The sequence below is a fragment of the Polypterus senegalus genome, chromosome 16 (assembly GCF_016835505.1).
Source record: "Polypterus senegalus isolate Bchr_013 chromosome 16, ASM1683550v1, whole genome shotgun sequence".
Taxonomy (NCBI): Eukaryota; Metazoa; Chordata; class Cladistia; order Polypteriformes; family Polypteridae; genus Polypterus; species Polypterus senegalus.
This window is the reverse complement of record NC_053169.1, coordinates 7,582,403-7,717,524: the sequence shown is the minus strand read 5'-3', so window position 1 is coordinate 7,717,524 and position 135,122 is coordinate 7,582,403. Positions and strand designations below refer to the sequence as shown.

The 135,122-nt window shown below is 45.1% G+C and overlaps 3 protein-coding genes across 12 annotated transcripts in view; 1 reads left to right on the top strand and 2 right to left on the bottom strand.

The window, feature by feature from the left end:
• The window catches only part of LOC120516957 (protein FAM83B-like), a 66,472-nt gene extending 47,827 nt beyond the window's left edge, over window positions 1-18,645 (top strand). Inside the window, exon 3 of the mRNA XM_039738995.1 lies at window positions 18,522-18,645. Coding sequence (XP_039594929.1) covers window positions 18,522-18,645 — 124 coding nt within the window. The remainder of the gene's footprint in view (window positions 1-18,521) is intronic.
• Window positions 18,646-19,058: 413 nt separating this feature from the next.
• Window positions 19,059-62,220, bottom strand: LOC120516872 (tubulointerstitial nephritis antigen-like). 5 transcript variants are annotated; one of them, XM_039738857.1, is made up of 12 exons: window positions 61,811-62,220; window positions 58,593-58,823; window positions 53,027-53,093; window positions 50,750-50,839; window positions 49,096-49,210; window positions 47,324-47,447; window positions 41,327-41,477; window positions 39,013-39,193; window positions 35,392-35,437; window positions 31,818-31,932; window positions 21,996-22,041; window positions 19,059-19,380 (listed from the first exon to the last, which is right to left on the bottom strand). In XM_039738857.1, the coding sequence occupies exons 1-12, from the start codon at window positions 62,169-62,171 to the stop codon at window positions 19,225-19,227; spliced, it is 1,683 nt and encodes a 560-aa protein (XP_039594791.1). In that variant the 5' UTR covers window positions 62,172-62,220; the 3' UTR covers window positions 19,059-19,224. The 5 variants fall into 5 exon arrangements, with proteins under 5 accessions (XP_039594791.1, XP_039594792.1, XP_039594794.1 ...); XM_039738858.1 differs by having other exon boundaries at window positions 53,027-53,090; XM_039738859.1 differs by lacking the exons at window positions 19,059-19,380; window positions 21,996-22,041 and adding an exon at window positions 31,285-31,462.
• Window positions 62,221-72,607: 10,387 nt separating this feature from the next.
• On the bottom strand, window positions 72,608-131,817 carry LOC120517015 (muscular LMNA-interacting protein). Of its 6 annotated transcripts, none has more exons than XM_039739075.1 (13): window positions 131,581-131,785; window positions 119,012-119,119; window positions 115,301-115,474; window positions 108,263-109,525; window positions 105,410-105,481; window positions 103,827-103,910; window positions 103,668-103,751; window positions 103,476-103,583; window positions 100,287-100,331; window positions 99,266-99,310; window positions 96,000-96,122; window positions 76,363-76,522; window positions 72,608-73,892 (listed from the first exon to the last, which is right to left on the bottom strand). In XM_039739075.1, the coding sequence occupies exons 1-13, from the start codon at window positions 131,635-131,637 to the stop codon at window positions 73,888-73,890; spliced, it is 2,328 nt and encodes a 775-aa protein (XP_039595009.1). In that variant the 5' UTR covers window positions 131,638-131,785; the 3' UTR covers window positions 72,608-73,887. The 6 variants fall into 6 exon arrangements, with proteins under 6 accessions (XP_039595009.1, XP_039595010.1, XP_039595011.1 ...); XM_039739076.1 differs by having other exon boundaries at window positions 103,827-103,907; window positions 131,581-131,784; XM_039739077.1 differs by having other exon boundaries at window positions 103,524-103,583; window positions 131,581-131,783.
• Window positions 131,818-135,122: the final 3,305 nt, after the last annotated feature.

Genomic DNA, 135,122 nt, shown 5'->3' with positions numbered 1-135,122 from the left:
TTTGCACTGAGGAAAACTAGCTGCCTAATAATTCTGCACACCTTGATATAGGGTGTTGATCTCCTTAGGCCACACCCTCCCTCATTACACAAATACACATCACCTGACGTGCTTAAATCCAATAAGCATTCAAGTTAATACAGCTTGGAGTTGGAATATACGCATTAAAAATGATGATATGGTCAAAATACTCACTTGCCTAATAATTGTGCACACAGTGTATATATAAGTATACATTGTATATATTCTGTATATTTTTTATTAAATATTGTCTATATGTTTTCCATAAAAACATGAATAGTGTATTACAGTATTTTATATCATGTATGTTAGTCTGTTGTGTGTATATATATATATTATGAACACCACAGACTGGGACAGATACCAAGAGGAATGACTGGGGCACCAGCCACACAGAATTAGGCGATAGATAGATAGATAGATAGATAGATAGATAGATAGATAGATAGATAGATAGATAGATAGATAGATAGATATTTTAGTATAGTCGGCAGGATAGATAGATAGATAGATATAGTGAAAAGCACTATATTAAATTATAGACAGCTAGATGCAGCTAAAAGTCATTTCAACCATTTTCAGTGTTGTCAGAGTGTATATTCGTCCAACCAATTTAAGAATTCATACAAAATAATAGGTATGAAACACATTGTATGGGGGATAGGAAAGAAAATATACAAAAATAAGACACAAAAGGCACTATAAAAAAAGACAGTTGTAAAAGGCACTTTATAAAGAAATGCTTGTAATAGAAACCTGGGAAAGAACTTATATAACAGATATGAAATGGAGTATATAAAAGACTGATGCATATGAAAGGCACTGAGAAAGACTGAAAAGATAGATAAGTAGACATGAAAAGGTGTTATATAATAAATAGAAAAATTATTATACAGTATAAGATAGGGGGATAGATATAAAAGTATGACAGGCAGATATGAATTAAAGGCACTACACAAAAATAGACAGATAGAAATGTAAGGCACTGTATAAAAGATAGGTAGACAGAAATTAAGGACACTATACAAAAGAAAGATAGATAGGTACAAAGACATGGAAGAAACTATATTTTATATTATTTTAGATAGAAATGTAGTTTATAAAAGATAGATTGGTAGACATAAATGAAAGGAAGTACTTAAAAAATATTTAGATATAAATGAAAGGAATTATAGAATATCTAATATATAAGTGCCCAATACCCTAAGACTTTCACCACATATTAAAATGTATAATTTGTATGTGACAAATAAAATATGATTTGAACTTGATATGATTTTAATAAAGAGAAATGAAAGGCTCTACATGATAGATAGATAGATAAAATCCTTATCGACATGTCTGTTTTAATATAGTGCCTTTCACTATTTATCTAATTCCTTGTTCCCGATCCTATACAGTATGCCGTATATTCCGTTTACTTATTTCTATTCCCTGCCCCACACCTCACATGTATTCATCACTTCACTATCTAACCCAACTCTGAGTCATGGGGTGGTGGTGCCTACCCAGGCAGCTCTGAGCATAAGGCAGACCCCGACACTGGGTCAAATTCCAGACGGGAGTTAACCTGGCATTCACGTTTATGGGATGAGCACCGCAGTGCCTGAGTAAACACTGCGCGAAGCTTCGGCTCAGAGAGGCGGGCGAGAGTGCGATGGCCGGCCCGGGGGGTCAAGAAGCCTCTGCACACCCTTGGCCACCTCGCCTACATGACAGATCCTAATATTGATTCCATTCGCCTGTTGCGATAATCCAGCGACATTGAAAACTGTCCCCAAGCGCACACTTTAAGGGGTCTGTGTCCCCGGCGCGCGCACGCAGCACTCGGCGCAGCCCCCCGTCCCGCTCCCTCACGTGTGCAGACTTGCATCAAATGTTTGCCGGCCTTCGCTTTCCCACTTGCTGTTTCGTGTTCGTGTTCTGTCAGTTTCCCGTTCGATTGAATCTCGGGGGTCTTCTCCCTTTCTGTCTTACAGTCCCTCGTGTTTGTTAAAAGTGCTGTCATGATGTCTCCTTTCCTCCTTTACTTGTTTCTAAAAGCTGCGCTCGCCCTCATCCGATTTAGCTCTCGGTAGCCCGTGCCCTGTACCTTAAAGGTGGTGATACCGGGCTGCTGTCGCTCCTACTGTTTGTGTCACCCACAGGGCGGAAGTTTTAGTCCACTAATGTTAAAAACACACACACACACCAGCGAGCAGACGGCGGGGTTGTTTTTCGTAAAGACAAAAACTTTGCAAGCCGCACTTTCGCCTTTTATTAAAGCCAAGCCACCGTATTCGTTTAATTGCATTCTACAAGAAGCTCCGGCCGCCGGCACGGGACAAGTAAACAGGAAACTTACTTTGTCATTCTTCAAGGTGGGAAATCCTATATTCGTGGACTCCAAGGTGTGGGGGGGGGCTCCTATTGGACGCCGGTGAGGTTGACACGCAGGACGTTTCACCTTAGACCTAAAAATACTCTGGGGAGGGGGGTGTCCAGGGGATTTGAGTGACAGGCGAAAAATACAAAATAAAAAAATAAAATAATAATAAAGGAACTTCTGAAAAGTTCGATTTATCCGCCGTGTGCCAACAAAAGACAAAGTGCTGATATGATGTCAGGGTGCACACCGAGGTGGGTGGTGACGTATGCAAATGAGTGAAAGGTGACACCTTCAGGGAGCTCCGAGTGAGCAGAACCTGTTTGAAATCAAAGCCCCGCCCACGCCGAAAATGAACGAGCTGGCGACTCCAACGGCCTCGGCGATTCGCCAAATTCGACGCGAACGCCGCTTTCACCGATCCAATACAATGAGTGCCTACTTTCGATTCGTTTGACTCTATTCATGTAATATTCCTCCATTTTCAGCCAGGTATGTGATATTACCTTACATACTCACACCTGTAATGGGTGCCTCCGGGCGTAAACAGAACCCCAAGAACAGAACCCCAAGAAGAGGCGTGAAGGAGGAGGAGGAGGAGGTCAAAGAAAGCGCCTTGAGTTAATATCACTTTTGTGCACATTTTGTTCTGTCAGGGCCGTTCTTTGCAGTTTGGGGGCCCTACGCGGTTCAGAAATGTGCAGGCCCTGGATGCGTGGGGTGGGTCCGGGTAGTGGAGCCCCCTCTGGAGCTCAGGAAAGTGTTCTAATAATACGTCTGGAAAAGAACGATAAAATTTAGGATGCGGAGGGTATCGTGACACATGACGTGAGGGACTGGCACAGATAGATGCAGTGCCAGGGGCCACAGGCCCACAGCCCAACAAAAAAAAAATTGTAAGTCGGGGCCCCCCTCACGGTCGGGCCCTATGCAGATGCATAGTTCGCGCATGCCTAAGAACGTCCCTGGTTCTGTGTTACAGTCACTCGGATTCATTTTTTCCTTCTCCAAGCGACTCTCGCTATCCCAGAATGAAAGTGCAAAAACAGGATTTTAGACATTTTGTGCAAATTTAGTCAAATCAGATACTGACACACCCACCCATCCATCCATTTTTAAGCCCCCTTATCCCGAGTTAGGTTATGTGGAAGCTGGAGCCAATCCTAGTAAGCATCGGGTGCAAGCAGGACAAGGCAGCAGTCCATCATATGGTGAGCACACACACACACACACACACACCAAGGCCAATTTAGCATCACCCGTTCCCCCGAGTATTCTGATCCTCTACCAATAGAAGCCCCTTTGGCAGCCATTCCAGCAGGGAGTTTTCCTGGGACAAGCTTCACACACCTGGATTTGGAGATTTTCTTCCATTCGTCTATGAAGGTCCCTTCAAACTCTGTCAGGTGGATGCAGTGCCAGTTCGAAGCCTATCTGGTGCCCCTCGGTGTTCATAACAGGTAGTTGGAATTATTACACCCACACCCCTTGTCCGGAGCGCGTGCCACCCCCCTGTGCACATACTTTCATCAGTGGCACCTCTAACAAATTGACCAGCTCTGGCTGTAATCACCATTCAGAAGTTTTTGGTGTGGGTGCCCTTAGCAAGGTGTCACCCTGGGTGGCTGCCCATGTTGCACATGCCTAACTGTGCCAACATGTGGACGGCTACTTTCAGGTCTCTCCAGAGATGTTTGATGGGATTCAGGTCCGGGTTCGACTCATGGTCATTCACTGAGTTGTCCCTCAGCCGCTCCTGTGTTGTCCTGCTGGAAGGTGAGCCTTCGTCCCAGTCTGTGGTCCTTAGCGTGGTGAGATGATTTTCATTAAATATTATCTCTGCTCCATTCTGCTTTCTGCCTATCTTGTCTAATCTCCTAGTCCATGACGCTGGAATAAAAAAAAAGACCCCACAGTGTGATGAAGCATCTCGACTGACATGGTATGCCCAGGTGAAGAGCACTGCACGGCTTCCTCCAGACATGACATTCACGACTGAAGCTAATGTTGGGTTCATGAGAGCAGAGAATCCGATTTTCCAAGAGTCCTTCTGTTGCCTTTTTACAAACTCCTAGTGGGATTTCACGTGTCATCTGGCCAGTCTGCCATAACGCCCACATTAGTGGAGTGTTGCAGTGATGATTGAACTTCTCAATGTTTCTGTCATCTCCACTCAGGTGGTCTGGAGCTCCGCCAAAGTGAACATTGGGTTCTTAGGTCAGACCTCTCTTACCACGGCCCTTCTCCCACGGATTGCTCAGTTTGGCCAGGCGGGGATCTCCTAAACGAATTATGGAGGCCAATGTGCTCCTCAGAACTTCAAAGCTGCAGCCTTCTCCAGATCTTTGCCAAGACACAATCCTGTCTCTAAGCTCAGCATGGAACTCCTTGGACCTCGGTTCGGTCATGGTCAACCGTGGACCTTCTGTAGACGTTGTGTGACATGTGACACACATTTTGGTTTATTTGGCTGCCCCTATTTGTGAGTGTGGGTGTGCTGATCTGACGTTCCCTCCAGGTTTGGTTCCTGCTTTGCTCCCTTTGTTGCTGGGTGAGGCTCAGAATCCCCCAAACCACCATCCCCAACCCACCCTGAATCGGATTAAGCGATGTAAGAACTGGCACCAGTGGTCTGCTGAAGCAAAGAGACAAATCAAATCCAGCAGTAGGTAAGAATGTTCTGTTGGCATCATCTTGGATTCTTCAATCCAGCTCGACCGGTTTGAGGGATGATTTGAAATTTGTAACATTGACTTCTGTTTAATTTTCTGTAGGCAAATCATTAAGATGAGCTGGACTGACAAATCCCAAAGGAGCCTGCAGCATAACCAAGCCAATAACACATTTATTTCTGGTCTTCTGATTTGAGCTGCCTTTTAGGAGGTTACCAGATGAATAAGCAGCTGGTGAGGTTCAATTGGGATAGCTATTGGTTTACCATTGGTGTGTGTCCCCTTAGTACAGCTAAGGCTGCATTGAACCCAAGGAGCCACTGGTGGGCACTGTGCTGTGTAGCTTCCTGAGTTTACTTAGCAGCCAATGACCCGGAAAGTCAACAGTGCCCTGAAGGTGAACGCAAGGACAGGTGGTGAGTGGGATCTTACAGTACAGGGGATATTAATAGGCTGGACGGCCCCTCTTAGGAAGATTCGAGGATGATCAAAGCTCCTCCATTCCAGGACTTTGTCTCTCTGCAAACCCAGAAACGTAAACGTAAACTAATTTATTGTTACAATACTACTATTAAGCTTATATATGCACTAGCTGTGCTGCCCATCTAAGACTGGCTGAAATGTACTGTAAAGAAATCAACAAAGACCTCAGCATTAACATTTGCAATGCACCATCTGCGAGAATGTATTTTGTAATAGATGCAGTAATGTAAAACATTGCATTTGTCATTCCAACAGATGGTACATGATAAATATTTGTAGTAATAAAATGAATTAAATTTGTCATTCCAACAGGTGGCACATCACAAACATTTGTAGTAATAAAATGCATTGCATTTGTCATTCAAACAGATGGTGCATATTAAACATTTATAGTAATAAAATGCATTGCATTTGTCATTTAAACAGAAGGTGTGTCAAAAACATTTGTAGTAATAAAATACATTGCATTTTTCATTCCAACAGATGGTGTGTCAGAAACATTTGTAGTGATAAAATACATTGCATTTCACATTTAAACAGAAGGTGTGTCAGAAACATTTGTAGTGATAAAATACATTGCATTTCACATTCCAACAGATGGCACATCATAAATATTTGTAGTAATAAAATTCAGTGCATGTTATTCCAACAGATGGTGTATCATAAACATTTTAACAATTAAATGCATTATTTTGTCCTTCCAATAAATGGTGCATCACAAACATTTGTATTAATAAATTGCACTGCATTTGTCATTCCAACAGATGGTGCATCATAAACATTTTTAGCAGTTAAATGCATTACATTTGTCATTCCAGCAGATGGACCATTATGCATATTTATGTAATGTATTGCATTTATCATTCTAACAGATGGTGCATAAAAGCATTTGTAGTAATAAAATATGTTACATTTGTCAATCTAGCATATGGCACGTGAAGAGAACATTAGCACTGCTTTTACAAATCCCATACAAAATGGCATAGAACAGACAGACAAACAGATACACAGACACTTGTCATTTTCTTAGGCCTACCCTAACTAGTGTGCCGATCCCTGATGCTGCCGCCACCATGCTTCACTATGGAATGGTATCGGGCAGGTGATGAGTGGTTAGGGTTTCCTTCAGATGTGACTCTCAGACTTCAAAACTGGTTTCATCAGGCCAGAGATTCTTGTTTCTCAAAGTTCAAGAGTTTTTTAGGAGTCCTTTTGCAAACTCCAAGAGGGCTTTCATGAGTCTCCAGGCCACTCTGCCATAGGATCAACATCAGTGGGTTGCTGAGGTAATGGTTGTCCTTCTTGACATCTCCACACGGGTTCTCTGGGGCTCATCTGCGGTTACCATTGAGTTCTCGGTCACCTCTCTTACCAAGGTCCTTTTCCCCCCATTTCCTCAGGCAGCCAGACAGCTCTGGGAAGAGTTGTGGTGGCTCCAAATGTGAAAAGAGGACGTTAGGGATTTTTGTAAATGTCACATTTCTTACCAATGCCCTTCTGCCATGATTGCTCAGTTTGCCCAGATAACCAGACATTTGCAAACCATGCCCATTAAACAAATCTGTGTGTCTATGGGATAGGCGAGAAAGAACTGGGTGTACTACAAGTCGGAGGACAAATCCACATGCAGAGAGACCATGGAAGTAACACAAAGATGGTGACCTGGCATGAAATCATACCTGGGGCTCTGAAGCCGTTAGGTAGCTGTACTAAGCACTGCGCTGCATGGTCATGTCCTTTTCCAAACCACTTAATCCAGACTAGGGTCACAGGGGGAGCCGGAGCCCATCCCTGCTAGCAATGGGCACAAGGCAGGAAGAAACCTTGCACAGCCGCGTGGCACTCCATCACATGGCAAACACACATTTGGGACAATTTAGCGTCGCCAATTCACCTTTGGATGGTGGGGGCGCAGTCAGAGGAAACGAAGGCAGACATGGGGAGTTCATGCATACACCACGCAGAGAGATGCAGCCACCCCTCCATTACACGGTTATGAAGCACACCCACCCATCTTCTCCAAACCCACTTGTCCACAGCTCAACTGGAAGTGCAAAGCTGTGTTGTTTATTCCCTCAGAGTATCTTCGCCTTCCATTACGGTTCGTATGACAGTCACCCGGCATCGACCCTGCCCAGGGTTACCCAGCGGCTGACCTTTTAATCGGCCATAAAGCAAACCCAAGGTGGCCACAGGGAGACATGGCCATCCATGGTGTGATAGGAAGACCAGCGTTGGGGTCTTCTGCAGCCGTTTGACTTTAAACCTGAGAGACCACCGCAGATCTTCAGCCGAGCGACAAGGGGAGCACAAAAGCCACGTCTGAGCAGCCGATATCAAAAGGAGCAGAGAGCGGTGAAGTGGTCTGCGGGCGGGCCGAGGGGGAGATGAAAGGACAGGCTGAAAGCGTCTGGGAGAAACAACGCAGCAGTGAGCCGTGGGAGCCATGCTGCTGTTTTCATTTTGATTTTATGTTATTTCGCTTTCTCCTTTGTTTTTTAATGAAGACTTTATTTCTGTCCTTACTTTTTACTTTCAGCTTTATTTTATTTATTTTTCATATTGCTTTGCTTTGGTCACATGACGGCGAGGGGGGGTGCCAATATTTTGTCATTCCGTTGCCGTACTGGAGTCTGATTTGACTTGTGCCCTCCACATCTTCTCTCTTTAAAATGAGATAGCGGTCGGTGGCGGTCCTCGTGTTTTTATTAAGAAGTGTGCACTCAGGCTCAGGGAAAGACATAGGGGTGTGTGATAGCGTGGCCGAGCAGGGTGGTGTTGATGGGGAAACTGGCTGATCGCACATCCACATGGAGAGTGGTCAGCCCAGCCCAGGGATCGTAATTAAGACGAGAATAAGAGGGGTTCGAGTATGAAGAGCGAAAGAGAAGAGGGAGAGAACGAAATAAACAGCAAGAAAAAGAGACGTCAAGAGAAAGAAGAGAAGAGGCAGGGTGGTGGCAGAACGGGGGCGAGTGGTCCGGGAGGAAGTGAGTGAGTGGATGGCACTCACGGGCATAGGAGTGACCAATAACTCCAGCCGACTCCCGCTGGACTCCAGGGGATGGCAGCGAGAGACGAGGGCGGCCCTTGTGGGGTCCCCGGGCTGAATGCTCTGGGAAGGTGGGGGGAAATAAAGCCAGAAGGGATTAGGACTGTGCTTGATGGTGGACGTCTCGTCTTCTAGGGTGACCATTAGGAACACACAGCCTGACGGTGGTTTGAAACTTCGATATTTGACCGACTTATGGTAGTTTAACTTCAATCGAATACGGTTTTTATGGATTAATTTTTGGAAAATCCTACACTGCATTTTTGCCTTGGCACTTTGATTTGTTTGGATTGTTTATATAACAATTAAAAAAGCACAAGTCACTCTGCACTGTCGCTTGCTCGGTGTGTGTGTGTGTGTGTGTCCCTATTGCCCAGTCCATCCTCAGTTTACGTCTTTCATTGTCCCCAGTTTAAGGGAGTATGCCAGCTTTGGGCAACCTGGGCATCACATATCCTTGTAAGGTGGTTGGTCACATCCGAGGTGTCATGCTTAGGCCACAGCTCCTCCCTTATCTTTACTGTTCATTTGTGATTCTGGGATTACCGTCCTTTATGTTAGTATTGTCATTTAATTTTTTAATGATGTATTTAATAACGTTTTCTATGTCAGTTTTATTTAATTGATTTATTATTTCATTTCTAGAAGTGAAATCTTGCTCTGTGTTTGAGTACCTATTGTTAGGTCTGTGTCCTGCGTTTCTAGGGGTGTGGCCTCACAGGTCATGACCTGTTTGTAATCAGCACAGCAGGGTAAAAGGTCAACGGGGCATTAACTACTTTCTCCGAATTGACAAATCTATCTATTTATTATATAGTGCCTTTCACTCCATCTATCTATCTATCTATCTATCTATCTATTATATAGTGCCTTTCACTCCATCCATCTATCTATCTATCTATCTATTATATAGTGCCTTTCACTCCATCTATCTATCTATTATCTATAGTGCCTTTCACTCATCTATCTATCTCCATCTATCTAACTATTATATAGTGCCTTTCACTCTATCTATCTATCTATCTATCTATCTATCTATTATATAGTGCCTTTCACTCCATCTATCTATCTATCTATCTATCCTTTCACTCCATCTATCTAACTATTATATAGTGCCTTTCACTCTATCTATCTATTATATAGTGCCTATCACTCCATCTATCTATCTATCTATCTATTATATAGTGCCTTTCACTCCATCTATCTATCATACAGTGCCATTCATCTGTCTATCTCTCTATTGTAGGTGGCATGCAGGATGGATGGGAATCCCGCCCAGGAGATGGGATGGTACCTTAGACGGACAGGAGACTCCTGGAGGACAGACAGACATTCCAGCCAAGGGTGTGAAAGGCACCAGATCTGAAAAGGACTTCTCAGGGAGAGGGACAGACATCATGACCAGGAATTCTGTACCCAGCCAGGATGCCTCAGGCAATTAGAAAGGCATCCCAACCAGACATGTGCCGGGATAAAAGAAGATGACAAGGAAGGACTGTCTTTGAGGGGTGTTAATTCCCCCCTGGTGTTAGATGGCAGCAGCCCTCCATATCAGTGCCCATTTGGGAACCACTGGGGAATGCTGGGAGTTGTAGTCTGGCAGCAGGGAGATATACTCCCCAATTTATGAACTTCTGTATGACCGGGAAGTACTTCCATCGGACAGTATCCATGGCACCAGAAGTAAAATTGACTGCATGCTGTTATCCAGGCAAGTCGGTGCTGGGAGGATGGAAGCAACACTCGAGTGGAGGAGGATTGTGAAGTGGTGAGAAGAGAGATTAAAACCATCCCTCATTTGAACCCGGGACTGTATTCATGTGATCATGTTTGGGGCTCACTGACAGCCCAGTTCCATCACTCTATCTATCTATCTATCTATCTATCTATACAGTAAGTGCCTGCTTCAGCTCTGGGACTGGGGCATTTGCTCAACTGGATGACACTTCAAATTGACCAACACTTTGATCTGGTACTCAGGTGGCACAGACGTGTGGGCACGGTGCAAGTCTGCTGCCAGAGCCGTGGCATATCCCCTACTAAATATTCACCTATGGCTCCACTCCTAGCACCGCACCTTCATTCTTTCAATTAAATGGACACTTTTGTTCCATAATTACACAAGTGCCGGTCTCCCAAGCTCTGGTAGAACTGGCCGGCGTTGTCACCGCCTCGCCCTCGCATCCGCACTCACGCACCATCAAGCACGACGCCCACCCCCGTGTTCCCTTTTTTTCCCCTTCTTCCCACTCCTCATGTCTCCCCCACAGGGTGAGCCACATAAATCTTCCATTTCCTGCCAGGGCTGCTCTCGTTCTTTGGGAAGGCGAATGCGCGTCACCTCCACGACACACGGGGCGCGCAGATCAGCGGCAAAACGCTGGGGGGCAAAAGGCGTGCGGCTCGACTGGAAACTTCAGCAGATAATTTGCTTCTGTACTCACCCCATGTGAAAACAGGGAGGGGCGATTGGCGTGTCCCAAAGCTGAACGTGAGCCAGGAGATATTTAGAGAAGAATTCCAGAAAGGAAAGAAAAAAAAAGAACATTTGAATCAATTAAGGCGCCCCAAGGGTTCTTCTAAAATTATTCATTTTACACTTCATGCTTTAAAAAAAAACTCAAAAAGATGAATTTTGAAACCCAAGAGATGTGCAGGCAGACATGCTGGACTCAAAGCCATTGGGCTGCTGGTTCAAGCCCTGAATCCGACTCCCTGTGTGACCCTGCAGGACTTGTCCGACCCGCCTGCGCTCCGATCTGCACAAACATAAATATTTATCTTTATTACAGGTTTACGTGTTTGTCGGCAGTACAACCCCATACTCACCTGGGGCCATGAGCTCTGCAACGAGACCAAAAGTAAGACGAGCTCTGGAGGACTTAGCAGCCAGCACAGGGGTAGGATCAGGGTCAATGAGGAGCAACATGGAGGGTCCTTGGAGAAGAAGCTGCTACTCTCCGGATCAAGCAGAGTCAGGTGAAGCGGTCTGGGCAGGTAGTTGAAATGTCTAGCAAGAGGTTCGACTTCACCCTTCCTTCAATTGCCATGGACTCTATTGAACTGGGATCCTTGGTGAGGTTCCTCAATAAAGATGAGACTCTGAGAATACTGAGGACCACCTTTATCTGATCTTCTATATACAGTACAACAAAAGACTGCGCCCCCTGGTGGCTTTCATGAATTTAGGCAACTTGTTTAAGGTACCCACTGTTCACCTCACGCACTGTATTGAAAGAGACGCCATGGGACACCCCATAGTTTTGCTAAAATAAAGAGCATCACCCTTACCTGCCACACCGGAGTGTGCCCCCTAGTGACGTTGCTTACAAAGACTTGAGGCACCATCTGTCATTCACTTTCCATGTACAGTACTCCACTGAATTGGACAAATAAAGTTCTATCTATCTATCTATCTATCATATAGTGCCTTTTATATCTATCTATCTATCTGTCTATCTATCTATTATATAGTGCCTTTCACTCTATCTATCATATAGTGCCTTCCATATCTATCTATCACATAGTGCCTTTCATATGTATCTATCTATTTATTTTATAGTGCCTTTCATATCTATCTATCCTGCCGACTACACTAAAATATCTATCTATCTATCTATCATATAGTGCCTTTCATATCTATCTATCTATCTATCTATCATATAATGCCTTTCATATCTATCTATCTATCTATCTATCCTGCTGACTACACTAAAATATCTATCTGTCATACAGTGCCTTTCATATCCATCTATTGTGGCAAGTGGCTGGGGGTGGCACCCAGCCAGGATGCCCAGAAGGACCGGAAGAGGGCTTACTCCTCCTCCAGACCATGAGTGGGTGACTGCCCTGGTGGCTTTGGGGACCACGGGAACAGAGCTTAGACACTCAACCCTATAGGGGCTCATGGGCTCATGGGGTGCCCGGATGCCTGAGGAACCCTGGCCCTCAGCACTTCCTCCACACCAGGAAGTGCTGGGGGGAAGAAGACCAGGGACACCCGGAATGATTCCGGGTACACAGCCGGCACTTCCGCCGCACCTGGGAGGGCTAGCGGAAGGTTATCAGGAGGCACTTGGAGCTCGTCCAGGTGATTATAAAAGGGGCCGCCTCCCTCCATTCGATTGATGGAGTTGGGAGTGGAGAAAGACAGAGCTCGGAGGAGAGGAGTGGAGGCGGACCTGAATAAGGACATTGTGAAAGAAGGCCTGGACTTTGGGGGAGTTTTGGGTTGTGTGTGCTTCACTTGTGTAAATCGTATGGATAATAAACATGTGTCAGGTGAACTATCGGTGTCTGCCTCTCTGTGTCCAAGCTGTTTGTCACACTATCTATCTATCCTTGGTAAGGTTCCTGAGTTATTGACAATAGTGAGGACCACCTTTATCTGATCTTCCATATACAATACCAGTCTGTGCCCCTTGGTGACTTTCCTGAATTTCGGTAACTTGTTTAGGTTCACCTCACACAGACTATATATTAAAGTGGACTCCCAGGTGACGCCCCATAGTTCTTCTGAGCATCACCCTCAGCTGGCCTTCCTGGAGCCCTACAGCAGTGTGCCCCCTAGTGTCTTTGCTTATGCAAACTTCAGACTTCATCCACTGCCTGTGGACTCCATTGACCTGAGCTCCTTTGTATAATTCCATAACTATCCTGGTACAGGGGATTCCAAGTATCCTATTAAAATTCAGAGAAATTCCCAGGATCCCCCTTAACCTGGCCTTCCACACAACACACTGCAGTACGCCCTCTAGTGACAGACACCAATCCCCAGGCTGTCGCTTCCCCCCCACTTAGACTGGCCCCCAGAGGACCTCCTCATTCCTTAACCTGCCATCTCCACCCTGCTCTTCTCCTTCTTTCTCCTCAACGTGACCCATGTGAGGCGCCTCACACCCATGCCATGGTGTGACGACAATCTGAGCCCAGTCACCGAGGGGATGTACGTGTCCCAGGCTTACCAATGTTTCCGTCAAGCCCCTTCTGGTAATCTCCCTTCAACGCTCATTCTATATGGCGCCTTTCAACAGGAGTACAAGTTCAAGGTGCCACACCAAATGACTGTGATGCTAGAATAAGCGGCCAATGGTGACACAGTGTTGACATTTATGGCTCCTTACTTCAGTAGCCTGAGGGTGAGCTCCGTCTTATTTTATTCCACTCACACCCCACCATCACACGCTTTGCTGTTTAATGCGTTGCTGCTGTCAGATATTCAAGTCTGCTGCTGTCTTCTCCCATCGTCAGCTAAAGCCAGACGTATCTGATTGTTCTCTGGGGTCTTATTCAGTTTAATCTTCTCTATTTTATGTCAGATTACACAGACGGCTCCGGCAGTTATGCGTTTATAATTTAAATGGTGAACGAGAGACACCGGTGTCAATTGAATTTTACATGAAAGCGTTGGATAAATCGAGCCAAGCGGAGCCCACCGCCCATGGCAGTCATGATGTGGAGCCCTCGCTGCTTTTGCCCGTTCACGCCTTGGCACAGGCGGCCTTCTTTAAGCTTTCATCTGCTGGCTCCTGTGTGGTGGCTCCTTTAATCCCATTATATTTAAAAAAAATGCCAGGAGACGTTCGTCCATTCGGACATTTGGTCATTTGTCTTTGCCAACTCAGCTTAGGGTCGACCTCCCCCCACCACCATCAAACCAGCAGGATTTGATACCCGGAATGAGGCCTGGCATCAATGAAAAGACTCTTCTAAATTGGTCCTGGGCTCCTCACTGGTGTGACCATATGCAGAGTCCATATAGCGCCTTAAGAAAGCCTTCAGACACCTTCGCTCTTCGAAAATCACGTCATTCATATTTTTCTTTTTTTGCTTGATTCTCCCAGAATGACAAAAGGGAAACTGAAGTGCAGGAGTATCAGCACACTTATTAAAAATAAAAAATAAAAACCTGCATTCTCACCAGGACACACTGGAGCTCTGGAATCATCAGGTAGGAGGGTCCTTTCATCTGATTGGTCGGCCTAGCTGTGGATTGGCCAGTCAGGGGTGGAGGCGGCTTGTTGGCCGAGAACTCTGAACCAATCGGAATCCTCTGATGTGATGTCATCTAGCCCAGCATTTTGCTCTGCACTTGTCCTGTTACCATTGTGTTGTATTTCTGGGGTGGCCGTGACAGACTGGCCATCGAGCTCTGTGAAGGGGATTACGTGTGTTCTGTTCTGTGTATTGTGTTGTATTGACCCCCTTTTTAATGACACCCACAGCACGCCCAACCTGCCTGGAAAGGGGTCTTTCCTTGAATTGCCTTTCTCAAGGTTTCTTCAGTATTTTTTCTCTTGTCTTCTTAGAGAGTCAAGGCTGGGGGGCTGTGAAAGGACAGGGCCTGTTAAAGCCCATTGTGGCACTCCTTGTGTGATTCTGGGCTCTACAGAAATAAATTGGATTGGATAGTGAGTGCTGAGACCTTTCCATCAGTCACTTATCTGAAGTCCCTTTTTGCGTCCATTCCAGCCTGGAGTCGTCTTGGGTTTCATGTGACCAGCTTCACGCTTCTGGAATTTGAGGATTTTCTTCATCCTCGACCCCCCTGATGCTAAGAGTTGAGGCCGAACAGTGAAATCCTGGATATGTCAGAGTAGAGAATCTCATTTTTCACAGTCTGAGAGACCCTTCAGGGGACTTTTTTTTGCCAACTCCAAGCAGATGTCCAGGTGCCTGTTATGGTGAAGAGGCTTCTGTTCTCCCTCAGTACTTCATTGAAGCTCCTTGGGAAGCTCAGAGTCTTCTTGGGTCTGACACGACAGGCTGCACGCTTCTGGAACTTGAGAATTTCTTGCTTCCCTGACCCTCTGATGCTTAAAATTGAAGCCAGGCAGTCCAGAGAATCTCGTTCCTCACAGTATGAGAGACCCTCCAGGGGTCTTTTGCAAACTCCAAGTAGTCGTCCATGCATCTATTATCAAGAAGAGTACTCAGTACTTATTAGAAGACCCTTTGGCATCCATTCCTGCCCAGAGGCTTCACACTTCTGGACTTTGAGAATTTTTTGCTTCCCTGACCCTCTGATGGTTACAATTGAGGCCAAGCTGTCCAGTCTTGGATACGTCGGACCAGAGAAGCTCATTCCTCACAATATGAGAGACCCTTCAGGGGTCCTTTTTTGTAAACTCCAAGCAGATGTCCAGGTGCCTGTTATTGAGAAGTGGCTTCTGTCTGGCCAGTGTTCTATAGAGTCCATACTGGTGGAAACATGCAGTACTGGTTGTTCTTCTGGAAGCTTCTTATTACACAGTTCTGGTTCTGTCTTGGATACGTCAGACCAGAGAATCTCATTTCTCGTAGTTTGAGAAGGGGGTCTTTCTTTGCAAGCTTCAAGCAGATGTCCATGCATCTGTTTTCAAGAAAAGTACTCAGAACTTTTCAGAAGTCCCTTTGGCATCCATTCCATCAAGGAGTCGTCTTGGGTCTCTCTTGACCAGCTTCATGCATCTGGAATTTGAGGATTTTCTTCATCCTCGACCCCTTGATGTTAAGAGTTGAGGCCAAACGGTCCAGTCATGGTTTCATCAGACCAGAGAACCTCATTTCTCACAGTTTGAGAGACCTTCACGGGTCTTTTTTTTTTTTTGCAAACTCCAAGTAGTCGTCCATGCATCTGTTATCAAGGAGAGTACTCAGTACTTATCAGAAGACCCTTTGGCATCTATTCCTGCCTGGAGTCTTCTTGGGTCTGACACGACAGGCTTCACGCTCCTAGAATTCGAGGCCTTCTAGCTTCCCCGACCCCCTAATGGTTAAAGTTGAGGTCAAGCATTCCCATGTTGGATACGTCAGAGCAGAGTAACTCATTTCTCAGAGTATGAGAGTCCTTCAAGTGGCTTTGTTCCAAACTCCAAGTAGTTGTCCATGCACCTTTAACAGAGAAGTGGCTTCTGTCTGGCCAGTATGCCAAAAAAGTCCAAACTGGTGGAGCATTGCAGTACTGGTTGTTCTTCTGGAAGCTTCTTCACACACAGTTCTGGTTCTGATGCTTAAAATAGCAGCCAAGAAGTCCAGTCTTGGATACATCAGACCAAAGAATCTCATTTCTCACAGTTTGGGAGTCCTTTAGGGGTCTTATTTTGGCAAACTCCAAGCAGACGTCCAGGTGCCTGTTATTGAGAAGAGTAGTCAGAAGTTATCTGAAGTAACTTTGCCATCCATTTCAGCCCAGAGTTCTCTTAGGTCTGATGCAACAGGTTTCACGCATCTGGAATTTGAGGGATTTCTTCATCCTCAACCCCTTGATGCTTAGGGTTGAAGCCAAACAGTCCAGTCTTGGTTTCATTAGACCAGAGAATCTCCCTTTTCACAGTTTAAGAGACCTTCAGGGGTCTTTTTTACAAACTCCAACTAGGTGTCCATTCACCTTTAATTGAGAAGTGGCTTATGTATGGCCAAGGTTCTATAAAGTCCATACTGGTGGTGGCACAGTACTGGTTGTTCTCCGAGCAGATGTTCATGCATCTGTTATTGAGAAGAGTACTCAGTACTTATCTGAAGTAACTTTGGCATTCATTCAAGCCCAGAGTCGTCTTGGGTCTCACTTGACCAGCTTCATGCATCTGGAATTTGAGGATTTTCTTTATCCTCGACCTTGATGGTTAAAATTGAGACCAAGCAGACCAGTCTTGGATACGTTAGACCAGAGAATCTCATTTCTAACAATTTGAGAGTCCTTCAGGGGTCTTTTTTTTGATAAACTCCAAGCAGATGTCCATGTGTCTGTTATTGAGAAGAGGCTTCTGTCTTCTCTTACTTATCTGAAGTCCATTTGGCATCCATTCCAGCCCAGACTCTTGTTGGGTTTCACCTGTCGATCTTCTGCAATCCTTCTCTGCAGATCTTCTCAAACTCCATCTGGTTGGATGTAGATGGGTCAGCAGACTGCTCTTTTCAGGTCTCTCCAGAGACGTTCAGTTCGTTTGAAGTCCTGGCTCTGATTTGGGCCACTCAAAGACATTCCCAAGGTTATCCCCTAAGCCACTTGCTTTGTCCCATTGGAAGGTGAAGCTGCAGCCCAGGCTGAGGTCCACTGGTCTTCATTATAGATAGCTCTGCATTTTGCTCCTTTCAGTTTTTCCAAAACCCTGTCTAGCAAGGCCAGATTAAGACCCCCGCAGGCCCCTTAGCCCTTTCTGACTCTTAATTTTAGGGTGACACTCGATTGCCTCTTGGTCAATTCAGAGCGCTGATTCTCCAGGCCCCTTGTCGTCATGAGACCCTGGCCATGCCCCCTAAATACCCTGATGGTAGACCCGCCCCTCTGTCTAGTCTCCCAGTCACCACTGGAATGGCGTTGATGAGGGGGCCGTGATTTCCTCCAGTCCAGGATGGAGTGGCCTGGAATTTAACCCTTTAAACACGTGTGGAGAGACCTGAAGATGGCGGATTACAAACGCTGCTCATTCCAACCTAATGGAGCTACAGAGGAAGAAAAGGACAAACTGCCCAAATCCAAGGATGCAAAGCTTGTAGAGACTTTACTCAAGAAGACTCAAAGCTGGAATTGCCACATAAAGGGGCTTCTACAAAAGGACGGAGTGAAGGGTCTGAACACTTCTAAGAATGGCAGATTTCAGGGTTTCATTTTGAATAAATCTGTAATCCTTTCTGATGCGTCTTGTCCCTTTGTTGTGATGGGTCACTGAGTGCAGACCGATGGGCAAAAAGGTCAAATGAATCCGTTTAAAAATGACATCTACAACACAGTAAAGTGTACAGGAAGTGAAGGGGTCTCACCACTTTCTCGATCCACCGGATTTTATTATTTTTCACCCAGCAGGCACGTAAGCCCACCGGTTGTTCATTTGCTGTCTGTGTGTTCAGCGGGTTTCCATCTTAAGAAGACTTGAAACTGAACACATTTAAATGATTGAGGTCTCTTAATTCTGCTAATTACATGAGTCTTTTTTTTGTTGTTTTTCAGAAAATATGCACGGGAAGGAATTGAAGAGGAAGAGTCAGAGGAAGAGGAGAAAGAGGAAGAGGAGGAGGAAGAAGAGGAAAAGGAGGCGGTGGCGGCAGTGGCAGGCAGTGCGGTGCAGTGGTGAAGGCTTTGGGCTTCAAACCCTGAGGTTGTGGGTTCAGATCCCACTTCTGACACCACTGTGTGACCCTGAGCAAGTCATGTGACCTGCCTGAGCTCCAATTGGAAAACCAAAAAAAGAAACGGAACCAAGTGTGTCGTAAATGTTGTAAGTCGCCTTGGATAAAGGTGCCAGCTAAATAAGTAAATGGAGGAGGAAGAAGAAGGAGAAGGAGGAGGAGGAGGAGGCGGCAGGCAGTGTGGTGGAGTGGTGAAGGCTTTGGGCTTCAAACCCTGAGGTTGTGGGTTCAGATCCCACTACTGACACCACTGTGTGACCCTGAGCAAGTCATGTGACCTGCCTGAGCTCCAATTGGAACAATAAAAAAGAAATGGAACCAAGTGTGTCATAAATGTTGGAAGTTGCCTTGGATAAAGGTGTCAGCTAAATAAGTAAATGTGAGATGAAGAAGAAGAAGAAGAAGTAGAAGAAGAAGAAGAATGGCTCCATGAAAATCTGCCTACACAGCAGAACTGACTTGGAGTGAAAGCCTGCAGCATTGGCAGCCCTCCCAGGTCAGTGCTTGGTGGTCTCGCCCGAGGATCAGGCATCATAGTCTTCATGCGGTGGATAATCCAACATGTCCACATAACCCCAGGCTCCAATAATTAACATCTCAATGTCACACTCATTAACTCCTCGAAGAATGCGGAAATAACCATCCTCTCCCCACCATGTCCCCCAGGAATTAGCAGCAATCTGTTGAATGAAGCAGACAAATGACAAAGGATTACAGGGTAGCAGACGAGGGCCTACACAGTCCTAAAGTGGGCTTGACAAACCGAGTGGGGTATTTATGGAGCAAGAAACAGAAGAATGGCCAACTGATCTGAGGGGAGCAAACTGTGCCGAGAACCTGTGGAGTGGGCACTTTGAGTGGGCGCCTCGGTGGTGGTGGTAGTGAGGACCTTGAGGGTCCCCTTCATGTAGATATTTGTAGGTGACATTTCAGTCAAAGGAATTGAGACATGAAGTTTTAATGTTTATTGTAAATGTAGATACTTTGAGGACTGACAGGTGCAGCGCTCTCAGCGCCAAAATGTATAGCCATGAAAACGGATATGGCGCCTTTCACACTGGAAACTGCACTGCAGGGTCTTACCAGAGTGGCGGTGGAGCTCTGAGTCTGTAATGAGGCCACAAACAGACAGATTCAGTATCTCAGCAAAATGAGTCCACCCTGACATGTTTGTAAATATCTGAGGATATCTTTTCATGGGACAACACTGACGATATGACACTTTGACACAACAAGAACAACATTTATTTCTATAGCACATTTTCATACAAACAGCAGCTCAAAGTGCTTTACATAAGAAAGGATAGAAAAATAAAAGACAAAATAAGAAATTAAAATAAGACAACATTAGTTAACATAGAAAAGGAGTAAGGTCCGATGGCCAGGGTGGACAGTAGTCCGTGTACAGCTTGTATCACAGTGTAAATCTGCTGTCCCCTCAAAATAACTTATATAATAATATAATAAAATATTTACAAAAGTGTCAGGGGTGTACTGACTTTGTGAGATACTGTAGATACAGTTGTGCTTGAAAGTTTGTGAACCCTTTAGAATTTTCTATATTTCTGCATAAATATGACCTAAAACATCATCAGATTTTCACTCAAGTCCTAAAAGTAGATAAAGAGAAACCAGTTAAACAAATGAGACAATAATATTATACTTGGTCATTTATTTATTAAGGAAAATGATCGAATATTACATACTTGTGAGTGGCAAAAATATGTGAACCTTTGCTTTCAGTGTCTGTCTGGTGTGACCCTCCTTACTAAACGTTTCCGGTAACTTCTGATCATTCCTGCACACCAGTCGTCAGGAATCTGAGCCCATTCCTCTGTACAGAAGAGCTTCAACTCTGGGATGTTGGTGGGTTTCCTCACATGAACTGCTCACTTCAGGTCCTTCCACAACATTTCCATTGGATTAAGGTCAGGACTTTGACTTGGCCATTCCAGAACATTCACTTTATTCTTCTTTAACCATTCTTTGGTAGAACGACTTGTGTGCTTAGGGTCGTTGTCTTGCTGCATGACCCACCTTCTCTTGAGATTCAGTTCATGGACAGATGTTCTGACATTTTCCTTTAGAATTCTCTGATATCATTCAGAATTCATTGTTCCATCAATGAAGGCAAGCCGTCCTCACCCAGATGCAGTAACACAGGCCCAAACCCTGATACTCCCACCACCATGTGTCACAGATGGGATAAGGTTCTTATGCTGGAATGCAGTGTTTTCCTTTCTCCAAACATAACGCTTTTCATTTCTATTTTGGTCTCATCCGTCCACAAAACATTCTTCCAGTAGCCTTCTGGTTTGTCCACGTGATCTTCAGCAAACTGCAGACGAGCAGCAATGTTTCTTCTGGAGAGCAGTGGCTTTCTCCTTGCAATCCTGCCATGCACACCATTGTTGTTCAGTGTTCTCCTGATGGTGGACTCATGAACATGAACATTAGCCGATGTGAGAGACGCCTTCAGTTGGGGTCCTTTGTGACCTCGCCGACTATTACACATGTGCCTTGCTCTTGGACTGATCTTTGGTGGTCGACCACTCCTGCGGAGGGTCACAATGGTCTTGAATTTCCTCCATTGGTACACAATCTGTCTGACTGTGGATTGGTGGAGTCCAAACTCTTTAGAGACGGTTTGGTAACCTTTTCCAGCCTGATGAGCGTCAACAACTCTTTTTGTGAGGTCCTCAGAAATCTCCTTTGTCCGTGCCATGATACACTTCTACAGACAGGTGTTGTGAAGAGCAGACTTTGATAGATCCTGTTCTTTAAATGACACAGGGTGCCCACTCACACCTGATTGGCATCCCATTGATTGAAAACACCGGACCTTCAAACTAACTGATCATCTGTGAGGTTCACATACTTTTGCCACTCACAAGTATGTAATATTTGATCATTTTCCTCAATAAATAAATGACCCAAGTATAATATTTGTGTCTCATTTGTTTAACTGGTTTCTCTTTACCTACTTTTAGGACTTGAGTGAAGATCTGATGATGTTTTAGGTTGTATTTATGCAGAAATCTAGAAAATTCTAAAGGGTTCACAAACTTTCAAGCACAACTGTAGATAGATAGATAGATAGATAGATAGATAGATAGATAGATAGATAGATAGATAGATAGATAGATAGATAGATAGATAGATAGACAGTGAAAGGCACTATATACAGACAGACAGACAGATACATCTCCCCTCCATGTCTTTATTTTGCTGATTGTCACCGTCACTTTCAAGCCATAATGTCCATAAATCTCAGCTCAGTTTTCTTTTTACTCACCCAAAACTTCTTTTTGCCTCCTCCATTTTGTTTCTCGTGCCCCCACCTGTGGTATGAAACAGAAAACCAAACCTCAGGTGAGCTCTTGGCAGGCAGCTTTGTGTTTGTTACTACAATAAGCTGAATGGAGTCCAGCAGCTGTGAATAACACGACCTGCCCTGATTGTCCTACATTTCGATGTCTTAAACAGCTCAAATGTTTATGCAGGACTTTTCTTCTTAGACTTCAAAAAGATGTCCAGGACTAATTTGTAAAGTTCACAAGGAGACATGCCTCTTTGCTAAAAACAGACGATTGTTAAACGGCTGTTAATGGATGGACAGACTGACTGATGTGCTTACATGAAGATGGCAGACAGTCCTGCTGGGAGACTCAGGTTCATCTTAACCACAACTGACTCAGAACATCGACTGTGCCAGCCCACTGATGTCAGACGCTGGGTGTGGCAGAAGAATAAGGAGACATCTAATGAGATTTCCACAGGACGTATTAGGACATGTCGAGAAGAAAAGTTCACCTGCATTCTCAACACCGTTAAAGCAAAAGGCTGCAAGATTGTAATGGTGAAGTAAATTGTGATTAAATGTGAGTCACTCCGCCTGCCCTCTCCGTGATGGTCTGTTGTTAGTCACTGACTCGTCTGTCAGGGTACCTTAAGAGTCATCTATCTATCTATCTATCTATCTATCAAATAGTGCTTTTCACATTATCTCTCTATCTGTTATATAGTGCCTTTCATATCTATCTATCTATCTACCTATCTATCTATCTATTATATAGTGCCTTACACTATCTATCTATCTATCATATAGTGCCTTTCACATCTATCCCTCTATCTAATTCAGAGAGGCAGGCCATTTATTATATTTATTATATTGCATTTTTCATAGAGTCCTATCATTTTTGTATTTTTTCTCTCTATTTTGCACTCTTTAATATTTCCAACAGTTGGCAGTTTTAAGGCATTGACCAATCAGCGGTGCCCGTCTCTCATTTGGCCCTGTGTCTGTGACTGTGCCCTGAGATGGAGTGACGCCTCCTGCTGGGCTGTGGCATTGTTTCAGTGAAATAAAGCAGTTTCTTTAAATGAAAGCTCTGAAGTTTCTGCTGCATTTTCTTTTCTTTCTTTTAATTTATTTTACTATTTTATTGTATTTCTCCATTGTGTGATTTTTGGCAGGCCAGTTAGGGTGGAGGGGTGGGGGGCGCAGAGACTGACCCACTTTGAAGCGCTTGTCCCAGTTATGAGGACTCCAGGCTGACTCGGAGAGCACATTTTAGCAAAGCAAACACATAAATCAGTCAGCGAGTGCCAAGATGAGACCTGACTGACTGAGCTCACATCTCCCAGCAGTGGCACCCAGGTGGCCTTCAAGATGTCGTGTAACTGGCTGCTGCCACAGGGCAGTGCCTGCTGGAGCACAGTTGTGGAGTATTTAAAGGAGCTGTGTGTGTGTGTGTGTGTGTGTGTGCGCGCGTGTGTTGTGTGTGTGTGTATGTGTGTGCGTGTGTGCGTGAGAGCAAAGCAAATACTGAGTGACGTAAGAACTTACAGAGCTGTGAGGGACTTGAGACTGGAGGACAAGAAAAGAGCAACTTCAGCAAATGCCAAATATTTTATGAGCCTCCAGTGTAATTCTCAACATTTGTATTGTTAAGTAATTTGTCAAGTTCCTCGGTACGGCAGGTGCTAAGCAGAATAATGAATTATTGGCTCAAAAAAAAAAAAATCTGTTTACTGGAGTCTTGGCAGGCCAAGATTCCCTTTTGGGACCCTGCTGTATGAGGTACCACCTGTTGCGCTGTTGCTAAAAGTATCAACTCTTTTTTGCTCACAGTGCTGAGAAGACGCTCAGTGTGGGCAACTGAGCCACGCCCATAACGTCCCAAGAAGCCCCACCCCTTCCGATCAGATCCTTTAAATAGTGATGACCCCCAGAAGAAGTTGGGATCTGAGTACTTGGTATGTCCTGGGCTCACTCGATGGAGCCTCTTTATTTAAACACTAATAATTAATAATACTTTCATTTATATAGCGCCTTTCCTGTGCTCAATTTAAGAAGCCCCATTGGCTTACCAGGCAATTCCCACGCTCTCTTTCAGTTGTTCTGTTTTTTGGATTCTGTCATTAAGCTGGGTGGCATGGCTGGCACCCCAAACAACTCTTATGATGCCCTTCTGTTCCCTTGCCTCAAATACATTGTGGACCATTACCCGGCCAGGACACCTCAACGGTGGGAGGACCAGGGGAGAGTGCTTATCCAGGGCATTACCCCTCTCAAGAACACTAGAGGGCAGCCACCCCTGGCTTGCAGCAGTGCCATGTGTTTTGAAGCTTGGAAGCTCAACCCTATTGGGGTGCACGTGGCCACCACCAGGGGGAGCTCCTGGAGAATTGCTGAGCCTTTGGTGTTGCAGCACTTCCACCACACCCGGAAGAAGGGCATCAAGCACCTGGAGCACTTCCTGGTGCCCTATAAAAAGAGCCAGCTGTCAGCTGGTGAGCAACTACAAGAAACGTCTCACCGCTGTGCTCGCCCACCAAGTATTAAGTCCTGTTTTGCTTGGGTATCAAATCCTTATTTCTCTCAGTGACATGAAATCACTTTCTAAGTCTGATGGCATGTGTTTATTCTGGATTTTCGGTTGATATTCTGTTTCTCTCCGATAAAATGAACCTACCCTAAAAATCAGAGACTATTCATTACGTTGTAAAGGAGCAAACTTACACATTCAGCAGGGGATCAAATCCTCATTTCACCCACAGTATATATGTACGTGTTAATATAAACGCAGATATCGGCGCTGATAAGTCGTAGCGCGCGGCTCCACACTCGTCTGGCAGAGGCTAAGCAGTACGGACATCTCTGTGTGCAGGTAAAGGACCCTGACCTTCGCTAATCCACTCCTGAGCCCCTATGTAGCTCAGACTAGCGACGTATCGTAATGCATTTCATTTTAACTTTACTGCCTTGAGTATTGATGAGCCCTAATACATCGAAATGTCATTGGAGTCCATCTTCTCATAACAGAAAGACGTATTCGTCACCTGGAGGTGCGCATCACCTGACTGCCCCTCCCTTCGTTTTCACGTCCCTGTTAAAACTCGACGGCCTTTTGGTTAATCAGTTCTTACAATTAAGTCAGGATGTGAAAACCGGACCGGTTTAATTAATAATTCAATTACTAATTCATTGCTGCACTCGCATCCCTTATGGCTGGAATAACAGGCGGCTGTGCCAGTCAGCGGCAGCGGGCAGCATCACTGATGAGGGCCAAGCAGCGGATAGCCTCGGCTCAGTGCTTCATGGCCGCTTGAAAGAAGACAAAAAAGACGAACCTTTAACTGATTCTTTACGCTAACTAATTCTGCTGTAACGTTAGTAATTATCATATAAATACATCCATCCATTATCCAACCCGCTATATCCCAACTACGGGGTCACGGGGGTCTGCTGGAGCCAACATAGGGCGCAAAGCAGGAAACAAACCCAGCGCCAGCCCACCGCAGGGCGCACACACACCAGGGACAATTTTAGGATCGCCAATGCACCTAACCTGCATGTCTTTGGAGTGTGGGAGGAAACCCACACAGACACGGGGAGAACATGCAAACTCCACAAAGGGAGGACCCGGGAAGCGAACTCGGGTCTCCAAACTGCGAGGCAGCAGCGCTACCCACTGCGTCACCGTGCTGCCTGGCAAATACACTTAATTGCTAATCTAAAATACAGTATGTTACAAATACGAGGGATATCCAGAAAAAAAGGTTACAAGTGCCCTGAGGGTGCAGGGAATTTTTTTTTTCGAAGGTTGGCATACCTGCTTGTAGGGGGGGTCCTAACGGTTTCTATGTTAATTAATGTTGACTTATGCTTATTTTTTATTGTGTCTTCTATTTTTCTATTCATTTTGTAAAGCACTTTGAGCTACATTTTTTTGTATGAATATGTGCTATATAAATAAATGTTGATTGATTGATTGATTGAAAATAAGCCCGGGACCGCGTCAGTCAGTTGTGAAATGTCATCACAGCAAGCGAATTCGTCAGCCTCTGAGGCCGTTTGCTACACATACCGCCGATGCGAGATTCATTCAGTCATCAAGTTCCTCACTTTGCGTCGCGAATCCGCGGCCGAGATCCATCGTCAGCTTGTGGAAACTTATGGAAAGAATTCTTGGGTGGGAAACGTTTTTCCAACGATGAGGAGGTGAAGGAGACAGTGGGGAGAAGAAGCTTTCGGAGGTGGAGCGCAGCGTATTCGACGAGGGTATAAAAAAACTGGTGCCCAGGTTGAAGAAGTGCATCGAAGTTGACGGCGATTATGCTGAGAAATAAACACATTTGGAACATACCCTGTAAATTTGGTTGAAATATATTCATTTTTCGATTTTTAACAGCTGTTGTAACCTTTTTTTTTTCTGGATATCCCTCGTACAAAGGATTTGATACCCTGCTGAATTTGTAAGTTTGCTCACTTACTGTACACATAAAATGAAAAGTCCAAGCCCACCAAGTATTGAGTACTGTTTTGCTTGGGTATCAAATCCTTATTTCTCTCAATGACATGCAAATCAATTTCTAACTCTGATATCAGGTGTCTTTTCTGGATTTTCGATTTATATTCTGTCTCTCTCCATTAAAATGAACCTACCATAAAAATCAGAGACTGTTCATTTCTTTCTAAGTGAGCAATCTTACAAATTCAGCAGGGGATCAATCCTTAACCACCCCCCACCCACACACCCACTGTATATATATGTGCGTGTTAATATAAAAGCCTGCGAATGCAGAGAGCGACGCTGTTAAGTCGTAGCGCGCGGCTCCACACTCGTCTGGCAGAGGCTAAGCTGTACCGACAACTCTGTGCAGGTAAAGGACCCTGACCTTCAATATCCACTCCTAAGCCCTTACGTAGCTCAGACTAATGCATTTCATATTAACTTTACTGCCCGAAGTACTGATGAGCCCTAATAAATCGAAATGCCACTGGAGTCCATCTTCTCATCACAGCCACTTTGGCTCGAAGGACGTACAGTATTTGCCACCTGGAGGTGAACATCACCTGACTGCCCCTCCCTTCGTTTTCACATCCCTGTTAAAAATCGATGGCCTTTTGGTTGGTAAATTCTTACAATTAAGTTGGGATCAGGATGTGCAAACTGGACCGCTCAATTAATAATTCAATTACTAATTCATTGTTGCACTCGTATCCCTTATGGCTGGAATAACAGGCGGCTGTGCCAGTCAGCGGCAGCGGGCAGCTTCACTGACGAGGGCCAAGCAGCGGACAGCCTCGGCTCGGTGCTTCATGGCCGCTTGAAAAAAGGAAAAAATACGAACCTTTAATAATTGATTCTTTACAGTATATATAACTAGTATGTTCTACTGTAACGTTAGTTATTATCATTGGGATATAAAGATCTGGCAAATACACTTAAATGCTAATCAAAACTACATATTTTACTAATCTTTTGATCCCGTGCTGAATTAGTAAGTTTGCTCCTTCACAAAGAAACGGACCGTCTCTAATAACTTTGATGTCATGCGTCTTTTCTGGATTTTCGGTTGATCTTCCGTCTCTCTCCGTTAAAATGAAACTACCATAAAAATCAGAGACTGTTCATTTTCAAAGGAGCAAACCTACACATTCAGCAGGGGATGAAATGCTTATTAACCCCCCCCCCCCCACCATAATGTAAATGCACAGCATCGAGTTACGGTTCTGCGAATAAGTGAAATCAAACGAGAACTTCAAAGAGCTTTTCCTGCGCCGTCTTCTTTTGACATTCGCACCCAGGGAGCGACTCTCACGCGGTCTGCGGCGGCCGTGCGCGTCTCTCGCGTTTCTTTCTTTTTCGATTTTCTTTTGCCCGGTTTTTCTTCTTTTGACAGCTCGTACCCAGGTGGTCAGAAATGAAAGATGTTTTTATATTCAGGCTACTGAGCTTCAAGTGACTTCATGAAAGCATCAAAAGCACGGAGTATAAAAGGGTAGAAAAATCTGTTTTTTGTTTGTTTGCATGAACTGTCGAATCACAACAATAATTCAACTCGGTTTAATTATTACCCATCAGCCAGTGCTTCGTTAATTCTGTTGTCCTGGGTTCAAATCCCACTGCTGTGCCAGTACTTGTCAAGCACCTCAGAGGAGGACAACGGACCAGACTGGCCCTGGAATCTACGAGTGACTCAAATCTAACTCTTAGGCGGAGGAGTACGCAGCTTTGTAATTTTGGAAACGGGATCTCCCATCAACACCGGGAAACTGAAACTCTCTAGGAGCCGCCAGAAGGTGGCGTTCAGGCAAAGAATGGCAGGCAAATGAACTCGAATAGAAAGTAGCATCCACTTGCAGAGCCACGACACCATACGTCACCGCAGTCACCGACCCGGAAGTGACGTCACCTCGCAAAATTACTTTTGGAAGGTTTCGGCAAAGCTCAGAAATGAAACAAAAATGAGAAGGAAAAACAGTACATTAAACCAAATAATAAGCATCATTGTCAAGTTCAGAGGGTTTCTGCCATCACGTCGTGCCACACATTAAACTAAACAATACTGTAGCGACCCGTGGAGGAGTCTTTGAAGATTTCGAGCCGAACTCTGCCGTACACCTCTCCGAAGCTGTCGGCTAGCGGATTGCCAGCGTTATGCACGCAACTGCACCCAGCTCTTTAAGAAAGAGAACACTCGTGCCCCATACACCGCACGACTCCGAGTGTCTCGGTAGTTTGCTTAGATTAAATCTTAGCAATAAAACAGCTCTGTCCTGTTGTATCTTTTTATTACAGAAGATAGTCAGAAACAAAAGCTCAACATTATTGCACGGCCATTGCCAAGGTCACGCACGAAGACACATTTCAATAAATTGGTACTTTTTACAAAATAAATAACCCCCGGACGGCGATGACCCAAACCCACCCAACCAATTAAATCCAAACACACCATTATTTACAACACAAATGACAATACGTAAATTTCGACATACAATAAGCTTTTTATAAATTACCCATAAATTTCCCACAAACTATTTACATAAATTACCCATGAGGCGTCACTCCGCCAGCGCTTGCTGCCGGGTTGTTACAATACTGATCGTTTCTGTGAAATACACCATTAACATTTACGTTGTGTTCGGGTCTGTGGGAACCATTTAACATGTGGTCAAATTTAAAATCATCAAGCTCTGTGTTAATTGAAAACAGTGCTTCATTTACAGTCATGAAACGAACTATACAATACTAGACATTAAGCCCGTTACAATAACGGGCGCTAGAACAGTAGTGCATAAACATTAGTGGGGACAATCGATATTAAATGGCAAGGGACCTTGTACGTGGCTGTAATATGCGTCACTGTATTGTGTGCCTTTAATTTTCTCTCTCAGTAATATTGGTTTGTATTTCCGTAAAATGCCTGTAATTTTGTATGACAGTAATACAGTGGAACCGAAGTAATTTCCCCCATAGGATTGTATGTAAATACAATTAATCCGTTCCAGACCGTATGAACTGTATGTAAATATATATTTTTTTAAGATTTTAAGCACAAATATAGTTAATTATACCATTGAATGCACAGCGTAATAGTAAACTAAATGTAAAAACATTGAATAACTAAAACATTGAACAACAGAGAAAACTAACACTGCAAGAGTTCCCGCTACAGCCTTACGACCCGCTCGCTACAAACACCTTTTTTTAATGAGTTTTAAGCACAGGGAAATAAATGAACATTTGAAAATTCTGTAATCTAATAAACAACCAAGAAAAGTAACATTGCAACAATGCACACGTGCGCCTGTGTGTGTATCTGACTCTGTCCCGTGCGTGCGCATCTGTCTGTGTCTGTGGCGTGCCTGCGTGCGTGTGTGCGTGCGTGCGTGCATGGATGTCTGTCCCCCATGCGGGCGGGCGGGCGGGCCTGCCTGTGTGTGTGTGAGTGTGTCTCTCGTGCGGGCCTGCCGACCTGCCTGCGTGAGTGAGTGCGTGCGTGACTGTCTCTCGCGTCTGTCTGCCTGCCTGCCTGCCTGCCTGCCTGCGTGCGTGCGTGCGTGCGTGTGCGTGCGTGACTGTCTGTCTCTCGCGTGGGCCTGCCTGTCTGTCTGTCTGTCTGTCTGTCTGTCTGCCTGCCTGCCTGCCTGCCTGCCTGCGTGTGCGTGACTGTCTGTCTCGCGTGGGCCTGCCTGTCTGTCTGTCTGTCTGCCTGCCTGCGCGTGCGTCGTGCGTGCGTGCGTGTGCGCGGTCTCTCGCGTGGGCCTGCCTGCCTGCCTGCCTGCCTGCCTGCCTGCCTGTCTGTCTGTCTGCCTGTCTGTCTGTCTGCGTGCGTGCGTGCGTGCCTGTCTCTGTCTGTCTGCGTGTGTGCGTGCGTGACTGTCTCTCACGTGGGCCTGCCTGCCTGCGTTGTGTGCGTGCGTGTCTGTCTCTCGTACGCACGCACCTGTGTGTGTGTGTCTCTCTCTCTTTCTCTCTCTCTCTCTCTCTCTCTGCACACACAGGGAATGCACAGGTACAGACTGAACACGTGCCGTGTGGCCCCGCGCATGCGCACTTCACCAGAAGACAAACGGACACCTGGACGCACACAGGGGTTTTATTAAAGAGGATAATTACGATGTTTGCACCACGTTTAGTAAAACGTTAATAATAAAAGTGATTACGTTTTTTAAATACTATGCATGTGTGCAATATTGTTCTGAACCAATTTAGAATAAACATTTAAGCCAATCTGATATTTTTAAACATGTATGTGAAGAAAACGGCAATACATATTCTACACTGAATATTAATTGCCTTATATAGAACTGCTCTAGTTTTTGTCACTTATTATTTATAAACTTTGAGCCGTTAAAAGCAAAAGAAAATACTAATAAGAACACAAATTATTCATATAGCACCCTTCCTATGCCCAAAATTCAGAAAGAACAACAGGACCGATTATAACATTGGCTACAAATAATATCTTCACTAAATAAAGATAAATATAGGATATACAAAACATTCAAATACAATAAAAGAAAATAATGCAGACTAATGACAAATAAAGATTGTATCTGGACGGTCCAACTTATGGTAAGTCAGTATGGTGGCCTGATGTGCCACAATGAAGGGAAAAGAACAGAAGATAAAGCAAGTCGGTGAAAAGCACAAGTCGGGCCAGGAGACCAAAACATCTGCATGTCACTGAATTTTAGTTAAATTGATCTTGAAGAAGAAATGGAAGGATTATGGCTCAGCGGGGAAATCTGCTAGAAAAACTGAACAAGACGAGTGTGGGAGGCCACCGGGAGACCTCTGAGAAGTCTGAAGGAGTCACAAGCTACAGTGGGTGAGACGGGAGAGACTGTGTGGGCAACGACGGTGCCCGGGTGCTTCACCAGTTGCAGGTTTATGAGAGACACCGGATATCTGAGCAGAAGGCACATGGGAGACTCTGAAGTTAGCTAAAAGAAGTTTTTGAGGTCTGATGAGAAGAAAGTGGAGCTTTTAGATACCATGACACACTGCACACTATCACAAACACATCACCCTTACCGAGTGTATCCAGCAGGGGGCGTATGCTCCCTGGGAAGAGGTTCGCTCGAGATTGCAGCCTTTACTAAACCCATATATATATTTATTGGCTATATATATGGACTGCAGGAGCAAACTGGTATCACTCAGACAACAACCCACCCCATGAACACAAGGAGATCATGCAAGTTCTGCACAGGCCCTTTGGCCCTCCGTCCAGCAAGGCAGCAGACCTACCACCGTGCCAACCGGACCCAGGAGTGCGCTGCCAAGTTGTTTTTTTTTTTTTTGCTGATTTCACTTACCCTACTAACTTCACTGCATGCGTCCCCTGGCGTTGATTCTCCTTTGCTGCCACATTGGTGTGACGGTAGACTCCCCCTTTGTACAGAAAAAAGTCTTCATGGACTCGCATTATGGCTGCAGAGAGACAAATAAGAACTGTGAGGCTTGTGGCTTCATGAGAGTGTCCCGGTGTCACAAAATATCCAGAAGGGCTGCTATATAATTGTGTACGGGCTTCTGCAATAACGGCGAATTTAGAAGAACAACAGAGTAGTGCCAACCCTGCCATCCACCCCGCCCGCACACACAGATATATGAGGTCTGTCGGAAAAAGCATCCAGGCATGTAATATGGAAAAATAGATACATTTATAGAAGAAGATACAAGAAACATTGTACATGGGACAATGACGCCTCAGTCCCCTTCAAAGTGGGCACCTTGGGACCCCACACAGTTCTCCCATCATCTCTTCCACTGTTCAGAACACTCATTTGTTGGCAGTCGGCATCAGCTGCCCCGTCGTATTTTCCTGAATCTCATCAACTGTCTGAAATTGATTTTATTTTTGGGAAAAGCCAGAAGTTACCAGGCTGAGTCATCCGGATTGAGGCGTTTTGATGTTTCGGCAAAATACTCTGCACGAGACGTGATGCGTCGGCGGGCACATTGTCGTGATGAAGCTGCCAATCACCAGTTGTCCGTAGCCTCGGCCGTTTTCATCGTACTGCATCTCTCAACCGTCGAAGAACATTGATGTAGCAGTCGTGATTAATTGTTTGGCTTGGAGGAGCGCACTTGTGATGGACAAGACCTTCCCAATCAAGAAAACTCAGTCAACACGTGGTCTTGATCTGACCCGTACACGTTCAGCATTCGCGGGTGTTCTGCTTGTTGCACGTTCAACAGATTCTCAGCCAGCTTTGAAGGGTTTGTGCCTCACTTTTACTGGTCGCCTATTCCAAGTGTCTATCGTTGTTTGTAAAGAAAAACTTCCTAATGTTTGTGTGAAAATTTCCCCTTCACAAGTTACCAGCTGTGTCCTCGTGTTCTTCATGAACTCATTTTAAAGTCACCGTCTCGAACCACTGCACTGATACTCTTCATCATTTTGCACACTTCACTCAGGTCTCCTCTTCATCTCCTTAAGGCTCAGCTCTTTTAATCTTTCCTGATAACTCACCCCCTGTAGCCCTGAATCAGCCGAGTCGCTCTTCTCTGGACCTTCTCTGGTGCTGCTGTGTCCTTATGAAGACCCAACCTGTACCCAGTACTCCAGATGAGGCCTCACCAGTGTGTTATAAAGCTTGAGCAGAACCTCCTGTGACTTGAACTCCACACATCAAGGCGCTATATAACCTGATAGTCTGTTAGCCTTCTTCATGGCTTCTGAACACTGTCTGGAAGTTGATAGTGTCGAGTCCACTGTGACTGCTAAATCCTTCTCATAAGGTGGACTCTTGATGTTTAGGCCCCCCATTGTGTATTCAAACCTCACATTTTTAGTTCCTACGTGTAATTCTTTAAAGTTAATGACATTAAATGGTTAAAGGTCTCAAGTCCTTTCATCTTTCTTCCTAACTCATCCCCTGTAGCCCTGAATCAGCCGAGTCGCTCTTCTCTGGACCTTCTCTGGTGCTGCTGTGTCCTTATGAAGACCCAAACTGCACTCAGTACTCCAGATGAGGCCTCACCAGTGTGTTATAAAGCCTTGAACAGAACCTCCTGTGACTTGTACTGCACACATCAAGGCGCTATATAAACTCACATTCTGAACCAAGCCTTCTTAATGGCTTCTGAACACTGTCTGGAAGTCAATAGTTTAGAGGAGTTCACTACAACTCCTAAATTCATCTCATAAGGTGGACTCTCGATTTTCTGATCCCCACCATTTTGTATTCAAACCTCACATTTTTACTTCCTGTGTGTAATTCTTTACATTTACTGACATTAAATTTCATCTGCCACAAATCTGCCCAAGCCTGTCTGCTGTCCAAGTCCCTCTGTGATGATATAATGGATTCCATATAATCTGCTAATCTACCTGTCTTGGTATCATCTGTAAACCTAACCAGCCTGTTACTTATATTCCTATGTAAATCATATACATGTATATATATATATATATATATTGTCAACGGCACCCGGGCACAGAGAGGCAGACATCTTGTTTTGCACAACCACCACACGTTTATTTACAATATATACAATTGTTCAGGTCACAAAGACCCCAGTCCTTTGGTCACACAGACCCACTCAAGTGCACAAACCCCTATCCCAAAGTCCTGGCCTCACTATGCCTTTCTTTGGGCCGCCTTCATCCTTTCCTTCTGCCTTGTCCTGCTTCCACCCGACTCCAGCCTCGAATCTATGAAGGACGGCCCCTTTTAAAGAGTGCCCGGATGAGCAGCAGGTGTTCCCGGCATTCCTCTGTTGGCCACGCCCCAGCGTGGTGGAAGTGCCGGCTGTCCTCCTGACAGCCCTCCGGGTAACACCCAAGGTCTTCCCCCCAGCACTTCCTGGTGTGGCGGAAGTGCTGGGGCAACAAGTCTCCAAGACATCGGGGCGCCTCCTGGCGGTGACCACGGGCCCCTACAGGGAAGGGCTTCCATGCCCTTGACCCGTGGCCCCCAAAGCAACCCGGAAGTTACGTAAAATACGTGTTCAATTAAAATGTCACTTTTTCTTGGTGAATTGTGACATTTCCTTAAAAAGAGCAGCAAAAAAGTATGTGGCATCCAGGGGTCCATTAACCCCCAAGTGTGTGTCAGTTTAAGGGTTAAGGGCTGCACTTTGCGCTCCATCATTTGTATTCAAATGTGCTATATAAATAAATGCTGTTGTTATTTAAATGGTTTGTGCCGCCTTGTGAAAGTTAGTCATTATTTGTGTGTTGTTTTGCTGCCCCACTTTGGTGCCCGGTGGTTAAGCGGTTGCCAGAGTCACAGCCCAGCAGAGTGCCACCCCGATGTCAATTCCACAATGGAGACACTTGCAATGTCTATCTTTGTAGGTGTGTTTAGAAACCTTGTTGTGTTTATTTTCTGGTTTTTTGACCCCTGCTTGGTTTTCTTTCTCGAATTACGAGGGAGTTTGCATTCCCCTTCAGTTTAGTCACCCAGATCTCGTCTTCCTGGTTTCGAATCTTGCCTGACTACTGTTAGCCGTTAACCTGTCTGCTCATTTAAAAGGATTTGACTTTTTTTGTTCTGACTTCGGAAAATAAAACAGGAAAAACATTATTACTGGGTAAATCTCCATCCATTCATCCATTATCCAACCTGCTACATCCTAACTAGAGGGTCACGGGGGTCTGCTGCTTCCCTGTCCAGGGTTTGTTTCCTGCATTGCGCCCTGTGCTGGCTGGGATTGGCTCCAGCAGACCCCCGTGACCCCGTAGTTAGGATATAGCGGGTTGGATAATGGATGGATGAATTTAGATTGCCATTTTATGAAACTTCTTCAGGAATTCATAGATTTGCAGCAAATAAAGGGTAATTAAAAAAATAGAAAATAGTAAAGAGCTTTTCAGGCAAAGAAAACTTCCTGTCGATGTTTTTTAAACAAAAGGCGTTCATTCGAGACTCTTTTCCGTACCTTGCACAGGCCCATTCTCCATGATTTCCTTCATTATTTCTGTTTCCTAAGTGAATAAAGAGATGCATTAATTAGTAAATTATTAATCTGTAATAGTTATAGTGATAAATAAGGTAGGGATCAGTGGTGGGGAAATCACTTTCAATAGTAACTTACTTTCATGTCTCTTTACTTATAAACAATCGAAAAAGAAATTAAACATGTTATGTAGTTAATGATTTAAATGCTCGCCACTCTACCTGATGACGACAGGTGACTGAAGGAGTTCAAATGTTTGCTATCACTTGTCCTCTGTGCTCCTTCGGCACATTTCTTCGGTATCCGTGTGTGCCTGACGCTCTCTTGACCGGCGCTCATTCTGTCCAGCGCGTTCATGTAAAGCCTTCATCTATGACTCTGGTATTATTTTCAAGGTGCCCTTCTTGCCTTCTGTCCACTTTTATACTTCCTGTCTTTGAAGGCGACTCTCAGCGTGCCTCCAATGCCTTTACTAAGCTCTCTTGACAGGGACTCCATCTCTCAAGCACGTCCCCATTAAGACTGCCTCTCAGACTCTATTATTGTTATTTTTTGGGTGCCTTTATTGCTTCCTGTCCACTTTTATACTTCCTGTATTTGAAGGCGACTCTCAGCGTGCCTCCAATGCCTTTACTAAGCTCTCTTGACTAGGACTCTGTCTCTTGTGTGTGTTCCTGTTCCTGCTTCTCAGGCTCTATCATTAATTTTAAGGTCCACTTTTATACTTCCTGTCTTTGAAGGCGACTCTCAGCGTGCCTCCTACACCTTTACTAACCTCTACTGACCGGCACATATTCTGTCCAGCGCGTTTTTATAAAGCCTCTGTCTAAGACTCTGGTATTATTTTCAAGGTGCCTTTCTTGCCTCCTGTCCACTTTTATACTTCCTAAACAATATAATAATGCTATTTATGTCAGGAAGCTACTAATTTAACCCTTAAATTGCCAGAAGCGGCTACAGTCAGTTCCCAGTGCAATTCGCCAGCACGCCGGAGCTGATCAGTCCGCGCCGTCCATTCATTGAGTGGCCAGCTCATTACCACTGGCGCCCCCTGTCCCTGGAATTCAGCCGCTGCACTCGACTAGTCTGCCAGCATTGGCATTGGCCTCTGTGTGCAGCCAGTTCAGGCGCAGTTGGCGCAGTTGGTGATTTACTGAATTTCATCAATGGCGTCAGTTGCACTTTGTACATAGAACAATAGATTGTTGCAGTAGTAGTTTTTATAGTTTTTACAGATCATTGTCAGTGTGTAAAATGACGAGTGTTGCAGTAATTGTGATGCTCTTTGCATAAAAAAAATACGTGCTCAATTAAAATGTCACTTTTTCTTGGTGAATTGTGACATTTCCTTAAAAAGAGCAGCAAAAAAGTATGTGGCATCCAGGGGTCCATTAACCCCCAAGTGTGTGTCAGTTTAAGGGTTAAGGGCTGCACTTTGCGCTCCATCATTTGTATTCAAATGTGCTATATAAATAAATGCTGTTGTTATTTAAATGGTTTGTGCCGCCTTGTGAAAGTTAGTCATTATTTGTGTGTTGTTTTGCTGCCCCACTTTGGTGCCCGGTGGTTAAGCGGTTGCCAGAGTCACAGCCCAGCAGAGTGCCACCCCGATGTCAATTCCACAATGGAGACACTTGCGATGTCTATCTTTGTAGGTGTGTTTAGAAACCTTGTCGTGTTTATTTTCTGGTTTTTTGACCCCTGCTTGGTTTTCTTTCTCGAATTACGAGGGAGTTTGCATTTCCCTTCAGGTTTTCAGTCTTCCTGTCTTTGAAGGCGACCCTCAGCATGCCCCCTACACCTTTACTAAGCTCTCTTGACTGTGACATATTCTTTCTAGCACGTTCCATAAAGCCTCTGTCTAAAACTCTGGTATTATTTTCAAGGTGCCCTTCTTGCCTCCTGTCCACTTTTATACTTCTTGTCTTTGAAGGCGACTCTCAGCGTGCCTCCAATGCCTTTACTAAGCTCTCTTGACAGGGACTCCATCTCTCGAACGTGTTCCCATTAAGACTGCCTCTCAGACTCTATTATTATCTCCTTTTATACTTCCTGTATTTGAAGGCGACTCTTAGCATGCCCCCTACACCTTTACTAACCTCTCCTGACCGGCACATATTCTGTCCAGCACGTTTTTATTAAAGCCTCTGTCTAAGACTCTGGTATTAATTTCAAGGTGCCCTTCTTGCCTCCTGTCCACTTTTAGACGTCCCATCTTTGACTCCCAGTGTGCCTCCTACGCCTTTGTGAACTGATAATCTCACATCAAATTATGGTAAAGCACCACATTCTAAGCGTTTTTTTTTTTTTTTTGTCGCTTTGCATTTTGTCAGAAAACGACCGATTTTCGAGATAATCGCAATATCCTGCTTGACGTTCAAATGGTGATACATGCATATTTGAGAACTTTTTCCTTTACGTAAACTAAATTTTGTCTACAAGTGTTACATTACACACTTTACTAAAGTCTCTTGCAACTTTTGACCTACTTCCGCTTTCTGAAAGTGCTAATTCATCGGAATTGTTCCGCAAAATAAAACTATCATGGCAAATTTTTTATTTATGTAGCTACAGAGTCCAATTAATTCAACCTTACTTTGTTCTTATATTTTCTTATCTTATAGACCACTCCCCATTTTTCAACTACCGTATATACTCGTGGATAAGTTCTCCCGCGTATAAGTCGGGACTTGATTTTATCGTATGATTTCCGGTATTTTATAATGTCAGTCGTATAAGTTGATTGCAGAAAACTCGCGCTGTTGGTCCAAGAGATTATGATATGCTGACGCCCACCTGAGAGAGGAACCACGGAGCACACGGCCTTTTTATTTCTATGTATTGTGTCAACGTGACCACACGGTGATACCCGAACTGTTCTGAAGCGTCTTTTGCACTGATTTGTGTTTTTTGTGTCTCACCCCCTCATACTCCTTTATCATGAGAGTATCCCTTATCTACGATGGAGCGTTCGATCAGAAGGAAATAGGAAGCTGGTTTTAAATTAAAAGTCGTTGAAGTGGCGAAAGAAATTGGTAACTGCGCTGCTGCAACAAAATTCGATGCATCTGAGAAACTCGTGCGAGATTGGAGGAGGCAAAACGATGTAAAAAGAAATTAAGCGTCGCATTTTTGAACGGGCGTATGAGTCGGAGTCTGATTATATGATCGATTTTTCAGATTTCAAGACCCGACTTATACGCGAGTATATTCGGTATATATATCCACCATGTTTCCTAACCTGTGCAGTTCTCTCCATCTCCTCAAACTCTCAATTATACGGGTGGCTGCCCCAAACCTTTTTGTTGTGACAAGTCTTGATTGTTGACCACAACGCTTAGGGTCTCCATTGAGGTCCATTGTATCGAACATTTTATTAACTCCATTCTGAGATGAAAAGATTTTTTCGTTGCCTATGACTACAAACAGTATGAAGTACATAATGTAAAATATCCTTTTTTGAGTTGGTTACACCCGAAATGAAGCATTAAGATGGTAAATGCTGCAATGCTCTGGTAGAAACAAATACCCGCATCTACCACGTCCCCCAGGACCAAACCAGAGGACCACTAGATCAGACGATTCAGTCAGGCTCCCACTTACATTTGAGGAGATCCTGTACGCCGGCGTGCACAGGTGGATCTCGTTGGAGTGGAGCGCGCTGCTGGGACAGGGGGTCACCGCGTGCCTCTTTCCACGTTCGTTGGACTTCTCACTGCTCATCATGCAGCTGCTCTCAAATGAGCGGCCATTGGTGAAAGGATAACATTCAGTGGACACGAGTCTGAAACAAAGCAAAGAAATCGGTGAGGTGGTTGGCCAGTTCAATTAACAAGAAGGTAAGAAGTCGGACGATACACGGGGACGTCATCGAGCGTAGCTAACAGCAAAGCTGTCTCAACATTTCCCCTCGGATTCTTTTTCAAACGTTAATGACGGCTTCTCCTTGACTCGGATTGCTCCGGATTCCCACAATGCTTTGCTGCCTCGTGGTGAGTGAACCCCGCCAAAGTCGCTTCACCTCGAACCTGACGTAGGCCCCGCCCACCAACCACAAGGAGTCCCTTAGCGATAGAAAGACAACAGTTAAGAAAATGTATAAAATCGAGCGAAGCACAGAAACTTCATTCGAACACAGAAAAGAAACAGATTGTAGCGGAGCTACGGGGAATTGAAACTTCATCTCCCAGCAGTCCCTGCAGCGGCTCTTATTGGTCATCTGCTTAGGGCGCAGGGGCATTTGGGTACAAGGAGGCCAGTGATCCCAAAAGAGAGAAGTCTTTTGTGTTTCGTGTCTGAAGTTCCTGTCTCTCTACCTTCTGTTGTGATACCTGTGGATTCATGTTTTGTCCGGGATCGTCTATTGTTTTGGGCTATGGTCTGTCTGGGGTCTTCCCAGCGCTCCTGATCCCATTCACCCGTCTTCAGTTCCTCAGGAAATACCAGTAGGACTATCTTTACATTCCCATTCAACGTGCAGATCTCTGGACTCTCTGCCTCCATCACCGCATTTCATCCGCTGCCGTTATCCATGGACTTTATAGCGAGTGTTTATTGTTATGGGTTGTTGGTGTTTATTGTCAGGCACCTTGAAGGGAATGGGTTGGGATTATTTAGCGTGTAATTATAGTTCGTGATTAATAATTTTTCAATTGTTTTATCACCTGTTGTCTCTGCTCGTGAGTGTGGGCAGGTCAGGCCTAAAGGCTGGGTGCATCCCTGGAATCTCCACTTGAAAAAATAAATAAATCACCGTCTCTTCGATGGTGTGAATCGTAGCACCACCGGACCACTACAAGATTCTCTGACCTCAAAAACCCAGGAAAAGAGGGTCTGAGGAGAAATAAATAAGAGTAAAAAAAAATGATCCATGACAGTTTAGGTTCTTTGAATCTAAAATTCATTTTCTAGTTGCAGACTCTTTTCTATCCCTTTGACAATGATCTTCGGTTTACGTGTTGGCCCTGTCATGTGTCCAAGGAATGTAATACTCCACTGGGGCGATAGGGGGAGCCACTGCTAACAGTCAGTCAGTCATTTTCCAACCCGCTATATCCTAACACAGGGCCAACGGGGGTCTGCTGGAGCCAATCCCAGCCAGTAGAGGGCACAAGGCAGGAACAAACCCTGGGCAGGGTGCCAGCCCACCACAGGGCACACACACCCACACACACACCAAGCACACACTAGGGACAGTTTAGAATCGCCAATGCACCTAACCTGCATGTCTTTGAACTGTGGGAGGAAACCCACGCAGACACGGGGAGAACATGTAAACTCCACGCAGGGAGGTCACAGGAAGTGAACCCAGGTCTCCTAACTGCAAGACAGCAGCGCTACCCACTGCGCCAGCATGCCACCCAGCGCTAACAGTGTTGTCTGTTTTTTTCCCCTTTTCCGAGAGTCCCTTTGAGAGCAGCTAACCCCGCACCTTCCTCACAGACGACTATAGGACGCTGAAGGACGCCGTCTCATTTGGACTCAGACGAATCTTCAGAGATGGAGCGCCGAGATCCCTGCCCGCTCACAAGAGAGCCGGAGAGGTCATTTATGTTCTGTTTTTGCACCCACAAGCACCCGCTCTGTTATTCATTGACGTGAATTAAATGGGGTGACCGGGCTGGCGCTTCAGCACTTTCTAAGGGTTCCTGTACTCCTTCCACCCATTCACGGCACAGTTTACATGATAATTCCCAGTTCAGACTCTTGTTTCAGTTCTGGTCTACAATTATCGTCTCATGTTGTGGGCTCCATTTACTCGATTCCCGGTCTCTCGGTTAGTTTAGTTTAGTTTACCACGGCCATCTCGTCTTTCGTCTGCTGCCACCCAGTGCAGTTAATGCAGTTGTCCACAATCTTGGACATGTAGCACCTTCATGATATTTCTCTCGACTTGCTGGACTCAACACTTACTTACCCGTTTTTCCTCAGATACCACCATGCGTTTGCGACATTCCCTCCGTGGCAGCCATTCTGGTCTTTAGTGTTGCACGATATGAGATTCTGTGGGGAAAGGTTGGCCGTCCTCCGTCCCTGGGAGTGAATCGCAATTCGGTCAGCTGCCACACCTTAACGTTAAAAAACAAAAAGAAAAAGTTACACACCCCACGCCATTCACATTTGTGCTGTATGTGCTTTGCCCACTAGGGGGACGTTCTACAGATCTAGCGACAAAACTCCACCGGCGTCTTCATCTCCTGCATTTCTAAGGTTGAGATGGTTGGATCTCATATGCATACGACCAGCAGGGTATGATCATTTTTTATACTAATTCCTGCATTTATTTTAACTGTCCGTGGATCTATTTGTGGACTTTTGTGGACTTCACGTTACTTTTTTTATTTAGAATCTTCTGGACAAAATTAAAAATATGTAGCGTTTTGCTGCAACGGTATCTTTGTTTTCTCAAGAGTGCCGATATTTTCCAATAGAGTCCAGCTGCAGACGAGACAGTCCAAAGCCTCAGACAGATTCAGCGACCTGAGACATTCTGAGGCCCGTAAGATGACGCCCTTGTCAGCGGCAACTCCTTTACTCCGCCCACTTTTTAGGAGCCACTCCCCTGTTTCACTGGCGTACTGACGCCTACATTACACGCCCCTCATGTCGATTTCAATTCCTTTCGGTTCTCTTTTGTAAGTGTGTGAGACTCCGCTACTCGCCTTACTAGAATTTGGCGTTGGTTCTTCTTGGCTTGCGGGCGACCTCGTAATCCATCAATAAGCTTTATTAACACTTCCTGACATCAACTCCAGCTTACATTGTTCTCAAACCTGTAGACTCGATAGTTTTGAGACCTGTGTATTCAGCATTTACTAAATTTCTAACCAATCAAGGTCTCTCTGTTCTGCAAAGCCACAGAATGAATGTGTCTTTTGTTACTGAATCAGTTTTCTAGGTAAAGAAACACAATCAACTGAATCCAGTTAGTAAATTCTTTAATTGTACAGTTACACAACTCGGGTCCACCATGCGTGGAGTTTGCATGTTCTCCCCATGCCTGCGTGGGTTTCCTCCCACAGTCCAAAGACATGCAGGTTAGGTGCATTGGAGATTCTAAATTGGCCCTGGTGTGTGTGCCCTGCGGTGGGCTGGCACCCTGCCTGGGGTTTGCTTCCTGCCTTGAGCCCTGTGTTGGCTCCAGCAGACCCCTGTAGTTTGGATAGAGCGGGTTGGATAATGGATGGATAATATAATATAATACAATATAATATAATATTAGGGGTGGCACGGTGGCACAGTGGGTAGCGCTGTTGCCTCGCAGTTAGGAGACCCGGGTTGGCTTTCAGTTTTCTAGGTAAAGAAACACAATCAACTGAATCCAGTTAGTAAATTCTTTAATTGTACAGTTACACAACTCGGGTCCACCATGCGTGGAGTTTGCATGTTCTCCCCGTGTCTGCATGGGTTTCCTCCCACAGTCCAAAGACATGCAGGTTAGGTGCATTGGTGATCCTAAATTGTCCCTGGCTTGTGTGCCCTGCGGTGGGCTGGCATCCTGACTGGGGTTTGTTCCTGCCTTGCGCCCTGTATCCAGCAGAACTCCATGACCCTGTAGTTTGGATATAGTGGGTTGGATAATGGATGGATAATATGATATAATATAATATAGGGGAGGTACAGTGGCGCAGTGCATAGCGCTGCTGCCTCGCAGTAAGGACACCCGGGTTTGCTTCTCGGGTCCTCCCTGCGTGGAGTTTGCATGTTCTCCCCGTGTCTGCGTGGGTTTCCTCCCACAGTCCAAAGACATGCAGGTTAGGTGCATTGGTGATCCTAAATTGTCCCTAGTGTGTGCCCTGCGGTGGGCTGGCACCCTGACTGGGGTTTGTTCCTGCCTTGTGCCCTGTGCTGGCTGGGATTGGCTCCAGCAAACCCCTGTGACCCTGTGTTAGGATATAACGAGTTGGACAATGACTGACTGACTGACACCTGTCCATCCATCCAGTTTCTGAACCCTCTTTTTACTTTCTCGCATACGAAGTACAGGGAAAGTATTGAAATCCTCCAAAAATTCCATTTCAATATTTTTATGGATCTCGACATTTTAGACCTCCCTGAATCCAAATATACCATTTTTGGAATTATGTGTGTGTGAGTGTGTTTGTATGTAATCCCAATAACTTGAGTATATTTTCACTGAGCATTGCACCACTCAAGCTGTCGTATCAACTGCCTGCCGTAACCTGCTTTCTTTTTTCTTCGGTTAAATTCTTGAATAAAAGTGCACTTGTTTTGTTATACTTGTACCTTTTGTGAATTTGTATTTCAGGCTTCACACCTTATACATTTCATGTCTATATTTTGTCACTTATTACTAAAACATGAAAAACGTTTCAGTGTTAACTACGTTTTACAGAGACTGTTGATGACACTGAACACACATGAAGTGTTTGTCTTCCACATGACGACGTACTATTTTACCCTGTAAAGCTCCAGCACTTCACTCAAAGATAAACACTAAACACTGAGAAAACTTCTTTGTGAATTGAACTGCGGTGGTGGGCGACGGGATGGGATAGCAGGCTGCTTGCTGTTATTGACACATTTACAGGACAAAGGACGCTGACGGAGAGGTGCGAACGGATTTAAGGTGGGCCGGATTTACGAGTTTTCTTGTAGGCTCTGGTAATTCTAGTGTTAAACTGGGAAACAATGGCGGGATCAATGAGAGGTAGAACCAAGGCTGCAGGAAATTAGAGTCAGATAGGAGTGTCGAATGAAAGTGATGGAGGTGAAACTTTTGATAAGAATTGTAATAAACACAAGATCGCCATATTTGCTAATTGCTCAAATCATCTGAATTGAGTCGTACAATAAAGCCTGATTCTGCTGCCTGTCCTGAGACTCCTGGTGGCTTCTTTGGGGCTGAGGGTGCCTGGGCGGCCTAATCCGCTTCATCAAAAGCAGCATCAGAACACACCACAAGCAAAGAGCAGGAGTGCACTCCAACAACAAGAAGGATCCTCAGCAACATCGATATCGTAACGCTATTTATCTTTAGAACTCCATAGTAAACAGCCAGCCTCTTTGGTGTTATACGTCTGTCTGTCCGGTGTCCTGTCTTCGATATCGATATACGTATACCTATCATATTTCTATAATCCTTGTGTTTATCAATAAATTCTGTTTGTTAAAAAACGAGTGGGCTTTAGTTACCTTGATGTAAGTCTAAAGGTCGGAGATCCCCTCCTACCAGAGAAGAAGATAATGGAAAACAAAGTAGGAGCCTTACCGAATTCTTTAATTCATTACCAGCATTGACAAAGGCAGAGCAGATAATCAATTAGCCAAGCTCTAGTCTCAGTTCTCCACTCTGAATACTCAAAGCAGCTCTCAGGTAGAGAGAGGACCACTTCTACAATCGACAACAATTAATTACCCTTTGGTTACACCATACTTTTCACTTCTGTCTAGGAGGCATACCCGGTGGTCCTCCATGGGTCATCTATGTTGGATGCTCTTAGTAGTGCTTGAAACAGGCCGAAACTCGTCAGTACTCCATACAAGAACTTCTAGGTTCTCCCTGAATCACCTACACAGGCGTTTGTTGGTCCCTCTTAGCAGTGCCTGAAACAGGCCGATGCTCATCGGTATTCCATACCAGAACTTCAAAGTCCACTATGGGTCACCTACATTGACTTTGTTGGATGCTTTTAGTAGTGCTTGAAACAGACCAGCACTCATTGGTAGTCCATACAAGAACAGAGCAGCGTTGGATAAAGTCCTGAGAAGAGCGACTAGGCTGATTCAAGACTACAGGGGATGAGTTGTGAGGAACGATTAAAAGAGCTGAGCCTTAAGGAGATGAAGAGGAGACCTGAGTGAAGTGTGCAAAATGATTAAGGGAATTAGTGCAGTGGACTCGACACCGGCAACTGCCAGACAAAGTGTAGAGAAGCCATTAAGAAGGCTAACAGAATGTCAGGTCATATAGCGCCTTGACGTGTGGAGTATAAATCACAGGAGGGTCTGCTCAGTCTTTATAACTCACTGGTGAGGCCTCATCTGGAGTGGAGTTTTGGTCTCCATAAAGCCATAGCAGCACTAGAAGTCCAGAGAAGAGCAACTAGGCCAAGTCCAGGGCTGCAGGGGATGAGTTATGAGGAAAAATGAAAAGATCTGAGCCTTAAGGAGATGACGAGGACAACTGAGTGAAGTGTGCAAAATGATGAAGGGAATTAGTCCTGTGGGTTGAGATGGTGACTTTAAGATGAGGTCATCGAGAATACGGGGGCACAGTTGGAAACTTTATTAAGGGGAAATTTCACACAAACATTAGGAAATATTTCTACACACAGTGAACCACAGACACTTGGAATAAGTGACCAAGGAGTGTGGTGGACAGCAGGACTTTAGGGACCTTCTAAGTCATCTGTGGGTCACCTACATTGACTTTTATTGATTCCTCTTAGCCATCCTTGAAATAGGCCAGTACTCATCGGTATCCCATAGCATGCGAAAGGCACTATATAAATAAAATGTATTATTATTACTAATATTATTATGATTATTAAGTCCTCTGTGGATCACCTACATTGCCTTTTGTTGAACCCGTACTCATCAGTAATCCTTTGAAGAACTTCTGCATTTCACTGTATGGGATGCTAAGAGTTTTCTATGCATGCCCACCGTGTCTGAGGTCAGCGGGTACCCGCTTGTATGCAGTACTGGCAGTTCTCACAACCTCTCACTACTAATACATTTTTAATCGGATGCAAGGGGACCACCAATTGGTGCTGGTTCAGGGAAAGGGGGGCTACTTACTTACAGAATGACATTTTGTTTTGGAGAAAACCCAGTTTTGTGAACAACAGCGCGTTTTTGTGTAGAACATCTGCAGCATGGCACATTTTTTTAAAAAGGCACTGCACTTCTCCTCAAGCGAATGAGAACAAGAGGCATAAATGGAATTGATTTTACCAGTATGAAAGGAAGAAAAGAACAGATGTGAGAGCCTTGTGAGTGTCTCATGGGGACAGCTTTAGTGATGTACCTGTGGGGGGCCGGAATCGGAGTTACACCGTGTATAACTCTCCCTCCCATGGATGGCTGACATCACTTCCCCTCTCTTCTAACTCCTCCTCTTCTACCCCATGCTGCTTAAGCCACGCCTCCATGACTTTTCTTGTACAAGCATCCACAACACTGTCTTGTCTGTTATGGTCACCCAAATTCACCAAAGATCTTGTGGGTCTCACTTTCGCCTTAATAGATTTTTGAGTACCGATTTAAGAGAACTAGCCTGTGTTGGCTGGTATTGGCTCCAGCAGACCCCCCCGTGACCCTGCGGGTTGGATAATGGATGGATAGATTCAAGAGAGCTGGACATGGTGAAGCGCAGGTTCTCTACCATCACTCCATTCACGTCAAAGGCAAGAACGTTGGTTTATCTTGTTAAAAATCATATGTATAATGAACATAATATTTATGGTTTTGATCGTCTATCAAAAATTTTGATTTCCGGTTTGTGAACAGATCTCGACGTTTTAGGGTCCCGGATACAGAAAACATCAATATTTCGATGATGGGTGAGTCTCTGTCTCTGTCTATGTGTGTGTCTGTGTGTCACAGTTTCCTGAGGACTCTCTAGAGATAAAACGTCTCGACGTAAAAACACCAAAACTTGAAATTTATGCCTGCTACGAGATGACGATGTGCGATTAGTTTTGGAGCCAAATCGTTCAAGAGAAAGTGGCACTCAAGAGGAGCCCTCAGATGATTTATGAATTCTTCTCGTCCATTGCTATCGTAATGACAGATCAGAAGCAGAGCGGTAAATAATTACAGAAATGTAATCGAATAGTTTGGGTCACTTGGTCCCGAGGACGCAAAAGCCTACTGACGCTCACATCAGAATTTTTATATAAAAGAAATCAAAAATCAATTTAGAAAGGGAGGAATTAAAAAACATTACTTGCTGTGGAAAAAGCCCAAGAAGCCGCACAGTTTCCTTGATCTAACGGCCCGTGGATCCAGTTTGACCATTTATAAGAAGCCGTGAAGAACTCAGGAAGACCGTTGCTTAAATCGGCCTTTACCTAGTGAGGGAAATAAACGGGTCTGATTATCATAGCATCCTGAAACACCCTGGGGGGCTGCAGCCGATCCTGGCCATTTCAGCCGTGGACAGGGGGCTCTCTCATAAGGTCAGTTCAGAATGGACAATCAAACTTAAACTGCAGGTCTTTAAAGAAAACAGGGGAGACAATCGAACCCTGCATAGTGAAATGATGAGGGATCAGTGGCTACAACTGCTCCACCATGTCACCCAGTTAGTTTGCAGAGTTTAATTAAAAACCAAAAATATATATATATATATATATGGCTGAAGAGTTTCAAATCGGTCAGACATTATCAGAGGTGGCATCTCCATGTGTTCAGTGTAAGGTTTAGTTGTGAAAAAGTGACACTACCATAGCAAAATAAAGGGTGACATGCCACCAAATGAAATCCACAAACCAGACCAAGACCTTACTGGCCAGTTTAGAAAGAGAGAGAGAGAGAGAGAGAGAGGCCTCACCCCAGGCAGCCTGACTCCAAACTCTACAGTCAGGCTTCAGCCCACAGAGGCCCAAAATGGGAAGCTGGCTTATCATGTTCACAACCTGCTTTAAATGTTCAAAAAGTGCCCTTCAAGGGAGAGGAAGTCATCAAACCTCTGGCCTGAGATATGAGGCCTAGAAAGAGTTTTAAATTAAACAAATGAAGAAGAGAAAACAGCAAAAATATGAAAAATATATAAATAATGTGAGCAAAAGCTCAAAACACCAACAAACGAATATTACCAAGGGACAGATTTCTTTTTCTGTAGCTCCCATAGGGAATGAGTGACCCGGAAGATCATTCATATCCGTCGTGTAGCAGCATCCAGGTCACAACCTTCAAGGGCACGCCCATAGTAACCATTACATGTCCTAACAACGGACACCCAACAGCACAGCAGACAGGTGCGACTGTCTGTAAAAGAATAATTCCTAACCCCCAGGTAGGCTAATATACAGAATAAAAAAATGTACTAAATAATATTTAAAAAAATAAAATTAAGAAAAATGATATCAAGAGGAGACTGGAAGGTTCCGGTTAATGAGGGCGCGTCCGGCTGCCACTGCACATTTGGAGATTTGTGGATCAGTCTTTACACCCTGAGGTCTTGCATCACCACTGAAGTACTCACCGGATGAGCTTTATCAACTTTGGCCACACTTCACGAGATCTCCTCTTTCATGAAGACCACCTCTGGGGTCTAAAACACATCCATGGCAGACCTCGCCGTGACTTTTGTTCTAAATGTGACAGCATTAAGACCATCGGCTCTTTCTGATTGGTCGATTGTCAACATCCTTTGAACTCTGACTGGCCGGAGTGATGATCTCCTCTGGCTCAGTCAGCTCAATGTACGCACACGACAGTGACATTCTCTTTGTGTCCAGCTAGATGCTGTCCATCAGAATCACCAGACATTTTTCAAGAAATTTAACCTTTGAACGTATTTGTCTTCCAGTTTAATAATTGAAAGCCAAAATCAAAAAAATAATGCATGTTTATAAGCCAATGGGAACAAACCCTGACTGTTATGTTAGAAGCTGAATGGCTGCCACTGATACTTCAGTTCATGACACAGAATGAGAGCAACAAAAAGGCAAAGGTGACATCCAAGGGGCGGGGGGGATTTGGTGACACACTTACTTTCATTTCAGTCATTTCTAAGATGGACGGAGAAGGTTCAGCAGTTCCCAAACGGTGCTTAATGCCTTCTTCGAGGGTCATCCCCCAGAACTGACTGTAGTTTCCCGCCGTCCAACTACAAAAAAGAAAGAGATGAGACGAGAAGAAGGGGGCCTCTCGTGTCACACCGTGGGATGGAGTGTGTCGAGAGGACCTAAAGGGTGCCTACATCAGAGCTCTGCAACTTTAAACAGAACCAGCACTTGTTCTCAAGTTCAGGCAGTTTTGATTGGTTTGTGCTGTTCAGCCTCAACCAATCAATGAGGTTCACTCTGTAAACAATTTTTTCTTGCTAGAGTGCAAGGACACTTAGCAGATGTATGTTCATCTGTTGTCTGTGTCACGCATGTGCACTTGGGGGCCACCTTTCTGGTTCTGGTGAGGTAAGCTGATGACATTTAACAGAGGCATATGTATTACTTGTGTCATTCCAACAAATGGCACATCACAAACATCTATTGTAGTAAAATGCATTGCGTGTGTCATTCCAACAGATGGCGTACAAACATTAGAACTGCCTTTAGAAATCCCGTACCAACTAATATATAACAGACACATGCATTGCAGTTGTCATTCCAACACATGGCACACCACAAACATTAGCACTGCCTTTACAAATCCCATACCACTTAGTATATAACACGTACATATGCATTCCATTTATCATTTCAACAGATGGCGCAGCACAAAGGTTAGCAGTGTTTTTACAAATCCTCTACCAAATGGCATTTGTTCTAATAAAATGCATAGCATTTGTCATTCATACAGATCACGCACCACTCACATTAGCACTCCCTTTACAAATCCCATGCCAACTAGTGTATAACAAAGATATATGCATTGCATTTGTTATACCAACAGATGGTGCACCACAAAGGCAAGCACTGTTTTTACAGCACAAATCCCCTACCAAATGGCATATAACAGAGGTATATGCATTCCATTTGTCATTTCAACAAACATTTGTTGTAGTAAAATGCATTACATTTGTCATTCCAACACATGGAGCACCACAAACATTAGCACTGCTCTTACAAATCCCATACCAAGTGGCACACAACAGACACAGATGCAATGCATTTGTCATTCCAATAGATGGCGCATCACAAACATTTAACACTGCTGTTACAAATTCCATACCAAACAACATATAACAGAAATGTATTGCATTTGTCATTTCAACAGATGGTGCATTTTATTACTATGAACATTTGTGATTCGCCATCTGTTGGAATGATAAATACAATACATTTCATTGCTACATGCATTACCAAGTACATTGAAAATGTCAATGCTGAGGTCTACATTGGTTTTTTAGATTTTGACCAGTCTTAGATGGGTGGCAGAGCTAGTAGAATACTCGTAAATAACATAATATGAACAATATATTTTAATAATAGCATAAAGACAAACTAAACGAAAAATAAACTTAAGTTTGGGCAACAACCCTGGCTAAAACATAACAGCATTATATAACTGTCCCAAATGGCATCCTAAAATGGCACAGAGATCATAAAAAAATAAAAATAAAATGTAATAACTGTAGAACAAGGAACAGAGACGTAACTAAAAGGTGATAAAGGTGGTGCCGGTGACAAGACACCATGACACTTACCCAACTTGATGTCCATTTATTGAGTCTATCAGCTCCTGCCGGATGAGGCACACAAACTCGCTGCACTCCCACAGGCTCTGTCTGCATGTGCTTAAGGGAAAGAAAATTAAAAATGAACCAAAGTAACAAACCTGCACCGGTGGCTTAGTTTCAATCTTAGCAAACTTCAAAATACGCAATCCTAGGGGGCGCCTCAGTCACTCAGAAGACGTAAGAGTGACTGGGGAAGGGGACGAGTGTGACACAGTCAATAGGCTGCTTTCCCTTTAGATTGGAGAGGGAAAAACCCAGCAAACCCTGGCATCACTTCCATCACTTTACCCAAATCCCTCCCTTTTCGCTCCTTCAGCCATTCCCAGAGCATCAGAGCAAAAGTGGTCATTCATTTCAGACCCTGCTTTACAAGAGGACGGACCCTCCAGAGAAGGAATGGAAATTCTTTACCAGATAGAATCAACAGGGAAGAAAGTAGAAGTTCTGCTGGATTTTTTTTCCTGTTCCTGAATAATTAAACGGTGTGCCCGACTCCTCCAAGGAAAGACAGCATATAATGGCCACGACTCCATCACAATGACAGCCTCATTAATGACAAGACTTCACTCTTTGACTATTCCATTTTTTCAGTGTGCAGTTTCTCCACAATATAAGGGGACCCCCCAGTGCCCCAGATCTTCATCTGTGTGTCTTTTACAATATACTGTAATATGGTCACACTGAGGCAGCTACTACTTTTTTCCCTCTACAGTGCCCAGTGAGTGTCACTGAGCCATGCCCACCACATTCTCTGGGGATCCTCACCCATTCAAGTCAAGCTTTACAAATACCGATGTCTCCAAAAGGAGTGGCGTCAGCTGACAAGCAGACCCCCAGCATGATGGACGTCTCCAAAGCGGATCAGCCCCATGGAGTCTTGAAGTCCGTAAAGTCGAGGAGGCTGTCCAGGTTATTTTTGTGCCAGTTTTCTATTATTGCGCCAGCCGAGTGCCTGGTTGAGTTTGATTTTATTGGACGTTTTCTTACAGGTTCCGCCACTCATTTGCCCCCTGAGTCCTGAATAAGCAGGTTTCAAAGATGGATGGAGGTGATGTGAGAGACACACTTCTCAGCTCTTATGGTCCTCATCACAGAGACGCACACAGACAGAGGTGGGCTTTACAGCTGAGACATCAGGGGTCTTGTATTCTTGTTTTCAGACCAGAGCTCTGTAGCATTTCTATTAGCACAGATGACTCAAATTGCTGATGGGTTTTTATTTTAAGCAACATATTTTTTTAACTATTGCAATCTGTCAATACCTGAGGCTGCTAGACCTTTGACAAGAGAATTACAGTAATCCACCTGAAAGGCAATTACGTCGAATGTCCTCCATCTCTTTAGGCTTTTACTACTCCACTTTTGCTCTCTTTTGACTAAATCTCTTCTTCTTAATGGCTCCATCAACTCTTCCAGGGTTTGACTTACACTGGCCACTTTAACTGGGGTGAAGGAACTATATAATAGATAGATAGATAGATAGATAGATAGATAGATAGATAGATAGATAGATAGATAGATATAGATAGATAGATAGATAGATAGATTAATTGAAAGGCACTATATGATAGATAGATAGATAGATAGATAGATAGATAGATAGATAGATAGATAGATAGATAGAGACTATATAACAGATAGATAGATAGATAGATAGATAATTGAAAGGCACTATATGATAGATAGATAGATAGATAGATAGATAGATAGATAGATAGATAGATAGATAGATAGAGTGATAAGGCATATATATAGATAGATAGATAGATAGATAGATAGATAGATAGATAGATAGATAGATAGATAGATTGAAAGGCACTATATGACAGATAGATAGATAGATAGATAGATAGATAGATAGATAGATAGATAGATAGATAGATAGATAGATAGATAGATTGAAAGGCACTATATGATAGATAGATAGATAGATAGATAGATAGATAGATAGATAGATAGAGTGAAAGGCACTATATAACAGATAGATAGATAGATAGATAGATGAAAGATAGATAGATAGATAGATAGATAGATAGATAGATAGATAGATAGATAGATAGATAGATAGATAGATAGATAGATAGATAGAGTGAAAGGCACTATATTATCATAGATAGATCTATCTTAAGGTATAAAACCAGAGAGGAGGTTAACATGCATAGAGGAAAAGCACAGAGGGGAAATTCGGAAAGAGAGAAGGTCACATTTGCCTTGTAAATAAAGAAAACATTCCTGTTGCCTTACCAGAAGTTGCAGTTGTCTTTAATGATTTTTCCGTCTTCATACTCGTTCCCATTTTTAGAACAACCTGCTGCAGATGTGAAGGACATGAGAGTGAAACTTAATGAGGTCTTAATTCACACAAGAGTGGCTGTACATTGCAATAGTTCTCCGAGCCTTCTACAATTTTAACTTTTCTAAATTCTCAGTGGGCGCTTCTGCCTCTTGTGATATTCTGGAATGTTCTGAGCGTACGACTGGACCTGCCATTTGGGTTACGTGACTCAAGTCATTTGTGGTTGACTGTAACATATAAGATGACAAATAGTTTGTATGTCTTTATTCATAACGTTAAAGAGTCAGGAAGCTGGATAAGCTAAACGTTTTCTCAGATGGCGTTTCAGGAGGCACGTTTTACGTCACTAGTAAGAACAGCTGAGTTTTGATGGTTGCCTAATCAAGCCCCCCCAACAGTACCACCCCATACCCACAAGTCTTTAGGGGGATTCTGTTGAGTGCTGACTCAGGATGTGAAGTTTATGACTTGGGAGGATGCATCAAGGGGCTTCGTGATAAGTTTGCTTGGACATCACATGAGCCTGTGAACTACCCTACTGGCAGTGCCAGGCCACATCTGAACAAAGCGACGGGAGCTCTTTCATTGGTGAATGACCCAGGAAGGGACAAGTAGACAAATCCTACTGGTCATTAGAGTCAGACTGTGGCTGAAATTGGATTGGATAAACCAAAGGAATAGCCTGGCACCCATTGGTCCAGGACTGGTGATTGGAAGAGTTGGTCACTTCTCTCTCTCTCTCTCTCTCTCGCCATCTGGCCATGAAGAGATGGCCACCTCTCGTCTATGTAATAAGAGTATAAGTTTAATATGTCACTGTGCTCTGTGCAAATATGTATTTTTAAATCTGCATTTTTCTACTCACCTGCGTAATTGACACAGAACCAGATTTAGCACAGGGGCTCATTTTGTAGAACTGCTGGGCAAGCATTACAATGTAAGACAAGACAGACAGACAACTGGGAAACGGGCAGTCAGACTGAGGACTGTTGTATCCTATTTTTCGTCTGTCAAAGTCAGGATGAAATTGGATCCTCTTTTTTCTTGTTTGGAAATGCATGATTCACCTAAGTGGGGGTCTGCACATGAAGAAAGAGTATACAGCCTTGGCACATTGCCCGGCCCACCTTTGAAGCCGACAGACGGATGAGAGACAACATCATCTGATCCTGAAATTTCTTCCAGCGCAGCGATGAAAATGGCAGACTCTACACATCGGGCCCCCCACTTCCAAACTGGGTTCTTTCCATTGGCTTCCTTCGTCTGTTATGCAGCGTAAGCCATCATTAAAGAAAACTAAGATTATTTCTCCTATGTGATTTCTTACCGCTGTGTCACTAAGGGAGGGGGTTCACCTTTTTATATTATATGTAACACACCGCAATTACAAAAGAACTCATTCCAACAAGGAAACTAACGCCCCCTGCTGGATACACTCTTGCTGCTTCTCCATGAAGACGACAACTCCATCTTGGCAGCCATTTGATATTCACAGATTTCTGCGGCACCCCACGGAACCCAACAAGACCACCCTGCCGGACTACAAATCCCAGCATGCCCTGCGAGTGTTGGTATGGGTGCTGCATTACTCGGGGGTGCAATCATCTCAGATCTCGAGGGTGCAAACAGTTCCTATATTTTATCTCCACCTGACCTTCTGGCGTATGGCATCACAATATTTGAAACTGTTGATAAGCCTCCTCTATTCTGTTTCTCTGGTGCCACAGCAATAATGCCAGGCTGCTCTCCTGTGTATAGGAAAAGTCATCTCAGATAAAGGAACGTTGGAGTCATCAGATGGTAACATTTTCTCATCAGATCAGACAGCCAGCATGGACCCCACAATAGGTGGGTATGGGCAGCAAGGTGCCCGAGATCTCCAAGAGATTCCCCACTCAGTCTCAGCTTTTAAACACTCACAACCTTTGTCTGGCATACCCTGACTAGAGCTGCTGACTAGCTGTGCATACTGCATGTCTGTTTGTTAGCCATTTGTACAGAAATATAAGCATCACAATATTTATAAACTGTCATTAAACCTTCTCTGTTTGTTTCTCTTCTCAGAAGAAGGCAGAGCGACTCCTTTTATCAAGAACCAGAGAGTATTTCCAGTGTCAGCGCATGGTCTATTGAAAGCACTTCCAGGTCATGAGGAAGTTCCACAAAGAAAGATTCACAGATCTCTGCAGCACCCCCTGACAGCACCTACGGAACCCAAAAAGGCCACACTGCCGGACTACCAATCCCAGCATGCCCTGCGAGTATTGGTAAGGGTGCTGCATTAATCGGGGATGCTACCATCTCAGATCTCGAGGGAGCAAATAGTTCATATATTTTATCTCCACCTGTCCTTCTGGCATATGGCTGACCCTCCTGTATTCTGTTTCTCTGGTGCCACAGCTTTACTGCTAGGCTACTCTCCTGTGTATAGAAAAAGTCATCTTGGATAAAGGAGCATTGGAATCATCAGATGGTAACATTCTCTCATCAGATCGGACGGCCAGCACGGACTCCACAATCAAATGCTCAGGTGGGTATGGGCAGCCAGTTGGTCGAGGTCTCCAAGTCTCAGCTTTTAAACACTCACAACCTTTCTCTGGAGTACCCTGACTAGAGCTGCTGACTAGCGCATGGTCCATTGGAAGCACTTCCAGGTCATGAGGAAGTTCCACAAAGAAAGATTCACAGATCTCTCCAGCACCCACAGAACCCAACAAGGCCACCTTGCCGGACTACAAATTCCAGCATGCCCTGCAGGTGTCGGTATGGGTGTTGCATTAATCAGGGATGTTACCATCTCAGATCTCGAGGGAGCAAGCAGTTCATATATTTTATCTCCACCTGTCCTTCTAGCCTATGGGTCCTCAACAGAGCCCTTCCAGGATGTCAGCATCTCTACTTCATTATTGGCACAGTCTGCCCATCTCTTGGCTGAGGCAGGGAATTTCCCGTCCCACTATGGGTTTGTAAGGACCCTTGAGACATTGCCGGCCCGTGCTTTCCACCTTTTACAGCTATTTGGTTAAAGAGGCATTGTGTCTTGCTTATGTTCCTTGTGTTTTGTGGGTGGAGCCTCAAGAGGCGGGGCCACCGTGACCTCACCGCTGCTGGGTCTTCCCTCGGCCTTCATAAGGGGGGCCAATTGAGTGACACAACAGGTGATTTAAAAATGTATGTAAGTTTCATAAAGGAAAGGACATGAGACGGTGGGCTTGCTATCTCAAAAGACCCTTAAAAATCAGAACTTTTGCTTGGAGGCTCAGTGAAATCCAGCATTAGGAAAATCTGGTGAGAAATGTGAGATAAAGATGGTAAAGGGAGGCATCTTTATAAGACCCACAATACTGGTGGGTTAATATGAGTGGAGGAGGCAAACTGGAGAGAAGAAGTCCCCCTCACAAGACTGAGATTGGGGGCACACAACACTTAAACGTTCATTCCACTTGATAGGCAAACGTAACTCAGGATTGTGTCGAAATGGAAATAAAATGGAGACGGCTGAACGTGTCGTACTGCACTGTAAAGCTTACAGGGAACCGAGGAGACAACTTCAAGATTTAGGAGTAATATGCTTCACACTGGGTAACTTATTAATTATGGAAATACGGATTCTCAAATTCCCAAGAGTTTATTACAGTATTTACATTCAACTGGGCTCTTTAAATTTTTGGATTTTTCTTTCCCTGACATACTTTGCATCACAATCCAGTCCAGTTGGTAATGGACCTTAAGTTGGTCTGCCAACCGCCTCAATAATAATGTAATTTATTAGGATTTCCAAAGCACATAAAATCCAAAAAGTTGCAAAAGCACTTCTTATAATGCCCACTAGAGGGGGATATACAGCCAAACCCCGGCCTGATGACCAAACACAGAAACTTCAGACAAATAAAAAAGGTTATATTTTTCACTAAAAATGCATTGTAATACTGTGAAGCACCAAAGACCACAAAGGCAGAATAGGGGTGCCTAAAAACACGGGGTGTCCCAGTCCAAAAGCAGAATCCAAAGGCAAAGTCAAAAAGCAGGGCAGAAACTCAAAATATCCAATAAATGACAAAGAGCACAAGGCACAGCAAAAACGCACCAACACTTCCTAGCACATCCCAACTGAACCACCAGGAACTGTGGGAGACCCTCCAAATTTATAGGTCGGAGGGCGGTTCCTAGCGGTGATTGATAGGTGACCCCGCCTCTGGGAAGACCACCCACAAAGCACATAGAATGTAACACAGGCAGCATAAACACATAGAATAATGCAAATAATCAACAAAAGTAATATTTATAGGGTGGGTCTGTGGCTGGTATCTGGAAGGCTGATGGTTCAAATCCTGTTACTACCAGAAGGGGTACTACTCCGTTGGGTCCTTGAGCAAGAACCTTAACCTGAAAATTGCTCTGGGGGCAATGAATAATGCCTGACCCCGCACTCTGACCCCCAAATGTCACGCAAACAGACAATTTCCCCTCAGGGATTAAAAAAGTACATCAAATAAAACAATAAAAAATGAACGAAACAGACCTAAAACATGAATTTGAACTCCAGCCATGGGGAAAAAAAGCCCTGGCTGAAACAACAAGAGTCGTATGCATTGCAGTTGCCATTCCAACAGATGGCCCATCACACTTTGTAGTAATGTATTTTATTAGGACAAATGTTTGTGATGCGCCCTCTGTTGGAATGACAAATGCAATGCATTTTCTTACAGCTTGCATTACAAAATATGTTCCAATAAATGTATCGCTGAAGTACAATAAATAATAAAAAAAGAAACAAGTAGAAGACTCGGCAGGTGGATTATTTTGTGGTTTTGAACTTTCTTGGGAGAATTGCTATTTTCATTGATTTTCCTGATGTTTGCTGTCAATTTAAGGATTTAAGATTACAGCATAGACAGGACCCCTTTTGTCTTGTTTCTGCATTGGTGAGCTTTTACTGCATTTTACGGTTGTAATAAATCATTTTATTTAAAAAGATTCTGTTATGCATTTTGTCTGCAAGCCAGGGGTTTACAGTCACCCCCTTCTCTTGTAGGGTAATTTGCCAAATTTGGGGTCTTTTGTTCTATTTTGAACTTCACCGCAGTTTATTTCGTGTTGCGGCCTGGTTAGGCCCAGCCTGCTGCTGGCAGTTGAAGTTAGCTGGACTGGGATGAGTCGTTTCTGGGTAGGCCTGTGAAGGTTTAAAGGCCAGCCCTTTAGAGGGTCTTGGAGGTCTCCTGTCATTTTCACCACATCATAATAATAACAAATTTCGTTTCCAAATCAAATCATTTTGCTCATCACTAGTGGCACTAGTTGGTTATGAATAGAGAAAGCAGCTCAAACGAAAATCTGCCACCGCTGCTGTCCCCTACAATAATAATAATGATAATAATACATCATACAGTATTTATATAGCACCATTCCTGAGTTTACACCCCTACCACAAAAGCTAGGTTGATGATTTTGATTTTAAAACATTTCAATATAAAGCACGGGAAAAAAAAAAGAGCCAATCGAGTTCCTGCTTACCGGTGACTTTCCTGGTCGTTGCTGGTGCCGGCAGCCATTTTGTTGTTGGTGGTCTGGTGGGGACGGCACCGGAACGGCAGAAGCTCCAGTAATCCGGACAGCAGTCACTGCCCTCCCACGAGTGAGCGTCACAGAAGGAGTCGCAGTAACAGGTGGCGTTCCTCTCGGGTAGGGGGGCCGTGCACTTGTCGTCTCTTCCGGCGCAGCAGCCAAATCTTTCACAGTACGTTCCTGCAGACAAAGTCAGTCCATTGGATTTATGGAGCCCCTTTAGTGTGGGTGGGCAGAGCTCAGTGAGGGCTTGGCACGGTGGGGCATTTTATAGACTTTTTTGCTTCGGGTTATTTTATTTCATTAGCTTTGGCACCAGCCTATCATAAACATTACAAGAGCAAACATTTATGGGCAACAATATAAAAGATAATACAACAATAATTGTAATAATTCTCAAACGGACACAGGAGTCACAGACAAGGCAAATGACCTAAATGACCAACATGGCAACAGAACTGTTTGTAATCAGTCGGGATTCAGGAAGGGCCGCTCCACCGAGACAGCTCCACTTACTGCTGTCGATACTTTTACAGCAGGCTGGAACTACCAACATGGTGTCTGTGCCCACCCAACCAGGCTCTCTCCGCTTCTCTGCCCCTGCCATGTTCTACAACCAGATCCACTGCCACCCTCTCTGACCTGAAGCTAAGCAAGTTTGGGCCCGGCCAGCTCTTATAGGGCAGAGGGCGGGTCCTGGTGGTGATTGACAGGTGGCTTCGTCTCCTGGGGAACCTCCCACAACACACATAGAGAACATAAGGCAGGCAGTGAACACACAAACACAGAACAATGCAACTAATCCACAGCAGTGACGTTAACGCATATAAAAGGACCTGAAACATGGAGTTGAACCCCAAGCCAGGACGGGATTCCTGGCTGCTGAAACACAATACATCATAAAGAAGCAGGCGGGTTATTAAAAGTCCCGGCCTGTGATGGCCTCTTGGGGAACCACCAACAAGATGCAAGTCACATGACAAAGGCTTAGAGACAAGATGAAAATCGAGGAATAATTAACAAACGTAACAAGAGCATAAATAACAAGGGGGGCATGAAACAAGAATCTGAACCCCAGCCTTAGCTGAAATACAACTAGTAGGATCAGCGACACCTACCCTGGTGGGGTGGCGGTGGGCAGGGTCTTCTTACTGCAGTTCTCCGGGGGCCACATGCTAATCTATGTATGCTGTGACTTGCTGAGTGGTTGTGTAGGTAGGGGGGTCCAGTGCAGTCCTCAGTATAGGGGGGTCTATAATGCTGTTAAGACTGCCCTGATGGTTGGGGGGGTTGGTGGGGAGAGGTGGTCGGGGCACAAAAGACAAACACATAATGAGACACACACTGAGACACCTAACATTACAATGCAATACAATACACTTTATTTGTGTAGAGCCCAAAATCACACAGGAAGTGCAGCAATGGGCTTTAGCAGGCCCTGCTTCTTGACAGCCCCCCAGCCTTGACTCTCTGAGAAGACGAGGAACAACTCCCAAAAAAAAACCTTGTAGGGAAAAATGGAAGAAACCTTGGGAAAGGCAGTTCAAAGAGAGACCCCTTTCCAGGTAGGCTGGGCGTGCAGTGGGTGTCAAAAAGAAGAAGATCAATACAACACAATACACAGAGCAGAACAAATCCTTAATACAGCATAATAATACAAATTTTAGAAGTACGGAGCAGAATTTAAACATTGGCTATTTAACATTTAGCATTGGCTATGACAGCTCCGTGATGTCACACTGGCTTGGCAGAGCATCATGGGGCACCGGGAAAAAATAAAAAATGTCTTGTCCAGGCCATTCGTGCAACAAATTTCCAGGAAAACATTTGGCCAATGAGGTCACCAATCAGAAAAAACACTCTTGGTGGTGATTGACAGGTGGCTCCGCCTCCTGGTGAACCACCCGACAACACACATAGAGAACATAAGCCAGGCAGCGATCACGCAAACACAGAACAATGCACCTAATCCACAGCAGTGACGTTAACGCATATAAAAGGACCTGAAACATGGAGTTGAACCCCAAGCCAGGGTGGGATTCCTGGCTGCTGAAACACAATACATCATAAAGAAGCAGGCGGGTTATTAAAAGTCCTGGCCTGTGATGGCCTCTTGGAAAACCAGCAACAAGATGCAAGTCACATGACAAAGGCTTAGAGACAAGATGAAAATCGAGGAATAATTAACAAATGTAACAAGAGCATAAATAACAATGAGGACATGAAACACGAAGCCTTCGCTGAAATACAACAACTAGTAGGATCAGCGTCACCTACCCTGGTGGGGTGGCGGTGGGCAGGGTCTTCTTACTGCAGTTCCCCGGGGGCCCCATGCTAATCTGTGTATGTTGTGACTTGCTGAGGGGTTGTGTAGGTAGGGGGCTCCAGTGCAATCCCCAGTATAGGGGGCCTATAATGCTATTAAGACAGCCCTGGCGGTCGGGGCACACATAATGAGACACACAGTGAGACACCTGACATTGGCTATGAGAGCTCTGTGATGTCACACTGGCCTGGCAAAGCATCATGGGGCACAGGGGGGAAAAAAAAAAAAAAAAAGTCTTGTCCAGGCCATCCATGCAATGATTTTCCAGGAAAATATTTGGCCAACAAGGTCACCAATCAGATCGGCTGAAAAAAATGCTCTTGTTGTTGATTGGCAGGTGGCCCCACCCACACCAGCACTCTCATAAATATCCTGTGTCAATCTGTTTTTAATGTTATATATACCATACACCTGCTGTTTCATAATGAGACTCAGATTGAACAAGGGAAAGGCGCTATATAAATAAAATGTATTATTAATCAATAGCACAGAACCATAAACTAAAATGAATCTGTACAAAATAAAATGCTGGTGACCTCGTTTGTCGAATATTTTCCTGGAAGTTCGCCGTACGAGTGACATAGACAAGCCTTTTTTTTTCCCGGCTCCCCCACCTCAGAATCAGGAGGAGGAACTCTGGCAGAGATTCAACTCCCAGTTTCGCCAGCACCACCCTGATCAAAGACGGGCGATGGCTTCCCTCTAATCTCTCTTTATTACTCTGCTCTCGACACTATGTTCCAGTATATTAAACCTTAATATGCCCGAGTATTCCATCATCGTGGACTAGACATTTAAAGCTCCACTTTTAGATTTTCTGTGAGAAGGCTGCTGCCCGTACCTTTCATCTCTTTGTCCCGCTGGCCAGCGGGCATCCTTATCTCCGTTGCTGCTTCTCCCGGACGACATGCCGTCAAGAAGTCGGGGCAGCAGTCGTGAAGGCAGTGGGTGTCACAGTAGCACACGCCGCTGTTTCCTTTTGGAAAGTCAACAAAGCATTTATCGTCTCTTCCCAGACAGCAGCCCCGTGCCAGGCAGTAACGTCCTACAGGGGATGAACGCCGAAGCCTCCTTTGCACGTTGGCAGCATCACTCTCGGAGGCGTGGGTGGTCAGAGTCTCGTTCCCAGAGAAGACAGCTTGAGTCTTGACAGTGAGAGAGATTGTCAGAGCCAATAGGAGCAATAAATGTGTAGGAGACATTATATGACTCAATCAAACAATGGCTGGACGCTGCCGGAAAGATTCAGCATTTAGCGGCACTCACACGATCAGCGGTGCCAGGAGTGCACCTTTGGACCCTGCAATTTACTTTGATGACCTTTACCCACTCATGAAAAAAAAACAACAGACACCTGCTTCTCGGGGGTTACTGGATGTCATAAAGAGGGCAAACTTCAGAGTGGCAGGCAAGGCCATCGAGCAGTTTAAATGGGTCAGAAGCAAACAGTGCCAGTTGTCAGTAATGGAAGGGAAAATGAAATTCAAACCTGTCGTCCCATTCATTTTTAAAGACCAGAAATGTACTAAGATGGGCTGGCATCCCTTCTGGGATGGGTACTTGTGCACTATCTGGCTGGAAGGACTAGGATGAGGAAAGGATAGACGAGAAGATGCCAACAACACAAGCAGCACATTGGCATCCCATCTTAAATGGAGCGAGGACCTTTACTCAGCCAGGAAGCCAACACAACGGGACAGGGGGGATGACAAGTGGATGAGTCTAAAAGTCTTCCCCGAAATTCTAGATGGAAGCATCCCTGGGTTTCGGTAGCCATATGGACACCCACAGGGCATGCTGGGAACTTCAGTAACCATTTAGAAGTCCTGTTGGGTTCCATGGGTGCCACCAGGGGGTGCTGTAGGCATTTGTGAGCCCTACTTAATGGGGGCTCCTGCCTGACCCAGAGGTGCTTCCTAAAGACACTGCACTGGCAGGTCTCCCATAAAAGGAGTTCTTCTGTCACATCCAGGTGACTTGGAGTCAAGAGTGGAAGGCAGACACGCCTGGGAGGTGAGGGAAGCAAACAACATGTGAGAAAAAGTACACTGCGCTCGTGTAAACATGTGAGAAACCTGGTGCAGGTGAGTTTTGGCCAATAAATTATTATCTGAATCCGGAACTTGTACCTATGGGATTGTGACTGGGGTGCTACAATAGCCCCCCTAGTGATCCCAGTATCTATTGTCATGGATGACACGTCTGGGCTGGCATCCCTTACCAGGGTGGGTCCCAGTCCATTACAGAGAAAGAAAAGGCAGAAGACTTCTTGTATTCATCATGGAGCAATCAGGCAGGACTCCATACTGTAGATGGCAGCATCCCTGGCCTTCTGTACCCAAATGGACACCCACAGGGCATGCTGGGAATTGTAGTACTGTGGAGGTTCCACTTGATCTAGACATGCTTTCAATGGGGTATGCCAGAGAACCGGAAGTACTCCAAGATCTTAAGTAGGGGAAAACAAAGAACGAAGAAGAGGAAAAGTGTTATGTTGTGTTTGCCACTGTCTTTGTCAATGTAATTTATTATAATAAACCATTGATTAGCTATATAGTCACAAGACACAGATGCTATCCAGTGACCTGAGATGTAGACTGGACTCCGTCTGTACCGTGTCTCTTTGAAGAAACCCTGGTTTTGACTTTGTCTTGACTGATCAGAATCCCAAATTAGGCACATTGTGAGGAAGCATCAGTTAGGGCACTACTGCCATGTGGCGCGATTCCCCAAGGGTGATCCAACTCACAGGATTGTTGTGGCCAAGGGGACGCCCATGTAACAGCAGACAGATGGTAATTTCCAGAGGGTGGGACTACATGGTCTATCTTCTTGGGGGATCTCAAGCAGTTTCGTCTTGTGTTGGTCGAGACCACACGCTGTAGCAGTGCATCCTCCCCAACCAAAGACTTGAACCTGGGACTTGTGTCTGTGCCGAGTGTATTGGGTTTTTGGGTAGTGCAATGCCCTCTAGTGGTCATACTACAATATATATAAAAGAATTTACCTAATAACTGTGTTTTGTCAGAGTCCTTTGGCAACCTTATTTCCATTTTATACCAGCCCATAGCCATCTCACTCTCTGGAGGGGAAGTACATGCATTGTAAGTGCATCTCTGACAACAGATAGATAGATAGATAGATAGATAGATAGATAGATAGATAGATATGGAAGGCACTATATAATAGATAGATAGATAGATAGATAGATAGATAGATAGATAGATAGAAAAGGCACTATATAATAGATAGATAGATAGATAGATAGATAGATAGATAGATAGATAGATAGATAGATAGATATGGAAGGCACTATATAATAGATAGATAGATAGATAGATAGATAGATAGATAGATAGATAGATAGATAGATAGATAGATTAATTGAAAGGCACTATATGAGAGATAGATAGATAGATAGATAGATAGATAGATAGATAGATAGATAGATAGATAGATAGATAGATAGATAGATAGATAGATAGATAAAGCACTATATAGGATAGATAGATAGATAGATAGATAGATAGATAGATAGATAGATAGATAGATAGATAGATAGATAGATAGATATTAAAGGCAGTATATACTATAATGTTTTACAATCTATTACAAGTATATACTGTGGTGTATGGCTGGCCGTTTATCCCAGCCAATACCCCCAAGCCGCCAGGTGGAGCCCTCCTGCAGTATGGAGGTCCCCAAGACCAGCAGGGCATCATGGACATTGCAGTTTTATATACGCAGCCCTGCTGGATGCCATGGGGGCCAGTAGGGGACGCTGCAGGGGCACAACGGTTATTTACCCTACGCCCCGGAAGTACGTCCAAGTCACATGGACAAGGGGAATGACGTGCTTCCGGGATGAAGAAAAGGACTTTTTACCTGACCCGGAAGTGATACAAGATCACATGGACTGGGGATTGGGAACACTTCAAGGGTCAGGGAATATAAAAGGACTATGAGAGCTCCCAGACAGCGAGCTGAGCTGGGTGGTAGGAGGGCAACGTGTCTGGGAGCTGGAGGATTGTATTATTGTAGTATTTGTGAGTGTTTATGAATATAGTGGAGGAGAGGGTGCTTTGTGCACTGTGGCAATTTAATAAAGTCAACATTTGGACTTTTACTTGGAGTCTGGAGTCGTGGACAGGGGTTCAAGGGAGCGATATCGCCCCCTATCTGTCACAATACTTAGAATATTAGAACAAGCTGGACGAGAACAGGCCATTCAGCCCAACAAAGCCCACCAGTCCTGTCCACTTATGTCTTCCAAACAAACATCAAGTTGAGTTCTGAAGCCCTAAAGTCTTACTGTCCACCACACTACTTGGTCTCTTGTTATTCCAAGTGTCTGTCGTTGTTTGTGTAAAGAAAATCTTCCTAATGTTTGTGTGACATTTCCCCGTGTTCTTGATGAGCTCATTTTAAAGTCACCGTCTCGCTCCACTGCACTGATGCCCTTCATCATTTTGCACCCTTCAGTCAGGTCTCCTCTTCATCTCCTTAAGGCTCAGCTCTTGTAATCTTTTCAGATTTGGAGTCAGCAAGTGAAACCTGTTAAAGTAAAGGTGAAAGACTCCCAGTAGCACAAGGCTTGTTGACCAGTGTTATGAATCAGCGCTCTCACTTCGGTCAACCAAATTTTGCATACAAAACGTAGATTTCTATCATTTTTTTTGGCTATTTTCCGCTAACCGGAAGTGGTACTTTACCTTGTATTCATTCAGCTGCAGAGTCTGATGTATTCAACTTTAATTGTTCACTATATTATTAATTTGATTTGTCGCTGATGGCTCTTTAATGTACATAATATCAAAATAGAATCCTTGTCTTGCAGTTTCCTCCTCAAATATCCATCTCCATATCTGAGTATACGTCTCTGCTCTTCTCCTAATTCTCAGGCTCAGAGTTCAGTAACTAAGCACTGCACTCCAGACACTCTTGTGCCGCTCATAACTGTATGTGACAAATCAAGTCTGATTTGAAAATGGGAGTCCAACTCTTTCTTTTGTTTTTCCTCAAGCCAGTTAAAAGGCGCTATAATATCGATTCCTTGTACTTAAAACCCTGTGCCTCATCTGCTGAGCACTGCAGGCTCCTGGGCCCAGCCGCTCTCCATTTTTTTTCCCTTTAATTATTAGCCACCCCTGCTGACAAGTGACAGCACCTTGACACCTCACTGCAATTTATTGCTGGAAATGATGAAATCCTGCAGTCCCACGCTATCAGCGATGAGACCGAGATACGGCTTTACACCGTGGGAATATATAAAAAAAAAAAAAAATGAACACAAAACGTGCCAGGGCTGGAGTCTTTGTTGGGGCCTGGCATGGCCAATTTGGATTTGGAGTGCTAATGGTGACGAGGACCTCAGACTCTGACCTCTTTTGTTTTATCCAGCAGGGGGACAATCAGATTAAACAAGCTGGGTCATCTTTCGATAAAGCAGTGCTGAACTGATCATTCGCTTTGAAAGTCCCGAGGTGACCACTTTGATTTTCTTCTAGTTAAGTTTAGTTAGTTGCAATGGTGACGGGCAGGTGGACAGATGAGATTAGACAGGAGTCCCCGTGGCCTGTGATGACATTGTGATCTGTAATGAGAGTAGGGAGCAGGTTGAGGAGACCCTGGATGGGTGGAGATATGAGAGGAGAGGAGAGAAGAGGAATGACAGTCAGTAGGACCACCAAGACAGAATACATGTATGTAAATGAGGGAGGGAGGTCAGAGGAATGGTGAGGATGATGAGGGAGTAGAGTTGGTGAAGGTGGAGGAGTTTAAATACTTGGGGTCAACAGTACAGAGTAATGGGGATTGTGGAAGAGAAGTGAAGAAGAGAGTGCAGGCAGGGTGGAGTGGGTGGAGAAGAGTGACAGGCGGGTATCAGCAAGAGTGACAGGGAAGGTCTACAGGACGGTAGTGAGACCAGCTGTATTATATGGGCTGGAGACGGTGGCACACGAGACAGAGCTGGAGGTGGCAGAGTTAAAGATGTTAAAATTCGCACTGGGTGTGACGAGGATGGACACGATTAGGAATGAGGACATTAGAGGGTCAGCTCAAGTTGGACGGTTGGGAGACAAAGTCAGAGAGGCGAGATTGCGTTGGTTTGGACATGTGTGGAGGAGAGATGATGAGTATACTGGGAGAAGGATGTTAAGGATAGAGCTGATAGACAAGGGGAACAGAGGAAGATCTAAGAGGAGGTTTATGGATGTGGTGAGTGAGGACATGAAGGTGGTGGGTGTGACAGAGCAAGATGACGAGGACACAAAGACGATCCACTGTGGCAACCCCTAATGGAAACAGCCGACTGCAGAAGAATTGATTGACAAGTGAACAACAAATAGAAGAATAGTACCTGCCGAAAGCCCTAAACCTAACCCTTGGATTAACCAAAGCTGGTTAGGTGTCCACCTCACCAAGGATCTCTCTCGTGGACCCTTCACATAGACGCTGTGGTTAGGAAAGCTCGCCAGCGGCTCTACTTCCTGAGGAGGCTGAGGAAGTTTGGCATGAATGCCAACATCATCTCAAACTTTTACAGGAGTCTGGTCGAGAGTCTGCTGACGGGTTGCATTACCGTCTGGTATGGGAGCTGCTCTGCCAGCAGCGGGAAATCACTACAGAGAGTGGTGAAGGCAGCAGAGCACATCATGGGCCAGAGTCTCCCTGCCACTGGAGACATTTACCTCCATCGGTGCTTGTGTAAGACAAGCAGCATCATAAAGGACCACAGCCCTTAAGCACTTTGAGCTACATTTTTTTGTATGAATATGTGCTATATAAATAAATGTTGATTGATTGATTGACAGCCACCCAGCATGCCAGCTGTTCTCCTTGTTACCGTCTGGCAGATGATACAGGAGTCTGGCCACTCGACTACAAGACTAAAGAACAGTTTTTACCACCAGGCCATTCGACTCCTCAACAGCAACACCTGAACACCCACATACACTTACATCACACCTACTTTGTACATCACACTACTCACACACAAACTGTACCTGCACACACTCGGAATACTCTGCACTTTATGGAATATGCATCTGCACTTATAAACCATTATCTGTGAAATAACTGTCATTTGTACTTGCTGCTCATTCAACTCATATTGCTCTAGAACTTCTATTTTTAACTTGTAATTTTTTTTTTTGAAATTATTTTGAATTCTTTTTTAGCTTTATTGGCTCTAGGCTGAGTGACTTGTTTTTCTCGTCATACACATTTCATTGTACAGTATGTTGACCCTGTGTTAACCTACTGTATATATGACAAATAAACCTAAACCAACTAAACCAAACCAATGGTGCTGAAGACAGATTAGGCAGCACGGGCACCCTCAGTCCCCCCAAAAAAAGGCACTCGGAGTCTCAGGACAGGCAGCGGAATCAGGCTTTATTACTTGATGCACACACAGCCCAGGTTCAGATGAACTGAGCGCCCATACTTTTATTACAATCCTTATCATTAAACCCATTCCCCGTCCTCGTCCGACTCCAATGAGGTCCGTCAGTATTTCCAGGCCCAATGAGAACAGTGCTTTGTCCTGCTCGTCACGCCCACTTGGCAGCTCTTCTCCATTACCTAATGCCCATCATCTGACTGAAACTCTCCAACATCCCTCTTTACCCTGTGCAGATGTCTGAGACCTGTTTATTGATCGATTCCCACCTATAAGTTGGAATCAGGTGGACCCCCACATAAGATACTTGACCACTCAAATGAAGAGCTTCTTGTTGCACACACCACACCAGGCTGGAGGTCAAGGCAGCTGCACCTCTAAGACCAGGGTGCTGTTTCTTATAAAAGACACTTTCCTTGGCTTTGTCATCCCCTCATGTTAGTGTCCAGGCAGGCAGACAGGAAGGCAGAGGCCCAGCCGCGCCACGTGAAGGCAAGCAGCCTTTCTGCCTTTCTCTCGTAGTTAAAGTCTCAATGGCTGGGTTTCTTAAAACAATGGCCTGCTTAGCCCTCTCCAAGCACTCTGTGTCCTTGACTGGCATTTTGAAGCTTAGCAGCAAGATATCGGGGACTTGAAGGTGCAAAGAGAAAAATAATAAAATAGGCAGGTTATACTCTACTGTACTATACATCAACTTTAAGAATACCCCCTGCTGGCTTCACTTGACATCCCCCAGGCGGGCACTACCCGCTACGCAATGTTTGGGGATGTGGATGTACAATTTAAACAGATTGCTATTTTCATGGGAATTGTTACTTATACATAATAGAACTATAACTATTTTACATTACAGCGAGTAGTTAGCCATATTGAAAAATAGTAAGACGTAATAATTTGAAAGTTAAGTTACGTTTCATGCTGCGTTAGAGGTATTCGTTGCGTTATACGATTTCGTTCTGTTTGGCTTTGAAATTAATACTTTTTAAACTTACACTTTTACCGTAAAACAATTTTTTGAATAAAATTTTCGGCAATATCACATTGAATTTTGATTCCGCTTTTGGACTTTCATGGTGACAACGCGACGTATAACTGCCCGTGTGTGAATTTTGTTTCTTTCTCTCTATTAAATAAAACGACTTTTTTCGAATATTTGTCCCTGTGATTTGTTAATTGTCATAGTAAAAGCTATTCTGACGGGAAACGGTTAACGTTTTAAGACGAATGGCATATCAAGATCTCCTTTGGTTTTCTAATGTTATCCCCTGAAGATGAACTACATTACCTTTCTTGGATTTCTTTCTTTCAACAGTAATTCGGCTGGTGGAAGACCGGGTGGTGTTGACGGTTGTCGATATTCTTCGTGATATTGTAAGTTGATGTTTTCATCTTCCGCGCATCACCACCAACTGCTTCAGCAGAGTCTATTGATACGCATTTAATCAATTCGGCGTGTAACCTATCGACATTTTTCACGTTAATTCGTTTGACTTCCTCGTTTCTCGGTGCTGAGATTGCCCGTGTACTCATGTCTTCTGTTGATAACCCTTCAGGATGAAATTCTTCTCTAAGATTTGGACAGAAAACATCTTCTTTAATTAAGAACTTAAAGTGAGGAGAACGTAAAAATGTATAAGAGCCGAGAGCGCAGGAAGTGTGTCTGACAAAAGCATTCACACAAATGAGAGGTGAGATTACCTGTAGGTGGGCGGCACAGTGGCGCAGTGGTAGCGCTGCTGCCTCGCAATAAGGAGACCTGGGTTCGCTTTCCAGGTTCTCCCTCCGTGGGTTTCCTCCGGGTGCTCTGGTTTCCTCCTACGGCATTGCATTGCACTGGAAATCCTAAATTGTCCCTAGTGTGTGCGTGGTGTGTGTGCCCTGTGGTGGGCTGGCGCCCTGACTGCTGTTTGTTTCCTGCCTTGCGCCCTGTGTTGGCTGGGATTGGCTCCAGCAGAATCCCGTGACCCTGTAGTTAGGATATAGCGGGTTGGATAATGGATAGATGGATGGGTGACTGACTGAGTGAAAAGTGTCTGGGCGGCACGGTGGCGCAGTGGGTAGCGCTGCTGCCTCACAGGGTTTGCTTCCCGGGTCCTCCCTGCGTGGAGTCTGTATGTTCTCCCCGCGTCTGCGTGGGTTTCCTCCCACAGTCCAAAGACATGCAGGTTAGGTGCATTGGCGATTCTAAACTGTCCCTAGTTTGTGCTTGGTGTGTGTGTGTGTGTGTAGGAGTGTGTGTGCCCTGCTTGGGGGTTTGTTTCCTACCTTGTGCCCTGTGTTGCCTGGGATTGGCTCCAGCAGACCCTCCGTGACCTTGTGTTAGGATATAGCGGGTTGGACACTGACTGACTGACTGATTACCATGGGTGTGGCTGAATATGGTTGAGAGGAGGGCGGGACTTGACAAAATCTCATGGCCAAAGTCTCATCTCACAGGACTTGAAAAAATCTTCACAAGTGTCCCGTCTCGTCGCAGGATTTTTTTATATAATAGAGAGATACTGCTATCTAATGGTCAGGGGCTTCTTGGCTTTCCACTTGATTGAGACCTCGCCTGCTGTGGCCATGTCTGCCTTCTGAGGAGGATGACTGTCTGATCCAATGCGGGATGCAATTTGCATGAGCCGGGGAACGGAGAGCCCGCTAAGTAGCGTGTGATCCCGCGGAGCCAGCCATGATTCTCAACCCGAGGGAACTCGTTAAAAAGGTTTGTAATGAACTGCAGAGGAGTCTGCTGCTGCCAAGGCGCCGCCCACAAGGTTTCTTCCTAAAACACCCGCTGCCCCCTAATCCTCCAGTCCATGCACTTTAAACCGCCAGAGTTTCAGCGAAAGAGCAAAACGAAAATGAAGTAAGAGAAAGAAAACCTAAAGCGAAACTTGCTGTGGTCACCTGAGGAGCTCATTAGCACAAGGACAACAGAAGCTTAATGATTCATTTGCATTTTGAATTAGGGGACAGTTAAATGAGTGTATGTTCCCGCTGATCCAGGGGTTGGCGTTGTCCTCTAGCTCTCTCTTTTCTTTACCCACAGAACAACAGATGAACCTTCAACATAAAACAACTTCTGGTCCTCAGAAGTCAACCTGACATCACTTTATGTTCCGGCCCTCAAGGACCGCCTCCCTCTGATGTCATTTCCAGATCCCGAATGCCACACCCAATCGCGTCACTTTCGTCGTGTCACTTCCTGTTTCTGATTGTATATGACGGCCATTTTTCTCTGTTTATTCAGATCTGTTTTGGACCCCTACTTTTTGTTCCGGTTAACGGGTGCGTCCCCATCTCTTCCTACGCATTTTCTTAACAATCGTAACAAGCGCGGCGACAGAACAAACACACGTAGACGACAGCAGTACTTGGCGCCACACGTTTGAGAAGTGCTTCTGTCTGCTTCAATCCCCTTCTGTAATTCTAAATTCATAACAGCAGCAAATGGAGTTTAGATCAGCATTGTGCTCTCGCTAAATACAACGTGTTAAACCGCTGCCACCATGTTCTAGCACGGTGTCACGGTCCTCCACTGGCTGCTGTTCAAATACAGGCTTTAGGTCTCGTTTGTTCATTTCTGATTCTTTGATTCTTTATTTTTTGTTGGTGGTCCCCCAAGAGGCGGGGGTCACCTGCCAATCACTGCCAAGAACTGCCCTCCGCCTTCTAAATCCTGGCACATTTCCTGACGGTTCATTGTGAATGCGCTCTGGAGTTGCCGAGTTATCTGTGTTTTGCTGGTGCTAGTGACTTTTTAGAATTTTTGGACCTTCTTTGCTATTTTTTCGATCCGATTCTTTGTTTGACTGGGATTGCCCTTTTTTAGAGGCTTTTCCCCCTTTGCCTCTGTGCTCCACGGAGCTTCATTGGAATTGGAATCCTTTTGGTGTCGAATAAATTTTTCATTTCATAAAGATTCGGCACTTGCCCTTATTTGTAGCCGGGGTTTGACGGTGCTATTCCCCCTCTAGTGGTCCACTGCATGAACTTCTAATAGAGGGGCTGGCGCTTCAACTGCGGCTTTGTTAGCGAATCCCGAGGCCATGGCGAGTGGGGTCAATCACTGATCCAGGGGTCCCCATCTGTCCCACTGTCTGTAACTTACTGGTAATTCACTCAGGAGGTCATCAGTGGTCCTCCAGCACATCACTAACTTTAGCCCTAAATGCTCATTTAATGCTGCTGGTTGAACATTGGGGGCAGGGTGAGGGGGGGTACCCCTTAGAGTTTACCTCGGTCAAAGAAAGGGGGGGTGGGAGGTGGTTGGGTCCTCCTGTCTATCTTCACACCAGTCCACCAGAGAGCATAACAACGGGCTGCCATCTCAAGGATGCTGGAGATCATGAGACGTGGTGGTGGTGCTGATCTTCTAGTAGGTCAGGGGGCTGGATGCCTAAGAAGCACCTGAAGGTCCCCCCCTCAAGCACCACGATGCCACCCTGTTCCTCCCTAATGGCTGATCATTCCAAGATGCAGCGTCAGGCAGAATCAGACACTCACCGAAATATGGCTGAGATGAGCGGGCCATCGGAGGCACAGCAGTTACACAGGGGGGCCGCCTTGGGCTGCTAACTCACTTTACACCTCCTGTGGTGTCACCTTTAGCTCTGAGCAAAATGAAGTCTCGTTCATCTTTAATGAGAAACAGAAAAAGCGATGGTGAGCCTAATTAGGCTCAAAACCAAAAGGCCTGATTAGCAAACTACACCAGAAAGACATGGGCAGCCATGCAGTGGACCGCGGACGTCGTCAGACCCTTCACTTTCTGCACACTTTATTGTATTGTGCATTTCCTTTTTATGAAAGGATGAATTTGCCATTCATGACGGGTCATTAATGGGCACAAATGGCAAATTCCTCCATTTAAAGGTAAAAGTGCATAGAAAGTGAGGGGGTCTGAAGACTTTCGGAACTCCTAATCGAGGGGCTCGAGCTCCAGCTGTGACTTTGATAGCAAATCCCGAGGCCAGGGTGAGTTGGGGGTCTTTCACTGATATGGAGGTCCCCATCTCGATCGCTTTACAGAGTTTTTACTGTCTATGGCTTACTGCACCTTTTAATTCTAGTGCTATGGGGGCTTCTCTTAAATGAAGGAATTCTCTCTTTAGCAGGCAGCACAACGTTTATTGCCATTTGCGTTGATATTTGCTGAGTGCTTTGTTATGGACACGTTCTGTAAAATATTCACAATGCAACTGTGCGTGCGTATCAAACACAGACATTACTCACCACTAGAGGGGAGCAGGCAGTGAGTCACAGTATTAATTATTATAATTATTATTATTACTGTTCTAGTGATCTGTTACTCCATTGGTTTAAGGCACAATACAAAAAGAAGGCCATTAGTGCTCCACGACCTTAGTTAGTCAGGCATAAGCATGGTGGTCAGGGCTTATAGAGACCCCAGGGTGTCGTTAGTGTCCTCTGTACTTGAGCAGACAAGTGAGGTGTGCGGTTTGATAAGGAGACACAGTGGAATATTCTGGAGACCACAAGCAGGTCCTCTTCACTCCTCCAACTTGTTACGCTGCAAACAGGAGAGAGAAGAAAAAACGAAAAGGGATTCAAATGAACGTGGATTTGTTCAGATATCCTGAAGTGGCGTTTCTGCTTGAAAAATGTCGAATTAAATAGAAAAAAATAAAAACAGAGAGATAACATACAGTACCTCCATAATGTCTAAGACAGAGACACCTTTTTACCTCGATTTCACCTTCAGCTGCAGAGTTTAAAATTACAAATCAAACAATTCAGACAATTCATCAATAAAGAGCACAATGCAGACTTTCAACTGAGGGTCTTTGAATACATTTTGGTCCCACCAAGTAGAAATGACAACACGTGTAGCCTTAAAGTCTGCAATGTGCACTTCAGCCACAGGTTCAAGACATTATGGAGGGCAATATACAATGTGTACACACACACACATATATATATATATATATATATAATATTAAGTTTACATATATAAATATATACTGTATATTCTCATATATACACAACATATATATATATATATATAGACAATATATATGCAATATATTTATAAATATTTACCCATTACATACACAAATATATATATATATATAAATATATATATTATGTATAATATTATGTGTTTATATATATATATATAAATACATATATTGTCATATATACACAACACATATATATAATATATATACACAAATTGATATAATATAGATATATATATTGTGGTGTATGGCTGGGCGTTTATCCCAGCCAATACCCCCAAGCCACCAGGTGGAGCCCTCCCTGCAGTATGGAGGTTCATCTATTATATCCTTCATGCCAGTCCCATTGGAGAATATAAATTATTTAAAGTTTTACCTGTATAATATAATAAACAAATTTTGCTGCATTTCATCACACAGGAACAGTACCATTGCTTTGACGCTGGGTGCCGCCAGTCTGCAAAACCGAGCGGAGAACTTGCGTATGACAGGGTATGAGGTACCGTGGAAACGTGCGTGGCTTTACGCCAAGTGTAGGTTTTATACATCGCGTTTTGAACGTGGAAAAGTTTTTACGCAACATTTCTGTGCGTACGCACCGTTTATACATGAGGCTCCTGGTCTTTCATTTATATATGTCTAATACATATATATTTATAATTACATATATATATATATATATATATATATATATATATATATATATTGTCACAGGCGGCTGTGGGAACCGGAGGAGGGCTGGTGCCTCCACCCGACCACGAGGGGGCCACTGCCAGGCACCGCCCTGGAGGAAGAAGAACAGGGACACCCTGAGGGCTTCCGGGTGCGCAGCCGGCACTTCCGCCACACGGGGGCGTGTCCAAGGAGGAGTGCCGGGAAGCAGCTGAAGCCAATCCGGGGTGGTATAAAAGGGGCCGCCTCCCTGCATTCGTGAGCGGAAGTTGGGTGGAAGAGGACGGAGCTGGAGAGGGGACTGGAGGCGGCCAGAAGACGGGCAAGAAAGACTGTGAGAGGCCCGGACTTTGGGGGAATTGGTGCTGGAGGCACTGGGACGTGCACTGAACCTGTAAATATTATATATAGTAGTTGTGGTGAATAAATGGGTGTGTTGGGTGAAGAAACGTTGTCCGCCTGTCTGTGTCCTGGGCCTGTTCCACAATATATATTTATACACAACATATACAGTATATAATTATAGATATATATGTATATACATATATATATACACACACACACACATATATATATATATAAATGAAAGAGCTGTGTTTGTGTGTGTGTGTGTGTGTAGCAGTCCGCCCGCTCTGCTCACGCTCAAACACAGCCACTAGATGGCGCCTGCATACACTTTTACATTTTTTCGGACCTTCCATGCACCTCACTTCTCACTACTAAAGACGTGTGTGCAGCAAATGCCACGGCGCAAGAACAACCTTCTGCTAATGACACAGATGAAGAGTGACACGGCGTCGAAATCAAAGCAACGTGCAAGTGAAACACCTGAGCAGCAGAAGGCAAGGATTGAAGTTCTGACTGAAGACGTTGTCTATCTGGAGTATTTTATTGTTTCAATTACCGTTTGAGTTAGCGTATCTGAAGCTGATTTCCCCAATTTGCACACAAACTTGATGTTAGCACGGCATTCAAACTGGGCCAATTCGCCGAGTGATTACGCACACGTCTAACTCAAACGGTAATTAAAATAATACTACACGGCAAAACCAATCCAGACCGGTCGTGACTGGTGTACAGACGTGCTGCGTTCCCCTCCACAGCGATGTGTGTGTAATCTGATCTCCCACTCTCCTGCTATATCACATTTTTGACTGCCCCTCTGATATTCAGTATAAACAGTGTATATAAATATATATATATATAATGGCACACACATGCCTTCAGGGTGTGTCGACTTGTAATTCCACCCCACACCACAGGTTGGCGCTGTCATATACCACGTCTCCCTCCTTGCCCCTGCCGCCTAGCGCTGCCTGATGAGGACAGACTGACCAGCAGCTCCTTTACCTGACGTGATTTTCTTGGCTGTCTGCTCTTCTCCCTCCGTTATGTGGAGCTGCGCGTGTAAGCGTTTGCTGTCTCCCTCTCGGCGGAGCCGCTGGAGCTTCGAGTCCCTCGTGTTGTCCATTCCAAGCCGAGTGCTGAGCCCCCTGACTCTGCTAACAAGCTGGGAGGACAAGAAACAGTCAAACAAACAAACATCCCAGTGAGTCCTCGGTGGTGGATGGCTAGTAAAGACACAAGGTCACCAGAGCTGATAACACGCACAGAGATGCCCGCTATGGCATGTGGGGCGTCACGTGTTACAAGGTCAACGTTATGAAAGAGGGGGCAACCCATGAAAGCAGGACTCAGTGGCTTCACGATGAAGGTGTTGCAAATGCTGGGAAGTCTTTGGTAATTTCAGTTCGTTCTCATTTGGGTGTTCAGGGTTGTTTTAGGATGCACAGCATGGAAAAAGCATCAAGCAATCAAGCATCGGAGTTCACAAAAGTCGCGTGATAAATGCCGCTGAGAGCCAAAATCGTCCATCAAATCAGCCGCCTCCAGAATTTCATTTGCTCAAAATTTAGGAAATGTGCTGCAACCCCAAAGGCCATTTGCAAAGTGGCACATCGCTTCCCTCTTCCTCTCTCCGGCTTAATTTGATTTGAAGATCAAACTCAGGCGCTCTCCCTCCTCTCTGAAACGAGGGGGTATTTGAAAGACAGAAGACCCTCGGAGAAAGATGAAAGATGCCAAGAGAGAAATGCCATTTGCATAAATACACTCCTCAAACATCGTCCGACGGAAAACGGTTCTGACGACGGCTTTGCAAAAGACGGAGAACGAGACTCCAGGAAAATGTGTGTAATGAGTAGAAGGACCACCGTCACCGATCACACGCGGCACGGCGGCTCAGTTCACCGCTTGATGGGATCTCATTGTTTAATAGCAAAAGGATTTTCTCTCCAGTTATACTGAGTGCATTTAAAATATTTCATTAATTTTGGTCTTTTAATACGCACAAGATATATGATGCATCTACAATGGATCCAAAATATTAATAATATATAAGCAAAGTTTATAAACCACGTCACGCACACATGCCAGGGGATCACCTTTTGAGCTTAAGTGAGGTAAGTGAAGTAAGCAATACCACCCTGAACTGAGAGGGGGCGCCATCACCAACTGTCCTCTCTTGTCCATCCGCACTACCAAGAAGAGCCCCAGCCACAGCAAATGACTCCACCCCCAGATCTTGGAGAAGACCCGGCCCCGCCCCTTCTGGTCGAGATCCAATTAAAGTGGGCGTGTCCAGAGGGTCAAGTCTCAGTCCGACCAAAGACACAGAAGTGGAAAGAACTCCTGAGTTTTGTTATTTTTTTAGAGCCTCAATCGGCCGACTTTTGTGTCGTTTGCCAGCAGTAATACGTTTGTGCTACTAACATTAAATGGGGATTTCCTGCTGGCTCCCTAATGTTTATTGTGGGCTCCTCCACTATTCCTGGTTGTGACGCCCTGTTTTATAAAATGAAGGTCACAGATCAGCCCATCTGCAGCAGCAGCGTGTCTGTGATTTGTGCTCAGCTACTTTGAGTCCGTCTACCCAGACGTTAATCCCATTGAGAACTTGTGGTCAATCCTCGAGAGGTGGGTGGACAAACAAAAACCCACAAATTCTGACAAACTCCTAGCATTGATTATGCCAGAATGGGCAGCTGCCATCAGTCAGGATTGGGCCCAGAAGTTGATTGCCAGCCTGCCAGGGTGAATTTCAGAGGTCTTGAAAAAGAAAGAAGAGCCAACACTGCAGATATGGACTCAATCAAAGCCTTTGAAACTTCTGAACTGCTTGTAATTCTCCTTCAGTACACCAGAGAAACATCTGACACAAAGATCTAAAAACACTGAAGCAGCGGACTTGGAGAGTGAGAGAGAGAGTGCAAAAGAGAGAGAAAAAGAGAGAGAGAGAGTGAGAGAGAGAAAGAGAGAGAGAGAGAGTGAGAGAGAGAGTGAGAGTGAGATTGAGTTTTGATTTTTGTTGGTTTTGTTTCAATAAAAGCACTTTGGCACTTTTTGCACCATTCTACTTGTTTCACTTGTTGTGCCTCACTGCCCAGCTCATCGGTGACATTACTGACGGTGTCGGGTCCAGAGCTCCCAGAAGGAAGATGGGAGCATGGAGTGGAACCCGCATCATCACAGATGCACCAGACCATCATTTGGGGGGCCACACCAAAGGGTCAGAATATTTCCAAAAAAAAACCCAAAAAATCTTCATTTTGTCACGATGGGTAACCGAGTGTAGATTAATAGCAGGAAGTAAAGTTTTAGCCGCGTCCATTTCAGATGAAGTCTCCAACACAGTAAAGCGTGCAGACAGTGAAGGGGGTCTCCATATGTTCTGAGTCCGCCATAAGAGGGAGGCTGTTGAAGTATTCTGCGTCCCCCCCACCCCCCTTGCTGTGCCCCACTGGCCCTAACAGTATAGCCAAGTGGAGGAGGGTCAGCTTAAGCCCCACCCATGGTAGATGGCATCCCAGAATAAGGAGAGATACCATGACAGCTCTGTTATTTGTTCCATTTGCATTCATCTTGGGGGCTCTTGTTTGTCTCCTTGTGCCTAATGAGCAATATACATGCAGAGCCTCCACCGCAATACACAATGGACCCCATAAACCTGCCTCCATGAAATTATGCAGCTTTCCAAACACATTTATTTATTCAATATTCAAATAAAAGGCTCTAATAAAGGCACTGACTAATAAAGCCGCTGCATCTTCAAAGGGGACAAAAGCCTGCCGTCATCTGTGATTTGACAGAATTCTTTCATTTCTCCTCACAGGCCATTATTTACTTCTGAGAACAATGGACTGCAGTCACACCATCCTTCATAAAATCGAGCCGAGGGTCCCTACATTGTGGTTAGTCACCTGAGCTGGAGGGACACCATCAAGAAAATTTGAAAAACGCACTTTTTAAAGGGTCCTTCACTTCTGCACGTCCTATCACTCTGTTTGTCAGACTCCATTACTTATAGCGCCTTTCAGTGCAAGCTCGAATCATCCAAATCACGCTTTATATATCCAGCCATTATTACTGCTGCTACGTTGTGATGAGCGTAATGGTGGTGCCAACCTAAGGGGGTCTCATTTATAAGCGTGAAATTGTGTATACGGCAAAAAACAGGAATGTCTGATTTACGCAGCCAGGCGTATGCCCATTCCTATGCAAATTCACTTTTATAAATCACAATCACCTTGTGAACGCCCCTCAAACCCCGCCTCTTTGCAACCCAGAAACAACCATATATGGACTATGCTAATCAGCCTCATACATATGCAAACATGATGCTGCAGCCCTTCATTGGCTGGTAGAGCAGCCTCCCCCCTGACCCATCCAGACAACGCCCCCCCCCAGCATCTTTCCTGTATGTGAGGAGTCCTCTGGTGTACCCCACATGGCATTGAAGTGGGGGGACTCATGGGAGGGCATAAGGTGCCAGCATCTGAGTGGGTAGCTACAATCACCTGGCAAATGTGATGACGTGATTGCTGTTAAAATGACTTGTATAGGCCATTTTTATGAAGAATCATTTTTAATATTTTGATAGTTTTTTCTAAATTGTCATTTAAGAGTTAATAGGGAATTCAAAATTTTTTCATGTAAGCCAAAGCGAGTTCCTTCATCCACTGTATTTTATGAAAGCCAATTTAAGGGCTTCTTTGGAAGTGAAATTTATGGCAGGGGTTGGGAGCAGACATTGAACCGCTTTGGTAAGGGGTTTCATTATAAATGTGCTTGGGCATCACATGAGCCTTTAAGAAGCCCCACCGGGAGGTCCATAAACTGCTGGCAGGGACAGACCACCTCTGAACAAAGCAATTGGGGGATGGGTAGTACCTGAGCACTTCATTGGCGAGTGACCCAGGAAGGGACAAGCAGATGAATCCTATTGGTCGCTGGAACTGCATTGTGAATTAAATAGGATTGGATGAGCCAATGATGCTGCCACAGTCACCGGTCCAGGATTTGAGATTAGAATGTTAAATGGTGGGCGCCATCTGGTCATGAAGACAGGACCTCCTCTCTCTGCCATGTCTCCATGATGAAGACACCTCCATCTTGGCAATCATATTGAGGCATAAATATGGCCTCTCTCTCTCACTCTAAATGATATAGTGCCTTTCACTATGTATATCTTATATAGCAACTTTCAACATCTACCTGTCCATCTCTAAGTTATATAGAGCCTTTCCTATCTATCTATCAGTTATATAATGCCTTTCACATCTATCTATCTATCTTAAAATGCCTTTCTCTATCTATCTATGCCCATGTTCTACTGTATAGTGCCTTTCACTGACTTGTCATCTGCTGTGAAAAGGGAGTATAACATAAGAGTGCTGGGTCTAAAGCTTGTAGACCCCATTTACCTGAACATAGCAAGTGCACAAAGCCAAGAAATGTTATTAAGTAAACTGGAGGGTGTTGATGCCCTCTGGTGTCAGAGATCAGCAGTAAGGGTACAGGAAGTGTCTGCTCCTGTCACATCAACTGGTCAACTGACCCTGTTGGTGGAATCACTTGAGTTTTTGACACGGCTTCCAGAAAAAGTGTAGTCAGAGATGGAGGTGGAAATGACATCAGACTTCCTCCTCCTTTTGTTCCTCCAGTCTACAGCAGAAAACTGAAAATGAAAAATACATAAATACATGTGTTGTCACTCCACCAATACACACATACTGTATGCCCTTAAATTAGTCTCTGTAAGAGATTCACCAAGTCTGTATGTGTAAAAGTATCATATAGTGCCTTTCACTCTATCTATCTATAGTGCCTTTTACTCTATCTATCTATCATATAGTGCCTTTTACTCTATCTATCATATAGTGCCTTTCACTCTATCTATCTATAGTGCTTTTTACTCTATCTATCTATCGTGCCTTTTACTCTATCTATCTATCTATCTATCTATCTATCTATCTATCTATCTATCTATTGTGCCTTTTACTCTATCTATTCTATAGTGCCTTTTACTCTATCTATTTATAGTGTCTTTCACTCTATCTATCTATCATCTATCTATCTATCTATCTATCTTCTATCTGTCTGTCTATCTATCTATCTATCATATAGTGCCTTTCCTATTTATTTATTTATCCAAATTGAGCCCAGTTAACCACCCTGGCTGTGTGCTAACAGCTAGAAAGCGATGGATGGACAGATGGATTATCCTCAGGTGAGCCTTTCATTTTGGAGGCAGCAGCAGAAGGAGCGCAGACATGGACAGAGGACCAGAGCCCAGTGGGACGTTTCCTAGTTAATGCCAAACGCCATCATTGAAGTGTTTGTGCTCCGCGTGTCACCAACAGATGCTAATTTGTGTCTTATTTTTCAGCAGGTAGAATTGTTTTATTTGCAGCCTCTCTTACTCCACTCGGCCCTGACTGGGATAAGTGGGCTCAGAAATTGAAAGGCATTTCTCTCATTTCAATGAACACAATAGATGAAAATCTGTAGAATGCGAGGGGCTCTTTTAAAATGTGGGCATTAGAGAAACGCTACAGTCATGAGTATGGAATTGGGAACTGCTTTTGTTATTTATTTATTTTTTTAAATTTCTGGTTTTTGATGTATTTTTTTTTTTTTTGTTTTTTATCGAGACCCTCTGAAGATCAGCTTTCACATTTTCTGGCTTCATATTTTAATTTTACTGAGTTGTATTTTACAGTAGAGCCCTGATTGTCCAAGGTGATGTGGTCCGATGCCACCCTGGATAGCTAAAAACTCAAATAAAACGGTTGGCTGTTGCCTTTTTGAATTAAAAATTGCGGATGTGAAAGATTTTTCCGGTGTATTGGTACAGCGTCAAGCCTCTTTTCACACCTTAGTGGATTTCATGTTCCTCGCTTCTTTGCCACAACGTTCTGCAGTCACCTCAGCCTCAAAATGTTGGCTGGTGAAGCGTCTTCTTGCTGTTTTGATGGCGTTTGGGTGGTTTGTATGAGAAATCTCATGAAAAAGAGAGTGCAGGCAGGGTGGAGAAGAGTGTCAGGAGTGATTTGTGACAGACGGGTATCAGCAAGAGTGAAAGGGAAGGTCTACAGGACGGTAGTGAGAGCAGCTGTATTATATGGGCAGGAGACGGTGGCACAGGAGACAGAGCTGGAGGTGGCAGAGTTAAAGATGTTACGATAGGCATTGTGTTTGACGAGGATGGACAGGATTAGAAACAAGGACATCAGAGGGTCAGCTCAGTTGGGAGACAAAGTCAGAGAGGCGAGATTGCATTGGTTTGGACATGTGCAGAGGAGAGATGAGGGGTGCATTGGGAGAAGGGTGGTAAGGATAGAGCTGATGGGTAACGGGAACAGAGGAAGGCCTAAGAGAAGGTTTATGGATGTGATGAGAGAGGACATGCAGGCGATGATGGGGATGACAGAACAAGATGACAAGGACAGGAAGAGATGGAAAAAGATGATCCGCTATGGCGACCCCTAATGGGAGAAGCCAAAAGAAGAAGTACAAGAAATCTCGTCTGGATTTTCTATGCAGTCCTCACATCACATAAACACAGAAATCCTAAGTGAATGAAGCAGTAGAGCGTGTGTTACACGGACAGAGCCGACGACACACTGATAACCACTGAGGGGTGGGTGAGGCCCAGTGAGTCCCGCCCACATTCCCGAAGTCTCCGCCCCACTCGCTTGCTCGCTCAGTGCTGTACTCAGAGCAAGGCGTCCATGAATTTTTAGAAACACAGCATGGTAACAGGTTCCTTAACTTACCATGGATAGATAGATAGGTAGATCATATCACGCATGCGCCTCTGAGAATCACCAGCCGAGCTCCTCCCCTGCATGCAATTCCACCCTCCGGGCAAAGAGGGCGCACTGCTGCTAACTGTCTTGTCATTTCCTTCCTCCACAGTCTTAAGAATCCATCCAATGAGGGCAACTGACCCCACCCCTTCCTGTCCCGGAGCTTCAATAGGATGACCGTCCGGGAGGACGTTTTTTATTGGCACCGCCAAGCGTTGTCTTTTTGTCGGACTTTATCAGTAATGGGGAGGGTTGTGTTGGCCCCCCAAAATCTTCCTCCTTTGTCGACCTTCATTCACTCAGGTGATTACAATGGCATCAGATTTGTGAAACACCAAATTTTCAAAGGCCTCTTAGTGCGTACAATAAGACGGGTCAAGTTCACTGTGCCTTCTTTATTATGTCCACATATTAGGAGCCTGCCTTGCACTCTATTCTAGCTGGGATAGGCTCCGGCACCCCGCAAATCAACCCCAAGTGACCCCATTCAGGCCTAATCAGGTAAGAAAATGGCTATCGTATATATAGTCATATGAAAAAGTTAATTCTTTGGATATTTGTTTCTCATTGGCTGAGCTTTCAAAGTAGCAACTTCCTTTTAATATCTGACATGCCTTATGGAGACAGTAGGGTTTCAGCAGTGACATTAAGTTTATTAGATCAACATTTTATTGGGATTTTTGCATTCACAACTCAACCTCTTGACAACTAAAGAAACTGAACAACTAATTTATAAATCCAGACATCATTACTATGAACACGGAGAGAAAGCTAACAAGCTTTTAGCTCAACAAATCCACAAGCAAGAAGTCCGCAACACAATCCCAGTAATCACCAACACGAACGGAGACAAAATCATCGAGCATGAAAATATAATGCACACATACAGAGACTACTATAAATCCTTATATTCTACTGAGTACACACAATCTAATACATTTCTGAATACATTACAGATACCACAAATAGATACTCCTAGTACGGAGGAACTGGATAAACCTCTGGCACTATCAGAATTACCAGATGCTAAAAAGTCACTTCAAGGCGGGAAAGCAGCAGGCCCTGATGGCTACCCTGCAGAATTTTATAAGAAATTCTCCGCTCAGCTAGCTCCTCTCCTATTAGCAACATTTACAGAAAGTAGAGACAATCAAACTCTTCCTCAAACGTTTCACCAAGCATTAATCACCATTTTTCCTAAACAAAATAAGGACTTATTACAATGTGCATCATACAGACCAATTTCACTTTTGAATAATGACGTTAAGATACTCTCAAAAATCATAGCTAGAAGGATGGAGAAAGTGCTGCCTTTGGTAATATCACAAGATCAAAATCAAAATCAGACGACACTTAGCTTCTATACTAATAAAAGGCAAAGCCCTCACTCACTCATCACTAATTCTCCAACTTCCCGTCTAGGTAGAAGGCTGAAATTTGGCAGGCTCATTCCTTACAGCTTCCTTACAAAAGTTGGGCTGGTTTCATTTCGAAATTCTACGAGTAATGGTCATAACTGGAAGGTATTTTTCTCCATTAACTGTAATTAAGTTGAGCTCGAAAGCCATGGAGGGCGGAGTTTCGTGTGACATCATCACACCTCCCACGTAATCACGTGAACTGACTGTCAACGCAGTGCGTAGAAAACCAGGAAGAGCTCCAAAAAGCGCTGAAGAAAACATGCATTATATAATTGAGAAGGCAGCGAAAAACAATAAGAAGCGAGCGAGTGACATATACTACCATATTAATGAGTGCTGCTACTTCGGAAACAAAGCACGGTGTAAACCTAAAGTTTAAATTAAGTTAATAGACAGGGTGCTGCTGGTGTTTCACATGCCCACGGGTAATGCGGGATACAAGTTTAATGAGAGGACGCAGGATATAAACGAGAGTTTTGATCACTTTGTAACTAAGTTAAAATTGTAGGTGAAGGGCTGTGCTTATGCAAATCCCGAGGGACTGTGTTTGTGGGGGATTGACAGTTAAGGCGGGGGGGGAGTCACGTCATCATCTCCCCTCCCATTCATCTCATTTGGCTCTGAGCTGAGCTCCGCAGCTAACGCCGTCTTCCGAAGCAACTTCGTCAGACTGCCACCAAATACTCACAGAAAAATCCACAAGTTAATACACACTCTGTCTCTAGAGTTTCTCCACACTGAATCCTCCAGGCACTACTTACAAAAGGTCACATTGACAATCGTGTTACGTTATTTTTAAATTCTTTCCTTTTCTTAGCACAAGCACAGCTGAGAAGCTTTGATGCATGTGCTCCATAACGTTAAAAAATAATGCATTTAATCACACTTTGCATTACAAGCAAAGGGGAGTTTTTGTCAATGCATGATTTCCTGGTACACGATTACATTGATCAGCATCCCGATTCATTTTACCCTCGCACCACCTTAGTTTGAGAAGAAGTATGAAAAAATATGAGGTTAACACAGAAAAACAGATCACCAATTCAAGCTTTATGAATAATCGAATCATCATCAATAATTGTTTTGGTAAAGCCATCCTCAGTGTAATCCTCCTTCCATTTTATAATTTTCTGCCACTAGCTATGATTAAATGAACGGTAAAAAAGTAAGAGCGAAGCGAGGGTGACTTATTCAGGCAGGCAGGCGACGGCTCAATAGCTCAAATTTGGATATAAATGGGTTCTATTTAGTCGCCAGAAATATCTTTGTTAGGAATGGAAGTTGAATTTAGTCTTTAAATTTCTATGGTAAAGAAAAAGTTATGCAATGATGACTAAATTTAACTATATAAAGTCAAAAGTTTTATATATAAAGTCATTCCCGAATATATAATGTCAAAACTTGATTATATAAAGTCACTGTCGGAATAAATAAAGTCATAACTTGAATATATAAAGTCATTCCCAAATATATAAAGTCAAAACCTGAGTATATAAAGACGGTGTTGGAATATTTCGGAATATATAATGTAAGCTGGAATATATAAAGTCAAAACTTCAATATATAAAGTCAGCGCTGGAATATCCATCCATTTCCCAACCCATTGAATCTAACCACAGGGTCACAGGGGTCTGCTGGAGCCAATCCCAGCCAACACTGGGCGCAAAGCAGGAACCAATCCGGTGCAGGGCACATGCATCATTTTCAAAACATTAACTGAACAGTGTTTTTTTAATTTATTTTTCTGAATACGTTTTTGTTCACTTAGTTCAGTTCAGAGTCGTTTCAATCAATAGATTTTGACTTTGACTTTATATAATCAGGAATGACTTTATAAATTCCGACGCTGACTTTATATATTCAGTTTTGACTTTATATATTCCAGCGATGACTTTATATATTTAACTTTTGACTTTATATATTCAGAAACAAGTTTGACTTTATATATTACGACGCTGACTTTATATATTCAAGTTTTGACTTTATATATTCTGAAGCCAACTTCATATATTCAGAAAATCAATGTAATTGCCTGGTTGGCACCCCATGGTATATGTGTGTGTGTATATATGTACACATGTATGTATATATATATATATATATATTGTCACGCACGCGCGAGTAGGAGGCCGCGGATTGATTCGATAGCACCTGGGAAACCACTCGCCGCCAGGGAATGGTGGGGTATTAACTTTCTCCCTCTGCTTCCTCATAGAAAGAAAGACCTTCCTGCACCATAGGCCTGGATTGACCGCAGTGCGATACTTCCGCCCTTCCTCCGCCATCTTGCCCTGACGTCATCCTTCCCATCCTCCCTTGCGGTCCTTCCCGGCATCCCTCCACTTCCGCTCCTCCCCAATAAAATGGCGCGACGCCAGGAGTCGGCGCGCGCATATGAACTTTTTGTTTATAATTTTGACCAGTTTTTGTTTGTGGTTTACAATATACGGGGCCGGAAAACCCCAACCCTTGCTACTGTCTCCTCGGTCCTTTACAAGTGGCGTAGCCGGCAGGATAGAGAGATCCCGGAATGACGGAGGGACAGGACCTCAACACGTGCTGCAGGAATGAATGACCAGCTCCAGGCGCTGCAGCTGCGCAAGCCGCCACCACCGGGAGCTGGAGGCCACGAGGCCAGGTTAGTGGAAGCCCAACGGGCGAGACCAGACCCGCCCAGGCAGCCGCCTCCCTATGGTTCCGGCGGGCCCTTCGAGGACGTCGATGCCTACCTGGGCATGTTTGAGAGGACGGCCACCCGGAGCAGTGGCAGCGGTCAGTGGGCGTCCATCTTGGCGCCATACCTGAAGGGACCCGCGCTGCGGGCCTATTATGACCTCCCTGAGGAGGAGGCCGCTAATTACGACCTCCTCAAGCCCGAAATATTGGCCCGCTACGGCATTAGCCCGGGCCAGCAGGCGGCGAATGGCGGAACTGGGTCTTTGACCCGCCCTTCCGCGCCCAGGCGTTGAGTTCTGGGGCAAGATGGGCCGCTGGCTACGGCCAGAGAGCCCGGACGGGCGGAAAGTGGTCGAGCGGGTGGCCTGTGAAGGCCTGGTCAATGCGATGCCCAGTTCCCTCGCCCAGCAGGTCCGGGACACGCCTATCAGAACATGTCGGGCCTCCTCGGCGTCCTGGAGCGTCAGTTGGCGGTCCTCCGACTTGGGGGTCAGAAAAGCCTGCTCGCGGGAACCGCAGGGACGGGCGGCCACCCCGAGCCCCTCGGCGCTGCAGAAGCGCCAGCCAGAGCCAGAGAGAGGCCGGGTCCGCGCGCTGTTTCAAGTGTGGCGAGACCGGTCACCTGCTGCCAAACTGCCCCCATCACATCGCCCGGAGCCTATGGACTGCAGCTGGACATCATCGGAGAGGTATTGTACCCGCCGCATCCCTTGGCGAGTCGAATCGGGAGTGGTGTTGCTAAATGGGCACGCCGTGGTGGCTTTGTTTGATTCCGGCAGCAACATTACCATTGTTGCTCGCCGTTTTGTCTTACCGCAACAGTGGTTAAAACAGCATTTGTTGGTCACCTGTGTGCATGGGGGGACTAGGTCATATCGTTCCGCTCACTGCTATGTCACCTGGAAGGGGGAACCAATCAAATGACGGTCGCTGTGTTACCTGACCCCCTTCCCAGTGATTCTGGGACAAGACTGGTCTAAAAGAATCAGCGGTAAGCCATTCGCGCTCCCGGGCCTCGTTGGATCTTGTTATGAGGGGAAAAGGCACCCTCCGCGGCCTCCACGCCGTGCACAAGGGCAGGCCCTATGGGCTGGTGTCTCGGGGACCTTTCGTGGCTACGGACCTTGACCCGAAGATTCCGCGGAGAAGGGACTAGCCAGGGAACTCTTCCCGGGCCCAGGCCCCAAGACCCTCGGCGGCCTGGACCATCAATTTCGGTCCACGCCGCCTCCTTTAAGAGGGAGCAGTGGAATGATGACTCCCTGCGCTTTGCCGGAATGCGTCGTTCTGCCTAACAGCTCACAGCGGACGGATCCACACCGCGGGAACCCTTCTTTGTCCTTGAGAATGATCTGTTGTACCGGTGGCTACCCATGAGGCGAGGTGCGGAAGTTGTTGCTAATTCCGCGTACCTTCCGGCGGGAGATATGCGAGTTGGCACATGCTCACCTCCTAGGCGCCCACCTCGGGGCCGAAAAAACACTGGAGAGGATTAAGCTCCGCTTTTACTGGCCTGGGATCAATGAGGAGGTCCGGCGGTTCTGTCAATCCTGTCCGAGTGCCAGACCCGCCAGATTCCTAGGAGGGACCGTGCTCCTCTAGTCCCTATTCCCCTCGTTGACATCCCCTTTTGAAAGGATAGGGGTCGATTTGGTGGGTCCCTGGAGCCCTCAACCCGTGGCCACAAGTATATCCTAGTCATGGTGGACTATGCCACCCGGTACCCAGAGGCGGTTCCCCTGCGCTCCGCTAATACTAAAAGCATCGCACGGGAACTGGTTAATTTGTTTTCACGCGTGGGCATACCCAAGGAGGTCCTCACGGACCAGGGTACGCCCTTCACTTCGGATACGTTCAAGGAGGTAGCCAAATTACTGCAGATAAAGCACCTGAAAGCGTCAGTCTATCACCCGCAAACTGGCGGGTTGGTGAGCGATTTAATCAGGCGCTTAAGCAGATGCTCCGCAAGGTAGTCAGCGGACGGCAGGAACTGGGACCAGCTCCTCCCGCTCGTGCTTTTGCCTACGGGAGGTACCCCAGGCCTCTACAGGCTTCTCCCCTTTGAATTACTATACGGGCGACAACCCGGGGAATCCTCGACATCCTAAAAGAAGGCTGGGAGGCGAGGCTCTTCCCTCCTCTAACATTTTGGAGTGCGTAGCGCAACTGCGCGACCGACTCACAAAGATCAGGCCCCTCCTAAAAGAGCACGTGACTCGTGCGCAAGCAGCGCAGGCCGGTGTTACAACCGCAACTCCGTCCTCAGGGAGTTCCGCCCGGGGACCGAGTTATGGTGCTCGTCCGACCTCCCACTTTCGAAGCTGCTCGCTCACTGGCAAGGGCCTTACGAGGTTAAGGAGAGAAAAGGACTCGTCGACTATTTGGTGAAACAGCCCAATCGTCGACCGGTGAGAGGATCTATCATGTCAACCTGTTAAAGCCCTGGAGATAGAGAGGAGCTCCCAGCTCCCGTAGGTCACTCTCCCTTTTCACAAGCACAACTGCCCTTAACCTCGGCGAAGAGCTGACCCCCAAGCAGCGGCAGGAGTTAGCCCAAACACTCCGAGCCATCCCGAGGTAGTGGCGAGTCACCCGGCGGACCGCTGATTGAGCACGATATAGTCACGGGCCGGGGTAATCGTCCGGGAGAGGCCCTACCGACTCCGGAGGCAAAACGCCGCAGAGGTCGAACTGGAGGTGAAACGTATGTTGGACATGGACATAATTGAAGAGAGCCATAGTCCCTGGTCCAGCCCTATTGTCCTCGTCTCCAAGCCAGGCGGCTCCTGGAGGTTCTGTAATGACTTTAGGCGTCTGAATCAGATCTCCAAGTTCGATGCCTACCCCATGCCCCGCATTGGCGACCTCCTTGGCGGCTGGAGTACGGCTCGATATCTGACTACCCTTGACATGACAAAAGGGTATTGGCAAATTCCTTTAACGGCATCCGCAAAGGAGAAAACGGCCTTTAGCACCCCTAGCGGGCACTGGCAGTACAAGGTCCTCCCATTTGGGCTGCACGGGGCCCCGGCGACCTTCCAACGTCTGGTAGATAGAGTGCTGAAGCCCCACCAGTCCTATAGCGCCGCCTACCTGGATGACGTTGTCATCTATTCCGGCACCTGGGAGGAGCATCTACTGCAGGTCGCAGCTGTCCTCCGAACACTGGCTAAAGCCGGCCTCCGCATAAACCCCCGGAAGTGTTTTTTTGGATTAAAGGAGGCCAAATATTTAGGCTACCTCGTGGGACAAGGACAGGTGCGGCCACAGAGCTCCAAAGTTAAAGACATCTTAGAATGGCCCGTCCGAGTACCAAGAAACAGGTGCAGGCTTTCTTGGGGCTTGCGGGTTACTACCGCCGGTTTGTTCCCGTTTCTCGAAGAGCAGCACCCTTGACTGACCTGACAAAAAAGGCGCCCCTATACGTGGTGTGGACCGACAAAGCAGAACACGCGTTCAGTGACCTAAAGAAGGCCCTAACGCCGGCACCTGTGTTACGGACGCCCGATTTTGGGCTCCGTTTATTCTCCAGACCGGCCGGACACAGGCCTGGGTGCCGTGCTGAGCCAAAGCGTCGATGGTGTCGAGCACCCTGTGATGTACCTTAGCCGGAAACTGCTGGACCGGGAGACCCGTGCACGCGGCAGTGGAGAGGGAGGCCTTGGCCATTAAGTGGGCAGTGACCCACCTCGGTACTACCTGCTGGGTCGCGAATTCGCTCTGGTGACTGATCACGCTGCACTTCAGTGGATGTCCCTACACAAAGAGTCGAATCCGCGGGTCACCAGGTGGTTCCTGGACTTACAGCCGTATAAGTTCACTGTCACTTATCGGCGGGCACCCTTCAGGCCAATGCCGATGCCCTCTCTCGTATTCACGACCTCTCGGTTAGGTCCGCCCGACCTGACGGTCCTGGGCTAAGGGGGGGATCGTGTCACGCACGCCAGTAGGAGGCAGCGGATTGATTCGATAGCACCTGGGAAACCACTCGCGCCAGGGAATGGTGGGGTATTAACTTTCTCCCTCTGCTTCCTCATAGAAAGAAAGACCTTCCTGCACCATAGGCCTGGATTGACCGCAGTGCGATACTTCCGCCCTTCCTCCGCCATCTTGCCCTGACGTCATCCTTCCCATCCTCCCTTGCGGTCCTTCCCGCATCCTCCACTTCCGCTCCTCCCCAATAAAATGGCCGCGACGCCAGGAGTCGGCGTCGCGCATTATGAACTGTTTTGTTTATAATTTTGACCAGTTTTTGTTTGTGTTTACAATATACGGGGCCGGAAAACCCCAACCCTTGCTACTGTCTCCTCGGTCCTTTACATATATATATATATATATATATATATATATATATATATATGCCAGCAACACTCATAACAATGACAAAACAATTACGTTGTCAATCATGTTACGTTATTATTAAAATGTTTCCTTTTCTTTTTACTTCTCCGCTGCCAACCACGGGTATTTTGCTATATATATATATATAGATAGATAGATATGACAACAACACTCATATCAATGACAAAACAATTACATTAAGAATCATGTTACGTTATTTTAAAAATTTTTCCTTTTCTTTTCATAACTTATTTAACACACTACTTCTCCGCTGTAAAGTGCGGGTATTTTGCTAGTCTATACTAATAAAAGGCAAAGCCCTCACTGACTGACTCACTGACTGACTGACTGACTCACTGACTGACTGACTGACTCACTGACTCGTCACTAATTCTCCAACTTCCTGTGTAGGTAGAAGGCTGATATTTGGCAGGCTCATTCCTTACAGCTTACTTACAAAAGTTAAGTAGGTTTCATTTTGAAATTCTACGTGTAACAGTCATAACTGGAACCTACTTATGTACATATATACGGCCATAGCCTGCAGCTCGGTCACCGTGTGAGGCGGAGTTGCATCCCTCATCGTCATGCCTCCCATGTAATTGAATGCCTGCCCATATAAGGCCGTCCATCAGCAGCAATCCAATAGACACGCTGCAGCTAAATATTCGCGGATGAAGGACTGTGTTTATGCAAACGAAGATGAGATGGTCGGGTAAATCCGTGGACATCGCAAGATCACACAAGAGAGCAGATTACGTGAGCTGACTGTGAACGCAGTACGCAGAGAACAAGCAAGAGCTCCAAAGAGCGCTGATCAAAAAACGCATTACACAATTGAGAAGGCAGCAAAAGGATATGAAGCGAGTGACACATACAAGCATATTCATATGTGCAGCTAGTGCGGAAACAAAGCACAGTGTAAACCTTAAGTTTAAATTAAGTTTACAGACACGCTGCCACTGGCGTTTGTCATGCCTACGACGAATACGATATTCGCGAGAAACAAGTTTAATGAGAAGACGTGGGGTATAAATGAGACTTTGGATCACTTTTTTAACGGAGTTAAACTTGCGGGTGAAGGACTGTGCTTATGCAAATGAATAGGAAAGCAAGGTGTAAAGCTTAACTTTAAATTAAGTTCATAGACACACTGCTGCTGGCGTTTGTCATGCCTAAGACGAATACGATATTCGTGAGATACAAGTGAAGGACTGTGCTTATGCAAACAAATAGAAAGCAAATGTTACATTATTTTTTAAACGTTTCCTTTTCTTTTTCATAACTTCCTTAACACAATTCTTCTCCGCTGTGAAGCGCGGGTATTTTGCTAGTGTAATATACTCACCAACAAAGTCAAACACCCCAGAAATATTATTATCATTCGATGTAGAAAAAGCGTTTGACATGATTGAATGGAAATACCTTTTTACTACACTGGAGAAATTTGGGTTTGGCCCGAACATTTGTGCATGGATCAAATTACTGTATACTAACCCGGAAGCTTCAGTTTGTATCAACAACACTTGTTCAGACTACTTTAAACTAGAACGTGGCACTAGACAGGGATGCCCCTTGTCACCGCTGCTATTTGCAATCGCCATTGAACCACTGGCAGTTCACTGCCGTAATACAGATCAGATAAAGGGGATTATCCGAGAAGGACTGGAACAGAGAATCTCTCTCTAAGCAGATGACATGGTACTGTAGATATCAGACCCACAAACTTCTGTGCCTGCAGTCTTAACAGTACACACAGAATTTCAAAAGATCTCTGGTCTCAGAATTAATCTGAATAAAAGTGTACTCTTTCCAGTGAATTCTCAAGCATATAATATTAGATTAGACACCCTACCTTTTATCATTGCAGAACAGTTTAAATACCTCGGGGTTAACATCACAAGAAAACATAAAGCTCTTCATAAAAAAAAAATCATTGTCTGCATGGAAAAAATTAAGCAAGACTTGCACAGATGGTCAACCCTTCATCTCACTCTAGCTGGAAGAATTAACACTGTTAAGATGAATATTCTTCCTAAGCTTCTTTTTTTATTTCAAAACATTCCAATATACATCAATAAATCATTTTTTAAGCAATTAGATTCAACAATAACCTCATTTATTTGGAACTCAAAACATCTACGTATCCAAAGAGCAACCCTACAAAGACAAAAGGCAGAAGGTGGCATGGCTCTACCTAACTTCCAGTTTTATTACTGGGCAGCAAACATACAGGCGATAAGAACCTGGACACAAATAGATGAACATACACAGGCCTGGTCCGCAAATGAAGTAAAATCCTGCAGAACTTCTTTATATTCCCTGCTCTGTGCCCCAATAAATACAAGTTCTCGCCAATATACTAATAACCTAATTGTGTTTCGCTCACTCAGAATATGAACCAACGTAGAAAGCATTTTAAGATGGAGAAGCTTTTCTCTGTGGCACCTCTGCAAGAGAACCACCTCTTTCAACCTTCACAAACATATGCAGTTTTTAATATCTGGAAAAAATTTGGGATTAAATCGCTTAGAGATCTTGATATAGACAACGTCTTTACATCCTATGAACAATTACATTCCAAATTTAACATTCCAGCTACACATTTCTTTCACTATCTTCAAATTAGGAACTTTGTTAAACAGAACCTGCCCGATTTTCCTTGTCCATGCTGGAAAAGATATTGTTCAATTTCAAGGACTCAGACACCATCCCTGCAATATATAAAATCATTTTACAGTCCCTTCCTTTCAAAGATCCAAGAGGACACTGGGAAGAACATCTCTTAATCAATATATCAGAAAAGGAGTGGAAAATAGCAATGCAGAGAATTCACTCGAGCTCCATATGCGCAAAGCATACAATTATACAACTCAAAATTATAGATCAAGCACATCTGTCTCGACTAAAACTCTCCAGGGCATGAGCCAACCTGCGAACGCTGCAATCGAGCTCCAGCCTCACTGGGTCACATGTTCTGGGCCTGCACCAAATTAACATCCTTCTGGACCAAAATTTGGAATTACCTTTCAGACAGCCTCGGTGTCACAATCCCTCCTGACCCATTAACAGCTGTGTCTGGTGTTCTTCCAGATGGGTTTAAAGTGGAGAAGGACAAACAAATTGTGATCGCATTCACTACACTTTTGGCACGCAGACGTATTTTGCTAAACTGGAAGAATCCAAACTCTCCTCTTTTAAGTCAGTGGGTAACTGATGTTTTATACTATTTGAAATTGGAAACAATCAAATACTCAGTTAGCGGATCTGTGCAGATTTTTTTCAAAACATGGTAGGATCTAATCAGTAATATTTTAGAATAAGCTCTTAAAGCACAGAGGAAGCACTTATTTTCTTCTCCATTCATCTCTATTGGCTTATCAAACTCATCAATATAGGTCTGTTCACAAGCCTTACGTTTTACTCCGTTGGCCACGCTCTCTCTCTCAGGGGTGGGGGTCGACTTGTTCTCAATCCTACTTTTGTAATTATTGATTGATTTGTATGGAATAATTACAATAAAATGAATTTTAAAAAAAAAAGAAAAAAAAAAAGAAAAAGTTTGGGAACCCCTCTTAATTCTTTGGATTTTTGTTTCTCATTGGCTGAACTTCCTTTTAATATCTGACATGCCTTATGGACACAGTAGGATTTCAGCAGTGACGTGAAGTTTATTGGATTAACAGAAAATACGCATCATAACAAAATTAGACAGGTGCATAAATGTGGGCACCCCAACAGAGATATGACATCAATACTTAGTTGAGCCTCCTTAAGGACTTATCCGTGGGAGAAATTAAACGCTGTTCAATGGCCTGCGCCACCACCACCTACTCAAAGCTTCATGATGCTCTAACAATGATGGACGGATTAAAAGGCAGAAGTCTACGTGACCATCATCATCATCATCAAGCCCTTCCGTGAGAATCCTAAATCCAAAGAGGACTGTTTCATTTATGTTAGGTAGAATGTCCAGAGGGGACTGGGCTGGTGGTCTCATGGTCTGGAATCCCTACAGATTTTATTTTTTCTCCAGCCGTCTGGAGTTTTTGTTTTTCTGTCCCCCCTGGCCATTGAACCTTACTCTTATTCGATGTTAATGTTGATTTATTTTGTTTTATAATTGTGTCTTTCATTTTTCTATTCTTTAATATGTAAAGCACTTTGAGCTACTGTTTGTATGAAAATGTGCTATAGAAATAAATGTTGTTGTTGTTGCAAGTATTTACGGTAACAATGACTTACTAGGAGGCTTTTCAAAGGCCAAAGAACCAAATTCATGTGCAGGATGGGTCTTCGTTGACCAAAGGCCCCCACGTGAAACCCCACAACCCACCCAGTAAAGTGCCATTCAGGTCACGGCCACCCGGCATGTTGGTGTGGAAGACAAAGGGCTTACCTGCTGAAGGTCAGCGTCTGATGTGTCCTCCAGGTACCGTCTGAACGGGTTCGGGTGGACAACGTCCTTCTCTTCTGTGATTCTTGGGGTGACACTGACTGGGCGTATAACTCCTGGTTTTGTCTTCAAGAAATAAATTAGAAATATTGAACTAACTTATAAATAGAAAAGTTTTATATGTGCTGGTCAAAAGTTTTAGAACCCCTCAGTTTTTCATCAAATTTAAAGAACTGAAATGCAATGAATGACTTAAAATGGTGGAAAGGTAAGCAGTAAACTGCTAGAGGTTTACATTTAAAGTTTAGGTTCGCAAAAACTAAAATAAAAAGGGAAATTTCAGAATATTACAAATGGGGGAAGCAACTAATAGGTTACAACCTACAGATGTTCTGCAGAGATTTAAACACATGAAGTCTTACAAGTTGAAGAAAACAATTTGTACAGGTGTCCCAACTCCTGCTGATTACTTAAAAGCCTCTGTCTTAAAGAAGAGTTGGAAATGCCTGTGTTACTACACCCTCTGAAGTGCGACTGGGACAATATTCTAGTGATAATGACAGTAATTAATAAATAAAATGAGACATCACTTCCCTTAGACGTGCAGGCCTTTCATTTACAGAAACTGCAATAAAAAAATCCAAGTGTCAGTGAGTCCAGTGGTGTCCTACACAATCCAAAGGCAATTGGAAACTGGAATAGACTCTGATAGGACGAGATGAGGCAGAGCCAAAGTCACCAGCCAATCAGAAGACAAGTTGCTGAGGGTCACCAGCTTATGTGATCACAGGCGCCTCACAGCACCACTCCTTCAATTGCAGGTCGACAAAAGCAAATGTCACTTTGCACTGTGAAGAGGTGACTTGGTGCTGCAGGTTTCACAGGGCGAGTGGCAGAACGAAAGCCAAGATAGGGCCTTGAAATGCCAACTGTGGACTACTGCGGACTGGAGGAAAGTCTTATGGGCCAAAGAATCCAAATTAGAACTCATCACGCAAGGTGTTTGTAATGCCATCGAGTTGGTGACAGGATGGTCCCTCAGTGTGTGACACCAACTGTCAAACAAGGAGGAGGAAGTGTGGTGGTCTGGAGGCTGGCACAGAGTAACCTGGCATTCTGAATCACAAAGGGTTACCACAGATTGGCTCTTATATCAACAAAATGTGCCAACTACTCTGAGGAATCAAAACTTTCAATAAAATTTTGTACACATAACAATTCCTTGTCTTATTCTTTTATCTCCTATTGTTTATTTGTTTGATGTCTTGATTTCATGAAAGAAACTGCATGGATTTCCATAAAAGCTGAAAAAACGGAGGTGTTCTAAAACCTGTGACCCGCAGTGTAAATACATCAGAGAACTGGCTGAACGCCATCAACAGACATTTGGAAACAAACCCAGCATATGCAGGCTTGAAAAGAAGGACATGCAAATAAGAAATGAGACTTTATGACCAACACCTGCGGTGGGCTGGCTGGCACCCTGCCCCGGGGTTTTGATCCTGCCTGCACACTGTGCTGGCTGGGATTGGCTCCAGCAGACCCATGTGACCCTGTGCTAAAATATGGCAGGTTGGATGATGACTGACTGACTGACTGACTGACCAACACCCTCTGACCAAACAACGTCCACCTACCCGCCACTCTTTATTTGATATTTATTGTCTTGGACTCCTGTAAGTCTAATCCTTTTCCTGTGATGATGACTCCTGGTAGAGTCAAATTCCTTGTAAGTATGCACACTTGGTCAATTAATGTGATTCTGAGTTATTATCAAATATATTCAAATATATCCCTCTGTTATAAAAGGAAATCCTCAGACGAGACTTTCTCTGAGATAATTTGAACTCCCGTGAGAGATAATTTCAGGCCACTTGAGGTGAGACTTTTTGCCAAGTGATTTTCACAAATGCCACCCTCTTCTCAATCGTTTACAACCATGCCCACGGTCCAGTCGCTTCTCCATCGCGTGAATGCTATTGTCAGACCCTCAGCTCCAAGCAGGGTCGGAAATAAAAGACAAAGAGTAGAAGACAAAGTAAAACGTCAAAAACGTTGGTGCGATACACATGCAGAGCAGGTTAGAGATTAAGAAAGTACGAAAATTCGAAAGTCTCAAACAACTGATAGTAAAGATCACATTAGTGATAACAAACGGAAATTATTACTCAGTGAAATAACAGAACAGCAAAAAGAGATCGAATATATGGACATGGGTGATATGACAGAGCACGGTGGCGCAGTGGGTAGCACTGTTGCCTCGCAGTTAGGAGACCCAGGTTCGCTTCTCAGGTCCTCCCTGCGTGGAGTTTGCATGTTCTCCCCGTGTCTGCGTGCGTTTCCTCCCACAGTCCATAGACATGCCGGTCAGGTGCATTGGCGATCCTACATTGTCCCTGGCGTGTGCTTGGTGTGTGTGTGTGCCCTGCGGTGGGCTGGCACCCTGCCCGAGGTTTGTTTCCTGCCTTGCACCTAGATTTGGCTGGGATTGGATCCAGTGGACCCCTGTGACCCTGTAGTTAGGATATAGCAGGTTGGATAATGGATGGATGGATGATATGACAGAAGTATGTAGATATTGTTTGGCTTTAAACTTTAAGTCGGAGACTTGTAGATCGGCTAATTCTTGTTCCCATCAGGGAAAAGTAGTGCTTCTTTGCAATGAAAAGGCGTATCCACGAGAAATTAAAGATTGGTTGTGAAATCCCGCGAGAGGAAATTTCAAGCTCCGCGAGACAAGACTTTATGCAAAGAGATCTGGACAAGTCCTGCCCACGTAACCACACACACGGCTCAATCATTTCTCATTAGTGAGAATGCTATTGTCAGACACAGTTCATGTAGAGAGAAAGAAACGAGATTCACTCACGGGCAGTTATTTGTGGCGTTGTCACCATGTCAATCCAAACACGGAATCAAAATTCAATGTGATACTGACGAAAAGGTAAAAGTGAAAAGAGATCGAATGTATGGACACATGTGATATGAGTGAAGTATATAGATATTGTAAGGCTTTAAACTTTAAGCCGGAGACTTGTAGATCGCCTAATTCGTGTTTCTTCCCAATGAAGAGGCGTATCCGCGAGAATTTAAAGATTGGTTGTTTGGTGAAAGTGAAACCCAAATATGCAAGCAGCAGAGACGCGCAGTGGCTGGCGCGTAGTGCAGGCCAGGGTGTTGGAGAGCAAAGCAAGCAAGTGGGAGAGCCCCCTAGTACATATTTAATTTTGTGACCAACATTAAACAGTAAAATCGGCCAAACCACTCACCAGATGTTTCTCATGAGGGACCACAGGTATCCGGTTTAGAGCAGCCTAAGAGAGAAGCAGAAGAGGTCATTACTGGTGGGTTTTAATGTGGGGAGGGGGATACATCGGCAGTCACCATCCAGTCAAGAATGATCAGCTGGTCAGCCTTCTAGTCGATCATCAACAAAGAGCAGAAGAGTTCTAAACAATGATCCAAAAAATGATTAACTGTGTTAAAAGATCAAAAGATTTGTTTTAAAAAACCATGAAAACCCACAAAAGAGGATTTACAATAAAAAAAGAATCCTGAACCAAATAATATTGCGCTGTAGGGAGATGAGGCAGATCTGGAGAAGAGGCACGAATAAAATTCAGCAAAAGGATGAAAGCGGGCAATCAAAGGGCAAAATACCAAGACGTGAATTAAGAACCATCGTCAAAAATCTTAAGGCTAACATCTGAAAACACAATAAGAGGGAATTCAAATTTAGCTGTCAAAATGTTGTGTTATATCCGGAAACTTGGGTGAGGAAGTGGCACTGTGACCTCCATGACTCCGCCCCTAACAACCACCAGAGTGTCGTAGTAACAGGTGGACAAAAAACAGCGACTGGCATTAGAAACAAAAAGATGTTTTAAAAACAATAATCATAATCAGAATAAGAGAATACAATCAAAATTCTGATGTAAGAATCAAAATCCTGGGCTAAGAAAATCCGAGGAGGGAGCTTTAAATAACCGATAAATAATAATAAGAAGAAGAAGAAGAATAAGCTGAAAGATGAATAAACAGACAAACCGCAACACAAACAAACAGACCAACTTTACCACGATGGGTTCTTGGAAAATTCATCCATTTAAAATGAAACGAACAACACAGTAAAGGGGTCTGAAGACTTTCGGGATTCACGGTATGTGCTTAATGACACGCGTCGCGGGTGTCAGTCACAGCCGCTCGAGGTATGCAAATAAGAGTCTGCGTTAGCACAGGATAGCAGGTGACAGAGGAGAGGAAAGCCAAAATAGCAGATGGACCACTCACGTATTTAGTTTCCCGACCAGCTGTTCCCGACAGAATTGTGAAATTCTAAAGTGAAAAAAGAAAAAAATAAAGAAAGATTAGTAAATGTAGTTTGGGTTTGTTAAAAGACACAACAGATTTAACCCACACTAGTGTCCAGGGAATGATTATTGAAATGAGACGACTAAGATAAAGGTGTATACTTTTATACTGTATATATATATATATATGAGGGGCAGTCAAAAAGTTCCCAAAATTGTGATGTAGTGTGAGAGTGAGAGATCAGATTATGTACACATTGCTGTGGAGGGGAGAGCCGCACGTCTGTAGACCAGTTACAACAGGTCTGGACTGCTTTTGGTGTGTAGTATTGTGGCACCTCACATGTATATACAGTATATACAGTATATAGTGGCAGACAACCAGTGCCCTTTACCCAGCTAGAACGCCTGTGAACCGAAAGGGAACAAGGGAGCTTGGGGGCATGTCATTTGGGGTTTGGGACATTTTATGTTCTGGGGAAAGATTTGGATGTGACACTGCCATGAACCGGACTTCTGTTTATCCTACAATGGACGAGACTATAGAAATACATCTACATGAATATTCACTGGATATTTTTATATTCAATCACAGTGGAAAATTAGAATACAGCATACTCAGAAATTAGAATGTATAATATGATTAAGCCTGCAGTGGGCTGGCGCCCTGCCCGGGTTTGTTTCCTGCCTTGTGCCCTGTGTTGGCTGGGATTGGCTCCAGCAGACCCCCATGACCCTGTAATTAGGATATAGCGGGCTAGATAATGGACGGATGGAATATGATTAAGCACTTATTTTAATTAAGCACTTGTTTTACTATGTGATTCTTATTGTTTTTAAAGTTAATTCTAATCTCACCACCAATGTGGCTGAAGCACTGAGCTGAACTGAGCCTTAAATAGTTCACACACTGCAATGCAGTGATGTGCGCCAAGTCTCGCATGTCACCACCCCTCCAATGCAAAATGACCCCCTGAAAGCCGACGCCAAAGACTGGGCAGAAAATTAGGAATAAGGGGGGCATGGTCAAAAAGGACAACCACCCAAACAATCAGATTGTGATTCAGACTACAAACGTAATGAATGTAATGACCCCGATCTACATGCTGTCAAATAAACCAACCAGACGCCATGGCGCAACGTAAAGAGGCTTCGCCCCTGACGCTGACGTCCGAGGTTCGATTCCCTGATGAGGGGTGCAGTGTGTGTGTACGCCTGATGAGCCCAGAATTAGTGTGGAACACGTGTCGCGTATTCTTTGCATTATTTGACAGTAAACTATTCAACCATTCTATGATCTGCTTCTCGCAACTGAAAGAGGGCACCGTGGCAGATGTTTGCCAACTTGCAGACCAACCACAAGCGTTACCTGGTAGGTAACCACCCATACAATCAGATTGTGATTGAGACTATGATTGCCATGAATATACAAGGTATATAGTAAGAGACGGCTGGCAGCTCAACCCAGCTGACATGCCCCTGGGATGAAAGGATGGGAGAAGGCAGCTTTTCACAGACAGTGCCTCCCCCAAAATGCTAAATTGCATCTTCCCTGGACTACAGGGTCATGGGGGTCTTCTGGAGCCAATCCCAGCCAACACAGGGAACAAGGTAGGAACAAACCCAGGGCAGGTTGCCAGCCCACCACAGAAAACCCATGCAGACATGGGGAGAACATGCAAACTTCATGCAGGGAGGACCTGGGAAGTAAACCCAGGTTTATTGTTTGTTAATTTATTTTTATTTTTATAGTTGTGTTTTTTTTTTTAATTATGTTTTTCTCATAGAATTAAAAAAAACTTTTTTTTCCTCCCGGGCAACGCTGGGTATTTCAGCTAGTATATATAAATACAATCACCCAGAGAGAGAGAGAGAGAGAATTAGAAGTATTGTATGAACACATAACTCCAGTTCTTAAATCCTTACACTGGCTCCCAGTTAAGTTCAGGGCAGATTTCAAAATCCTCCTTTTAACATATAAAGCATTAAATGGCCGAGGTCCGGCTTACTTGTCTGAACTTATCATGACTTACAAACCTGAGCGCACAATAAGATCTCAAGATGCCGATCTGCTTAGGATTCCAAGGATTAATAAAATAACAGCGGGAGGTCGAGCTTTTAGTTACAGGGACCCTAAACTGTGGACTGGTCTTCCTGCTTCCATAAGAGATGCCCCTTCGGTCTCACCTTTAAATCCCGGCTGAAGACTCACTACTTCAGTTTAGCATATCCTGACTAGAGCTGCTGATTAACTGTACAGACTGCATCTCTGTTGTTAGTCATTAGCACTATAACATAAGTAACATGATAGTTATATTTGAATACTAACCCTCACCTATTCTGTTTCTGTTCTCGGTACCCAAATGTGGCAATTGGTGCCACGGCCCACCTGCCAAGTTGTTTGCCTGCCTGTGCTAAAGTCATCCCTGATGGAGGATTACAGGAATCATGGGAAAGAGGGGTCCTTTCATCGGAGCAACGTTTCAGCCGTGGCATGGCCAAATGGGGAGGCAGCTTGATGGATGAGGTCTCCAGGACTCTAAAAATATCCAAATCTAATTATGTGATATCATCTACTGTTAAATTCTGCTCCGTACTTCTAAAAGTTTTATTATTATGCTGTATTAAGGATTTGTTCTGTTCTGTGTATTGTATTTTATTGACCCCCTACTTTTGACACCCACTGCACGCCCAACCAACCTGGAAAGGGGTCTCTCTTTGAACTGCCTTTGCCGAGGTTTCTTCCATTTTCCCTACAAGGTTTTTTGGGAGTTTTTCCTTGTCTTCTCAGAGAGTCAAGGCTGGGGGGCTGTCAAAAGGCAGGGCCTGTTAAAGCCCATTGCAGCACTTCCTGTGTGATTTTGGGCTCTACACAAATAAACTGTATTGTATTGTATTCACCCCCTTGGACATTTCTTCCAGTGATCACCAGATGAAGACTCTGATCCATGCTCTAATTCTGCGTTTCCCAACTGCTTGCTCATATAAAACTATGTTCCCGTCCATGAGAATCAGACAGGACATGTTACTGGTCCGTGGTGTTCCTCGCTGTTAATAAATCCAGAAGCTCAAAACGCTTACTGAGTCCCCCAACACCTCACCTCCCCACCCCACCTTTAGCCACTGGTCTAAATGAATGACAAATATAAAACACAACAGAATGGATCACCTCAGTATTTGCCCCTTCACGTCCATCCCGACTCCACGAGTCTCGTACCTTTGGCATGTCGGCATCCTTCAGCTTCTGTAGCGAAGTCGGCGCAGAATGTGATCGTTGCTGAAAATAAAAACTCACCGTTAATTCACCAGAGAAAACATGTGAGAGCAATATGAGAGAAGGGCTTCGGAAGTGTGACGTTACCATGGGGAGCGGCTCTTCCAAGACTTGATCAATGGTGGCATACAGGTCCTTGGCCTCTTGTCGGAGCTGAGCAGGTGAACGTAACTGTGAAAGGGAACATTCGGTTAGGTCCTCGATGAACCTTGATGGAGCTGAACACCAAGTCGGTCACGGCAGTACCTCGGCATGGGGGTCCAGCTGGCTGTCGTCCTCACTGTTAACTTGACCGCTGGGGTCTTCCTCTGTCTTCTCATCCAGCATCTGCTGGTAAAACAACAAAAACAGATGGCCATGTTGTGAAGTGCAAAGGCTCACGTTTTATGTCAAAGGAACACACCACCCTAGAGTCCTGTTTTGGGACGCCAGGGCACCTGCCATCGACTTCCGCCTGAGCCGCAGTGCATCTCTGCATTGAAAGGAATCACTTGAGTGTGGTGCAGGCCGCAAATTACATTACGTTTAATTATTGCAGGGTTTCAATGATGGAATTTGGGGGCATTTCGTTGTATTCTGTGCTCTGCTCCGTTTCATTTCTGTTTTGTTTACTGAATATCCATTGCATTCGATTTTCATGTTCAGCCTCTGTAACACTTTTAAGATGGCCTAATGCTTACAAACCATTTTTAATTTAACAACACGACCTTCCCGGATCGCACTTTGTCGAATGGCTCTTTAAAGGCCAGCACTGTTTATTTCACAATGGGTTTGAAGCGGACTGGCACTGTGTGATTGTGGCCTGAACGTCTCTCGCTCCACCAGATGCTCCAGACGAACACGTCGCTCTTACTAAATCGGTACATAAGACACCGAATGATGACCTGTCATGTTCTCCATTCATTTATTTACATATTCAGAACTGGAAATTAAAACTCTGTCTACAATACGGTGGGTTTATTGCCCCCATCTCATTAGCAGAGGGGTTCCTTGCAACTTGCATGGGATGAAGGGCAAACAATCACACCTTTACAAGCTTACTTCTTGGCACAGCTTTGTAGTGAGGACCCTCTGACCTTTCTTAGGGTCGTCAAGTGGGTACCCCCCAGGTGTTTTGCTGATTTAAGCCCACAATATCTTGGGGGTCCAGGATAGTGAAACACTGCATCCTGGGTTAGGGTCACGATTAACCACTTGGCCCTTAACTCCTCACGTCCAGTCAACACTGCTGAGTGAGTTTTGCTGGAAAATCACAAATTGCCCAAAACAATGATGAAGGAGAAAAACAAGAACAAGAATGAGAACAAGAAGGAGAAGAAGGAGAAGCAGAAGAAGAAGAATGAGAAGGACAAGAACAAGGAGAAGGACAAGAACAAGGAAAAGAAGAAGAAGAATGAGAAGGAGAAGCAAGAGAAGGAGGAGGAGAAGAAGAGCAGGAAGAAGAATGAATGAAAATGAGAAGCAGAAGAACAAGAACAAGGAGAAGAAGGAAAAGAACAAGAACATGAAGAAAATGAGGAGGAGAAGAAGAAGAACAAGGAGAAGGTAAAGAAGAAGAATGAGAATGAGGAGGAGAAGAAGAAGAATGAGAATGAGAAGAACAACAACAAGGAGAAAGAGAAGAAGTAGGAGAAGAAGAAGTAGAAGAAGAACAAGAAGAAGGAGAAGTAGAAGAAGAACAAGAAGATGGAGAAGAAGAAAGAGAAGGAAAAGTAGGAGAAGAAGAACAAGAAGAAGGAGAAGAAGAAAGAGAAGGAAAAGAAGTTCTTTTGACTGACAGAACATTAGCCCTGTGACATTCATCTCCCTCTTACAAGTCCAAGACTAACCTGCTGCTCCTGAAGCAGAACATTTGTGGGAATCGCTGCAAACTCCTTGTAGCTCGACGTGATCTTGTATTGCTGTGGAAGAGACAAAGGATAAAAAAAAAGTTTGTTAAACAAAACAAAGCAACATGCGACAGAAAGTCCATGTGAATTCCTTTTTTTAATATATTGTGTACTCTATAGAATAAAACCAAATGATTTCCAAGTCTGTTAGGCTCCTGATGTAATTATTCTAAATGGTGCCCTTCTGGTCTCGCGTGCTGCTGTTAGGTCTGCTGACCGCTGGCTTTCTGATTGGCTCGGCTTTTTATACCAGCGAGACACTTTGCTTATTTTTTTTTTTTCTTTTATGTTAAACAGCACACATGCCGGTTAAGAAATGGCCAATTATCAAAGCCACACGGCCATTTTAACTTTTCACACTCAGTAGCCACAGGTACCAAGCAACATTTCAGTAAGGGCAGGTTACCAGGCTGATAGTGGGCGCGCGCACACACACACACACACACACACACACACACACAGGCAGATATCACACAAAATCTCTTGAGGGGCTCAATCTTTTGCCGGTAACCCCTCACATTCGATTACTTGAGTGTCACCGATCTCACTAAGATGTCAGTTTGGATAATAGAGGAAAACTGGAATATCTGGAGATAGAACAACCAAACTAAACAGAGACTGGGCCAGGGTGGGAGTTTCAACACAAGATCATGGATCACTGAGACAGTGGCACCCACCTGTTGAGTCTTTGGATCAACATGCGCTTTAAAGATGGGAACTCATAAAAATGAAGAATGTGATCAGGCATGTGGAAGCAAAAGTGTGTGCTGCTGTTGCCCTTCTCCTAGATAGTTTCTCACTAAGACCTCCTCTGATCTCGGTGGTCCAGATCTCTTTATCCAGGACCTGGGAGTCATGGCAGACTCATCACTGTCTACATCTAAACAGTGCGCAAAAAAAATTAGGGAGGCGAACAGAAGGTTATATAGCGCCTTGATATGTGGAGTACAAGTTAAGGGAGGTTACACTCAAGCTTTATAACACACTGGTGAGGCCTCATCTGGACTACAAAGACAAAGCAGCACAAGAGAAAGTCCAAAGAAGAGCAATCTGATTGATTCAACACCATGGAAAAGAATCTGCAAGGAGACGAGGTGGACTGACTATAGGGGTGAAATAAGACGTGACATTTGACAGAAGTGTCTAAAATGAGGAAAGGACAGCAGACCCCCCTGCTCCTACTTTAAAGGGAGTTTAACCAGAACACGGGAATACAGATGCAAACTCACTGAAAGCAAACTTCACACAAATGGTAGAAAGGGTTTCTTCAGGAAAAAAAAAAAACAATAAACGTGTGGAACAAATAGTGGCAGAGTAACAGGATAGAGAGGGGGGGCTACAGGGACCTTCAGATATCAACTTGACGGTGTTTGAGGGAAATGAGGTGAAGACGACTGGAAAGCCGGGTTTGGATGAATGGCCTGTTCTTTGTCAAAACTATTCTAATGTTTAAAACTCTACGTATCTATCTATTATATAGTGCCTTTACTATCTATCTATCTATCTATTATATAGTGCCTTTACTATTTTATTTATCTATCTATCTATCTATTATATAATGCCTTTCAGTTCTATCTATTGTATAGTGCCTTTCATTTCTATTATATAGTGCCTTTACTATCTATCTATTATATAGTGCCTTTCATATCTCTCTATCTATTGTATAGTACCTTTCCAATCTTTCAATCATTCTGTCTAATATAATGCCTTTCACATCTATTCTTCTTCTATATACTGTAACTATTCCAATCTGTCTGTCTATTGACCGCTCCATCGTCCGTCTGTCATCCTTGTTGTATAGGCTTATCCATCTAACTGTGTAATATTATGTTTTGCATGTGTTATTAAGATTTTAAAGCTCCTTTTCTGTCTATCTGTTTAATATTTCCCCCCTTTATATCCACCATTCTGTCTCACTTTGGATTGTCACTGCAGTTCATCTCAGATTGTGTACTTTAGTGTAATTTTGTCCTCTGTCCACTAGATGGCAGTAACATTTTTTCTTTATTTGATAGAAGTTGTTTCTGCCCTGATTATTACAAAAGGATGTTTGACCATCAAACTGCTAAAGACCCTTAGAGACAATACTTTATGTATCAGTTGGGAATTATGGAGTATTGGATATTATTGGAAAATCATGAAAAAGGAAGAAAGTCCTCTATCAGCACTTCAGCATAAATGCTTCAATGTCCATGTGCTTATACTTCTAGGAATCAGAGATTTCCATTTTTTATTTTTAATAAATTTCGAAGCCTTCCTGAAAATCTGAACTCACGTGGTCATGATGGGTTATTGAGTGTAGACGAATGGGCACAAATGGCAAATGTGGCCATTTACAATTCAATCTGCAATGCAGTAAAGAGTGAAGAACGTGAAGCGGTCTCCGTTCTTTCTGAATCCACTGTAGATGTAGCTCATGGATTCCTTAACTTTCAAAACTCTGGAAACGATGACCAGTACGAAAAATGTAAACTTGCCAGCCAAATCGTGACACAAGCTAATTTAATCGATTAGTTGGACCCATCTATTTGTGAAGCTGGTCCGATTGAAACCCCCCTTGAAGAAGAGAACGTCAGAAAGTCCCCGAACGCACGTGAAGTGCCGGCATTTTCTTACAGTTTTCCGTGCTTGGTGTTCTCTTATGGATGATCTGGCCTAATCGGTTATTGCTGACTTTCTCCACCACATGCCACATACCACAATCCTCTTCAAATGAAAGCCACCCTTCTCCCTTTGTTTGCTCTTTACATGCACATGTCATGCAGGAACAGCAAGTGCAGGCGTGCTCAGTACCTTTGCTTTTTTAGTTTGGTTCTCCTGAGAGCCGGCAGCCATGTGTGGTGGGACTGGAGAGGACGTGGAGGACGGGGTTGAAGAGCGTGAAGGGACACGTGGAGATGGAGAGAGTGGACTGGTGGGGTGGTTAGAGGGTCTTGTCCCAGGGGATGGAGATCGGAGGGAACACGTCGAGGAGCACGGAGAAGGAGACGTTAATCTTGGGGACAGGGCTCTGTCCTTGGTGTCAGAAGAAGGGTCTTTTGTCTTATTCCAGCTTTCAGGTGGAGAAATGGTGACTTTGGGAACAGGGGAGTACACACGGGATCCGTGTTGGGTGCTGGAAAGCAAAGGGATGGTTCTGGATGAAGAAGATGAGGAAGGCGAATCTGACGGATGGGCAGGTGGACGTGAGGAAGACTCCGGAGTAGGTGAGAAGCGGGGCTGCCCAGGGGTTAAGGGGGAGCAGACTCGGTCTGAAGTCTGAGGGCGTATGGGGTGGGAATGTGGCTTTGCAGTGCCGGCCAGGAAGTTAGGGGTAGGGGATGGAGATTTCAGTAAAGCCGTCAAAAGCTGCAGACTGGCACTGGCCCCCCGACTGGGTCTCTCCAGGGTGCTTGGAGTCTGTGGCCTCGACAGGTCCAGGGGAATGGACGCTAGGCTTGAGGAGGGCGAGTAAGGGGTCAACGACTGGAGACTAGCAGTGCTGTGCTGCAGGGGTGGGGAGAAAGGCCTCTTCGTTTTCATGGATGGAGGCAGCTGGCCAGATCTCAGGATACTGGTGAGGACAGAGAGGGGGGTCCGAGGCCGAGAGTCAGCGAGGGTTGCGGTGGGTGACAGGGCTCTTTCCCCAATTGGAGAGGCCTGAGACATATTGGAACCAGGCATTAGAACATGAGGGGCGACTTTAAGGACCGTTGGAGAGAAGACTTCAGATCGGCCTGAGGGGCACGGGGAGGTACAGGGAGGCAAACGAAAATGGGTGCCGAGTTCGACTCCCTCGGATGAACCAGATGCTTTGGAAGACACTAAGTGGAGGAGCTTTGCTGGAGGGGACAGCCTGCCATCTTCCATCTGATCAGGGCTGAGATTCCCATTGACTCGGGGACGGGCGGGTGGGGTGTGGAAGGAACGAGTCACACCCTTCTGGCTTTGGGCAGATGTCGAGCTGGGTAGTGGCACCTCGGAAACGGCGGGTGAATCTGCTCTACTGCTTTGAACGAGAGCAGGAGGAGTGAGAAGAGTTGGGATCGTCGGCCTTGTAGGCAAAGAGGACTTGAACTGGGAAGAAAAGAAAGAAGGAAAAATAAAAACAAGCATGAGTGGTGGGCTTAGCCATCAACGGATCTGTGCCCGCATTTACCAAGCATCTCAGGATGACTCCTAGGAATTGCACTGAAAGCCGATTAGGACAACAGCATGTCCTACCTCAGAGTAGGACATGAGAAGGAGTTATGAAGTCTGCTAAGTTTCCTGTTTTTAGTCTTTTTGCCGTTGATGCATCATGTGACCTCAAAATGCATAGGACTGCGATCAGCACATCCCGTGATCTACTCCTGGCTCTTGGTTACCGTGGTGCTTGGGTGCACAGAGCTTCCTGATTGGTTGAGATTTTCTCCTGACCCTCAGGGTTAAGCCAGTTACCTCCAGGTTAAATATGGCCTCCCTCGGCGGATACACGTAGTCAAAACGTTTTGTGAATTACAGCAGTTAGTGGTGAACGTCGGGCAGTTTGCAGCCAATTGATACTTTTGTTTTTTTGACTCTCCTTATTGATTTTCAGTTTACAATTCTCAGTTTCTCCTTTTTGATTCGGTCATTTGGTATTCATCTCTCTCTCCGGCTTCTGACCTCTTGTTCGTGCTTTTCGACAATTCTTCACCATAGTGTCCTCATCACCCAGTGTGTCTTAGCTTCTCATATTCCTGTAGGATGTTGTTTCTTATCAAAGCATCCTACACTAAGTCCCAGCGAGGAGTAGGAGTTCACGTTTGAGAATGAATGACGTCACCATTTTATGGTACCCCTTGCTGTAAACTGCCACTCATGATGATGTTTTGCACTTTTCTGATTTTAACTCTGAGGCTTCACCACAAAGATAACAAAAATAGGAGGAGAAGAAGCAGAAGAAGAAGGAAAACATAAGAAGGCAGGATATTGTGCTGGGCAATACGGAATTGCTGCCACTACACAACATAGAGTTGGAGTCAGAGTCACAGAATGGGAAGCAATTGTTGGGTTACAACAGTCGAAGTTGGTCAAAATGTACTGAAGCAATGGCGGTGATGAAATGACCTGTGACATGTATGTTGTGCGTTTTATAATTACTAAGAGAGGAGTTGGAGTTGGTGGTACATTAAATTGAGAAATCACAATCATAGCTGCTGGTACCATAAATTGAGGAGTTAAAGTCGGAGTCGGTGGTACGATAATTTGAACAGTTGGAGTCAATGGTACTATAAATTGAAGAGTTGGGGGTTGATGATCCTGTTAAGTGAGGAGTCGGAGTTGGTGATGCCATAAATTGAGAAGTTGAAGTCGGAGTCAATGGTACCATAAATTCAAGAGTTGGAGTTGGAGTTGGTGGTACGATAATTTGAAGAGTTGAAGTCAGAGTCGGTGGTACGATAATTTGAACAGTTGGAGTCAATGGTACTATAAATTGAAGAGTTGGGGGTTGATGATCCTGTTAAGTGAGGAGTCGGAGTTGGTGATGCCATAAATTGAGAAGTTGAAGTCGGAGTCAATGGTACCATAAATTGAGGAGTCAGAGTCAATGGTACCATACATTCAAGAGTTGAAGTCAGAGTCGGTGGTACGATAATTTGAACAGTTGGAGTCAATGGTACTATAAATTGAAGAGTTGGGGGTTAATGATCCTGTTAAGTGAGGAGTCGGAGTTGGTGATGCCATAAATTGAGAAGTTGAAGTCGGAGTCAATGGTACCATAAATTCAAGAGTTGGAGTTGGAGTTGGTGGTACGATAATTTGAAGAGTTGAAGTCGGAGTCGTGGTACGATAATTTGAAGAGTTGGAGTTGATGGTACCATAAATTCAAGAGTTGGGGGTTGATGATACCACAAAGTAAGGAGTTGGACTTGGTGATGCCATAAATTGAGATGTTGAAGTAGGAGTCAATGGTACAATTAATTCAAGAGCCAGAGTTGGCGGTACATTAAATTGAGAAATCACAATCATAGTTGGTGGTGCCATAAATTGAGAAGTTGAAGTTGGAATTAATGGTACCATAAATTGAAGAGTCAGAGTTGGTCATACCATAAACTAAGGATTTTGAGTTGGTGGCAGCATAAATTGAGGAGTCAGAGTCAATAGTACCATAAATTGATAAGCTGAAGTTAGAGTTAGTGGTACCATAAATTGAGAAGTTGAAGTAGGGGTCAATGGTACAATAAATTCAAGAGCCAGAGTTGGCGGTACATTAAATTGAGAAATCACAATCATAGTTGGTGGTACCATAAATTGAGTAGTTGAAGTTGGAATCGATGGTACCATAAATTGAAGAGTCAGATTTGGTCATACCATTAAGTGAGGAGTTCAAGTTGGTGGTGCCATAAATTGAGAAGTTGGAGTCGATGTTATCATAAATTGAGGAGTCAGAGCCAGAGTTGAGGGTTTTGTGTACCAACTCCGTAGCCCTGACGACAGCTTCAAGAATAATACGGTAATGAGCTCCGAGATGAAATAACCGAATGAGACTAAGGCCTGATATCGGGCACCTTTATCTAACAATCAATGACCCACAGTCATACGTTCAGAAGACTCACCATCTCGATGTTATGGCACACAGGAAACGCCTCATAAAGTAACAACTACCCACAGCTATTCTTGTGCTGAAGTTGTGTTCACTTTTCCAGCATTCCCGATCATCTTCCATTTCTTCTCCGTGATCTCTACTTTTCTTCTGCCAGGCTCTATTTATCCGATGCCCCTGAGAGTCTCTGTGTGCTTCCCCAGGCTTGTTAAGTGTAATGCGAATGTCCCAGGAGGTCCGTGTAATGCAGTGCTCAGCGTACCTATGTGACATTTTACTGTCAATCTCCCATCCAGCTCCGCCTGTTTTCAGGGTGTAATGCTGAATACCACAGTACAGTTCAGCATCCATGACCACCTGTGTGCTGACACCGTGATATCACCGGCGATTCACATATCCGTGTCCATCCACACTTGGGGAAGATGATCTTTACTGTATCTGTGTGCCATCTGGCTTAAGTGCAGCTTCACTTAGCATGGCCTCACATGGAGCGGTGGGGACATGTATGAATCTACGTATTAACACGCGCATTGTAAGGGCTTTCAAAATCTGGTGTAACCCAGAAGAAATGCCAGTGATGTATGCAAACCATCACCATTCCAAGGCTGCATTTCGGCTAGCATTAGCAGCACTTTGATATCGGGTCATGGCACTTGGCTTTCCCATGTTGATTGATCAATCGTGTAGTGTCCAAGATATGTTACAAGTATTATTATTCCATCTTTGCCTAATCAATACTTTTTTACAAGTTCTTTGTTGTCCAGCGTTTCCAAAACATTCTGCTTCTCCCAAGATGTGCGCGCAGATCTCTGCCTGAACGCCATCTTCTGGCAGCTCCTAGCGAGTCAGGACAGCTCATGAGTTCTCCTAACCCTGAAGAACTTAGGAATAGTTTCCTAAAGTAAGAAAATTGATCAAATATTTTTTACTCTTTAAGAGTCTGACCACATTTGTGTCCCTCTGAGATTGTAGAGCCAGTTTGCACTGTTGTCCTCCTCCGAGACGCTTGATAAATGCAGGCAGAGTCCTTCAGAGTCATTACTTGCAGCTAAACACCATTTCAGGGATTTTCCCAGCACAGTAACCATTTGGCTCATGTCACCCTATGGTCCTGTGAGAAGTTACTATATATATATATATATATACAGACAGCATATACTGTAGCCAGGGGGAGATCCCAGCAGCAGTGACTTCAGGTGGGCCCGCCTCCTGGGGCTCCACTCACAAAGCACACAGAACATCAGAGGCAGGATACAAATGTTATAAATCAAATACAAATGCAAAAATCATAATAAAAAAGAGCTTTTGCCGCTGCACTGCTGAGAGCATATTGACGAAGCTGACAGGAAGGCCCTGCATTGGGTGGTAATAACTGCCCAGGGCATCATTGGCATCCCGCTGCCAACTATTGCTGACCTGCAGCATACACGGTGTCTGAGACAGGCTGGAAGCATCATAACCATGTACTGTTAACCCCCCACCACGTCCATCTTGGGGCACAACATGAGCCTTCGGTCGCACACCAGCAGGCTTAGGGACAGTAACGCTCACAACACCATCATTCCGAACTCTCAACCCTTACCAGTCAATTGCTGACCCATTGAAATATCAATAACTTCTGACTGTACTCTCTGAATATTTTCACCTGTTTTGTACATAAACATATTTTGTATTCATATCTTCCTTGTAAAGACTACTACCTGTAAATTCTAATATCATACAGATATGCAGCATATTCTCTTTTGTATGCTACCTTACTGTCTATTACACTTTATTGTAACATTTGCACCCATGTCTCTTGCACTTTCCTTTACTATTTACACTTTCTTGCCCAGCCTTACTCCTCTAAGCTGGAAGGACTGGTAGAGCAAGTGTGGCCAGAGCGTTACCTCCCCTGGGACGCTAGGTGGCACCAAGATTGCAGTGGTGCCTCTGACTCCTTAAGGGCTGGGTGCGGCCCTGTTGGGATCCGCCAGCCCTGCCAGGGTGGCGCTGCAGCTGGGTCCTTTTGGGCATTTCTTCCTCCACACCCAGAAGTGCTGCTGGAAATGAGGTCACCGAGCACCTGGAGCACATCCCGGTGCCTTATAAAAGGGACCAGCAGACACTACTCGGGGAGCCAGAGTCGAGGACAAAGCTTGACCAGAGGAGTGGAGGAGAAAGAAAAGAAAGAGAGAGAAGGAAACGTTTTGTGCTGTGCTTGTGCTGAGACTGTGTTGTGCCTGTGGGAAACTGGGAAGACGTTTCCTACAGGGTAAAAAAGAAAAAATGAGGTGCCTTGAACTTGTGTCCCACGCTCGTCTGTGTTGGGTTCAGGCGGCGGTGCCAGCCTGGTGGTCCACAAGTTGAATCAATTATAACAAATACAGGCCAGGAACAAACCCGGGCAGAAGCATAACATATTGTGGCCTGCAGGTGACTCTCAGTCCGCCATACCCCAGACACAAATGCAGATCCTAAGTTCCAATAAACTATTTTTTATTACACAAAACAGCTTCTTCTAAACTTCTTCCATAACTGAGCTCTCCTCCTCTTCCTCCATGCCAGGTGAGTGTCACTCTTCTCCACTCCCGATTTGGACTCATCTGGACTCATTTTCTACCTGCACTTCTGCTAAGTCCACCCTATAGTCAGGCCAAACTTCCAGGTTGACGGTGATGCCTCCAACCCCCCGGCAGCACCAGTGAACCCCAACTTAGATGCCCTCCAGAACTACAACTTCCAAACGGGAGCTACAGTAGGCCAGACAGCATATTGGGGACACCCGTGGCCCTGGCATGCAGTCTTCCACATCTATTCATAATCCTGGCCTCTTGTGATCCTTCCATCTGGGATGCCCATCGACTCAGGTCCATCATGACGTCCTCCTGACCAGGTAAGGAAACATCACCCCTCCTGGTTGGCATGCCAGATCTTCCATACCGTCCTTTACAACATATAAGGCCTGGGGTGGTCCCAAAGCTTAAGTAGTGTCAGGAGGGCCCACCCCACACGGCTCAGCAAACAAAGGACTGCACGGAAGTACAAAATGAGCGCATGAACATCAATATACAAAATCCTGACAACAGTAAAGCACAGTGGAAAGATGAACAATGTTAGAAACATCCTTCACAAAAGACTTCCCAGAGAAGGATAAAAAAAAGAAATAACGAAGAAAGGAGACACGAGGCAGGGATGAACACATCAGCCTTGAGCTTTACAGTCCGTTAGGCCACACTGTCTGCTTCAATGAAAAAGCCCACCGTGACCCGAGACGGCCATCACCCCCTTTTCCACGGACTTACCAGCAGCTGAGACTGAGAGCCGACCGTCTCTTCCACCGGCGGTCGTCGTCTTGCAGAAGTATCCCCCCATTCCCCCAAGTCGGAGTCACTGACGTACACGATTTCAGCCTTGAAGACCCCGTCCTGGGGCACATTCATGGCAGAGAGCTCCTCCTGAACCTGCGCTGCTGAAACCTGAAAGGAGACGAGACACAAACTTCAATAAAGCGTCCTGCATGGCCACGTTGACCGGTCGGTCATTTGATTGCGTTTACAGGGTGGTCTTTCATTGAAAAGCAATACGTTTAATTTGCTTTTAGTTAAGATAAGTGATATTTGGACACAAATGGAGGTACAATACACTTTAATTTATGTGTATTGTAGTAAAAAAACGTGTGGTGGACGGCCAGGACCCTTACCTTTATGGGACAACTTTGTACAGGAAGGACTGGGAGGGAGAGAGTGCACAGGACATTATCTCCCCCAGAACACTAGATGACAGCTCCCCTGGTTTGCTGCCGCACCATGGACTCCCATTCGGTTCGGCAGAGCCCTGTTGGGTTGCACCAGGGGGTGCTGCAGAGCCCAACCTCATTGGGCTTCCACCTCACCCAGAAGGGCCCCAGGACCACCCTATTGGGCCACCAGCAGTACAACCAGGTGCGGCATAAAAAGAGCCAATTGCTGAGGAGCCAGAGTCGGGAGGGAGAAGACGAAGCACGATGGAGAAGGAGTGGAGGCGGACAGAGGAAGATGACAAGAAGACGAGAGAGGAAGAGAGAGAAGACGAGAGGAAAAAAGTGCAGAGTTATTGTGCTTTTCTACTGTGTGCAGGTGGGAAACGTTTGGGAAGAGTTTCCCACAGCTCAATAAAAGCCTGTGTGTTGTGCTGAATTTGTGCCTGCGTCTTGTCTGTGTCGGGTTTGGGGAGCTGCTGTGCCCCCCACAGGCCACACATGGTATAACTGTGCCTTATTAAAATGCACAAACATGCATTAGCATTACATTTCAACCCTTAAACCACCAGGACTGACTATAGTCGGCTCCCAGTGCAATTGGCCAGCACGCCAGAGCTGATCAGTCCGTGCCGTACATTCGTTGAGCAGCCAGCTCGTGACCACTGGCACCCCATGCAGCACTGCAGCATCACTGTCCCTGGGATTCACCCGCTGCACTTGACTGGCCTGCAGGCATCAGCGTTGGCCTCTGTGTGCAGCCAGGTCAAGTGCAGTTGGCTCGGTGATTTACTGAATTTCATCAATGGCGTCAGTTGGCATACTGATGGCATACCTCGTACATACAATATAATAATAGATTGTTGTCAGTCAGTCACTCATTATCCAACCAACTATATCCTAACACAGGGTCACCGGGGTCTGCTAGAGCCAATGCCAGACAACACAGGGCACCAGGCAGGAACTTACCCTGGGCAGGGTGCCAGCACACCACAGGGCACACACACACACCTGGCACACACTAGAGACAATTTAGGATTGCCAATGCACCTAACCTGCATGTCTTTGGACTGTGGGAGGAAACCCATGCAGACACGGGGAGAACATGCAAACTCCACACAGGGACGAACCGAGAAGCGAACCCGGGTCTCCTAACTGTGAGGCAGCAGCGCTACCCACTGCTCCACAGTGCCACCAAAATTGTTTCAATGTGTTTAATCTGAAAACAAACCAGAAGACGATACCAGAGACACGGTAAAGTACATTTATGTCAATTTACCTCAATTTTGAAATGAGATCAGTGTGCCCCAAAAATGTCGGTGGCACTCGCTTTTGCGCTTGTACTGCACATCTGTCTCTCTTTGCATGAACCAACAGTAGTCACCCATCATGCTCAGAGTGAATTTTCCCGAGGTCTCCTTACTGCAAGGCAGCAGAGCTACCACTGCGCCGCCCTACCAATTGTTGTACTACTTGTTAATAGTTTTTACAGTTCATTGGCAGGGTGTAAAATTATCAGTGTTGCAGTAATTGTGATGCTCTTTGCATTGCTTTGGGCTCCGTTCAAATTTCACTTTTTCTTGTTGAATTGTGACGTTTCCTTAAAAAGTGCAGCAAAAAAGTATTTGGCATCCAGGGGTCCAAGTGTGTGGCAGTTTAAGGGTTAAAGTTGTTAGAATGTTGACAGAAATTCTCTTCCATTGTTTACAAGTGGAGCTCCTCCCACCCAAGCTATGGACACCTCTTGCCCCGCCTCTTGACACTGATTGGTCATTTGATTACACGGAGGTGTGTCACGACTGAAGCGGCGTCTTGAGCTGAAATGTGCTTTGCTTCTCGTCATGACAGGTGAGTGTGAAGAAAGGGGTTCAAGTTCAAGTCGTTTTTAAATGAAATGAATAACTCGAAGTATGCAGGCATCAGGTGGGCACAGGTGCACATAAAAACGTCCGCACAGCGTGCTCCAAGGTTGATTGAGGTGCCTGACTGATGGTGCCTTCACCTCCGAGTCAGGGCTTTCAGCACCTGCACCCGGCCACAGCTTCAAAAAGGCGGCCTGGGCGAGAGACAGAAAGAGACAACAAAGAAAGACGAGAGGTGAAAGGATTGGACAGTTAAAGCAAAAGGAAAGAGGAAATGGCGGGATCAGGTGAGGAGCCGGTGCATTGTGGAGGGGCGGCAGGCAGTCAGAGGAAAATTGAGAGCCAGCGTTCAAGAGAGGCGACCGAGGGTCTCTCCTGCTGAGCATTCTGGGAGCTGATGTTCCAGGACACTGCCCATGTAAGGCCGAAAAGTGGCAGCAGGGGCTCACTGCGATGCACTGCTGCCGGCGAGGACCCCAGCCTAGTGCCAGGGGTGACTGTGTCTGTCGGGTGGACGTCCCCCTCTGTATGCAAGACTCTTGTTGGGTAAGAAGAGGAGGCGTCAGGTGGGAAGGAAGTAGCGCTGTGCCACCGGGTTTCTTGATGGAAGCGTTTTCTGTTGGTGGCATTTTACGGATTTATTCATTGGGTTTTATCCTCCACTGGACACTGTCAGGATTATTTACTTATTTATTAATTTAATGGATTAAGCACTGCGCTACTGAGAGGGGTCTGGCTGCTGACCTTTAGCGACAGGCCCCTCTGTGACTCTCTTGACGCTGTGATGTTATTCAGGGGCCTGTGGCTAAGGGTGACAGTGACGTGGATTTGGATGAGCCACCTTCTGTTAGTCACGTTGATGTTTGCTGCTTTTATAAAAGTAGCTCTGAGGGGATAAAAGGTTGGAGACCCCTGTTCTAGACCATCCTCAAGAAACTGACACACAGTGTCGATGACATATGACTGACATATCGATGTTTTCTGGATCAGGTGACCCTAAAATGTGGAGATCTGTTGAAAACCGGAGATTGAAATTTTTGATGAATCTAAAGCTTTGGCTCCTCCCCCACAGATGATAGGTTATGGTGGGTGTGGGAGGGGCAAGGGGGAGTCGCAAAGCAAAAAGTTGAATCTTGACAAGTGGGGTAGGCGGGGGCAGGGCTGTCTTAACACATGGGCACGCTGGGCAGTTGCCCGGGGGTCCCACGCTAATCTTTGTATGTTGTGACTTGCTGAGTGGTTGTGTAGGTAAGGGGACCCCAATGCACTGCTTTTTCCTGGGGGGGCCTATAATGCTGTTAAGACGGCCGTGGGTGGGGGTGTCCAATAATAATAGATGGACAGAAGTTTCACGTAATTTTACACGAGGCAGACATAAGACATTTGCAAGATACAAAGAAAGGATAACAACCCACCTTCAGCCTGGCTTCTGATTGCTTCACCCAGGACGGAGCTGGCAGCATCCGAATCACTGGCACAAACGTAAAGACCAGCGGCTTTGTGCGGCCTTCTTCACAGATGACCTGTAAGAAGACGAGATAATTAACGTGGCCGTTAAAGCCCAGGACGTCCCATATCACATATTGTCCCACCCCCTCCACTTCCTGCTGACGTTATTGTGTGGTTGACGTCGCGTTTTTGCCCATCAATCTGCACTCAATCACCCGCAATGACAAAGTGAGAACATGAATTCAGACAGGCTTGGAAATGTGTTGGAACTCATAGACGTTTACAGACCCTCCATTCAGAACTTTCTAGAAGCTCCTCAGGCAGCAAATCCAGCATGGGGTTATCTCCTTACTGCAAGTTTTACACACCTGGCAGTTTCCTGGAAGGTCCTCTGTGAGCTGCCATCTTCAGGTCTTCCCACACATCTTCTGTGGGGGTTCGTCTGGGACCACCCAATGACACTCAGAGGCTCATCCTGAAGCCACCCCAGTGTTGTCTTGGCGTTAAGCTTTGGGTCATTGTCACGATGAAAAGTGAGCCTTCATCAGGAAATTCCTGTCTTGCTTTTCCTTTTACTGTGGTGGGCTGGCGCCCTGCCCGGGGTTTTGTTTCTGCCTTGCACCCTGTATTGGCTGGGACTGGCTCCAGTAGACCCCCGTGACCCTGTAGTTAGGATATAGTGGGTTGGATAAGCGATGGATGCTTTTTGTTTCAGCTGTGGAGTCCTCCTGGGTCTTCTTCCACTGAGCCCCCTGTAACTCAGACACTGACGGACCTCAACCTTGGAGGTCCGCTCATATCTCTTTGGATGTTGCCCTTGGTGTCTTGTCCACTATTCCAACTGTCCTTCCACCCATTCTGGGGGTCCGTTCTCCCCATCTGGCCACGTCCAGGGAGGTTATCTACAGTCTTTTGAACCTTCAAACATCTTCAGGAACAGGAACATCTGGCTGCTTGGAGATGGTGGTCTTCTGGCATTTGCCTGGCCTGTCATTTTCTTTCTCATCTCCTCACATTTGCTTTCTCTGCTCCGTGTTCAGTGGGGAGGGGACACACGGTGACACCAAACAGCACGGTGACACCTTGTCTCCATTTATAAATCGGCTGAGTGACTGATTGGAGACACGTGTGTGTGTGATATGAATTCAAGAAAACGGCGAGTTTATAAAATCCAGTGATTTAGGGTCTTTTCAGGGGGGTCCCAAGAAATGTGTCCAAGCCAGGGCAAAAGATCTTTGTAGAAGAAGCAACACCTGATCTCTTTTGTCACACTTGCTTTGCTTGACTCGATGACATCTCAAAGGCATGCAGGGGACACTTTTTTCAATGAGCTCAAAGGGGAGCGACACATTTGTTCGCATCTGTAAAACCCACAAGACCACACCGTGCTGCCATCCCCTGGAATAAAAAATCCATACGCATCAATAAGCTTAACTCTGAATAGAGTCGGTAAAGGAGCACTGCCGTCATATAGCGCCTTTCATGCTGAGCTAAACAAGCCGAACACGACCAGCCACGGGTGACCCGAGGTGACATTTGAACCCCGGCTTCCGAAGCGAACCCGATTAAAATGAAAACAAACACAAGCGTTACCTCGAGGAGCTCCTCTCCACAGTCCAAACGCCGAAACGAAAATCAAAGAACCCAAACTGCCGAGGCCAGCAGCTCATGACACGGCTGTGTGGAATGTGAGGAGCACAGAGCGGCCATTCATGTCCGGCAAGTCCATTGGAGTGCAGACAATCGCCATTCACGCTGCCCACCCACCCTTTAGAGACCTCACAGTGCATTTCTGTGTCAGTGGGGGGGATGTCATGTGACATGGGCAGCACGTGCTCAGAAGAGAAGAGAAGTTTCAGGAATCTCACAGCAAACTGGTGGGGTGGGGTGGGCCGCGTCGGTCCTGGAGGGCCGTAGTGGTTTTTTTAATGACAAGTCAGTCACTGCTGATGAAGCTCTTCTTGTCCAAATGACATCGTCATGCTTCATTTTAGTGGTCTCGCTTGTTAAGGTCCCCAACCGTCCCCCGTTTTTGATTATTTCAGCCTTAAGCCGCCGCATTCAGTGCTGTTAATGGCTCCTTATTAGCAATAAGACACACAAGGAGCCGGCAGGTCCCCAACTGACTTGTTTCCATTTACACCTCTGGGGGTTCATCCTTTGGTACTGTGTCTCTTCAGAGGGTCCTGGGGTCCTGCTGGTTTGACTTTGTGTTGCTCACGGAGTCCTGAATGAGGCACATGGCCTGCAATGCAAGGGAGCGTCAGGTACAACACTACGATTACCCGAGGGTGATCCGGCTCACAGGACTTTCATTGTTGAGGCCAAGGGGACACCCACATAACACCTGGCTGCGGCAGACAGAGGGTCATTTTGGGGGGACTGGGCCACATGTACACTCCGGAGGGGGGGGTTGCCAACCGAGATCCTGAGTTGTGGAACCCAGGGGCATGTTGAGTGCCCTCACCCAACACAGACTGGCAGAGACACAGGATTTTACCACATCATGGGATCCACTCTACCCCACTTCGCACCATTGCAGCTCCAATCCAAATTACAGATCAACACACAGCAGGTCATCTACTGCTGTTTTCTGCCTCCACTGCCGCTCTGGCAAGCTCTGTCCACTTCCTCCTGACTAGCGGACCCTGGGAGCGTTCCCGGTGCTTCATCAATATTACCTGGAATCACTTCCCAGGTGTGACGGAAATCCACTGCCAGACTCTGCAGGTTCCACTTGGCGGCCCCCATGGAAACCAACAGGGCTGCAATCAAATTCTCACTCCCAGTGTGCACTGCAGGAACCTGTGATGGGCTGCCCTCTGATGTCCCAGAGCAGGTTGTCCCTCGTAGGCATTCTCTCCCTTGGTCCTTCCATCCGATTGCCGTCTCGGCCAGACACCCACTGCCTGCTCCCCAACCTGAACCTGAACACTTAATAGAAAAATGGCACAAACTGAAAACGATCCATTTGGGCTTCAGATCATTTGGAAGTCTACGCTGTAAGAACCTGGCACTGCCGACAAATAAGGTCTGAGGTTGGCACTCATTGGTTTCTAATTAAGCACTTGGGTTGGAATGAAAACCTGCAGCCACCATAGCCCCGCCAGGACTGACGCTGCCCACCCCTGCCGCTGGAGGAAATAAGCTGGTGCAAATGCCGGCCCGTGGATGATGGGGGATTAAAGTGGTTGGAATCACAAGGCCACTGGTTCAAATCCCATTGTTGTTCCACTAAAACTGTCCCCAAGCAGTTCCTATGTATATTTAGGATATAAAGAGTGTGTAAATGACCTGGCACAGTTTTCACGTTGACTTCACCCTGGGTCATTAGAGACCACCAGACCAGATGACTTCTGGAAGCCAAAGACTATCTGCAAGTTCATGAGAGCCAGGAGCCTGCTGGGACATTCCCAGCTCACTTAGCCGTGGTGCTCTATGAGAAACTCGCCAACAGAGACAAAGACCTGCCGTGCAGGTGATGGCCATCCAGAGAGGCTACAGATACCCACAAGGCATCGTGGGAACTGTAGTTCTTTGAGTCAGCCCTATTGGGGCTTCCATTGGTGCCACCAAGGGGCGCGGAAGGGACTAGAGAGGCCCATTTTGTGGGGCTTCATGCATTCCCTGAAGTACTTCATCTAGGGACTCCGGACGTGTTCCCGAGTTTTATATAAAAGGAGCAGCCTGCCTCAGGACGGGGTGCCAATGTCAGGAGGAGGAAGACGAAGGTCTCCTGGAGGAGCAGAGGAGAGACGGAAGGACTGCCGCGTGGTTGAAGGGTGGGGTTTGAAGCCTTTGAAACCCACTAGAACTTCTGTCCGTGCCATTATGTTGGCTGTGTGGGGTGTTGCAATGCCCCCTATTGGTCAGATCTTATATTACCTTTCTCTGGGTGGCTCAGTGGTAGTTCAGCTGCCTTGCAGTAAGGGGTCTCAGGTTCGTGACCCCGGTGGTCCCTACATGGCATTTGCGTGTGTTTGCAGTCAGGATTTTTCATTCATCAGCTTGGATGTTAAGCCCATGGCAGGTTTTTGAGGAAGGAGAGAACTGGCCTCTGTCTTATTTGAAATTTGCCCTCAGTGTCACAGTGAGAATCTTTGGAATGTCACTCATCTTTAAAATGTCACCAGCCACTGCCACCACCCCCTCCAAGGTCCTTTGTAGCCAGAGTAACGCACACACAGCAGCACACAAACAAGCCCGCCTGAGCACGTTTCGGGTTTCCTCTCTGCCTCTAAGTGGGCTTTTGGGGGGTCAATGGCTTGCCCTCCGTGTCCCCGGGGATCTCGCCTCTTTATTATGGATCCACAGTTTGAGGAGCAGCCAGACAGACCCTCGATGACCCTCTGCTGTGACCTCGACAAGAACCACGACTGTGGGTTAAATGGCAAGCAGAGTTAAACTGCTGACTGCGGTGACATTTACAACAAACCGCCAGCTCTCTGGGGTGGGGGGCACCACTCTGGCCACGTGCCACTCAGTCTGCTGCAGTTCAGGAGATCAGGGGAGCTTCAAGATATTCAGCCGAAAATGGGAGTGTGGACAGCGAGACAAGAAATTGCACGGAGCACCAGCCTCGGGTGGCATTTCAGACAGGAGGGTGGGCCTGTTGCTTGCACCCTCGTCTGACTACTTGCTGCCTGTGCACCATCTGTAGGAATGCACTGCAACACTGCAATCCAGCTGTAAAGCGACTCAGGTTGGTGCTGACAACAGAAAGGCGCTATATAAACTAGACGGCAGCAGACACCCTGGCACATGTGCCATTATTAACAGAGAGAGTCCCCCAAATAGTCAGTGACAGCGTGGCACCGGACACTCAGTCACCAACTGAGTGCTCACCTGTGAATTTCCAGTGTGACACAAAATGAGTTGTTTGATTTGCATGAACTAAAAATATAAAAAAAAATAAAACCCACCGTGCTAGAAATCTGAGTGATGGGCTTCACTATGGAGAGGGGCTTTCAAAACCCCCAGTTCAGTGCCCCCTCCACTGTGTCCCTGCACAGCCCTGACACCTAACCTGGAAAAGCCATCAGTGAGTGACAGATAGTTGAATACAGCAGGGGGCGCCAGCTGTGAGTTGCAGTCTGCAGATGGGGTGCCAGTCCACGTGAAGCCCACTCACTCGCATGTGCACTGCCTGGAGCTCTGCGTGTTTCTTTACTCCCTTTAACCCTCCCTCCCTGTCTGCCACAACCTTTATCTTTCTAGTTACCTCTTGTCACTTTTACTTCATTTACCCCTCCCTTTTCTTTCGAATTCTATTATTGTTGCTTTATTTACTCCCTTTACACCTCCTTTGCTGCCACACCATTTATCTTTCTAGCTATGCTCTTCTTACTTTCGTAACTTCTTTAATTCCTCCCTTCCTGCTGAACATTTTTCACTATCTTATTGTTACTCCCTTTAATCCTCCCTTACCACCATACCCTTTAGCTTTATAGTTATCTTGCTGTTAGTTTCTTCAAGTCCTTTCCTCACCCCATTCCTGCTACACCCTTTAACTTACTGACCATTGTGTTATTGATTTCTTCACTCCCTTTGATCATCCCTCCCTGTAACATCTTTTGGTTTTCTACCTATTCTGTTATTTCTTTACTCCCTTTGATCCTCCTTCCCTGTGACATCCTTTATCTTTGTAGTTATTCTGTTGTTAGTTGCTTTACTCACTTTAATCCTCCCTTCCTGCAGTACCTCTTACCTGTATGGCTATCCAGCAATTACTTTGTTGACTCCATTTACTCATCCCTCCCTGTATCAGCCATTAATGTTCTAGTTATTCTCTTTTAACTTTCTTTACTCCCTTTAACCCTCTTTTCTTGATGTACCCTTTAGCTTTCTGGCTATTTTGTGGTTGCTTTCTTTACTCCCTTTACTCATCCCTCCCTGTTACGCCTTTAAGTTTCCTAGTTTAGTTGTTGTTACTTTCTTGACTCCTTTAATCCTCCCTCCCTGCCATACCCTTTATCTTTCTAGTTATTCTCTTGTAAGCTTATTTTCTCCCTTTAATCCTCCTTTCCTGACATATCCCTTAACCTTTTGTAGCTATCGAGTCATTGCTTTGTCCACTCCATCTAATCTTAACTCCCTCTGACAGCCTTTACTTGTTACTCTTTTGACTCCCTTTGATCCTCCCTTCCTGACATATCATGTGCCTTTGTGGGTGTCCTGTAATTGCTTTGTTGACTCCCTTTGATCATCCCTCCCTTAAAGTTATCTTGCTGTTAGTTTCTTAAAGCCCTTTCATCCCCCTTCCTGCTGTACCCTTTAACTTACTGACCATCCTGCTATCATTTTATTTACTCCCTTTGATCCTCCCTCCCTGTGACCTCCATAATCTTTCTAGTTATTCTGTTGTTAGTTTCTTTACTCACTTTAATCCTCCCTTCCTGCTGTACCTCTTAACTGTATGGCTATCCAGCAATTGCTTTGTTGACTCCTTTACTCATCCTTCCCTATAATAGCCATTAATGTTCTAGTTATTCTCTTTTAACTTTCTTTACTCCCTTTAACCCTCTTTTCTTGATGTACCCTTTAGCTTTCTGGCTATTTTGTGGTTGCTTTCTTTACTCCCTTTACTCATCCCTCCCTGTTACGCCTTTAAGTTTCCTAGTTTAGTTGTTGTTACTTTCTTGACTCCCTTTAATCCTCCCTCCTTGCCATACCCTTTATCTTTCTAGTTATTCTCTTGTAAGCTTATTTTCTCCCTTCAATCCTCCTTTCCTGACATATCCCTTAACCTTTTGTAGCTATCGAGTCATTGCTTTGTCCACTCCATCTAATCTTAACTCCCTCTGACAGCCTTTACTTGTTACTCTTTTGACTCCCTTTGATCCTCCCTTCCTGACATATCATTTGCCTTTGTGGGTGTCCTGTAATTGCTTTGTTGACTCCCTTTGATCATTCCTCCCTTAAAGTTATCTTGCTGCTAGTTTCTTAAAGCCCTTTCATCCCCCTTCCTGCTGTACCCTTTAACTTACTGACCATCCTGCTATCATTTTATTTATTCCCTTTGATCCTCCCTCTCATTGTGACATCCATAATCTTTGTAGTTATTCTGTTGTTAGTTGCTTTACTCACTTTAATCCTCCCTTCCTGCTGTACCTCTTAACTGTATGGCTATCCAGCAATTGCTTTGTTGACTCCCTTTACTCATCCCTCCCTATAATAGCCATTAATGTTCTAGTTATTCTCTTTTAACTTTCTTTACTCCCTTTAACCCTCCTTTCTTGATGTACCCTTTAGCTTTCTGGCTATTTTGCGGTTGCTTTCTTTACTCCCTTTACTCATCCCTCCCTGTTACGCCTTTAAGTTTCCTAGTTCAGCTGTTGTCACTTTCTTTACTCCCTTTAATCGTCCCTTCCTGGAACATCTGTAAGTTTTCTGGTTCCGTTGTTGTTACTTTCATGAATCACTTTAATCACCCCACCCTGCCATGTCCTTTGTCTTTCTAGTTACTGTCTTGTCTTGTTAGTTTCTTTGCTGCTTTTCGTCCCCTTCTTCCCGATTTCCTGTTTAACTATGTGGCTCTCCTGTCATTCCACCTAATCATCCCTCCCTCTAACAGCCTTTAGTTGTTACTCTCTTGATTCCCTTTGATCGTCCCTTCCTGACATACTGTATCCTTTGCCTTTGTGGCTGTCCTGCTATCACTTTGTTTAGTCCCTATGATCATCCCTCCCTTAAAGTTATCTTGCTGTTAGTTTCTCAAAGCCCTTTCCTCCCACCCCCGCTGTACCCTTTAACTAATCCTATTGTCATTTTGTTTACTCCCTTTGGTCATCCCTTCCTATAATATCCTTTAGTTTTCTAGCTATTCTGTTATTTCTTCACTCCCTTTAATCCTCCCTCCCTGCTGTACCCTTTATCATTTTTAGTCCTTATGTTGTTAGTTTTTCTTTACTCCCTTTAACTCTCCTTTCTTGACATGCCCTTTATCTCCGTGGCTATTGTGTTATTGCCTTCTTTCCTCCCTTTAATCCTCCCTCCATGACGTTCCCTTTATCTTTCCGGTGGTTATCCTCCTTTTTCTTTGTTCATTCCTTTTAATCAGGTCTGCCCGTGATGCTCTACTCATAAAGCCAGTTTTTATTTATTTATATTTAATATACTTTTTTTTTGCTACTCGTATATCCATCCCAGGATTGGGTGGCTCACAGACATGCCCATCTTACAACGAGATCCTTGGCTGGCATAAGCCACTCGCCCAGTGGGGAGGCGGATGGCAGTTCAGCTCATACGGAATTCCCAGTGGCCACCAGCAGGGCATCACCGAGGTCACCTCAGCCTGACTCAGCGTGTCACGCCGCTCGTCATGGGAGCTGTCAGTATAAAATGATCAGCGCTGTGTTTACTTACCCTGCACGTATGAGGAGACCTGCCATGCTGCTTTTTGACCCCGGCTAATAATCCCTTCGTTCATCACCCGTCCCACGTGGCAACTTTTTTGGGCATCAAATGCAACACAGAGCAGGCAAGCAGCGGTGCTGGCATCACAGTACATGCGAGAGCGTGTAATGTAATATTTGTGAATTTCAGGATTAAGAGTCGTCCGTCTAAATATACCGAAATTAAAATGATAGCCCACCGCCCACCCCAACGTACCCGGCCCATGCATGCTTTCCTTCTGACTCAGCTTCTCTCCATATTACACAGCAATGTCTCAGGCTCAGAGGAGGTGGTGGGGGATGGTGGGTGTGGGGGTCCAATGTTGTTCCCACCCATACCGATTTCACAGTCAGCTGTGACGAAACCTGACAGCTTAATGGCTTCTTAAATCAGGGCACGAAATTCACAGCAGTGTTCTGGGGCCTTCAGGGTGGGCACGACGTTTGTATTAATGCGTTTTATTTCTACAAATGTTTGCTGTGCGCCATCTGCTGAAGTGACAAATACCATGTATTGTATTACTACATGCATAACAAAGTGCATTCCAACAGGGGTGGCGCACTGAAAATGCTAACACGGAGGTCACGCCACCTGCACTTCAGGAGGGTTCACCCACCTGCAGCTAAGCATGCTCAGGGACAAGCCAGTACTTGGATGGGAGACCACCTAAGAAAAGCTGGAAGAGGTGTTGGTGAGGCCAGTAGCAGGGGCACTTACCCTGAGGTCTGAATGGGGACCCCAATGGGCCAGTGCAGCGATGGGGGGCACTGTGCCATAAAAATGGTGCCATCCTAAGGTCCTGACTCTGTGGATATCCATGGGCATCTCTCATAAAAAGAAGGGTTACTTGGATGTCCAGGCTAAATTGCCCATCATGCTCTTGTTCATTCTGGCCCCCTAATCATTCCCTGTCTTTTATTGGCTCTCTCTCTCTCACCATTTCACCACCTAACAGCTCATGTGTGGTGAGTGCATTGGCAGAAAAATGGCAGCCATCACATCATCCAGGTGGAGGTTGAAGTGGTCCCCCCACTCACTATGAAAAGCACTTTGAGTAGTGGGAAGGGCGCTCTATAAATGTGCAGAATTATTATTATTATTATATGGATTTACATTTCAACCTATCTTAGATGGATAGTGCAACAAGTCAACTTTAATAAAAGAATAAGTGTCTTTGAGTCTGTGTATCTGTGTCTTTGTCCGATTACTATGTCTCTGCCATTCCAACAGACGGCACATCACAAATATTAACTCTGCTTTTACAAATCCCATACCAAATAGCATATAAATATATAGGATTTGTCATTTCAACAGATAGTGTTTCACAAATATTTGTTGTAATAAAATTCATTGCATTTATTATTCCAAAAGAAGGCATGCCACAAACATTTATAGTAATAAATTGCATTGCATTTGTCATTCCAACAGATGGTGCATCACAAACATTTGTAGCAGTGCATTTTATTACCACAAATGTTTGCAATGCGCCATCTACTGGAATGACAAATGCAATGCAATTTATTACTAGAAGTGTTTGTGATGAGCCATCTATTAGAATGATAAATGCAACACAATTTAATACTACATGCGTTTCAAAATCCAGCACTGTAAATGTTAATGCTGAAGTCTGCGTTGATTGCTAAGATTTCAGTTCATCTCTGACAGGTGGCACAGCCAGTTAATATTAAACACAGAGTGATGAAATGACTAAACTCACAAAGGAATAAAGCAAGGCACCAATCTGCCAATGAAGCTTTCTTTCACAGCCTCCTGCTCTTTTTAACTGATGTTTATATAGCAAAAATAAAGTTCACAAATTAATTTTTAAAATTCATAAATGAATTAATTCTGTGCAGAGAGATCCGCCGCTCAGCGAGCTGCCTTTGAAGATACCTGCTATACAAATGTGCAGAACAAAACCCATCTGAAGGTCGTCCAGCGATCAAACGCACTTCCACCTGCTTCACACTTCATTAAGTCGGCTCTCGTCTGCCCGCTCCGCTCATCGGGCGCTTTCATTCTGAAGCTTGCAGGCACTCGCCGATCTGAACGCATTTTAAGGCTAATGTTGAATGGCCAGCAGCCATTAAGTGATTTAGAAATGAATCAAAGATTGAGATCACCAAGAGGGGGCACTCTTAAAAAAATATACGGTAAATATATGCAGAAGAACTGCAATCTGTAACACGAAGTGGAGTTTAGTCCATTGGATAGAGTTGTAAGACACAGTGATAAGAGCAGGAAGGAAGATAGATAACTAAAAGACAAAGGCACTATATAATAGATAGATAGATAGATAGATAGAAAAGGCACTATATGATAGATAGATAGATAGATAGATAGATAGATAGATAGATAGATAGATAGATAGATAGATAGATAGATAGATGCAAAAGGCACTATGTAATAGATAGATGAATGTGAAAGGCACTATATAATAGATAGATATATAGTGCCTTTCACATCCATCTATCTATTATATAGTGCCTTTTGCATCTATCTGTCTATGTATGATATAGTGCCTTTCATGTCTATCTATCGATCTATCTATTATATAGTGCCTTTCACATCCATCTATCTATCTATTATATAGTGCCTTTCGCATCCATCTAATAGATAGATAGATAGATAGATAGATATATGAAAGGCACTATATAATAGATAGATGGATGCGAAAGGCGCTATAAAAGAGAAAGATACAGGGTGGTTCAGATCTAATTATGCAGGTCCAGATCATCTGGATGACTTTGATTTATGCAGAGACGATTCCAGTTTGACGCAAAGACAATTCTTCATGTTGTCATTTCGCACACTTCTCCATGGTCCGGGATTTTTCGGGTGATTTTCTATGTAATAGCGTAATGAAAATAGCATAATTAGATCTGGACCACCCTATTGATCGATCTGCAGGACATCTATCTGGACTACATCTGTGCCACCACCACCTACTCAAAGCTTCATGATGCTCCAACATTGATGGACTAAAAGCCAGAAGTCTGCATGACCGTCATCATCAAGTCCTTCTGTGAGATCCCTAAATCCAAAGTGGACTGTTTCATTTATGTGAGGTAGATTGCCCAGAGGGTACTGGGTGGTCTCATGGTCTGGAATCCGTGCAGATTTTATTTTTTTTCTCCAGCCATCTGGAGTTTTTTTGTTTGTTTTTTCTGTCCCCCTGGCCATCAGACCTTACTCTTATTCTATGTTAATTAATGTTGACTTATTTCATTTTCTTACTTTGTCTTTTTTTGTATAAAAATGTGCTCTATAAATAAATGTTGTTGTTGTAGTTGTTACAGGGAGCAGAGCGCAGTCTCAGTGCAGACACAAGGGGGCGCTCTACTGTGCTCCTTAAAGCTCAGTGCCCTACACTGAGGGCACGAAGTCGACTCCATCCAGTGACCCAGTGGGTCAAAGAGCCAACCTTAAGTATCCAGTCACTCCACACCTCATTTTGTGCATAGCAAGTCAACACAGAGGACCGGAGGGGTGGCACTACTACTGTAGGGCAGAGTGGGGTGAGCAGACTTCATTTAAAAACACTTCGGTGCCAAAGAGTTATGTGATAAACTAAAAAAAAATGAAAGAAAGCAGAAAAATATGATGTCAGAGGAAGGGACATGTGACAATAACAGTGAGCCACCATGATGAAAGGTCACTAAATAAAATGATGATGTAGAGAGCAGAGGTAGATGGATATGAAAGGTGCTATAGAATAGACAGAGAGGGCACAAAATAAGAGTTAGATACACAGAGAGGAAAGGCGCTATATGACTGACAGACAGACAGACACTATATAAATAACCCACAGATATGAAAGGCGCTATATAACAGGTAGTTATGTAAGATAAGGACTGACATGAAAGTTGCTACACTAATTGAGGTTAATCTTAACAGATCAACTTGAATGATTCCGCCCGCCTCCTTCATATAGCGCCTGTCCCGTCTCTCTGCCCGTTGTCGGTGGTCTCGTCCCTTTCCCTTTCCTCATTCCTGACGATGACAAATGTAAGACAAAGGTGAAGTGCAGCGACATGTCAGGCCCTCAAGGTCGTGCCGTTCCCGAGGTGGCCTCTCGTGTGCCCCTTCTGTGAGAGCAGCTGTTGCCCGGCTAAGCGTGTCAAGCGCGTCGTTTCCTTACCGCATGGTGCACTTCGGCCGCACTTTTTGGGACCCCCTTGTAGTTCTCGGTCGTCATGGTCGCCTGGGTGCCCGTCAGTCCTCCTTCCCCGAGGGTGTATCCATCTGCTTTGTGGTCTTCAGAGGGCTTTTGAACTTGTTTGCCTCAATTCTGTCCCCCAGCCTTAGTGATAAGTAGTCCGCCGTGTGGGTTTCCATTTATAGATATTAGAAAGCCACAAATAGCCCACCGAGTGATGGCAGGCAGCTAAACAAAGATAACAACAGCGGCTGGACTGCGCCTCTCGAGCTCAGAGACGGGATTCCTCGAGGCCAGGGGGCAGATTCAGATTTTCTTTTTTTTGTCACACTGTCCAAATCGACTGCCTTTTCCTTACTGACCTACAGCAATGGTTGCAGGGGGGTGTCACATTTTATTTTGATGTATTCGGTGGTCTTAACATTTCACATCATTTTAAAATCTGTTAAAGAATTAACCGTTTAGCTCTCTTAGATTTTCTCTGAACATTTCTGGGGGTGTCTTAAGGGTCTGGGCCTGCTGACCTTAAAAATCACATTTAAATACTCCTCCATTTATAATGTATAACCAAAACTTTTAGATACTGTAACATCATATTTATAAATATTGTAACATATTTTATACTTCATAATATGGCCGGGTGCAGGAGTGACGGTGGAAAATTTGGGCTGCCAACGGGTCGTCCCATTTAATGTCCAGAAATACAAAAAAAACATGACGTGCTCTTTTGGTGGTCTTGCCCTGCAAATTTCAGGGCTGAAAGCGAATGAAAGTCATTGGCTGGTCAGTCATGAATTAGGTGGGCGTCTCGTGCCCGCCGTCCAGTGGGTGGCGCTTGCCTGAATTGACTCCTCCTTCTGGGAGGCCCCAGGCTTTTATGACAGCGACCCAGTAGGGGCGGAGTCAGTTGTGAGAGAGAGAGTGATGACAGTGTTAGTGACAGCGCCCCCTCTCATCCCAGATTGGCATCACATACCTTGGCAGATCCTGGAAGGAGTTCCTCCGCTGCTACAATATGGCACGTTAGAAGCACAGCCAGGACATATGGAAGTCCCTCAAAGAAGAGCCAACAGCTCCCCCAGAGTCCCCGACAGTGCTGCCCCACAGGACTACAGTTCCAAACAAGCCCTGTGGGCATTCGTATGTTGGTTTCCCCAAGTGAGACACTGCCACCATGTGTGCCAGGTGAACACATACTCCTGGTCCACAGACACCTTCTCTTCTTCTCTCAGGCGTCCCATCCTGGTAAGGAACCATCACTCATCCCAGTTGGGACATCAGTCCATCTTTATCCTTCCATTAAGGCATCCCTCCTTGGCAAGGAACCATCAGCCATCCAGGTCGGGATGCCAATAAGTCCCATAAGTTAGCAATAGCGCCCCCTCCTGTCCGGGAGTGTCATTACATACTGCGAAAGAGTCTGTGAGGAGATCCACCAACACGCACGTGTGACGTATGCCATGCTATTCATACAGTATCTGACATGATAGATATGTAAAGTAACATGGCCTTCACAGTACAGAACATGACATGTCTGTGTGACATATACAGTATATTAGACTAGCAAAATACCCGCGCCTTGCAGCGGAGAAGTACTGCCTTAAAATTTTTATTAAGAAGAAAATTAAACCTTTTTAAACTGAGGGAAAACAAACCAATAATTATTTGTGAAGGATCTCTTTGTATGCCACGTTGTGAGTTCGGCCCTCCGGTTGTTTTATGACCAAGCTGTGCGCTGAGCTTACTCTTGAGCATGTAACGTACAGTCGGCCATGTGAACAGTAATCTTGTCTCAAATCAATGCCAGCCTTTTGTAGGGTCTGTCCCTGAGACTTATTAATTGTCATCGCGAAGCAGAGCCTTACTGGAAATTGGAGGCATTTGAATTGAAATGGGAGATCAGAGGGGATAACAGGAATGAGAGGAATAAAAACTCTTTCCCCTGAGCCAGCATCTGTCAAGCGTTGTAAGCACACAACCGGTTTCATCGATAACTTCACATCCAGCTTTTGAGAGTTTAAACATTCATAAACATCAAAGTGTCCACTACTGAAATCGTCACCTGTCAACCTAAGATGTTTAAGAGTGTGACAGATAGGGGGCGCTATCGCTCCCTTGAACCCCTGTCCACAACTCCAGACACCAGGTAAAAGTCCAACAGTTGACTTTATTAGATTGCCACAGTGCACAAAGCACCCTCTCCTCCACAATACTCATAAACCAACAATAATCAAATACAAATACAATCCTCCGACTCCCAGACGCGTTGCCACCCTTCCACCCAGCTCAGCTCGCCTTCTGGGAGCTCCCACAATCCCCAGTCCGTGTGATCTTGTATCACTTCCGCGTCAGGTAAAATGTTCTTTTCTTCACCCTGGAAGCACCTCACTCCCCTTGTAAAATATCCGTTGTTCCTCCCTGCAGCGTCTCCTAGTGGCCCCCATGGCATCCAGCAGGACTGCGTATAAAAACTACAATGTCCATGATGCCCTGGTGGTCTTCGGGGAACCTCCATACTGCAGGCAGGGCTCCACCCTGGCAGCTTGGGGGTATTGGCCGGAATAAATGGCCGGCCATTCACCACAAGAGGCATTGGCGGTTGTCGGAAGGTGTAAAATATTTGGACATTTCGGTTCACTTGAAAGAGACGACCGAACAATTCAGCGGCAGCCATCAACTCACATGCAGATCCACAGGTGAAGGGCTTAAGCATTTGACTCTTCTAGTGCTCCTGTGTAGTCTAATTATCTCCTGTACGTCATCAGTCCACACCTTGAACCTGTGCCAGTCATTCAATACATAAGACACAATGGATATCAAGAGTGAGCCTGATATGGCCGTGCAATATGTAACAAAGAGAATGGAAAAGGCAGGTGCCATCTGCGGGCATGGAAACCACTCGGTAAGTGACAGTTCGTTGATCAATGGTGATCACCTCGATAGACATGTTAATGGGGGTACGGTTGGAATGATAAAGGAATTGGGCACCTGAACAATGTAAAGTAAGTCTAAAATACCTACACAATAACTATAATCGTAATAAACGAACAATAAAACAGCGGAAAGGCCGTGGATTAAATAAAAAGGCTGCAGTTATCAGCAGGGAGACGTGAATCCCGTGGCGAAGCAAGGAAGGGAATGTAGAGACCGGAGCGACGGACGGCCTTATATAGGCAGGCAGCCAACAACGTGGGAGGCGTTGGGATGGGGGACCCAACGCAGCCTCACACGGTGACCGAGCTGCAGGCTATGGACGTATATATGTACGTAAGTAGGATTCAGTTAGCGTTGGGAACCCGCGTACCAAATTTCTTGAAGATGGGCCCATAAGTAACAAAGACCGTTGTACACCGAAATGAGTACATACATTGGTTTCAGTTAGCGCAAGGAAGCCGCCTACCAAATTTCATGAAGATGGGGCCATAAATAAGAAAGTTCAACACGGCGGACGTTGTTGACCGTTATGACCGTTACGCGTAGAATTTTGTAATTAAACCTGTTTAACTTTTGTAAGTAAGCTGTAA

Coding starts and splice junctions, on each gene's coding strand:
- LOC120516872 (XM_039738857.1), bottom strand. CDS start 62,171: ATGTCTCCTACACATTTATTGCTCCTATTGGCTCTGACAATCTCTCTC. Junction 58,824..61,810: donor GCGGGACAAAGAGATGAAAG/GTACGGGCAGCA, acceptor CTTTGTCTGCAG/GAACGTACTGTGAAAGATTT. Junction 47,448..49,095: donor TAGAAATGACTGAAATGAAA/GTAAGTGTGTCA, acceptor TTCCCTCACTAG/GTAAAGGCCGATTTAAGCAA.
- LOC120517015 (XM_039739075.1), bottom strand. CDS start 131,637: ATGACGACCGAGAACTACAAGGGGGTCCCAAAAAGTGCGGCCGAAGTG. Junction 109,526..115,300: donor GCTCTCAGTCTCAGCTGCTG/GTAAGTCCGTGG, acceptor TTTTCTTCCCAG/TTCAAGTCCTCTTTGCCTAC. Junction 96,123..99,265: donor TCCCTCATGAGAAACATCTG/GTGAGTGGTTTG, acceptor TATTTCTTGAAG/ACAAAACCAGGAGTTATACG.